This window comes from Mesoplodon mirus, assembly GCF_964341445.2.
Source record: "Mesoplodon mirus genome assembly, chromosome: 5".
Lineage (NCBI taxonomy): Eukaryota > Metazoa > Chordata > Mammalia > Artiodactyla > Ziphiidae > Mesoplodon > Mesoplodon mirus.
The window spans coordinates 344,223-466,118 of NC_138980.1; the positions used below are offsets into that span (position 1 = coordinate 344,223).

Sequence of the window (121,896 nt, forward strand, 5' to 3'; positions counted from 1 at the left end):
TACGTGCCACCCATGCCATGGGGCCCTACTCTGCACGTTTAAGGGAATGTTAGTACAGTTAAATCACGCATGGGAAACCCACAGGATGGGACATTGTGTGATCCGGAAACATTTCTAAAACGCTCCTCAATTTTCCTCTCCTGGTGCTCGGGTTCGACATTTCCGGCACTTTTCTCTCAATCTGCCAACTTGGGGAGTCAGTGCCTTTAACCGCCTGTTTCTCACAGTTTGCAACTTGTGTGCAGGATGAAAGGGAAGAGGAGGAACCAATGAGAGCCAAGCTGTAGGCACTTGGACGGGCACATGTCACTCTATTTTCCTGGCAGGAAGAAGAATTAACCAAAGTCTCAGCCTGCCGCCCCCAAAACCAGGATAGGGCCTGAAGCAATCCTGCGGTTTTGTGGCCAGCTCACAAAAATGTGTGTTGACAAATGGAGCTCATGGGCACACCAATTCAAAAACTTGCAGTTATAAAGGACAACTATCATCCAAAAATCTGTTGAGGGAAGGCAACCAGGAGGACTTGAAAGCCAGGCTGAATTCCAGGAAACAGGCTTCAAGAGGTAGATTGGAATCGCCTTTAAAGCACAAGAAAATCGGCAGAACTTCCACAATGATGCACTTGGCCAAAGAGGGCGTATGCGTGTTTTCCAGAACATATTGAGGAAAAAACGTATACACGCTTTGTGGACAACCAAGCAAGCGGGAAATGCAAATACTCACTAAAATGAAGTCTCACTTCCCACCAGTCAAAAGAGACATCTGAAAAACATTGTAAAACCCAGAAAAGCAGGACAGGCCGGGGAGAAAAGGGAGCGTTCTTACGCAGATGATAAGGTGGAAAATTGCCAGCAGCCACTCCAGAGAACCGCCTGGTGTTTCCCAAAAACAACTAAACAACTCATCTACAGAGCCTAGGGCACTTTCACTCATGGACGTATACGTTGGGAAACCTGAAAATCAAAGACACACAGCCACCCCAAATTTAACGGCTGCACTGTATACAAGCACCCCGAATTCAGAACACCTCAAATATCGCAGAAAAGACAAAAATGGATAAAAAGGTTGTGGTACTTTTGTACGATGGAATATCCCTCAGCCACGAAATCAATGTCATAAGCCCAGTAGCAGCATAACGGGTGGATATAGGTACGATGATTCTAAGTGAAATAAGTCACACAGAAAAAGAAACTTATCCTAAGATATCACTTATGAAGGGAATGTAAAAAGGCTACACATGAACTAAAGTAGAAATCAGAACAGGGTCTCCCATTTAGAAAACACTCCTATGCCTGCTCAAGGGGAAAGGTGAGGTGGGTTGATGCATAAAATCAGAGTTTGATACTAGCACAGGTACCTTTTCATAAACCAACTATGTAATAGACAAGACCTACGCCTTGCTCAGTGAACTGGACTCAGCACCCCTTATTCCGCGCAGAGGAATATATCTGACTAGTAAGAATCTTAAAACCTATGTACTGATATGTCTCCGTAAGGGATTCAAGTGTGCCTAGAGCGGCATAAACATGGCAGTGAAAATCAGCTCAAGCCCATTATAAAAATAAATTTCAAAAACAAAACACAAAAACAGCGAAATTCTTACACAATTCGTTCAGGGGCTCTGATGCAACCTGGACTGACCCCATCTACACCCACACCTGAATGAGACAAAAGGCTGGGCATTTGGGGCTGAGAGGATTGGTGAGGCTGGGTGAGCAAATGTACACCTTTAAAGCAATAATGCGTGCCACCCATGCCATGGGTCCCTACTCTCCAGGTTTAAGGGAATATTAGTAAAATTAAAACATGCATTCGAAACCCACAGGATGGGACACCGTGTGATCGGGAAAGATTTCTAAAACGCTCTTCAATTTTCCTCTCCTGGTACTCTGGTTCGACATTCCAGACACTTTACTCACAATCTCCCCAGTTGGGGAGTCAGTGCCTTTAACCTCCTGTTTCTCACAGTTTGCAACTTGTGTGCAGGATGAAAGGGAAGAGGAGGAACCAATGAGAGCCAAGCTGTAGGCATGTGGACGGGCACATGTCACTCTATTTTCCTGGCAGGAAGAAGAAATAACCAAAGTCTCAGCCTGCCGCCCCCAAAACCAGGATAGGGCCTGAAGCAATCCTGCGGTTTTGCGGCCAGCTCACAAAAATGTGTGTTGACAAATGGAGCTCATGGGCACAACAATTCAGAAACTTGCAGAGTTATAAAGGACAACTATCATCCAAAAATCTGTTGAGGGAAGGTAACCAGGAGGACTTGAAAGCCAGGCTGAATTCCAGGAAACAGGCTTCAAGAGGTAGATTGGAATCGCCTTTAAAGCACATGAAAGTCGGCAGAACTTCCACAATGATGCACTTGGCCAAAGAGGGCGTATGCGTGTTTTCCAGAACATATTGAGGAAAAAACGCATACACGCTTTCTGGCCAACCAAACAAGCGGGAAATGCAAATACGCACTAAAAAGAAGTCTCACTTTCCACCGGTCAAAAGGGACATCCGAAAAAATTGTACAAACCAGAAAAGCAGGACAGGCCGTGGAGAAAAGGGAGCGTTCGTACGAAGATGGTAGGGAGGAAAATTGCCAGCAGACACTCACTCCAGAGAACTGCCTGGTGATTCCCAAAAACAACTAAACAACTCAGCTACAGAGCCTAGGGCACTTTCACTCATGGATGTATACGTTGGAAAACCTAAAAATCAAAGACACACAGCCACCCCAAATTTAACGGCTGCACTGTTTACAAGCACCTCGACCTCAGAACACCTCAAATATTGCAGGAAAGACAAAAATGGATAAAGAAGTTGTGGTACTTTCGTACCATGGAATATCCCTCAGCCATGAAATCAATGTCATAAGGCCAGTAGCAGCATAATGGGTGGATATAGGTACGATGATTCTAAGTGAAATAAGTCACACAGAAAAAGAAACTTATCCTAAGATATCACTTATGAGGGGAAGGTAAAATGGCTACACATGAACTAAAGTAGAAAACAAAACAGAGTCTCACATTTAGAAAACACTCCTATGCCTGCTTAAGGGGAAGGGTGAGGTGGGGTGATGCATAAAACCAGAGTTTGATATTAGCACAGGTACCGTTCCATAAACCAAATATGTAATAGACAAGACCTACACTTTGCTCAGTGAAATGGACTCAACACACCTTATTCCGCGCAGAGGAATATATCTGACTAGTAAGAATCTTAAAACCTATGTACTGATATGTCTCCGTAAGGAAATCAAGTGTGCCGAGAGCGGCATAAACACGGCAGTGAAAATCATCTCAAACCCAGTATATAAATAAATTTCAAAAACAAAACACAAAAACAGCGAAATTCTTACACAATTCGTTCAGGGGCTCTGATGCAACCTGGATTGACCCCATCTACACCCACACCTGAATGAGACCAAAGGCTGGGCATTTGGGGCTGAGAGGATTGGTGAGGCTGGGTGAGCAAATGTACACCTTTAAAGCAATAATGCGTGCCACCCATGCCATGGGTCCCTACTCTCCAGGTTTAAGGGAATATTAGTAAAATTAAAACATGCATTCGAAACCCACAGGATGGGACACCGTGTGATCGGGAAAGATTTCTAAAACGCTCTTCAATTTTCCTCTCCTGGTACTCTGGTTCGACATTCCAGACACTTTACTCACAATCTCCCCAGTTGGGGAGTCAGTGCCTTTAACCTCCTGTTTCTCACAGTTTGCAACTTGTGTGCAGGATGAAAGGGAAGAGGAGGAACCAATGAGAGCCAAGCTGTAGGCATGTGGACGGGCACATGTCACTCTATTTTCCTGGCAGGGAGAAGAAATAACCAAAGTCTCAGCCTGCCGCCCCCAAAACCAGGATAGGGCCTGAAGCAATCCTGCGGTTTTGCGGCCAGCTCACAAAAATGTGTGTTGAAAAATGGAGCTCATGGGCACAACATTTCAGAAACTTGCAGAGTTATAAAGGACAACTATCATCCAAAAATCTGTTGAGGGAAGGTAACCAGGAGGACTTGAAAGCCAGGCTGAATTCCAGGAAACAGGCTTCAAGAGGTAGATTGGAATCGCCTTTAAAGCACATGAAAGTCGGCAGAACTTCCACAATGATGCACTTGGCCAAAGAGGGCGTATGCGTGTTTTCCAGAACATATGGAGGAAAAAACGCACACACGCTTTGTGGCCAACCAAGCAAGCGGGAAATGCAAATACACACTAAAAAGAAGTCTCACTTCCCACCGGTCAAAAGGGACATCCGAAAAAATTGTACAAACCAGAAAAGCAGGACAGGCCATGGAGAAAAGGGAGCATTCGTACGAAGATGGTAGGGAGGAAAATTGCCAGCAGACACTCACTCCAGAGAACTGCCTGGTGTTTCCCAGAAACAACTAAACAACTCAGCTACAGAGCCTAGGGCACTTTCACTCATGGATGTATACGTTGGAAAACCTGAAAATCAAAGACACACAGCCACCCCAAATTTAACGGCTGCACTGTTTACAAGCACCTCGACCTCAGAACACCTCAAATATTGCAGGAAAGACAAAAATGGATAAAGAAGTTGTGGTACTTTCGTACCATGGAATATCCCTCAGCCATGAAATCAATGTCATAAGGCCAGTAGCAGCATAATGGGTGGATATAGGTACGATGATTCTAAGTGAAATAAGTCACACAGAAAAAGAAACTTATCCTAAGATACCACTTATGAAGGGAATGTAAAATGGCTACACATGAACTAAAGTAGAAAACAAAACAGTGTCTCACATTTAGAAAACACCCCTATGCCTGCTTAAGGGGAAGGGTGAGGTGGGGTGATGCATAAAACCAGAGTTTGATATTAGCACAGGTACCGTTCCATAAACCAAATATGTAATAGACAAGACCTACACTTTGCTCAGTGAAATGGACTCAACACACCTTATTCCGTGCAGACGAGTATATCTGACTAGTAAGAATCTTAAAACCTATGTACTGATATGTCTCCGTAAGGAAATCAAGTGTGCCGAGAGCGGCATAAACACGGCAGTGAAAATCATCTCAAACCCAGTATATAAATAAATTTCAAAAACAAAACACAAAAACAGCGAAATTCTTACACAATTCGTTCAGGGGCTCTGATGCAACCTGGATTGACCCCATCTACACCCACACCTGAATGAGACCAAAGGCTGGGCATTTGGGGCTGAGAGGATTGGTGAGGCTGGGTGAGCAAATGTACACCTTTAAAGCAATAATGCGTGCCACCCATGCCATGGGTCCCTACTCTCCAGGTTTAAGGGAATATTAGTAAAATTAAAACATGCATTCGAAACCCACAGGATGGGACACCGTGTGATCGGGAAAGATTTCTAAAACGCTCTTCAATTTTCCTCTCCTGGTACTCTGGTTCGACATTCCAGACACTTTACTCACAATCTCCCCAGTTGGGGAGTCAGTGCCTTTAACCTCCTGTTTCTCACAGTTTGCAACTTGTGTGCAGGATGAAAGGGAAGAGGAGGAACCAATGAGAGCCAAGCTGTAGGCATGTGGACGGGCACATGTCACTCTATTTTCCTGGCAGGGAGAAGAAATAACCAAAGTCTCAGCCTGCCGCCCCCAAAACCAGGATAGGGCCTGAAGCAATCCTGCGGTTTTGCGGCCAGCTCACAAAAATGTGTGTTGAAAAATGGAGCTCATGGGCACAACATTTCAGAAACTTGCAGAGTTATAAAGGACAACTATCATCCAAAAATCTGTTGAGGGAAGGTAACCAGGAGGACTTGAAAGCCAGGCTGAATTCCAGGAAACAGGCTTCAAGAGGTAGATTGGAATCGCCTTTAAAGCACATGAAAGTCGGCAGAACTTCCACAATGATGCACTTGGCCAAAGAGGGCGTATGCGTGTTTTCCAGAACATATTGAGGAAAAAACGCACACACGCTTTGTGGCCAACCAAGCAAGCGGGAAATGCAAATACACACTAAAAAGAAGTCTCACTTCCCACCGGTCAAAAGGGACATCCGAAAAAATTGTACAAACCAGAAAAGCAGGACAGGCCGTGGAGAAAAGGGAGCATTCGTACGAAGATGGTAGGGAGGAAAATTGCCAGCAGACACTCACTCCAGAGAACTGCCTGGTGTTTCCCAGAAACAACTAAACAACTCAGCTACAGAGCCTAGGGCACTTTCACTCATGGATGTATACGTTGGAAAACCTGAAAATCAAAGACACACAGCCACCCCAAATTTAACGGCTGCACTGTTTACAAGCACCTCGACCTCAGAACACCTCAAATATTGCAGGAAAGACAAAAATGGATAAAGAAGTTGTGGTACTTTCGTACCATGGAATATCCCTCAGCCATGAAATCAATGTCATAAGGCCAGTAGCAGCATAATGGGTGGATATAGGTACGATGATTCTAAGTGAAATAAGTCACACAGAAAAAGAAACTTATCCTAAGATACCACTTATGAAGGGAATGTAAAATGGCTACACATGAACTAAAGTAGAAAACAAAACAGTGTCTCACATTTAGAAAACACCCCTATGCCTGCTTAAGGGGAAGGGTGAGGTGGGGTGATGCATAAAACCAGAGTTTGATATTAGCACAGGTACCGTTCCATAAACCAAATATGTAATAGACAAGACCTACACTTTGCTCAGTGAAATGGACTCAACACACCTTATTCCGTGCAGACGAGTATATCTGACTAGTAAGAATCTTAAAACCTATGTACTGATATGTCTCCGTAAGGAAATCAAGTGTGCCGAGAGCGGCATAAACACGGCAGTGAAAATCATCTCAAACCCAGTATATAAATAAATTTCAAAAACAAAACACAAAAACAGCGAAATTCTTACACAATTCGTTCAGGGGCTCTGATGCAACCTGGATTGACCCCATCCACACCCACACCTGCAAAAGACAAAAGGCTGGACACTTGGGGCTGAGAGGATTGGTGAGGTTGGGTGAGCACATGTACACCTTTAAAGCAATAATGCGTGCCACCCATTCCATGGGTCCCAACTCTCATGGTTTAAGGGAATTTTAGTAGAATTAAATCATGCATGCAAAATCCACAGGATGGGAAACCTTGTGATCGGGAAAGGTTTGTAAAACGCTCCTCAATTTTCCTCTCCTGGTGCTCGGGTTTGACATTCCAGGTGCTTTACTCTCAATCTCCCAACTTGGGGCGTCCGTGCCGTTAAACTCCTGTTTCGCAAAGCTTGCAATTTGTGCGGAGCATGAAAGGGAAGTGGGGGAACCAATGAGAGCCAAGCTGTAGGCATTTGGACGGGCACAAGTCACTCTAATTTCCCATCAGGAAGAGGAATTGACCAAAGTCTCAGCCTGCTGCCCCGGAACCGGAATAGGGCCTGAAGCAATCCTGCGATTTTGCAGCCAGCTCACAAAAATGTGTGTTGACAAATGGAGCTCACGGAGCACAACAATTCAGAAACTTGCAGAGTTATAAAGGACACCTATCATCCACAAACCTGTTGAGGGAAGGCAACCAGGAGGACTTGAAAGACAGGCAGAATTCCAGGAAACAGACTTCAAGATGTAGATTGGAATTGCCTTTAAAGCACATGAAAATCGGCAGAGCTTCCACAATGATGCACTCTGCCAAAGAGGGCATTTGCGTGTTTTCCAGAACATACTGAGGAAAAAACACATAAACACTATGTGGACAACCAACAAGCGGGCAATGCAAGTACACACTAAAAAAAGTCTCACTTCCCACCGGTCAAAACGGACATCCGGAAACATTGTAAAATCCAGAAAAGCAGGACAGGCCGAGGAGAACAGGGACCCTTCTTATGCAGATGGGAGGGAGGAAAATTGCCAGCAGCCACTCCGGAGAAGTGCATGGTGTTTCCCAAAAACAACTAAACATCTCAGCTACAGAGCCTAGTGCACTTTCACTCATGGACGCATACCATGGGAAACCAGAAAATCAACAAGACACAGCCACCCCAAAGTTAAGGGCTGCTCTGTTTACAAGCACCTCGACTTCAGAACACCTCAAATATCGCAGAAAACACAAAAATAGATTAAAAAGTTGTGGTACTTTTGTACGATGGAATATCACTCAGCCATGAAATCAATGTCATAAGGCCAGTAGCAGCATAACGGGTGGATATAGGTACGATGATTCTAAGTGAAATAAGTCACACAGAAAAAGAAACTTATCCTAAGATATCACTTATGAGGGGAAGGTAAAATGGCTACACATGAACTAAAGTAGAAAACAAAACAGAGTCTCACATTTAGAAAACACTCCTATGCCTGCTTAAGGGGAAGGGTGAGGTGGGGTGATGCATAAAACCAGAGTTTGATATTAGCACAGGTACCGTTCCATAAACCAAATATGTAATAGACAAGACCTACACTTTGCTCAGTGAAATGGACTCAACACACCTTATTCCGCGCAGACGAGTATATCTGACTAGTAAGAATCTTAAAACCTATGTACTGATATGTCTCCGTAAGGAAATCAAGTGTGCCGAGAGCGGCATAAACACGGCAGTGAAAATCATCTCAAACCCAGTATATAAATAAATTTCAAAAACAAAACACAAAAACAGCGAAATTCTTACACAATTCGTTCAGGGGCTCTGATGCAACCTGGATTGACCCCATCCACACCCACACCTGCAAAAGACAAAAGGCTGGACACTTGGGGCTGAGAGGATTGGTGAGGTTGGGTGAGCACATGTACACCTTTAAAGCAATAATGCGTGCCACCCATTCCATGGGTCCCAACTCTCATGGTTTAAGGGAATTTTAGTAGAATTAAATCATGCATGCAAAACCCACAGGATGGGAAACCTTGTGATCGGGAAAGGTTTGTAAAACGCTCCTCAATTTTCCTCTCCTGGTGCTCGGGTTTGACATTCCAGGTGCTTTACTCTCAATCTCCCAACTTGGGGAGTCCGTGCCGTTAAACTCCTGTTTCACAAAGCTTGCAAATTGTGCGGAGCATGAAAGGGAAGTGGGGGAACCAATGAGAGCCAAGCTGTAGGCATTTGGACGGGCACAAGTCACTCTAATTTCCCATCAGGAAGAGGAATTGACCAAAGTCTCAGCCTGCTGCCCCGGAACCAGAATAGGGCCTGAAGCAATCCTGCGGTTTTGCGGCCAGCTCACAAAAATGTGTGTTGACAAATGGAGCTCATGGGCACAACAATTCAGAAACTTGCAGAGTTATAAAGGACAACTATCATCCAAAAATCTGTTGAGGGAAGGTAACCAGGAGGACTTGAAAGCCAGGCTGAATTCCAGGAAACAGGCTTCAAGAGGTAGATTGGAATCGCCTTTAAAGCAAAAGAAAATCGGCAGAACTTCCACAATGATGCACTTGGCCAAAGAGGGCGTATGCGTGTTTTCCAGAACATATTGAGGAAAAAACACATACATGCTTTGTGGCCAACCAAGCAAGCGGGAAATGCAAATACTCACTAAAATGAAGTCTCACTTCCCACCGGTCAAAAGAGACATCTGAAAAACATTGTAAAAACCAGAAAAGCAGGACAGGCCGTGGAGAAAAGGGAGCGCTCTTACGTAGATCGTAAGGAGGAAAATTGCCAGCAGCCACTCCAGAGAACCGCCTGGTGTTTCCCAAAAACAACTAAACAACTCATCTACAGAGCCTAGGGCACTTTCACTCATGGACGTATACGTTGGGAAACCTGAAAATCAAAGACACACAGCCACCCCAAATTTAACGGCTGCACTGTATACAAGCACCCCGAATTCAGAACACCTCAAATATCGCAGAAAAGACAAAAATGGATAAAAAGGTTGTGGTACTTTTGTACAATGGAATATCCCTCAGCCACGAAATCAATGTCATAAGCCCAGTAGCAGCATAACGGGTGGATATAGGTATGATGATTCTAAGTGAAATAAGTCACACAGAAAAAGAAACTTATCCTAAGATATCACTTATGAAGGGAATGTAAAAAGGCTACACATGAACTAAAGTAGAAATCAGAACAGGGTCTCACATTTAGAAAACACTCCTATGCCTGCTCAAGGGGAAAGGTGAGGTGGGTTGATGCATAAAATCAGAGTTTGATATTAGCACAGGTACCTTTTCATAAACCAACTATGTAATAGACAAGACCTACGCCTTGCTCAGTGAACTGGACACAGCACCCCTTATTCCACGCAGAGCAATATATCTGACTAGTAAGAATCTTAAAACCTATGTACTGATATGTCTCTGTAAGGGATTCAAGTGTGCCTAGAGCGGCATAAACATGGCAGTGAAAATCAGCTCAAGCCCATTATAAAAATAAATTTCAAAAACAAAACACAAAAACAGCGAAATTCTTACACAATTCGTTCAGGGGCTCTGATGCAACCTGGATTGACCCCATCTACACCCACACCTGAATGAGACCAAAGGCTGGGCATTTGGGGCTGAGAGGATTGGTGACGCTGGGTGAGCAAATGTACACCTTTAAAGCAATAATGCGTGCCACCCATACCATGGGTCCCTACTCTCCAGGTTTAAGGGAATATTAGTAAAATTAAAACATGCATTCGAAACCCACAGGATGGGACACCGTGTGATCGGGAAAGATTTCTAAAACGCTCTTCAATTTTCCTCTCCTGGTACTCTGGTTCGTCATTCCACACACTTTACTCACAATCTCCCCAGTTGGGGAGTCAGTGCCTTTAACCTCCTGTTTCTCACAGTTTGCAACTTGTGTGCAGGATGAAAGGGAAGAGGAGGAACCAATGAGAGCCAAGCTGTAGGCATGTGGACGGGCACATGTCACTCTATTTTCCTGGCAGGAAGAAGAAATAACCAAGTCTCAGCCTGCCGCCCCAAAAACCAGGATAGGGCCTGAAGCAATCCTGCGGTTTTGCGGCCAGCTCACAAAAATGTGTGTTGACAAATGGAGCTCATGGGCACAACAATTCAGAAACTTGCAGAGTTATAAAGGACAACTATCATCCAAAAATCTGTTGAGGGAAGGTAACCAGGAGGACTTGAAAGCCAGGCTGAATTCCAGGAAACAGGCTTCAAGAGGTAGATTGGAATCGCCTTTAAAGCACATGAAAGTCGGCAGAACTTCCACAATGATGCACTTGGCCAAAGAGGGCGTATGCGTGTTTTCCAGAACATATTGAGGAAAAAACGCATACACGCTTTGTGGCCAACCAAGCAAGCGGGAAATGCAAATACGCACTAAAAAGAAGTCTCACTTCCCACCGGTCAAAAGGGACATCCGAAAAAATTGTACAAACCAGAAAAGCAGGACAGGCCGTGGAGAAAAGGGAGCGTTCGTACGAAGATGGTAGGGAGGAAAATTGCCAGCAGACACTCACTCCAGAGAACTGCCTGGTGTTTCCCAAAAACAACTAAACAACTCAGCTACAGAGCCTAGGGCACTTTCACTCATGGATGTATACGTTGGAAAACCTGAAAATCAAAGACACACAGCCACCCCAAATTTAACGGCTGCACTGTTTACAAGCACCTCGACCTCAGAACACCTCAAATATTGCAGGAAAGACAAAAATGGATAAAGAAGTTGTGGTACTTTCGTACCATGGAATATCCCTCAGCCATGAAATCAATGTCATAAGGCCAGTAGCAGCATAATGGGTGGATATAGGTACGATGATTCTAAGTGAAATAAGTCACACAGAAAAAGAAACTTATCCTAAGATATCACTTATGAGGGGAAGGTAAAATGGCTACACATGAACTAAAGTAGAAAACAAAACAGAGTCTCACATTTAGAAAACACGCCTATGCCTGCTTAAGGGGAAGGGTGAGGTGGGGTGATGCATAAAAGCAGAGTTTGATATTAGCACAGGTACCGTTCCATAAACCAAGTATGTAATAGACAAGACCTACACTTTGCTCAGTGAAATGGACTCAACACACCTTATTCCGCGCAGAGGAATATATCTGACTAGTAAGAATCTTAAAACCTATGTACTGATATGTCTCCGTAAGGAAATCAAGTGTGCCGAGAGCGGCATAAACACGGCAGTGAAAATCATCTCAAGCCCATTATAAAAATAAATTTCAAAAACAAAACACAAAAACAGCGAAATTCTTACACAATTCGTTCAGGGGCTCTGAGGCAACCTGGATTGACCCCATCTACACCCACACCTGAATGAGACCAAAGGCTGGGCATTTGGGGCTGAGAAGATTGGTGAGGCTGGGTGAGCAAATGTACACCTTTAAAGCAATAATGCGTGCCACCCATGCCATGGGTCCCTACTCTCCAGGTTTAAGGGAATATTAGTAAAATTAAAACATGCATTCGAAACCCACAGGATGGGACACCGTGTGATCGGGAAAGATTTCTAAAACGCTCTTCAATTTTCCTCTCCTGGTACTCTGGTTCGACATTCCAGACACTTTACTCACAATCTCCCCAGTTGGGGAGTCAGTGCCTTTAACCTCCTGTTTCTCACAGTTTGCAACTTGTGTGCAGGATGAAAGGGAAGAGGAGGAACCAATGAGAGCCAAGCTGTAGGCATGTGGACGGGCACATGTCACTCTATTTTCCTGGCAGGAAGAAGAAATAACCAAAGTCTCAGCCTGCCGCCCCCAAAACCAGGATAGGGCCTGAAGCAATCCTGCGGTTTTGCGGCCAGCTCACAAAAATGTGTGTTGACAAATGGAGCTCATGGGCACAACAATTCAGAAACTTGTAGAGTTATAAAGGACAACTATCATCCAAAAATCTGTTGAGGGAAGGCAACCAGGAGGACTTGAAAGCCAGGCTGAATTCCAGGAAACAGGCTTCAAGAGGTAGATTGGAATCGCCTTTAAAGCACATGAAAATCGGCAGAACTTCCACAATGATGCACTTGGCCAAAGAGGGCGTATGCGTGTTTTCCAGAACATATTGAGGAAAAAACGCATACACGCTTTGTGGCCAACCAAGCAAGCGGGAAATGCAAATACGCACTAAAAAGAAGTCTCACTTCCCACCGGTCAAAAGGGACATCCGAAAAAATTGTACAAACCAGAAAATCAGGACAGGCCGTGGAGAAAAGGGAGCGTTCGTACGAAGATGGTAGGGAGGAAAATTGCCAGCAGACACTCACTCCAGAGAACTGCCTGGTGTTTCCCAGAAACAACTAAACAACTCAGCTACAGAGCCTAGGGCACTTTCACTCATGGATGTATACGTTGGAAAACCTGAAAATCAAAGACACACAGCCACCCCAAATTTAACGGCTGCACTGTTTACAAGCACCTCGACCTCAGAACACCTCAAATATTGCAGGAAAGACAAAAATGGATAAAGAAGTTGTGGTACTTTCGTACCATGGAATATCCCTCAGCCATGAAATCAATGTCATAAGGCCAGTAGCAGCATAACGGGTGGATATAGGTACGATGATTCTAAGTGAAATAAGTCACACAGAAAAAGAAACTTATCCTAAGATATCACTTATGAAGGGAATGTAAAATGGCTACACATGAACTAAAGTAGAAAACAAAACAGAGTCTCACATTTAGAAAACACTCCTATGCCTGCTTAAGGGGAAGGGTGAGGTGGGGTGATGCATAAAACCAGAGTTTGATATTAGCACAGGTACCGTTCAATAAACCAAATATGTAATAGACAAGACCTACACTTTGCTCAGTGAAATGGACTCAACACACCTTATTCCGCGCAGACGAGTATATCTGACTAGTAAGAATCTTAAAACCTATGTACTGATATGTCTCCGTAAGGAAATCAAGTGTGCCGAGAGCGGCATAAACACGGCAGTGAAAATCATCTCAAACCCAGTATATAAATAAATTTCAAAAACAAAACACAAAAACAGCGAAATTCTTACACAATTCGTTCAGGGGCTCTGATGCAACCTGGATTGACCCCATCCACACCCACACCTGCAAAAGACAAAAGGCTGGACACTTGGGGCTGAGAGGATTGGTGAGGTTGGGTGAGCAAATGTACACCTTTAAAGCAATAATGCGTGCCACCCATTCCATGGGTCCCAACTCTCATGGTTTAAGGGAATTTTAGTAGAATTAATTCATGCATGCAAAACCCACAGGATGGGAAACCTTGTGATCGGGAAAGGTTTGTAAAACGCTCCTCAATTTTCCTCTCCTGGTGCTCGGGTTTGACATTCCAGGTGCTTTACTCTCAATCTCCCAACTTGGGGAGTCCATGCCGTTAAACTCCTGTTTCGCAAAGCTTGCAAATTGTGCGGAGCATGAAAGGGAAGTGGGGGAACCAATGAGAGCCAAGCTGTAGGCATTTGGACGGGCACAAGTCACTCTAATTTCCCATCAGGAAGAGGAATTGACCAAAGTCTCAGCCTGCTGCCCCGGAACCAGAATAGGGCCTGAAGCAATCCTGCGGTTTTGCGGCCAGCTCACAAAAATGTGTGTTGACAAATGGAGCTCATGGGCACAACAATTCAGAAACTTGCAGAGTTATAAAGGACAACTATCATCCAAAAATCAGTTGAGGGAAGGTAACCAGGAGGACTTGAAAGCCAGGCTGAATTCCAGGAAACAGGCTTCAAGAGGTAGATTGGAATCGCCTTTAAAGCAAAAGAAAATCGGCAGAACTTCCACAATGATGCACTTGGCCAAAGAGGGCGTATGCGTGTTTTCCAGAACATATTGAAGAAAAAACACATACATGCTTTGTGGCCAACCAAGCAAGCGGGAAATGCAAATACTCACTAAAATGAAGTCTCACTTCCCACCGGTCAAAAGAGACATCTGAAAAACATTGTAAAAACCAGAAAAGCAGGACAGGCCGTGGAGAAAAGGGAGCGCTCTTACGTAGATCGTAAGGAGGAAAATTGCCAGCAGCCACTCCAGAGAACCGCCTGGTGTTTCCCAAAAACAACTAAACAACTCATCTACAGAGCCTAGGGCACTTTCACTCATGGACGTATACGTTGGGAAACCTGAAAATCAAAGACACACAGCCACCCCAAATTTAACGGCTGCACTGTATACAAGCACCCCAAATTCAGAACACCTCAAATATCGCAGAAAAGACAAAAATGGATAAAAAGGTTGTGGTACTTTTGTACAATGGAATATCCCTCAGCCACGAAATCAATGTCATAAGCCCAGTAGCAGCATAACGGGTGGATATAGGTACGATGATTCTAAGTGAAAGAAGTCACACAGAAAAAGAAACTTATCCTAAGATATCACTTATGAAGGGAATGTAAAAAGGCTACACATGAACTAAAGTAGAAATCAGAACAGGGTCTCACATTTAGAAAACACTCCTATGCCTGCTCAAGGGGAAAGGTGAGCTGGGTTGATGCATAAAATCAGAGTTTGATATTAGCACAGGTACCTTTTCATAAACCAACTATGTAATAGACAAGACCTACGCCTTGCTCAGTGAACTGGACACAGCACCCCTTATTCCACGCAGAGGAATATATCTGACTAGTAAGAATCTTAAAACCTATGTACTGATATGTCTCCGTAAGGGATTCAAGTGTGCCGAGAGCGGCATAAACATGGCAGTGAAAATCAGCTCAAGCCCATTATAAAAATAAATTTCAAAAACAAAACACAAAAACAGCGAAATTCTTACACAATTCGTTCAGGGGCTCTGATGCAACCTGGATTGACCCCATCTACACCCACACCTGAATGAGACCAAAGGCTGGGCATTTGGGGCTGAGAGGATTGGTGAGGCTGGGTGAGCAAATGTACACCTTTAAAGCAATAATGCGTGCCACCCATGCCATGGGTCCCTACTCTCCAGGTTTAAGGGAATATTAGTAAAATTAAAACATGCATTCGAAACCCACAGGATGGGACACCGTGTGATCGGGAAAGATTTCTAAAACGCTCTTCAATTTTCCTCTCCTGGTACTCTGGTTCGACATTCCAGACACTTTACTCACAATCTCCCCAGTTGGGGAGTCAGTGCCTTTAACCTCCTGTTTCTCACAGTTTGCAACTTGTGTGCAGGATGAAAGGGAAGAGGAGGAACCAATGAGAGCCAAGCTGTAGGCATGTGGACGGGCACATGTCACTCTAGTTTCCTGGCAGGAAGAAGAAATAACCAAAGTCTCAGCCTGCCGCCCCCAAAACCAGGAGAGGGCCTGAAGCAATCCTGCGGTTTTGCGGCCAGCTCACAAAAATGTGTGTTGACAAATGGAGCTCATGGGCACAACAATTCAGAAACTTGCAGAGTTATAAAGGACAACTATCATCCAAAAATCTGTTGAGGGAAGGTAACCAGGAGGACTTGAAAGCCAGGCTGAATTCCAGGAAACAGGCTTCAAGAGGTAGATTGGAATCGCCTTTAAAGCACATGAAAGTCGGCAGAACTTCCACAATGATGCACTTGGCCAAAGAGTGCGTATGCGTGTTTTCCAGAACATATTGAGGAAAAAACGCATACACGCTTTGTGGCCAACCAAGCAAGCGGGAAATGCAAATACGCACTAAAAAGAAGTCTCACTTCCCACCGGTCAAAAGGGACATCCGAAAAAATTGTACAAACCAGAAAAGCAGGACAGGCCGTGGAGAAAAGGGAGCGTTCGTACGAAGATGGTAGGGAGGAAAATTGCCAGCAGACACTCACTCCAGAGAACTGCCTGGTGTTTCCCAGAAACAACTAAACAACTCAGCTACAGAGCCTAGGGCACTTTCACTCATGGATGTATACGTTGGAAAACCTGAAAATCAAAGACACACAGCCACCCCAAATTTAACGGCTGCACTGTTTACAAGCACCTCGACCTCAGAACACCTCAAATATTGCAGGAAAGACAAAAATGGATAAAGAAGTTGTGATACTTTCGTACCATGGAATATCCCTCAGCCATGAAATCAATGTCATAAGGCCAGTAGCAGCATAATGGGTGGATATAGGTACGATGATTCTAAGTGAAATAAGTCACACAGAAAAAGAAACTTATCCTAAGATACCACTTATGAAGGGAATGTAAAATGGCTACACATGAACTAAAGTAGAAAACAAAACAGAGTCTCACATTTAGAAAACACTCCTATGCCTGCTTAAGGGGAAGGGTGAGGTGGGGTGATGCATAAAACCAGAGTTTGATATTAGCACAGGTACCGTTCCATAAACCAAATATGTAATAGACAAGACCTACACTTTGCTCAGTGAAATGGACTCAACACACCTTATTCCGCGCAGACGAGTATATCTGACTAGTAAGAATCTTAAAACCTATGTACTGATATGTCTCCGTAAGGAAATCAAGTGTGCCGAGAGCGGCATAAACACGGCAGTGAAAATCATCTCAAACCCAGTATATAAATAAATTTCAAAAACAAAACACAAAAACAGCGAAATTCTTACACAATTCGTTCAGGGGCTCTGATGCAACCTGGATTGACCCCATCCACACCCACACCTGCAAAAGACAAAAGGCTGGACCCTTGGGGCTGAGAGGATTGGTGAGGTTGGGTGAGCACATGTACACCTTTAAAGCAATAATGCGTGCCACCCATTCCATGGGTCCCAACTCTCATGGTTTAAGGGAATTTTAGTAGAATTAAATCATGCATGCAAAACCCACAGGATGGGAAACCTTGTGATCGGGAAAGGTTTGTAAAACGCTCCTCAATTTTCCTCTCCTGGTGCTCGGGTTTGACATTCCAGGTGCTTTACCCTCAATCTCCCAACTTGGGGAGTCCGTGCCGTTAAACTCCTGTTTCGCAAAGCTTGCAAATTGTGCGGAGCATGAAAGGGAAGTGGGGGAACCAATGAGAGCCAAGCTGTAGGCATTTGGACGGGCACAAGTCACTCTAATTTCCCATCAGGAAGAGGAATTGACCAAAGTCTCAGCCTGCTGCCCCGGGACCAGAATAGGGCCTGAAGCAATCCTGCGATTTTGCGGCCAGCTCACAAAAATGTGTGTTGACAAATGGAGCTCACGGAGCACAACAATTCAGAAACTTGCAGAGTTATAAAGGACAACTATCATCCACAAATCTGTTGAGGGAAGGCAACCAGGAGGACTTGAAAGACAGGCAGAATTCCAGGAAACAGACTTCAAGATGTAGATTGGAATTGCCTTTAAAGCACATGAAAATCGGCAGAGCTTCCACAATGATGCACTCTGCCAAAGAGGGCATTTGCATGTTTTCCAGAACATACTGAGGAAAAAACACATAAACACTATGTGGACAACCAACAAGCGGGCAATGCAAGTACACACTAAAAAGAAGTCTCACTTCCCACCGGTCAAAACGGACATCCGAAAACATTGTAAAATCCAGAAAAGCAGGACAGGCCGAGGAGAACAGGGACCCTTCTTATGCAGATGGGAGGGAGGAAAATTGCCAGCAGCCACTCCGGAGAAGTGCATGGTGTTTCCCAAAAACAACTAAACATCTCAGCTACAGAGCCTAGGGCACGTTCACTCATGGACGCATACCTTGGGAAACCAGAAAATCAACAAGACACAGCCACCCCAAAGTTAAGGGCTGCTCTGTTTACAAGCACCTCGACTTCAGAACACCTCAAATATCGCAGAAAACACAAAAATAGATTAAAAAGTTGTGGTACTTTTGTACGATGGAATATCACTCAGCCATGAAATCAATGTCATAAGGCCAGGAGCAGCATAACGGGTGGATATAGGTACGATGATTCTAACTGAAATAAGTCACACAGAAAAAGAAACTTATCCTAAGATATCACTTATGAGGGGAAGGTAAAATGGCTACACATGAACTAAAGTAGAAAACAAAACAGAGTCTCACATTTAGAAAACACTCCTATGCCTGCTTAAGGGGAAGGGTGAGGTGGGGTGATGCATAAAACCAGAGTTTGATATTAGCACAGGTACCGTTCCATAAACCAAATATGTAATAGACAAGACCTACACTTTGCTCAGTGAAATGGACTCAACACACCTTATTCCGCATAGACGAGTATATCTGACTAGTAAGAATCTTAAAACCTATGTACTGATATGTCTCCGTAAGGAAATCAAGTGTGCCGAGAGCGGCATAAACATGGCAGTGAAAATCATCTCAAACCCAGTATATAAATAAATTTCAAAAACAAAACACAAAAACAGCGAAATTCTTACACAATTCGTTCAGGGGCTCTGATGCAACCTGGATTGACCCCATCCACACCCACACCTGCAAAAGACAAAAGGCTGGACACTTGGGGCTGAGAGGATTGGTGAGGTTGGGTGAGCACATGTACACCTTTAAAGCAATAATGCGTGCCACCCATTCCATGGGTCCCAACTCTCATGGTTTAAGGGAATTTTAGTAGAATTAAATCATGCATGCAAAACCCACAGGATGGGAAACCTTGTGATCGGGAAAGGTTTGTAAAACGCTCCTCAATTTTCCTCTCCTGGTGCTCGGGTTTGACATTCCAGGTGCTTTACTCTCAATCTCCCAACTTGGGGAGTCCGTGCCGTTAAACTCCTGTTTCGCAAAGCTTGCAAATTGTGCGGAGCATGAAAGGGAAGTGGGGGAACCAATGAGAGCCAAGCTGTAGGCATTTGGACGGGCACAAGTCACTCTAATTTCCCATCAGGAAGAGGAATTGACCAAAGTCTCAGCCTGCTGCCCCGGAACCAGAATAGGGCCTGAAGCAATCCTGCGGTTTTGCGGCCAGCTCACAAAAATGTGTGTTGACAAATGGAGCTCATGGGCACAACAATTCAGAAACTTGCAGAGTTATAAAGGACAACTATCATCCAAAAATCAGTTGAGGGAAGGTAACCAGGAGGACTTGAAAGCCAGGCTGAATTCCAGGAAACAGGCTTCAAGAGGTAGATTGGAATCGCCTTTAAAGCAAAAGAAAATCGGCAGAACTTCCACAATGATGCACTTGGCCAAAGAGGGCGTATGCGTGTTTTCCAGAACATATTGAGGAAAAAACACATACATGCTTTGTGGCCAACCAAGCAAGCGGGAAATGCAAATACTCACTAAAATGAAGTCTCACTTCCCACCGGTCAAAAGAGACATCTGAAAAACATTGTAAAAACCAGAAAAGCAGGACAGGCCGTGGAGAAAAGGGAGCGCTCTTACGTAGATCGTAAGGAGGAAAATTGCCCGCAGCCACTCCAGAGAACCGCCTGGTGTTTCCCAAAAACAACTAAACAACTCATCTACAGAGCCTAGGGCACTTTCACTCATGGACGTATACGTTGGGAAACCTGAAAATCAAAGACACACAGCCACCCCAAATTTAACGGCTGCACTGTATACAAGCACCCCGAATTCAGAACACCTCAAATATCGCAGAAAAGACAAAAATGGATAAAAAGGTTGTGGTACTTTTGTACGATGGAATATCCCTCAGCCACGAAATCAATGTCATAAGCCCAGTAGCAGCATAACGGGTGGATATAGGTACGATGATTCTAAGTGAAGTAAGTCACACAGAAAAAGAAACTTATCCTAAGATATCACTTATGAAGGGAATGTAAAAAGGCTACACATGAACTAAAGTAGAAATCAGAACAGGGTCTCACATTTAGAAAACACTCCTATGCCTGCTCAAGGGGAAAGGTGAGGTGGGTTGATGCATAAAATCAGAGTTTGATATTAGCACAGGTACCTTTTCATAAACCAACTATGTAATAGACAAGACCTACGCCTTGCTCAGTGAACTGGACACAGCTCCCCTTATTCCACGCAGAGCAATATATCTGACTAGTAAGAATCTTAAAACCTATGTACTGATATGTCTCCGTAAGGGATTCAAGTGTGCCTAGAGCGGCATAAACATGGCAGTGAAACTCAGCTCAAGCCCATTATAAAAATAAATTTCAAAAACAAAACACAAAAACAGCGAAATTCTTACACAATTCGTTCAGGGGCTCTGATGCAACCTGGATTGACCCCATCTACACCCACACCTGAATGAGACCAAAGGCTGGGCATTTGGGGCTGAGAGGATTGGTGAGGCTGGGTGAGCAAATGTACACCTTTAAAGCAATAATGCGTGCCACCCATGCCATGGGTCCCTATTCTCCAGGTTTAAGGGAATATTAGTAAAATTAAAACATGCATTCGAAACCCACAGGATGGGACACCGTGTGATCGGGAAAGATTTCTAAAACGCTCTTCAATTTTCCTCTCCTGGTACTCTGGTTCGACATTCCAGACACTTTACTCACAATCTCCCCAGTTGGGGAGTCAGTGCCTTTAACCTCCTGTTTCTCACAGTTTGCAACTTGTGTGCAGGATGAAAGGGAAGAGGAGGAACCAATGAGAGCCAAGCTGTAGGCATCGGGACGGGCACATGTCACTCTAGTTTCCTGGCAGGAAGAAGAAATAACCAAAGTCTCAGCCTGCCGCCCCCAAAACCAGGATAGGGCCTGAAGCAATCCTGCGGTTTTGCGGCCAGCTCACAAAAATGTGTGTTGACAAATGGAGCTCATGGGCACAACAATTCAGAAACTTGCAGAGTTATAAAGGACAACTATCATCCAAAAATCTGTTGAGGGAAGGTAACCAGGAGGACTTGAAAGCCAGGCTGAATTCCAGGAAACAGGCTTCAAGAGGTAGATTGGAATCGCCTTTAAAGCACATGAAAGTTGGCAGAACTTCCACAATGATGCACTTGGCCAAAGAGGGCGTATGCGTGTTTTCCAGAACATATTGAGGAAAAAACGCATACACGCTTTGTGGCCAAACAAGCAAGCGGGAAATGCAAATACGCACTAAAAAGAAGTCTCACTTCCCACCGGTCAAAAGGGACATCCGAAAAAATTCTACAAACCAGAAAAGCAGGACAGGCCGTGGAGAAAAGGGAGCGTTCGTACGAAGATGGTAGGGAGGAAAATTGCCAGCAGACACTCACTCCAGAGAACTGCCTGGTGTTTCCCAGAAACAACTAAACAACTCAGCTACAGAGCCTAGGGCACTTTCACTCATGGATGTATACGTTGGAAAACCTGAAAATCAAAGACACACAGCCACCCCAAATTTAACGGCTGCACTGTTTACAAGCACCTCGACCTCAGAACACCTCAAATATTGCAGGAAAGACAAAAATGGATAAAGAAGTTGTGGTACTTTCGTACCATGGAATATCCCTCAGCCATGAAATCAATGTCATAAGGCCAGTAGCAGCATAATGGGTGGATATAGGTACGATGATTCTAAGTGAAATAAGTCACACAGAAAAAGAAACTTATCCTAAGATACCACTTATGAGGGGAATGTAAAATGGCTACACATGAACTAAAGTAGAAAACAAAACAGAGTCTCACATTTAGAAAACACTCCTATGCCTGCTTAAGGGGAAGGGTGAGGTGGGGTGATGCATAAAACCAGAGTTTGATATTAGCACAGGTACCGTTCCATAAACCAAATATGTAATAGACAAGACCTACACTTTGCTCAGTGAAATGGACTCAACACACCTTATTCCGCGCAGACGAGTATATCTGACTAGTAAGAATCTTAAAACCTATGTACTGATATGTCTCCGTAAGGAAATCAAGTGTGCCGAGAGCGGCATAAACACGGCAGTGAAAATCATCTCAAACCCAGTATATAAATAAATTTCAAAAACAAAACACAAAAACAGCGAAATTCTTACACAATTCGTTCAGGGGCTCTGATGCAACCTGGATTGACCCCATCCACACCCACACCTGCAAAAGACAAAAGGCTGGACACTTGGGGCTGAGAGGATTGGTGAGGTTGGGTGAGCACATGTACACCTTTAAAGCAATAATGCGTGCCACCCATTCCATGGGTCCCAACTCTCATGGTTTAAGGGAATTTTAGTAGAATTAAATCATGCATGCAAAACCCACAGGATGGGAAACCTTGTGATCGGGAAAGGTTTGTAAAACGCTCCTCAATTTTCCTCTCCTGGTGCTCGGGTTTGACATTCCAGGTGCTTTACTCTCAATCTCCCAACTTGGGGAGTCCGTGCCGTTAAACTCCTGTTTCGCAAAGCTTGCAAATTGTGCGGAGCATGAAAGGGAAGTGGGGGAACCAATGAGAGCCAAGCTGTAGGCATTTGGACGGGCACAAGTCACTCTAATTTCCCATCAGGAAGAGGAATTGACCAAAGTCTCAGCCTGCTGCCCCGGGACCAGAATAGGGCCTGAAGCAATCCTGCGATTTTGCGGCCAGCTCACAAAAATGTGTGTTGACAAATGGAGCTCACGGAGCACAACAATTCAGAAACTTGCAGAGTTATAAAGGACACCTATCATCCACAAATCTGTTGAGGGAAGGCAACCAGGAGGACTTGAAAGACAGGCAGAATTCCAGGAAACAGACTTCAAGATGTAGATTGGAATTGCCTTTAAAGCACATGAAAATCGGCAGAGCTTCCACAATGATGCACTCTGCCAAAGAGGGCATTTGCGTGTTTTCCAGAACATACTGAGGAAAAAACACATAAACACTATGTGGACAACCAACAAGCGGGCAATGCAAGTACACACTAAAAAGAAGTCTCACTTCCCACCGGTCAAAACGGACATCCGAAAACATTGTAAAATCCAGAAAAGCAGGACAGGCCGAGGAGAACAGGGACCCTTCTTATGCAGATGGGAGGGAGGAAAATTGCCAGCAGCCACTCCGGAGAAGTGCATGGTGTTTCCCAAAAACAACTAAACATCTCAGCTACAAAGCCTAGGGCACGTTCACTCATGGACGCATACCTTGGGAAACCAGAAAATCAACAAGACACAGCCACCCCAAAGTTAAGGGCTGCTCTGTTTACAAGCACCTCGACTTCAGAACACCTCAAATATCGCAGAAAACACAAAAATAGATTAAAAAGTTGTGGTACTTTTGTACGATGGAATATCACTCAGCCATGAAATCAATGTCATAAGGCCAGGAGCAGCATAACGGGTGGATATAGGTACGATGATTCTAACTGAAATAAGTCACACAGAAAAAGAAACTTATCCTAAGATATCACTTATGAGGGGAAGGTAAAATGGCTACACATGAACTAAAGTAGAAAACAAAACAGAGTCTCACATTTAGAAAACACTCCTATGCCTGCTTAAGGGGAAGGGTGAGGTGGGGTGATGCATAAAAGCAGAGTTTGATATTAGCACAGGTACCGTTCCATAAACCAAATATGTAATAGACAAGACCTACACTTTGCTCAGTGAAATGGACTCAACACACCTTATTCCGCGCAGACGAGTATATCTGACTAGTAAGAATCTTAAAACCTATGTACTGATATGTCTCCGTAAGGAAATCAAGTGTGCCGAGAGCGGCATAAACATGGCAGTGAAAATCATCTCAAACCCAGTATATAAATAAATTTCAAAAACAAAACACAAAAACAGCGAAATTCTTACACAATTCGTTCAGGGGCTCTGATGCAACCTGGATTGACCCCATCTACACCCACACCTGAATGAGACCAAAGGCTGGGCATTTGGGGCTGAGAGGATTGGTGAGGCTGGGTGAGCAAATGTACACCTTTAAAGCCATAATGCGTGCCACCCATGCCATGGGTCCCTACTCTCCAGGTTTAAGGGAATATTAGTAAAATTAAAACATGCATTCGAAACCCACAGGATGGGACACCGAGTGATCAGGAAAGATTTCTAAAACGCTCTTCAATTTTCCTCTCCTGGTACTCTGGTTCGACATTCCAGACACTTTACTCACAATCTCCCCAGTTGGGGAGTCAGTGCCTTTAACCTCCTGTTTCTCACAGTTTGCAACTTGTGTGCAGGATGAAAGGGAAGAGGAGGAACCAATGAGAGCCAAGCTGTAGGCATGTGGACGGGCACATGTCACTCTATTTTCCTGGCAGGAAGAAGAAATAACCAAAGTCTCAGCCTGCCGCCCCCAAAACCAGGATAGGGCCTGAAGCAATCCTGCGGTTTTGCGGCCAGCTCACAAAAATGTGTGTTGACAAATGGAGCTCATGGGCACAACAATTCAGAAACTTGCAGAGTTATAAAGGACAACTATCATCCAAAAATCTGTTGAGGGAAGGCAACCAGGAGGACTTGAAAGCCAGGCTGAATTCCAGGAAACAGGCTTCAAGAGGTAGATTGGAATCGCCTGTAAAGCACATGAAAATCGGCAGAACTTCCACAATGATGCACTTGGCCAAAGAGGGCGTATGCGTGTTTTCCAGAACATATTGAGGAAAAAACGCATACACGCTTTGTGGCCAACCAAGCAAGCGGGAAATGCAAATACGCACTAAAAAGAAGTCTCACTTCCCAACGGTCAAAAGGGACATCCGAAAAAATTGTACAAACCAGAAAATCAGGACAGGCCGTGGAGAAAAGGGAGCGTTCGTATGAAGATGGTAGGGAGGAAAATTGCCAGCAGACACTCACTCCAGAGAACTGCCTGGTGTTTCCCAGAAACAACTAAACAACTCAGCTACAGAGCCTAGGGCACTTTCACTCATGGATGTATACGTTGGAAAACCTGAAAATCAAAGACACACAGCCACCCCAAATTTAACGGCTGCACTGTTTACAAGCACCTCGACCTCAGAACACCTCAAATATTGCAGGAAAGACAAAAATGGATAAAGAAGTTGTGGTACTTTCGTACCATGGAATATCCCTCAGCCATGAAATCACTGTCATAAGGCCAGTAGCAGCATAATGGGTGGATATAGGTACGATGATTCTAAGTGAAATAAGTCACACAGAAAAAGAAACTTATCCTAAGATACCACTTATGAAGGGAATGTAAAATGGCTACACATGAACTAAAGTAGAAAACAAAACAGAGTCTCACATTTAGAAAACACTCCTATGCCTGCTTAAGGGGAAGGGTGAGGTGGGGTGATGCATAAAACCAGAGTTTGATATTAGCACAGGTACCGTTCCATAAACCAAATATGTAATAGACAAGACCTACACTTTGCTCAGTGAATTGGACTCAACACCCCTTATTCCGCGCAGAGGAATATATCTGACTAGTAAGAATCTTAAAACCTATGTACTGATATGTCTCTGTAAGGAAATCAAGTGTGCCGAGAGCGGCATAAACACGGCAGTGAAAATCATCTCAAACCCAGTATATAAATAAATTTCAAAAACAAAACACAAAAACAGCGAAATTCTTACACAATTCGTTCAGGGGCTCTGATGCAACCTGGATTGACCCCATCTACACCCACACCTGAATGAGACCAAAGGTTCGGCATTTGGGGCTGAGAAGATTGGTGAGGCTGAGTCAGCAAATGTACACCTTTAAAGCCATAATGCGTGCCACCCATGCCATGGGTCCCTACTCTCCAGGTTTAAGGGAATATTAGTAAAATTAAAACATGCATTCGAAACCCACAGGATGGGACACCGTGTGATCGGGAAAGATGTCTAAAACGCTCTTCAATTTTCCTCTCCTGGTACTCTGGTTCGACATTCCAGACACTTTACTCACAATCTCCCCAGTTGGGGAGTCAGTGCCTTTAACCTCCTGTTTCTCACAGTTTGCAACTTGTGTGCAGGATGAAAGGGAAGAGGAGGAACCAATGAGAGCCAAGCTGTAGGCATGTGGACGGGCACATGTCACTCTACTTTCCTGGCAGGAAGAAGAAATAACCAAAGTCTCAGCCTGCCGCCCCCAAAACCAGGATAGGGCCTGAAGCAATCCTGCGGTTTTGCGGCCAGCTCACAAAAATGTGTGTTGACAAATGGAGCTCATGGGCACAACAATTCAGAAACTTGCAGAGTTATAAAGGACAACTATCATCCAAAAATCTGTTGAGGGAAGGCAACCAGGAGGACTTGAAAGCCAGGCTGAATTCCAGGAAACAGGCTTCAAGAGGTAGATTGGAATCGCCTGTAAAGCACATGAAAATCGGCAGAACTTCCACAATGATGCACTTGGCCAAAGAGGGCGTATGCGTGTTTTCCAGAACATATTGAGGAAAAAACGCATACACGCTTTGTGGCCAACCAAGCAAGCGGGAAATGCAAATACGCACTAAAAAGAAGTCTCACTTCCCACCGGTCAAAAGGGACATCCGAAAAAATTGTACAAACCAGAAAATCAGGACAGGCCGTGGAGAAAAGGGAGCGTTCGTACGAAGATGGTAGGGAGGAAAATTGCCAGCAGACACTCACTCCAGAGAACTGCCTGGTGTTTCCCAGAAACAACTAAACAACTCAGCTACAGAGCCTAGGGCACTTTCACTCATGGATGTATACGTTGGAAAACCTGAAAATCAAAGACACACAGCCACCCCAAATTTAACGGCTGCACTGTTTACAAGCACCTCGACCTCAGAACACCTCAAATATTGCAGGAAAGACAAAAATGGATAAAGAAGTTGTGGTACTTTCGTACCATGGAATATCCCTCAGCCATGAAATCAATGTCATAAGGCCAGTAGCAGCATAATGGGTGGATATAGGTACGATGATTCTAAGTGAAATAAGTCACACAGAAAAAGAAACTTATCCTAAGATACCACTTATGAAGGGAATGTAAAATGGCTACACATGAACTAAAGTAGAAAACAAAACAGAGTCTCACATTTAGAAAACACTCCTATGCCTGCTTAAGGGGAAGGGTGAGGTGGGGTGATGCATAAAACCAGAGTTTGATATTAGCACAGGTACCGTTCCATAAACCAAATATGTAATAGACAAGACCTACACTTTGCTCAGTGAAATGGACTCAACACACCTTATTCCGCGCAGACGAGTATATCTGACTAGTAAGAATCTTAAAACCTATGTACTGATATGTCTCTGTAAGGAAATCAAGTGTGCCAAGAGCGGCATAAACACGGCAGTGAAAATCATCTCAAACCCAGTATATAAATAAATTTCAAAAACAAAACACAAAAACAGCGAAATTCTTACACAATTCGTTCAGGGGCTCTGATGCAACCTGGATTGACCCCATCCACACCCTCACCTGCAAAAGACAAAAGGCTGGACACTTGGGGCTGAGAGGATTGGTGAGGTTGGGTGAGCAAATGTACACCTTTAAAGCAATAATGCGTGCCACCCATTCCATGGGTCCCAACTCTCATGGTTTAAGGGAATTTTAGTAGAATTAAATCATGCATGCAAAACCCACAGGATGGGAAACCTTGTGATCGGGAAAGGTTTGTAAAACGCTCCTCAATTTTCCTCTCCTGGTTCTCGGGTTTGACATTCCAGGTGCTTTACTCTCAATCTCCCAACTTGGGGAGTCCGTGCCGTTAAACTCCTGTTTCACAAAGCTTGCAAATTATGCGGAGCATGAAAGGGAAGTGGGGGAACCAATGAGAGCCAAGCTGTAGGCATTTGGACGGGCACAAGTCACTCTAATTTCCCATCAGGAAGAGGAATTGACCAAAGTCTCAGCCTGCTGCCCCGGAACCAGAATAGGGCCTGAAGCAATCCTGCGATTTTGCGGCCAGCTCACAAAAATGTGTGTTGACAAATGGAGCTCACGGAGCACAACAATTCAGAAACTTGCAGAGTTATAAAGGACACCTATCATCCACAAATCTGTTGAGGGAAGGCAACCAGGAGGACTTGAAAGACAGGCAGAATTCCAGGAAACAGACTTCAAGATGTAGATTGGAATTGCCTTTAAAGCACATGAAAATCGGCAGAGCTTCCACAATGATGCACTCTGCCAAAGAGGGCATTTGCGTGTTTTCCAGAACATACTGAGGAAAAAACACATAAACACTATGTGGACAACCAACAAGCGGGCAATGCAAGTACACACTAAAAAGAAGTCTCACTTCCCACCGGTCAAAACGGACATCCGAAAACATTGTAAAATCCAGAAAAGCAGGACAGGCCGAGGAGAACAGGGACCCTTCTTATGCAGATGGGAGGGAGGAAAATTGCCAGCAGCCACTCCGGAGAAGTGCATGGTGTTTCCCAAAAACAACTAAACATCTCAGCTACAGAGCCTAGGGCACGTTCACTCATGGACGCATACCTTGGGAAACCAGAAAATCAACAAGACACAGCCACCCCAAAGTTAAGGGCTGCTCTGTTTACAAGCACCTCGACTTCAGAACACCTCAAATATCGCAGAAAACACAAAAATAGATTAAAAAGTTGTGGTACTTTTGTACGATGGAATATCACTCAGCCATGAAATCAATGTCATAAGGCCAGGAGCAGCATAACGGGTGGATATAGGTACGATGATTCTAAGTGAAATAAGTCACACAGAAAAAGAAACTTATCCTAAGATATCACTTATGAGGGGAAGGTAAAATGGCTACACATGAACTAAAGTAGAAAACAAAACAGAGTCTCACATTTAGAAAACACTCCTATGCCTGCTTAAGGGGAAGGGTGAGGTGGGGTGATGCATAAAACCAGAGTTTGATATTAGCACAGGTACCGTTCCATAAACCAAATATGTAATAGACAAGACCTACACTTTGCTCAGTGAAATGGACTCAACACACCTTATTCCGCGCAGACGAGTATATCTGACTAGTAAGAATCTTAAAACCTATGTACTGATATGTCTCCGTAAGGAAATCAAGTGTGCCGAGAGCGGCATAAACACGGCAGTGAAAATCATCTCAAACCCAGTATATAAATAAATTTCAAAAACAAAACACAAAAACAGCGAAATTCTTACACAATTCGTTCAGGGGCTCTGATGCAACCTGGATTGACCCCATCCACACCCACACCTGAAAAAGACAAAAGGCTGGACACTTGGGGCTGAGAGGATTGGTGAGGTTGGGTGAGCACATGTACACCTTTAAAGCAATAATGCGTGCCACCCATTCCATGGGTCCCAACTCTCATGGTTTAAGGGAATTTTAGTAGAATTAAATCATGCATGCAAAACCCACAGGATGGGAAACCTTGTGATCGGGAAAGGTTTGTAAAACGCTCCTCAATTGTCCTCTCCTGGTGCTCGGGTTTGACATTCCAGGTGCTTTACTCTCAATCTCCCAACTTGGGGAGTCCATGCCATTAAACTCCTGTTTCGCAAAGCTTGCAAATTGTGCGGAGCATGAAAGGGAAGTGGGGGAACCAATGAGAGCCAAGCTGTAGGCATCTGGACGGGCACAGGTCATTCTAATTTCCCATCAGGAAGAGGAATTGACCAAAGTCTCAGCCTGCTGCCCCGGAACCAGAATAGGGCCTGAAGCAATCCTGCGGTTTTGCGGCCAGCTCACAAAAATGTGTGTTGACAAATGGAGCTCATGGGCACAACAATTCAGAAACTTGCAGAGTTATAAAGGACAACTATCATCCAAAAATCAGTTGAGGGAAGGTAACCAGGAGGACTTGAAAGCCAGGCTGAATTCCAGGAAACAGGCTTCAAGAGGTAGATTGGAATCGCCTTTAAAGCAAAAGAAAATCGGCAGAACTTCCACAATGATGCACTTGGCCAAAGAGGGCGTATGCGTGTTTTCCAGAACATATTGAGGAAAAAACACATACATGCTTTGTGGCCAACCAAGCAAGCGGGAAATGCAAATACTCACTAAAATGAAGTCTCACTTCCCACCGGTCAAAAGAGACATCTGAAAAACATTGTAAAAACCAGAAAAGCAGGACAGGCCGTGGAGAAAAGGGAGCGCTCTTACGTAGATCGTAAGGAGGAAAATTGCCCGCAGCCACTCCAGAGAACCGCCTGGTGTTTCCCAAAAACAACTAAACAACTCATCTACAGAGCCTAGGGCACTTTCACTCATGGACGTATACGTTGGGAAACCTGAAAATCAAAGACACACAGCCACCCCAAATTTAACGGCTGCACTGTATACAAGCACCCCGAATTCAGAACACCTCAAATATCGCAGAAAAGACAAAAATGGATAAAAAGGTTGTGGTACTTTTGTACGATGGAATATCCCTCAGCCACGAAATCAATGTCATAAGCCCAGTAGCAGCATAACGGGTGGATATAGGTACGATGATTCTAAGTGAAGTAAGTCACACAGAAAAAGAAACTTATCCTAAGATATCACTTATGAAGGGAATGTAAAAAGGCTACACATGAACTAAAGTAGAAATCAGAACAGGGTCTCACATTTAGAAAACACTCCTATGCCTGCTCAAGGGGAAAGGTGAGGTGGGTTGATGCATAAAATCAGAGTTTGATATTAGCACAGGTACCTTTTCATAAACCAACTATGTAATAGACAAGACCTACGCCTTGCTCAGTGAACTGGACACAGCACCCCTTATTCCACGCAGAGCAATATATCTGACTAGTAAGAATCTTAAAACCTATGTACTGATATGTCTCCGTAAGGGATTCAAGTGTGCCTACAGCGGCATAAACATGGCAGTGAAAATCAGCTCAAGCCCATTATAAAAATAAATTTCAAAAACAAAACACAAAAACAGCGAAATTCTTACACAATTCGTTCAGGGGCTCTGATGCAACCTGGATTGACCCCATCTACACCCACACCTGAATGAGACCAAAGGCTGGGCATTTGGGGCTGAGAGGATTGGTGAGGCTGGGTGAGCAAATGTACACCTTTAAAGCAATAATGCGTGCCACCCATGCCATGGGTCCCTACTCTCCAGGTTTAAGGGAATATTAGTAAAATTAAAACATGCATTCGAAACCCACAGGATGGGACACCGTGTGATCGGGAAAGATTTCTAAAACGCTCTTCAATTTTCCTCTCCTGTACTCTGGTTCGACATTCCAGACACTTTACTCACAATCTCCCCAGTTGGGGAGTCAGTGCCTTTAACCTCCTGTTTCTCACAGTTTGCAACTTGTGTGCAGGATGAAAGGGAAGAGGAGGAACCAATGAGAGCCAAGCTGTAGGCATGTGGACGGGCACATGTCACTCTAGTTTCCTGGCAGGAAGAAGAAATAACCAAAGTCTCAGCCTGCCGCCCCCAAAACCAGGATAGGGCCTGAAGCAATCCTGCGGTTTTGCGGCCAGCTCACAAAAATGTGTGTTGACAAATGGAGCTCATGGGCACAACAATTCAGAAACTTGCAGAGTTATAAAGGACAACTATCATCCAAAAATCTGTTGAGGGAAGGTAACCAGGAGGACTTGAAAGCCAGGCTGAATTCCAGGAAACAGGCTTCAAGAGGTAGATTGGAATCGCCTTTAAAGCACATGAAAGTCGGCAGAACTTCCACAATGATGCACTTGGCCAAAGAGGGCGTATGCGTGTTTTCCAGAACATATTGAGGAAAAAACGCATACACGCTTTGTGGCCAACCAAGCAAGCGGGAAATGCAAATACGCACTAAAAAGAAGTCTCACTTCCCACCGGTCAAAAGGGACATCCGAAAAAATTGTACAAACCAGAAAAGCAGGACAGGCCGTGGAGAAAAGGGAGCGTTCGCACGAAGATGGTAGGGAGGAAAATTGCCAGCAGACACTCACTCCAGAGAACTGCCTGGTGTTTCCCAAAAACAACTAAACAACTCAGCTACAGAGCCTAGGGCACTTTCACTCATGGATGTATACGTTGGAAAACCTGAAAATCAAAGACACACAGCCACCCCAAATTTAACGGCTGCACTGTTTACAAGCACCTCGACCTCAGAACACCTCAAATATTGCAGGAAAGACAAAAATGGATAAAGAAGTTGTGGTACTTTCGTACCATGGAATATCCCTCAGCCATGAAATCAATGTCATAAGGCCAGTAGCAGCATAACGGGTGGATATAGGTACGATGATTCTAAGTGAAATAAGTCACACAGAAAAAGAAACTTATCCTAAGATATCACTTATGAGGGGAAGGTAAAATGGCTACACATGAACTAAAGTAGAAAACAAAACAGAGTCTCACATTTAGAAAACACTCCTATGCCTGCTTAAGGGGAAGGGTGAGGTGGGGTGATGCATAAAACCAGAGTTTGATATTAGCACAGGTACCGTTCCATAAACCAAATATGTAATAGACAAGACCTACACTTTGCTCAGTGAAATGGACTCAACACACCTTATTCCGCGCAGAGGAATATATCTGACTAGTAAGAATCTTAAAACCTATGTACTGATATGTCTCCGTAAGGAAATCAAGTGTGCCGAGAGCGGCATAAACACGGCAGTGAAAATCATCTCAAACCCAGTATATAAATAAATTTCAAAAACAAAACACAAAAACAGCAAAATTCTTACACAATTCGTTCAGGGGCTCTGAGGCAACCTGGATTGACCCCATCTACACCCACACCTGAATGAGACCAAAGGATGGGCATTTGCGGCTGAGAGGATTGGTGAGGCTGGGTCAGCAAATGTACACCTTTAAAGCAATAATGCGTGCCACCCATGCCATGGGTCCCTACTCTCCAGGTTTAAGGGAATATTAGTAAAATTAAAACATGCATTCGAAACCCACAGGATGGGACACCGTGTGATCGGGAAAGATTTCTAAAACGCTCTTCAATTTTCCTCTCCTGGTACTCTGGTTCGACATTCCAGACACTTTACTCACAATCTCCCCAGTTGTGGAGTCAGTGCCTTTAACCTCCTGTTTCTCACAGTTTGCAACTTGTGTGCAGGATGAAAGGGAAGAGGAGGAACCAATGAGAGCCAAGCTGTAGGCATGGGGACGGGCACATGTCACTCTAGTTTCCTGGCAGGAAGAAGAAATAACCAAAGTCTTAGCCTGCCTCCCCCAAAACCAGGATAGGGCCTGAAGCAATCCTGCGGTTTTGCGGCCAGCTCACAAAAATGTGTGTTGACAAATGGAGCTCATGGGCACAACAATTCAGAAACTTGCAGAGTTATAAAGGACAACTATCATCCAAAAATCTGTTGAGGGAAGGCAACCAGGAGGACTTGAAAGCCAGGCTGAATTCCAGGAAACAGGCTTCAAGAGGTAGATTGGAATCGCCTTTAAAGTACATGAAAATCGGCAGAACTTCCACAATGATGCACTTGGCCAAAGAGGGCGTATGAGTGTTTTCCAGAACATATTGAGGAAAAAACGCATACACGCTTTGTGGCCAACCAAGCAAGCGGGAAATGCAAATACGCACTAAAAAGAAGTCTCACTTCCCACCGGTCAAAAGGGACATCCGAAAAAATTGTACAAACCAGAAAAGCAGGACAGGCTGTGGAGAAAAGGGAGCGTTCGTACGAAGATGGTAGGGAGGAAAATTGCCAGCAGACACTCACTCCAGAGAACTGCCTGGTGTTTCCCAGAAACAACTAAACAACTCAGCTACAGAGCCTAGGGCACTTTCACTCATGGATGTATACGTTGGAAAACCTGAAAATCAAAGACACACAGCCACCCCAAATTTAACGGCTGCACTGTTTACAAGCACCTCGACCTCAGAACACCTCAAATATTGCAGGAAAGACAAAAATGGATAAAGAAGTTGTGGTACTTTCGTACCATGGAATATCCCTCAGCCATGAAATCAATGTCATAAGGCCAGTAGCAGCATAATGGGTGGATATAGGTACGATGATTCTAAGTGAAATAAGTCACACAGAAAAAGAAACTTATCCTAAGATACCACTTATGAAGGGAATGTAAAATGGCTACACATGAACTAAAGTAGAAAACAAAACAGAGTCTCACATTTAGAAAACACTCCTATGCCTGCTTAAGGGGAAGGGTGAGGTGGGGTGATGCATAAAACCAGAGTTTGATATTAGCACAGGTACCGTTCCATAAACCAAATATGTAATAGACAAGACCTACACTTTGCTCAGTGAAATGGACTCAACACACCTTATTCCGCGCAGACGAGTATATCTGACTATTAAGAATCTTAAAACCTATGTACTGATATGTCTCCGTAAGGAAATCAAGTGTGCCGAGAGCGGCATAAACACGGCAGTGAAAATCATCTCAAACCCAGTATATAAATAAATTTCAAAAACAAAACACAAAAACAGCGAAATTCTTACACAATTCGTTCAGGGGCTCTGATGCAACCTGGATTGACCCCATCCACACCCACACCTGCAAAAGACAAAAGGCTGGACACTTGGGGCTGAGAGGATTGGTGAGGTTGGGTGAGCAAATGTACACCTTTAAAGCAATAATGCGTGCCACCCATTCCATGGGTCCCAACTCTCATGGTTTAAGGGAATTTTAGTAGAATTAAATCATGCATGCAAAACCCACAGGATGGGAAACCTTGTGATCGGGAAAGGTTTGTAAAACGCTCCTCAATTTTCCTCTCCTGGTGCTCGGGTTTGACATTCCAGGTGCTTTACTCTCAATCTCCCAACTTGGGGAGTCCATGCCGTTAAACTCCTGTTTCACAAAGCTTGCAAATTGTGCGGAGCATGAAAGGGAAGTGGGGGAACCAATGAGAGCCAAGCTGTAGGCATTTGGACGGGCACAAGTCACTCTAATTTCCCATCAGGAAGAGGAATTGACCAAAGTCTCAGCCTGCTGCCCCGGAACCAGAATAGGGCCTGAAGCAATCCTGCGATTTTGCGGCCAGCTCACAAAAATGTGTGTTGACAAATGGAGCTCACGGAGCACAACAATTCAGAAACTTGCAGAGTTATAAAGGACACCTATCATCCACAAATCTGTTGAGGGAAGGCAACCAGGAGGACTTGAAAGACAGGCAGAATTCCAGGAAACAGACTTCAAGATGTAGATTGGAATTGCTTTTAAAGCACATGAAAATCGGCAGAGCTTCCACAATGATGCACTCTGCCAAAGAGGGCATTTGCGTGTTTTCCAGAACATACTGAGGAAAAAACACATAAACACTATGTGGACAACCAACAAGCGGGCAATGCAAGTACACACTAAAAAGAAGTCTCACTTCCCACCGGTCAAAACGGACATCCGAAAACATTGTAAAATCCAGAAAAGCAGGACAGGCCGAGGAGAACAGGGACCCTTCTTATGCAGATGGGAGGGAGGAAAATTGCCAGCAGCCACTCCGGAGAAGTGCATGGTGTTTCCCAAAAACAACTAAACATCTCAGCTACAGAGCCTAGGGCACGTTCACTCATGGACGCATACCTTGGGAAACCAGAAAATCAACAAGACACAGCCACCCCAAAGTTAAGGGCTGCTCTGTTTACAAGCACCTCGACTTCAGAACACCTCAAATATCGCAGAAAACACAAAAATAGATTAAAAAGTTGTGGTACTTTTGTACGATGGAATATCACTCAGCCATGAAATCAATGTCATAAGGCCAGGAGCAGCATAACGGGTGGATATAGGTACGATGATTCTAACTGAAATAAGTCACACAGAAAAAGAAACTTATCCTAAGATATCACTTATGAGGGGAAGGTAAAATGGCTACACATGAACTAAAGTAGAAAACAAAACAGAGTCTCACATTTAGAAAACACTCCTATGCCTGCTTAAGGGGAAGGGTGAGGTGGGGTGATGCATAAAACCAGAGTTTGATATTAGCACAGGTACCGTTCCATAAACCAAATATGTAATAGACAAGACCTACACTTTGCTCACTGAAATGGACTCAACACACCTTATTCCACGCAGACGAGTATATCTGACTAGTAAGAATCTTAAAACCTATGTACTGATATGTCTCCGTAAGGAAATCAAGTGTGCCGAGAGCGGCATAAACACGGCAGTGAAAATCATCTCAAACCCAGTATATAAATAAATTTCAAAAACAAAACACAAAAACAGCGAAATTCTTACACAATTCGTTCAGGGGCTCTGATGCAACCTGGATTGACCCCATCTACACCCACACCTGAATGAGACCAAAGGCTGGGCATTAGGGGCTGAGAGGATTGGTGAGGTTGTGTGAGCAAATGTACACCTTTAAAGCAATAATACGTGCCACCCATGCCATGGGGCCCTACTCTGCACGTTTAAGGGAATGTTAGTACAGTTAAATCACGCATGGGAAACCGACAGGATGCGACACCGTGTGATCGGGAAAGATTTCTAAAACGCTCCTCAATTATCTTCTCCTGATGCACGAGTTCGACATTCCAGGCGCTTTACTCTCAATTTCCCAACTTGGGGAGTCAGTGCCTTTATCCGCCTGTTTCTCACAGTTTGCAACTTGTGTGCAGGATGAAAGGGAAGAGGAGGAACCAATGAGAGCCAAGCTGTAGGCACTTGGACGGGCACATGTCACTCTATTTTCCTGGCAGGAAGAAGAATTAACCAAAGCCTCAGCCTGCCGCCCCCAAAACCAGGATAGGGCCTGAAGCAATCCTGCGGTTCTGCGGCCAGCTCACAAAAATGTGTGTTGACAAATGGAGCTCATGGGCACAACAGTTCAGAAACTTGCAGTTATAAAGGACAACTATCATCCAAAAAACTGTTGAGGGAAGGCAACCATGAGGACTTGAAAGCCAGGCTGAATTCCAGGAAACAGGCTTCAAGAGGTAGATTGGAATCGCCTTTAAAGCATAAGAAAATCGGCAGAACTTCCACAATGATGCACTTGGCCAAAGAGGGTGTATGCGTGTTTTCCAGAACATATTGAGGAAAAAACGCATACACGCTTTGTGGCCAACCAAGCAACTGGGAAATGCAAATACTCACTAAAATGGAGTCTCACTTCCCACCGATCAAAAGAGACATCTGAAAAACATTGTAAAAACCAGAAAAGCAGGACAGGCCATGGAGAAAAGGGAGCGTTCTTACGCAGATGGTAAGGAGGAAAATTGCCAGCAGCCACTCTTGAGAACCGCCTGGTGTTTCCCAAAAACAACTAAACAACTCATCTACAGGGCCTAGGGCACTTTCACTCATGGACGTATACGTTGGGAAACCTGAAAATCAAAGACACACAGCCACCCCAAATTTAACGGCTGCACTGTACACAGGCACCCCGAATTCAGAACACCTCAAATATCGCAGAAAAGACAAAAATGGATAAAAAGGTTGTGGTACTTTTGTACGATGGAATATCCCTCAGCCATGAAATCAATGTCATAAGCCCAGTAGCAGCATAACGGGTGGATATAGGTACGATGATTCTAAGTGAAATAAGTCACACAGAAAAAGAAACTTATCCTAAGATATCACTTATGAAGGGAATGTAAAAAGGCTACACATGAACTAAAAAAGTAGAAATCAGAACAGATACTCAAATTTAGAAAACACTCCTATGCCTGCTCAAGGGGAAAGGGGAGGTGGGATGATGCATAAAATCAGAGTTTGATATTAGCACAGGTACCTTTTCATAAACCAACTATGTAATAGACAAGACCTACGCCTTGCTCAGTGAACTGGACTCAGCACCACTTATTCCGCGCAGAGCAATATATCTGACTAGTAAGAATCTTAAAACCTATGTACTGATATGTCTCCGTAAGGGATTCAAGTGTGCCTAGAGCGGCATAAACATGGCAGTGAAAATCAGCTCAAGCCCATTATAAAAATAAATTTCAAAAACAAAACACAAAAACAGCGAAATTCTTACACAATTCGTTCAGGGGCTCTGATGCAACCTGGATTGACCCCATCTACACCCACACCTGAATGAGACCAAAGGCTGGGCATTTGGGGCTGAGAGGATTGGTGAGGCTGGGTGAGCAAATGTACACCTTTAAAGCAATAATACGTGCCACCCATGCCACGGGTCCCTACTCTCCAGGTTTAAGGGAATATTAGTAAAATTAATACATGCATTCGAAACCCACAGGATGGGACACCGTGTGATCGGGAAAGATTTCTAAAACGCTCTTCAATTTTCCTCTCCTGGTACTCTGGTTCGACATTCCAGACACTTTACTCACAATCTCCCCAGTTGAGGAGTCAGTGCCTTTGACCTCCTGTTTCTCACAGTTTGCAACTTGTGTGCAGGATGAAAGGGAAGAGGAGGAACCAATGAGAGCCTAGCTTTAGGCATGTGGACGGGAACATGTCACTCTATTTTCCTGGCAGGAAGAAGAAATAACCAAAGTCTCAGCCTGCAGCCACCAAAACCAGGATAGGGCCTGAAGCAATCCTGCGGTTTTGCGGCCAGCTCACAAAAATGTGTGTTGACAAATGGAGCTCATGGGCACAACAGTTCAGAAACTTGCAGAGTTATAAAGGACAACTATCATCCAAAAATCTGTTGAGGGAAGGCAAGCAGGAGGACTTGAAAGCCAGGCTGAATTCCAGGAAACAGGCTTCAAGAGGTAGATTGGAATCGCCTTTAAAGCACATGAAAATCGGCAGAACTTCCACAATGATGCACTTGGCCAAAGAGGGCGTATGCGTGTTTTCCAGAACATATTGAGGAAAAAACGCATACACGCTTTGTGGCCAACCAAGCAAGCGGGAAATGCAAATACGCACTAAAAAGAAGTCTCACTTCCCAACGGTCAAAAGGGACATCCGAAAAAATTGTACAAACCAGAAAAGCAGGACAGGCCGTGGAGAAAAGGGAGCGTTCTTACGAAGATGGTAGGGAGGAAAATTGCCAGCAGACACTCACTCCAGAGAACTGCCTGGTGTTTCCCAGAAACAACTAAACAACTCAGCTACAGAGCCTAGGGCACTTTCACTCATGGATGTATACGTTGGAAAACCTGAAAATCAAAGACACACAGCCACGCCAAATTTAACGGCTGCACTGTTTACAAGCACCTCGACCTCAGAACACCTCAAATGTTGCAGGAAAGACAAAAATGGATAAAGAAGTTGTGGTACTTTCGTACCATGGAATATCCCTCAGCCATGAAATCAATGTCATAAGGCCAGTAGCAGCATAATGGGTGGATATAGGTACGATGATTCTAAGTGAAATAAGTCACACAGAAAAAGAAACTTATCCTAAGATATCACTTATGAAGGGAATGTAAAATGGCTACACATGAACTAAAGTAGAAAACAAAACAGAGTCTCACATTTAGAAAACACTCCTATGCCTGCTTAAGGGGAAGGGTGAGGTGGGGTGATGCATAAAACCAGAGTTTGATATTAGCACAGGTACCGTTCCATAAACCAAATATGTAATAGACAAGACCTACACTTTGCTCAGTGAAATGGACTCAACACACCTTATTCCGCGCAGACGAGTATATCTGACTAGTAAGAATCTTAAAACCTATGTACTGATATGTCTCCGTAAGGAAATCAAGTGTGCCGAGAGCGGCATAAACACGGCAGTGAAAATCATCTCAAACCCAGTATATAAATAAATTTCAAAAACAAAACACAAAAACAGCGAAATTCTTACACAATTCGTTCAGGGGCTCTGATGCAACCTGGATTGACCCCATCCACACCCACACCTGCAAAAGACAAAAGGCTGGACACTTGGGGCTGAGAGGATTGGTGAGGTTGGGTGAGCACATGTACACCTTTAAAGCAATAATGCGTGCCACCCATTCCATGGGTCCCAACTCTCATGGTTTAAGGGAATTTTAGTAGAATTAAATCATGCATGCAAAACCCACAGGATGGGAAACCTTGTGATCGGGAAAGGTTTGTAAAACGCTCCTCAATTTTCCTCTCCTGGTGCTCGGGTTTGACATTCCAGGTGCTTTACTCTCAATCTCCCAACTTGGGGAGTCCGTGCCGTTAAACTCCTGTTTCGCAAAGCTTGCAAATTGTGCGGAGCATGAAAGGGAAGTGGGGGAACCAATGAGAGCCAAGCTGTAGGCATTTGGACGGGCACAAGTCACTCTAATTTCCCATCAGGAAGAGGAATTGACCAAAGTCTCAGCCTGCTGCCCCGAAACCAGAATAGGGCCTGAAGCAATCCTGCGATTTTGTGGCCAGCTCACAAAAATGTGTGTTGACAAATGGAGCTCACGGAGCACAACAATTCAGAAACTTGCAGAGTTATAAAGGACACCTATCATCCACAAATCTGTTGAGGGAAGGCAACCAGGAGGACTTGAAAGCCAGGATGAATTCCAGGAAACAGGCTTCAAGAGGTAGATTGGACTCGCCTTTAAAGCACATGAAAATCAGCAGAACATCCACAATGATGCACTCTGCCAAAGAGGGCATTTGCGTGTTTTCCAGAACATACTGAGGAAAAAACACATAAACACTTTGTGGACAACCAACAAGCGGGCAATGCAAGTACACACTAAAAAGAAGTCTCACTTCCCACCGGTCAAAACGGACATCCGAAAACATTGTAAAATCCAGAAAAGCAGGACAGGCCGAGGAGAACAGTGACCCTTCTTATGCAGATGGGAGGGAGGAAAATTGCCAGCAGCCACTCCGGAGAAGTGCATGGTGTTTCCCAAAAACAACTAAACATCTCAGCTACAGAGCCTAGGGCACTTTCACTCATGGACGCATACCTTGGGAAACCAGAAAATCAACAAGACACAGCCACCCCAAAGTTAAGGGCTGCTCTGTTTACAAGCACCTCGACTTCAGAACACCTCAAATATCGCAGAAAACACAAAAATAGATTAAAAAGTTGTGGTACTTTTGTACGATGGAATATCACTCAGCCATGAAATCAATGTCATAAGGCCAGTAGCAGCATAACGGGTGGATATAGGTACGATGATTCTAAGTGAAATAAGTCACACAGAAAAAGAAACTTATCCTAAGATATCACTTATGAAGGGAATGTAAAAAGGCTACACATGAACTACAGTAGAAATCAGAACAGAGTCTCCCATTTAGAAAACACTCCTATGCCTGCTCAAGGGGAAAGGTGAGGTGGGTTGATGCATAAAATCAGAATTTGATATTAGCACAGGTACCTTTTCATAAACCAACTATGTAATAGACAAGACCGACTCCTTGCTCAGTGAACTGGACTCAGCACTCCCTATCCCGCGCAGAGGAATATATCTGACTAGTAAAAATCTTAAAACCTATGTACTGATATGTCTCCGTAAGGGATTCAAGTATGCCTAGAGCGGCATAAACACGGCAGTGAAAATCATCTCAAACCCATTATAAAAATAAATTTCAAAACCAAATCACAAAAAACAGTGAAATTCTTACACAATTCGTTCAGGGGCTCTGATGCAACCTGGATTGACCCCATCTACACCCACACCTGGATGAGACAAAAGGCTGGACACTTGGGGCTGAGAGCATTGGTGAGGATGGGTGAGCAAATGTACACCTTTAAAGCAATAATACGTGCCACCCATGCCATGGGGCCCTACTCTGCACGTTTAAGGGAATGTTAGTACAGTTAAATCACGCATGGGAAACCCACAGGATGCGACACCGTGTGATCGGGAAAGATTTCTAAAACGCTCCTCAATTTTCCTCTCCTGGTGCTCGGGTTCGACATTGCAGGCACTTTACTCTCAATCTGCAAACTTGGGGAGTCAGTGCCTTTAACCGCCTGTTTCTCACAGTTTGCAACTTGTGTGCAGGATGAAAGGGAAGAGGAGGAACCAATGAGAGCCAAGCTGTAGGCATGTGGACGGGCACATGTCACTCTATTTTCCTGGCAGGAAGAAGAATTAACCAAAGCCTCAGCCTGCCGCCCCCAAAACCAGGATAGGGCCTGTAGCAATCCTGCGGTTTTGTGGCCAGCTCACAAAAATGTGTGTTGACAAATGGAACTCATGGGCACAACAATTCAGAAACTTGCAGTTATAAAGGACAACTACCATCCAAAAAACTGTTGAGGGAACGCAACCAGGAGGACGTGAAAGCCAGGCAGAATTTCAGGAAACAGGCTTCAAGAGGTAGATTGGAATCGCCTTTAAAGCAAAAGAAAATCGGCAGAACTTCCACAATGATGCACTTGGCCAAAGAGGGCGTATGCGTGTTTTCCAGAACATATTGAGGAAAAAACACATACATGCTTTGTGGCCAACCAAGCAAGTGGGAAATGCAAATACTCACTAAAATGGAGTCTCACTTTCCACCGATCAAAAGAGACATCTGAAAAACATTGTAAAAACCAGAAAAGCAGGACAGGCCGTGGAGAAAAGGGAGCGTTCTTACGCAGATGGTAAGGAGGAAAATTGCCAGCAGCCACTCCAGAGAACCGCCTGGTGTTTCCCAAAAACAACTAAACAACTCAGCTACAGAGCCTAGGGCACTTTCACTCATGGACGGATACGTTGGGAAACCTGAAAATCAAAGACACACAGCCACCCCAAATTTAACGGCTGCACTGTATACAAGCACCCCGAATTCAGAACACCTCAAATATCGCAGAAAAGACAAAAATGGATAAAAAGGTTGTGGTACTTTTGTACGATGAAATATCCCTCAGCCATGAAATCAATGTCATAAGGCCAGTAGCAGCATAACGGGTGGATATAGGTACGATGATTCTAAGTGAAATAAGTCACACAGAAAAAGAAACTTATCCTAAGATACCACTTATGAAGGGAATGTAAAAAGCTACACATGAACTAAAAAAGTAGAAATCAGAACAGAGTCTCACATTTAGAAAACACTCCTATGCCTGCTCAAGGGGAAAGGGGAGGTGGGTTGATGCATAAAATCAGAGTTTGATATTAGCACAGGTACCTTTTCATAAACCAATTGTGTAATAGACAAGTCCTACGCCTTGCTCAGTGAACTGGACTCAGCACCCCTTATTCCGCGCAGAGCAATATATCTGACTAGTAAGAATCTTAAAACCTATGTACTGATATGTCTCCGTAAGGGATTCAAGTGTGCCTAGAGCGGCATAAACATGGCAGTGAAAATCAGCTCAAGCCAATTATAAAAATAAATTTCAAAAACAAAACACAAAAAACAGTGAAATTCTTACACAATTCATTCAGGGGCTCTGATGCAACCTGGATTGACCCCATCTACACCCACACCTGAATGAGACCAAAGGCTGGGCATTTGCGGCTGAGAGGATTGGTGAGGCTGGGTGAGCAAATGTACACCTGTAAAGCAATAATGCGTGCCACCAATGCCATGGGTCCCTACTGTCCAGGTTTAACGGAATATTAGTAAAATTAAAACATGCATTCGAAACCCACAGGATGGGACACTGTGTGATCGGGAAAGATTTCTAAAACGCTCTTCAATTTTCCTCTCCTGGTACTCTGGTTCGACATTCCAGACACTTTACTCACAATCTCCCCAGTTGAGGAGTCAGTGCCTTTAACCTCCTGTTTCTCACAGTTTGCAACTTGTGTGCAGGATGAAAGGGAAGAGGAGGAACCAATGAGAGCCAAGCTGTAGGCATGTGGACGGGCACATGTCACTCTATTTTCCTGGCAGGAAGAAGAAATAACCAAAGTCTCAGCCTGCCGCCCCCAAAACCAGGATAGGGCCTGAAGCAATCCTGCGGTTTTGCGGCCAGCTCACAAAAATGTGTGTTGAAAAATGGAGCTCATGGGCACAACAATTCAGAAACTTGCAGAGTTATAAAGGACACCTATCATCCAAAAATCTGTTGAGGGAAGGCAACCAGGAGGACTTGAAAGCCAGGCTGAATTCCAGGAAACAGGCTTCAAGAGGTAGATTGGAATCGCCTTTAAAGCACATGAAAATCGGCAGAACTTCCACAATGATGCACTTGGCCAAAGAGGGCGTATGCGTGTTTTCCAGAACATATTGAGGAAAAAACGCATACACGCTTTGTGGCCAACCAAGCAAGTGGGAAATGCAAATACTCACTAAAATGGAGTCTCACTTCCCACCGATCAAAAGAGACATCTGAAAAACATTGTAAAAACCAGAAAAGCAGGACAGGCCGTGGAGAAAAGGGAGCGTTCTTACGCAGATGGTAAGGAGGAAAATTGCCAGCAGCCACTCCAGAGAACCGCCTGGTGTTTCCCAAAAACAACTAAACAACTCATCTACAGAGCCTAGGGAACTTTCACTCATGGAAGTATACGTTGGGAAACCTGAAAATCAAAGACACACAGCCACCCCAAATTTAACGGCTGCACTGTATACAGGCACCCCGAATTCAGAACACCTCAAATATCGCAGAAAAGACAAAAATGGATAAAAAGGTTGTGGTACTTTTGTACGATGGAATATCCCTCAGCCATGAAATCAATGTCATAAGCCCAGTAGCAGCATAATGGGTGGATATAGGTACGATGATTCTAAGTGAAATCAGTCACACAGAAAAAGAAACTTATCCTAAGATATCACTTATGAAGGGAATGTAAAAAGGCTACACATGAACTAAAAAAGTAGAAATCAGAACAGAGTCTCACATTTAGAAAACACTCCTATGCCTGCTCAAGGGGAAAGGGGAGGTGGGTTGATGCATAAAATCAGAGTTTGATATTAGCACAGGTACCTTTTCATAAACCAACTATGTAATAGACAAGACCTACGCCTTGCTCTGTGAACTGGACTCAGCACCCCTTTTTCCGCGCAGAGCAATATATCTGACTAGTAAGAATCTTAAAACCTATGTACTGATATGTCTCCGTAAGGGATTCAAGTGTGCCTAGAGTGGCATAAACATGGCAGTGAAAATCAGCTCAAGCCCATTATAAAAATAAATTTCAAAAACAAAACACAAAAACAGCGAAATTCTTACACAATTCGTTCAGGGGCTCTGATGCAACCTGGACTGACCCCATCTAAACCCACACCTGAATGAGACAAAAGGCTGGGCATTTGGGGCTGAGAGGATTGGTGAGGCTGGGTGAGCAAATGTACACCTTTAAAGCAATAATGCGTGCCACCCATGCCATGGGTCCCTACTCTCCAGGTTTAAGGGAATATTAGTAAAATTAAAACATGCATTCGAAACCCACAGGATGGGACACCGTGTGATCGGGAAAGATTTCTAAAACGCTCTTCAATTTTCCTCTCCTGGTACTCTGGTTCGACATTCCAGACACTTTACTCACAATCTCCCCAGTTGAGGAGTCAGTGCCTTTAACCTCCTGTTTCTCACAGTTTGCAACTTGTGTGCAGGATGAAAGGGAAGAGGAGGAACCAATGAGAGCCAAGCTGTAGGCATGTGGACGGGCACATGTCACTCTATTTTCCTGGCAGGAAGAAGAAATAACCAAAGTCTCAGCCTGCCGCCCCCAAAACCAGGATAAGGCCTGAAGCAATCCTGTGGTTTTGCGGCCAGCTCACAAAAATGTGTGTTGACAAATGGAGCTCATGGGCACAACAATTCAGAAACTTGCAGAGTTATAAAGGACAACTATCATCCAAAAATCTGTTGAGGGAAGGTAACCAGGAGGACTTGAAAGCCAGGCTGAATTCCAGGAAACAGGCTTCAAGAGGTAGATTGGAATCGCCTTTAAAGCACATGAAAATCGGCAGAACTTCCACAATGATGCACTTGGCCAAAGAGGGCGTATGCGTGTTTTCCAGAACATATTGAGGAAAAAACGCATACACGCTTTGTGGCCAACCAAGCAAGAGGGAAATGCAAATACGCACTAAAAAGAAGTCTCACTTCCCACTGGTCAAAAGGAACATCCGAAAAAATTGTACAAACCAGAAAAGCAGGACAGGCCGTGGAGAAAAGGGAGCGTTCTTACGAAGATGGTAGGGAGGAAAATTGCCAGCAGACACTCACTCCAGAGAACTGCCTGGTGTTTCCCAGAAACAACTAAACAACTCAGCTACAGAGCCTAGGGCACTTTCACTCATGGATGTATACGTTGGAAAACCTGAAAATCAAAGACACACAGCCACCCCAAATTTAACGGCTGCACTGTTTACAAGCACCTCGACCTCAGAACACCTCAAATATTGCAGGAAAGACAAAAATGGATAAAGAAGTTGTGGTACTTTCGTACCATGGAATATCCCTCAGCCATGAAATCAATGTCATAAGGCCAGTAGCAGCATAATGGGTGGATATAGGTACGATGATTCTAAGTGAAATAAGTCACACAGAAAAAGAAACTTATCCTAAGATATCACTTATGAAGGGAATGTAAAATGGCTACACATGAACTAAAGTAGAAAACAAAACAGAGTCTCACATTTAGAAAACACTCCTATGCCTGCTTAAGGGGAAGGGTGAGGTGGGGTGATGCATAAAACCAGAGTTTGATATTAGCACAGGTACCGTTCCATAAACCAAATATGTAATAGACAAGACCTACACTTTGCTCAGTGAAATGGACTCAACACCCCTTATTCCGCGCAGACGAGTATATCTGACTAGTAAGAATCTTAAAACCTATGTACTGATATGTCTCCGTAAGGAAATCAAGTGTGCCGAGAGCGGCATAAACACGGCAGTGAAAATCATCTCAAACCCAGTATATAAATAAATTTCAAAAACAAAACACAAAAACAGCGAAATTCTTACACAATTCGTTCAGGGGCTCTGATGCAACCTGGATTGACCCCATCCACACCCACACCTGTAAAAGACAAAAGGCTGGACACTTGGGGCTGAGAGGATTGGTGAGGTTGGGTGAGCAAATGTACACCTTTAAAGCCATAATGCGTGCCACCCATTCCATGGGTCCCAACTCTCATGGTTTAAGGGAATTTTAGTAGAATTAAATCATGCATGCAAAACCCACAGGATGGGAAACCTTGTGATCGGGAAAGGTTTGTAAAACGCTCCTCAATTTTCCTCTCCTGGTGCTCGGGTTTGACATTCCAGGTGCTTTACTCTCAATCTCCCAACTTGGGGAGTACGTGCCGTTAAACTCCTGTTTCGCAAAGCTTGCAAATTGTGCGGAGCATGAAAGGGAAGTGGGGGAACCAATGAGAGCCAAGCTGTAGGCATTTGGACGGGCACAAGTCACTCTAATTTCCCATCAGGAAGAGGAATTGACCAAAGTCTCAGCCTGCTGCCCCGGAACCAGAATAGGGCCTGAAGCAATCCTGCGATTTTGCGGCCAGCTCACAAAAATGTGTGTTGACAAATGGAGCTCACGGAGCACAACAATTCAGAAACTTGCAGAGTTATAAAGGACACCTATCATCCACAAATCTGTTGAGGGAAGGCAACCAGGAGGACTTGAAACACAGGCAGAATTCAAGGAAACAGACTTCAAGATGTAGATTGGAATTGCCTTTAAAGCACATGAAAATCGGCAGAGCTTCCACAATGATGCACTCTGCCAAAGAGGGCATTTGCGTGTTTTCCAGAACATACTGAGGAAAAAACACATAAACACTATGTGGACAACCAACAAGCGGGCAATGCAAGTACACACTAAAAAGAAGTCTCACTTCCCACCGGTCAAAACGGACATCCGAAAACATTGTAAAATCCAGAAAAGCAGGACAGGCGGAGGAGAACAGGGACCCTTCTTATGCAGATGGGAGGGAGGAAAATTGCCAGCAGCCACTCCGGAGAAGTGCATGGTGTTTCCCAAAAACAACTAAACATCTCAGCTACAGAGCCTAGGGCACGTTCACTCATGGACGCATACCTTGGGAAACCAGAAAATCAAAAAGACACAGCCACCCCAAAGTTAAGGGCTGCTCTGTTTACAAGCACCTCGACTTCAGAACACCTCAAATATCGCAGAAAACACAAAAATAGATTAAAAAGTTGTGGCACTTTTGTACGATGGAATATCACTCAGCCATGAAATCAATGTCATAAGGGCAGTAGCAGCATAATGGGTGGATATAGGTACGATGATTCTAAGTGAAATAAGTCACACAGGAAAAGAAACTTATCCTAAGATATCACTTATGAAGGGAATGTAAAAAGGCTACACATGAACTAAAGTAGAAATCAGAACAGAGTCTCCCATTTAGAAAACACTCCTATGCCTGCTCAAGGGGAAAGTTGAGGTGGGTTGATGCATAAAATCAGAGTTTGATATTAGCACAGGTACCTTTTCATAAACCAGCTATGTAATAGACAAGACCGACACCTTGCTCAGTGAACTGGACTCAGCACTCCCTATCCCGCGCAGAGGAATATATCTGACTAGTAAAAATCTTAAAACCTATGTACTGATATGTCTCCGTAAGGGAATCAAGTGTGCCTAGAGCGGCATAAACACGGCAGTGAAAATCATCTCAAACCCATTATAAAAATAAATTTCAAAACCAAATCACAAAAAACAGTGAAATTCTTACACAATTCGTTCAGGGGCTCTGATGCAACCTGGATTGACCCCATCTACACCCACACCTGGATGAGACAAAAGGCTGGACACTTGGGGCTGAGAGCATTGGTGAGGTTGTGTGAGCAAATGTACACCTTTAAAGCAATAATACGTGCCACCCATGCCATGGGGTCCTACTCTGCATGTTAAAGGGAATGTTAGTACAGTTAAATCACGCATGGGAAACCCACAGGATGCGACACCGTGTGATCGGGAAAGATTTCTAAAACGCTCCTCAATTATCTTCTCCTGGTGCACGGGTTCGACATTCCAGGCGCTTTACTCTCAATTTCCCAACTTGGGGAGTCAGTGCCTTTAACCGCCTGTTTCTCACAGTTTGCAACTTGTGTGCAGGATGAAAGGGAAGAGGAGGAACCAATGAGAGCCAAGCTGTAGGCACTTGGACGGGCACATGTCACTCTATTTTCCTGGCAGGAAGAAGAATTAACCAAAGCCTCAGCCTGCCGCCCCCAAAACCAGGATAGGGCCTGAAGCAATCCTGCGGTTTTGTGGCCAGCTCACAAAAATGTGTGTTGACAAATGGAGCTCATGGGCACAACAATTCAGAAACTTGCAGAGTTATAAAGGACAACTATCATCCAAAAATCTGTTGAGGGAAGGCAACCAGGAGGACTTGAAAGCCAGGCTGAATTCCAGGAAACAGGCTTCAAGAGGTAGATTGGAATCGCCTTTAAAGCAAAAGAAAATCGGCAGAACTTCCACTATGATGCACTTGGCCAAAGAGGGCGTATGCGTGTTTTCCAGAACATATTGAGGAAAAAACGCATACACGCTTTGTGGCCAACCAAGCAAGCGGGAAATGCAAATACTCACTAAAATGAAGTCTCACTTCCCACAGGGCAAAAGAGACATCTGAAAAACATTGTAAAAACCAGAAAAGCAGGACAGGCCGTGGAGAAAAGGGAGCGCTCTTACGCAGATCGTAAGGAGGAAAATTGCCAGCAGCCATTCCAGAGAACCGCCTGGTGTTTCCCAAAAACAACTAAACAACTCATCTACAGAGCCTAGGGAAGTTTCACTCATGGACGTATACGTTGGGAAACCTGAAAATCAAAGACACACAGCCACCCCAAATTTAACGGCTGCACTGTATACAAGCACCCCGAATTCAGAACACCTCAAATATCGCAGAAAAGACAAAAATGGATAAAAAGGTTGTGGTACTTTTGTACGATGAAATATCCCTCAGCCATGAAATCAATGTCATAAGCCCAGTAGCAGCATAACGGGTGGATATAGGTACGATGATTCTAAGTGAAATAAGTCACACAGAAAAAGAAAATTATGCTAAGATATCACTTATGAAGGGAATGTAAAAAGGCTACACATGAACTAAAGTAGAAATCAGAACAGAGTCTCACATTTAGAAAACACTCCTGTGCCAGCTCAAGGGGAAAGGGGAGGTGGGTTGATGCATAAAATCAGAGTTTGATATTAGCACAGGTACCTTTTCATAAACCAACTATGTAATAGACATGACCTACGCCTTGCTCAGTGAACTAGACTCAGCACCCCTTATTCCAAGCAGAGCAATATATCTGACTAGTAAGAATCTTAAAACCTATGTACTGATATGTCTCCGTAAGGGATTCAAGTGTGCCTACAGCGGCATAAACATGGCAGTGAAAATCAGCTCAAGCCCATTATAAAAATAAATTACAAAAACAAAACACAAAAACAGCGAAATTCTTACACAATTCATTCAGGGGCTCTGATGCAACCTGGATTGACCCCATCTACACCCACACCTGAATGAGATCAAAGGCTGGGCATTTGCGGCTGAGAGGATTGGTGAGGCTTGGTGAGCAAATGTACACCTTTAAAGCAATAATGCGTGCCACCCATGCCATGGGTCCCTACTCTGCAGGTTAAAGGGAATATTAGTAAAATTAAAACATGCATTCGAAACCCACAGGATGGGACACCGTGTGATCGGGAAAGATTTCTAAAACGCTCTTCAATTTTCCTCTCCTGGTACTCTGGTTCGACATTCCAGACACTTTACTCACAATCTCCCCAGTTGGGGAGTCAGTGCCTTTAACCTCCTGTTTCTCACAGTTTGCAACTTGTGTGCAGGATGAAAGGGAAGAGGAGGAACCAATGAGAGCCAAGCTGTAGGCATGTGGACGGGCACATGTCACTCTAGTTTCCTGGCAGGAAGAAGAAATAACCAAAGTCTCAGCCTGCCGCCCCCAAAACCAGGATAGGGCCTGAAGCAATCCTGCGGTTTTGCGGCCAGCTCACAAAAATGTGTGTTGACAAATGGAGCTCATGGGCACAACAATTCAGAAACTTGCAGAGTTATAAAGGACACCTATCATCCAAAAATCTGTTGAGGGAAGGCAACCAGGAGGACTTGAAAGCCAGGCTGAATTCCAGGAAACAGGCTTCAAGAGGTAGATTGGAATCGCCTTTAAAGCACATGAAAATCGGCAGAACTTCGACAATGATGCACTTGGACAAAGAGGGCGTATGCGTGTTTTCCAGAACATATTGAGGAAAAAACGCATACACGCTTTGTGGCCAACCAAGCAAGCGGAAAATGCAAATACGCACTAAAAAGAAGTCTCACTTCCCACCGGTCAAAAGGGACATCCGAAAAAGTTGTACAAACCACAAAAGCAGGACAGGCCGTGGAGAAAAGTGAGCGTTCTTACGAAGATGGTAGGGAGGAAAATTGCCAGCAGACACTCACTCCAGAGAACTGCCTGGTGTTTCCCAGAAACAACTAAACAACTCAGCTACAGAGCCTAGGGCACTTTCACTCATGGATGTATACGTTGGAAAACCTGAAAATCAAAGACACACAGCCACCCCAAATTTAACGGCTGCACTGTTTACAAGCACCTCGACCTCAGAACACCTCAAATATTGCAGGAAAGACAAAAATGGATAAAGAAGTTGTGGTACTTTCGTACCATGGAATATCCCTCAGCCATGAAATCAATGTCATAAGGCCTGTAGCAGCATAATGGGTGGATATAGGTACGATGATTCTAAGTGAAATAAGTCACACAGAAAAAGAAACTTATCCTAAGATATCACTTATGAAGGGAATGTAAAATGGCTACACATGAACTAAAGTAGAAAACAAAACAGAGTCTCACATTTAGAAAACACTCCTATGCCTGCTTAAGGGGAAGTGTGAGGTGGGGTGATGCATAAAACCAGAGTTTGATATTAGCACAGGTACCGTTCCATAAACCAAATATGTAATAGACAAGACCTACACTTTGCTCAGTGAAATGGACTCAACACACCTTATTCCGCGCAGACAAGTATATCTGACTAGTAAGAATCTTAAAACCTATGTACTGATATGTCTCCGTAAGGAAATCAAGTGTGCCGAGAGCGGCATAAACACGGCAGTGAAAATCATCTCAAACCCAGTATATAAATAAATTTCAAAAACAAAACACAAAAACAGCTAAATTCTTACACAATTCGTTCAGGGGCTCTGATGCAACCTGGATTGACCCCATCCACACCCACACCTGAAAAAGACAAAAGGCTGGACACTTGGGGCTGAGAGGATTGGTGAGGTTGGGTGAGCACATGTACACCTTTAAAGCAATAATGCGTGCCACCCATTCCATGGGTCCCAACTCTCATGGTTTAAGGGAATTTTAGTAGAATTAAATCATGCATGCAAAACCCACAGGATGGGAAACCTTGTGATCGGGAAAGGTTTGTAAAACGCTCCTCAATTTTCCTCTCCTGGTGCTCGGGTTTGACATTCCAGGTGCTTTACTCTCAATCTCCCAACTTGGGGAGTCCATGCCGTTAAACTCCTGTTTCACAAAGCTTGCAAATTGTGCGGAGCATGAAAGGGAAGTGGGGGAACCAATGAGAGCCAAGCTGTAGGCATTTGGACGGGCACAAGTCACTCTAATTTCCCATCAGGAAGAGGAATTGACCAAAGTCTCAGCCTGCTGCCCCAGAACCAGAATAGGGCCTGAAGCAATCCTGCGATTTTGCGGCCAGCTCACAAAAATGTGTGTTGACAAATGGAGCTCACGGAGCACAACAATTCAGAAACTTGCAGAGTTATAAAGGACACCTATCATCCACAAATCTGTTGAGGGAAGGCAACCAGGAGGACTTGAAACACAGGCAGAATTCAAGGAAACAGACTTCAAGATGTAGATTGGAATTGCCTTTAAAGCACATGAAAATCGGCAGAGCTTCCACAATGATGCACTCTGCCAAAGAGGGCATTTGCGTGTTTTCCAGAACATACTGAGGAAAAAACACATAAACACTATGTGGACAACCAACAAGCGGGCAATGCAAGTACACACTAAAAAGAAGTCTCACTTCCCACCGGTCAAAACGGACATCCGAAAACATTGTAAAATCCAGAAAAGCAGGACAGGCTGAGGAGAACAGGAACCCTTCTTATGCAGATGGGAGGGAGGAAAATTGCCAGCAGCCACTCCGGAGAATTGCATGGTGTTTCCCAAAAACAACTAAACATCTCAGCTACAGAGCCTAGGGCACGTTCACTCATGGACGCATACCTTGGGAAACCAGAAAATCAAAAAGACACAGCCACCCCAAAGTTAAGGGCTGCTCTGTTTACAAGCACCTCGACTTCAGAACACCTCAAATATCGCAGAAAACACAAAAATAGATTAAAAAGTTGTGGCACATTTGTACGATGGAATATCACTCAGCCATGAAATCAATGTCATAAGGGCAGTAGCAGCATAACGGGTGGATATAGGTACGATGATTCTAAGTGAAATAAGTCACACAGAAAAAGAAACTTATCCTAAGATATCACTTATGAAGGGAATGTAAAACGGCTACACATGAACTAAAGTAGAAATCAGAACAGAGTCTCCCATTTAGAAAACACTCCTATGCCTGCTCAAGGGGAAAGTTGAGGTGGGTTGATGCATAAAATCAGAGTTTGATATTAGCACAGGTACCTTTTCATAAACCAGCTATGTAATAGACAAGACCGACACCTTGCTCAGTGAACTGGACTCAGCACTCCCTATCCCACGCAGAGGAATATATCTGACTAGTAAAAATCTTAAAACCTATGTACTGATATGTCTCCGTAAGGGAATCAAGTGTGCCTAGAGCGGCATAAACACGGCAGTGAAAATCATCTCAAACCCATTATAAAAATAAATTTCAAAACCAAATCACAAAAAACAGTGAAATTCTTACACAATTCGTTCAGGGGCTCTGATGCAACCTGGATTGACCCCATCTACACCCACACCTGGATGAGACAAAAGGCTGGACACTTGGGGCTGAGAGCATTGGTGAGGTTGGGTGAGCAAATGTACACCTTTAAAGCAATAATACGTGCCACCCATGCCATGGGGCCCTACTCTGCACGTTTAAGGGAATGTTAGTACAGTTAAATCACGCATGGGAAACCTACAGGATGCGACACCGTGTGATCGGGAAAGATTTCTAAAACGCTCCTCAATTATCTTCTCCTGGTGCACGGGTTCAACATTCCAGGCGCTTTACTCTCAATTTCCCAACTTGGGGAGTCAGTGCCTTTAACCGCCTGTTTCTCACAGTTTGCAACTTGTGTGCAGGATGAAAGGGAAGAGGAGGAACCAATGAGAGCCAAGCTGTAGGCACTTGGACGGGCACATGTCACTCTATTTTCCTGGCAGGAAGAAGAATTAATCAAAGTCTCAGCCAGCCGCCCCCAAAACCAGGATAGGGCCTGAAGCAATCCTGCGGTTTTGTGGCCAGCTCACAAAAATGTGTGTTGACAAATGGAGCTCATGGGCACAACAATTCAGAAACTTGCAGTTATAAAGGACAACTATCATCCAAAAAACTGTTGAGGGAAGGCAACCAGGAGGACTTGAAAGCCAGGCTGAATTCCAGGAAACAGGCTTCAAGAGGTAGATTGGAATCGCCTTTAAAGCAAAAGAAAATCGGCAGAACTTCCACAATGATGCACTTGACCAAAGAGGGCATATGCGTGTTTTCCAGAACATATTGAGGAAAAAACGCATACACGCTTTGTGGCCAACCAAGCAAGTGGGAAATGCAAATACTCACTAAAATGGAGTCTCACTTCCCACCGATCAAAAGAGACATCTGAAAAACATTGTAAAAACCAGAAAAGCAGGACAGGCCATGGAGAAAAGGGAGCGTTCTTACGCAGATGGTAAGGAGGAAAATTGCCAGCAGCCACTCCAGAGAACCGCCTGGTGTTTCCCAAAAACAACTAAACAACTCATCTACAGAGCCTAGGGCACTTTCACTCATGGACGTATACGTTGGGAAACCTGAAAATCAAAGACACACAGCCACCCCAAATTTAACGGCTGCACTGTATACAAGCACCCCGAATTCAGAACACCTCAAATATTGCAGAAAAGACAAAAATGGATAAAAAGGTTGTGGTACTTTTGTACGATGGAATATCCCTCAGCCATGAAATCAATGTCATAAGGCCAGTAGCAGCATAACGGGTGGATATAGGTACGATGATTCTAAGTGAAATAAGTCACACAGAAAAAGAAACTTATCCTAAGATATCACTTATGAAGGGAATGTAAAAAGGCTACACATGAACTAAAAAAGTAGAAATCAGAACAGAGTCTCACATTTAGAAAACACTCCTATGCCTGCTTAAGGGGAAGGGTGAGGTGGGGTGATGCATAAAACCAGAGTTTGATATTAGCACAGGTACCGTTCCATAAACCAAATATGTAACAGACAAGACCTACACTTTGCTCAGTGAAATGGACTCAACACACCTTATTCCGCGCAGACAAGTATATCTGACTAGTAAGAATCTTAAAACCTATGTACTGATATGTCTCCGTAAGGAAATCAAGTGTGCCGAGAGCGGCATAAACACGGCAGTGAAAATCATCTCAAACCCAGTATATAAATAAATTTCAGAAACAAAACACAAAAACAGCGAAATTCTTACACAATTCGTTCAGGGGCTCTGATGCAACCTGGATTGACCCCATCCACACCCACACCTGCAAAAGACAAAAGGCTGGACACTTGGGGCTGAGAGGATTGGTGAGGTTGGGTGAGCAAATGTACACCTTTAAAGCCATAATGCGTGCCACCCATTCCATGGGTCCCAACTCTCGTGGTTTAAGGGAATTTTAGTAGAATTAAATCATGCATGCAAAACCCACAGGATGGGAAACCTTGTGATCGGGAAAGGTTTGTAAAACGCTCCTCAATTTTCCTCTCCTGGTGCTCGGGTTTGACATTCCAGGTGCTTTACTCTCAATCTCCCAACTTGGGGAGTACGTGCCGTTAAACTCCTGTTTCGCAAAGCTTGCAAATTGTGCGGAGCATGAAAGGGAAGTGGGGGAACCAATGAGAGCCAAGCTGTAGGCATTTGGACGGGCACAAGTCACTCTAATTTCCCATCAGGAAGAGGAATTGACCAAAGTCTCAGCCTGCTGCCCCGGAACCGGAATAGGGCCTGAAGCAATCCTGCGATTTTGCGGCCAGCTCACAAAAATGTGTGTTGACAAATGGAGCTCACGGAGCACAACAATTCAGAAACTTGCAGAGTTATAAAGGACACCTATCATCCACAAATCTGTTGAGGGAAGGCAACCAGGAGGACTTGAAAGACAGGCAGAATTCCAGGAAACAGACTTCAAGATGTAGATTGGAATTGCCTTTAAAGCACATGAAAATCGGCAGAGCTTCCACAATGATGCACTCTGCCAAAGAGGGCATTTGCGTGTTTTCCAGAACATACTGAGGAAAAAACACATAAACACTATGTGGACAACCAACAAGCGGGCAATGCAAGTACACACTATAAAGAAGTCTCACTTCCCACCGGTCAAAACGGACATCCGAAAACATTGTAAAATCCAGAAAAGCAGGACAGGCCGAGGAGAACAGGGACCCTTCTTATGCAGATGGGAGGGAGGAAAATTGCCAGCAGCCACTCCGGAGAAGTGCATGGTGTTTCCCAAAAACAACTAAACATCTCAGCTACAGAGCCTAGGGCACTTTCACTCATGGACGCATACCTTGGGAAACCAGAAAATCAACAAGACACAGCCACCCCAAAGTTAAGGGCTGCTCTGTTTACAAGCACCTCGACTTCAGAACACCTCAAATATTGCAGAAAACACAAAAATAGATTTAAAATTTGTGGTACTTTTGTACGATGGAATATCCCTCAGCCATGAAATCAATGTCATAAGGCCAGTAGCAGCATAACGGGTGGATATAGGTACGATGATTCTAAGTGAAATAAGTCACACAGAAAAAGAAACTTATCCTAAGATATCACTTATGAAGGGAATGTAAAAAGGCTACACATGAACTAAAGTAGAAATCAGAACAGAGTCTCCCATTTAGAAAACACTCCTATGCCTGCTCAAGGGGAAAGGTGAGGTGGGTTGATGCATAAAATCAGAGTTTGATATTAGCACAGGTACCTTTTCATAAACCAACTATGTAATAGACAAGATGGACTCCTTGCTCAGTGAACTGGACTCAGCACCCCCTATCCCGCGCAGAGGAATATATCTGACTAGTAAAAATCTTAAAACCTATGTGCTGATATGTCTCCGTAAGGGATTCAAGTGTGCCTAGAGCGGCATAAACACGGCAGTGAAAATCATCTCAAACCCATTATAAAAATAAATTTCAAAACCAAATCACACAAACCAGTGAAATTCTTACACATTCGTTCAGGGGCTCTGATGCAACCTGGATTGACCCCATCTACACCCACACCTGGATGAGACAAAAGGCTGGACACTTGGGGCTGAGAGCATTGGTGAGGTTGGGTGAGCAAATGTACACCTTTAAAGCAATAATACGTGCCACCCATGCCATGGGGCCCTACTCTGCACGTTTAAGGGAATGTTAGTACAGTTAAATCACGCATGGGAAACCCACAGGATGGGACATTGTGTGATCCGGAAACATTTCTAAAACGCTCCTCAATTTTCCTCTCCTGGTGCTCGGGTTCGACATTTCCGGCACTTTTCTCTCAATCTGCCAACTTGGGGAGTCAGTGCCTTTAACCGCCTGTTTCTCACAGTTTGCAACTTGTGTGCAGGATGAAAGGGAAGAGGAGGAACCAATGAGAGCCAAGCTGTAGGCACTTGGACGGGCACATGTCACTCTATTTTCCTGGCAGGAAGAAGAATTAACCAAAGTCTCAGCCTGCCGCCCCCAAAACCAGGATAGGGCCTGAAGCAATCCTGCGGTTTTGTGGCCAGCTCACAAAAATGTGTGTTGACAAATGGAGCTCATGGGCACACCAATTCAAAAACTTGCAGTTATAAAGGACAACTATCATCCAAAAATCTGTTGAGGGAAGGCAACCAGGAGGACTTGAAAGCCAGGCTGAATTCCAGGAAACAGGCTTCAAGAGGTAGATTGGAATCGCCTTTAAAGCACAAGAAAATCGGCAGAACTTCCACAATGATGCACTTGGCCAAAGAGGGCGTATGCGTGTTTTCCAGAACATATTGAGGAAAAAACGTATACACGCTTTGTGGACAACCAAGCAAGCGGGAAATGCAAATACTCACTAAAATGAAGTCTCACTTCCCACCAGTCAAAAGAGACATCTGAAAAACATTGTAAAACCCAGAAAAGCAGGACAGGCCGGGGAGAAAAGGGAGCGTTCTTACGCAGATGATAAGGTGGAAAATTGCCAGCAGCCACTCCAGAGAACCGCCTGGTGTTTCCCAAAAACAACTAAACAACTCATCTACAGAGCCTAGGGCACTTTCACTCATGGACGTATACGTTGGGAAACCTGAAAATCAAAGACACACAGCCACCCCAAATTTAACGGCTGCACTGTATACAAGCACCCCGAATTCAGAACACCTCAAATATCGCAGAAAAGACAAAAATGGATAAAAAGGTTGTGGTACTTTTGTACGATGGAATATCCCTCAGCCACGAAATCAATGTCATAAGCCCAGTAGCAGCATAACGGGTGGATATAGGTACGATGATTCTAAGTGAAATAAGTCACACAGAAAAAGAAACTTATCCTAAGATATCACTTATGAAGGGAATGTAAAAAGGCTACACATGAACTAAAGTAGAAATCAGAACAGGGTCTCCCATTTAGAAAACACTCCTATGCCTGCTCAAGGGGAAAGGTGAGGTGGGTTGATGCATAAAATCAGAGTTTGATACTAGCACAGGTACCTTTTCATAAACCAACTATGTAATAGACAAGACCTACGCCTTGCTCAGTGAACTGGACTCAGCACCCCTTATTCCGCGCAGAGGAATATATCTGACTAGTAAGAATCTTAAAACCTATGTACTGATATGTCTCCGTAAGGGATTCAAGTGTGCCTAGAGCGGCATAAACATGGCAGTGAAAATCAGCTCAAGCCCATTATAAAAATAAATTTCAAAAACAAAACACAAAAACAGCGAAATTCTTACACAATTCGTTCAGGGGCTCTGATGCAACCTGGACTGACCCCATCTACACCCACACCTGAATGAGACAAAAGGCTGGGCATTTGGGGCTGAGAGGATTGGTGAGGCTGGGTGAGCAAATGTACACCTTTAAAGCAATAATGCGTGCCACCCATGCCATGGGTCCCTACTCTCCAGGTTTAAGGGAATATTAGTAAAATTAAAACATGCATTCGAAACCCACAGGATGGGACACCGTGTGATCGGGAAAGATTTCTAAAACGCTCTTCAATTTTCCTCTCCTGGTACTCTGGTTCGACATTCCAGACACTTTACTCACAATCTCCCCAGTTGGGGAGTCAGTGCCTTTAACCTCCTGTTTCTCACAGTTTGCAACTTGTGTGCAGGATGAAAGGGAAGAGGAGGAACCAATGAGAGCCAAGCTGTAGGCATGTGGACGGGCACATGTCACTCTATTTTCCTGGCAGGAAGAAGAAATAACCAAAGTCTCAGCCTGCCGCCCCCAAAACCAGGATAGGGCCTGAAGCAATCCTGCGGTTTTGCGGCCAGCTCACAAAAATGTGTGTTGACAAATGGAGCTCATGGGCACAACAATTCAGAAACTTGCAGAGTTATAAAGGACAACTATCATCCAAAAATCTGTTGAGGGAAGGTAACCAGGAGGACTTGAAAGCCAGGCTGAATTCCAGGAAACAGGCTTCAAGAGGTAGATTGGAATCGCCTTTAAAGCACATGAAAATCGGCAGAACTTCCACAATGATGCACTTGGCCAAAGAGGGCGTATGCGTGTTTTCCAGAACATATTGAGGAAAAAACGCATACACGCTTTGTGGCCAACCAAGCAAGCGGGAAATGCAAATACGCACTAAAAAGAAGTCTCACTTCCCACCGGTCAAAAGGGACATCCGAAAAAATTGTACAAACCAGAAAAGCAGGACAGGCCATGGAGAAAAGGGAGCGTTCTTACGAAGATGGTAGGGAGGAAAATTGCCAGCAGACACTCACTCCAGAGAACTGCCTGGTGTTTCCCAAAAACAACTAAACAACTCAGCTACAGAGCCTAGGGCACTTTCACTCATGGATGTATACGTTGGAAAACCTGAAAATCAAAGACACACAGCCACCCCAAATTTAACGGCTGCACTGTTTACAAGCACCTCGACCTCAGAACACCTCAAATATTGCAGGAAATACAAAAATGGATAAAGAAGTTGTGGTACTTTCGTACCATGGAATATCCCTCAGCCATGAAACCAATGTCATAAGGCCAGTAGCAGCATAATGGGTGGATATAGGTACGATGATTCTAAGTGAAATAAGTCACACAGAAAAAGAAACTTATCCTAAGATATCACTTATGAAGGGAATGTAAAATGGCTACACATGAACTAAAGTAGAAAACAAAACAGAGTCTCACATTTAGAAAACACTCCTATGCCTGCTTAAGGGGAAGGGTGAGGTGGGGTGATGCATAAAACCAGAGTTTGATATTAGCACAGGTACCGTTCCATAAACCAAATATGTAATAGACAAGACCTACACTTTGCTCAGTGAAATGGACTCAACACACCTTATTCCGTGCAGAGGAATATATCTGACTAGTAAAAATCTTAAAACCTATGTACTGATATGACTCCATAAGGGAATCAAGTGCCTAGAGCGGCATAAACATGGCAGTGAAAATCAGCTCAACCCCATTATAAAAATAAATTTCAAAAACAAAACACAGAAACAGCAAAATTCTTACACAATTCGTTCAAAGGCTCTGATGCATCCTGCATTGACCACATGCACACCCACACCTGGAAGAGACAAAAGGCTGGACACTTGGGCCTGAGACGATTGGTGAGGTTGGGGGACCAAATGTAGACCTTTAAAGCAATAATGCGTTCCACCCATGCCATGTGCCTCTACTCTCCAGGTTTAAGGCAATCTTGGTGTAGTTAAAACATGCCTGTGAAAGACACAGGATGGGGCACCATGTGCTTCGGAAAGATTTCTAAAACCCTCCTCATTTTTCCTCTCCTGTTGCTCAGGTTTGACATTCCAGGCGCTTTACTCTCAATCTCCCTACTTGGGGAGTCAGTGCCTTCAACCTCCTGTTTCGCACAGTTTGCAACATGTTCCCAGGGAGAAAATGAAGAGGGGGAACCAATGAGAGCCAAGCTGTAGGCATTTGGACGGGCACAAGTCACTCTAATTTCCCATTAGGAAGCGGAATTAACCAAAGTCTCAGCCTGCCGCCCCAGATCCAGAATAGGGCCTGAAGCAATCCTGCGGTTTTGCAGTCAGCTCACAAAAATGTGTGTTGACAAATGGAGCTCAGGGGCACAACAATTCAGAAACTTGAAGAGTTATAAAGGACAACTATCATCCAAAAATCTGTTGAAGGAAGGCAACCAGGAGGCGTTGAAAATGAGGCAGAATTCCAGGAATCAGACTTCAAGAGGTAGGTTGGAATCGCCTTTAAAGCACATGAAAATAGCCAGGACTCGAGATTCAAGATGGCGGAAGATTAAGACGCGGAGATCACCTTCCTCCCCACAGATACACCAGAAATACAGCTACACATGGAACAACTCCTACAGAACTCCTACTGAACGCTGGCAGAAGACCTCAGACCTCCCAAAAGGAAGGAAACTCCCCACGTACCTGGGTATGTCCAAGTGGAGTGATTCCCGCACAGAGGATCGGTGCCGACCGGCACTCACCAACCCGAGAGGCTTGTCTGCTCGCCTGCTGGGGTGGGCGCCACTGGAAGCTGAGGCTCGGGCTTCGGTCAGAGCGCAGGGAGAGGACTGGGGCTGGCGGTGAGAACTCAGCCTGAAGGGGGCTAATGCGCCACAGCTAGCTGGGAGGGAGTCCAGGAAAACTCTGGAGCAGCCGAAGAGACAAGAGACTTTTTCTTCCCTCTTGGTTTCCTCGTACGCGAGGAGAAGGGATTAAGAGCGCTGCTTAAAGGAGCTCCAGAGATGGGCATGAGCCGGGCTAAAAGCAGGGACCCCAGAGACACGCGTGGGACGCTGGGGCTGCTGCTGCCGCAGCTGCCAAGAGGCCTTTGTGCGAGCGTGGGTCACTGTCCACGCTGCACTTCTGGGAGCCTGTGCAGCCCATCACTGCCGGGGTGCCGGGAGCCAGGGAAGTCTTCCCTGGGAGAACGCATGGCACGCCTCAGGCTGGTGCAACGTCACGCCGGCCTCTGCCGCTGCAGGCTTGCCCCGCACCCCGTGCCCCTCCCGCCCCCCGGCCTGAGTGAGCCAGAGTCCCCTAACCGGCTGCTCCTTTAACCCTGTCCTGTCTGAGCGAAGAATAGACGCCCTCTGGTGACCTAAACGCAGAGGCGGGGCCAAATCCAAAGCTGAGACCGGGGAGCTGTGAGAACAAAGAGAAAGGGAAATCTCTCCCAGCAGCCTCAGAAGCAGTGGATTAAAGCTCCACAATCAACTTGATGTACCCTGCATCTGTGGAATACATGAATAGACAACAAATCATCCCAAATTGAGGAGCCAGGAGTCAGTGCTGTGCCTCTGAGGTGGGAGAGCCAACTTCAGGACACGGGTCCACAAGAGACCTCCCAGCTCCACGTAATATCAAATGGCGAAAATCTTCCAGAGATCTCCATCTCAACACCAACACCCAGCTTCACTCAACGACCAGCAAGCTACAGTGCTGGACACCCTATGGCAAACAACTAGCAAGACAGGAACACAACCCCACCCATTAGCAGAGAGGCTACCTAAAATCATAAAAAGTCCACAGACACCCCGAAACACACCACCAGACGTGGACCTGCCCACCAGAAAGACAAGATCCAGCCTCATCCACCAGAACACAGGCACTAGTCCCCTTCACCAGGAAGCCTACACAACCCACTAAACCAACCTTAGCCACTGGGGACAGACACCAAAAACAACAGGAACTATGAACCTGCAGCCTGCAAAAAGGAGACCCCAAACACAGTAAGATAAGCAAAATGAGAAGACACAAAAACACACAGCAGGTGAAGGAGCAAGATAAAAACCCACCAGACCTAACAAATGAAGAGGTAATAGGCAGTCTACCTGAAAAAGAATTCAGAATAATGATGGTAAAGATGATCCAAGATTCTATTTCCAAGATTCAAAATCTTGGAAATAGAATAGACAAAATGCAAGAAACAGTTAACAAGGACCTAGAAGAACTAAAGATGAATCAAGCATCGATTAAAAACACAATAAATGAAATAAAAAACACTCTCGATGGGATCAATAGCAGAATAACTGAGGCAGAAGAACGGATAAGTGACGTGGAAGATAAAATAGTGGAAATAACTGCTGCAGAGCAAAATAAAAAGAAAAGAATGAAAAGAACAGAGGACAGTCTCAGAGACCTCTGGGACAACATTAAATGCACCAACATTCGAATTATGGGGGTTCCAGAAGAAGAAGAGAAAAAGAAAGGGACTGAGAAAATATTTGAAGAGATTATAGTTGAAAACTTCCCTAATATGGGAAAGGAAATAGTTAATCAAGTCCAGGAGGCACAGAGAGTCCCATACAGAATAAATCCAAGGAGAAATACGCCAAGACACATATTAATCAAACTGTCAAAAATTAAACACAAAGAAATCCTATTAAAAGCAGCAAGGCAAAAACAACAAATAACACACAAGGGAATCCCCATCAGGATAACAGCTGATCTCTCAGCAGGAACTCTACAAGCCAGAAGGGAGTGGCAGGACATAATTAAAGTGATGAAGGAGAGAAACCTGCAACCAAGATGACTCTACCCAGCAAGGATCTCATTCAGATTTGATGGAGAAATTAAAACGTTTACAGACAAGCAAAAGCTGAGAGAGTTCAGCACCACCAAACCAGCTTTACAACAAATGCTAAAGGAACTTCTCTAAGCAAGAAACACAGCAGAAGGAAAAGACCTTCAATAATGAACCCAAAACAATTAAGGAAATGGGAATAGGAACATACATATCAATAATTACCTTAAATGTAAATGGACTAAATGCTCCCACCAAAAGACACAGATTGGCTGAATGGATACAAAAACAAGACCCATATATATGCTGTCTACAAAAGACCCACTTCAGACCTAGAGACACATACAGACTGAAAGTAAGGGGATGGAAAAAGATATTCCATGCAAATGGAAACCAAAAGAAAGCTGGAGTAGCAACTCTCATATCAGACAAAATAGACTTTAAAATAAAGACCACCAGAAGAGACAAAGAAGGACACTACATAATGATCAAGGGATCGATCCAAGAAGATATAACATTTGTAAATATTTATGCACCCAACAAAGGAGCACCTCAATACATAAGGCAAATACTAACAGCCATAAAAGGAGAAATCGACAGTAACACACTCATACTAGGGGACTTTAACACCCCACTTTCACCAATGGACAGATCATCCAAAATGAAAATAAATAAGGAAACACAAGCTTTAAATGATACATTAAACAAGATGGACTTAATTGATATTTATAGGACATTCCATCCAAAAACAACAGAATACACATTTTTCTCAAGTGCTCATGGAACATTCTCCAGGATAGATCATATGTTGGGTCACAAATCAAGCCTTGGTAAATTTAAGGAAATAGAAATTGTATCAAGTATCTTTTCTGGCCACAATGCTATGAGACTAGATATCAATTACAGGAAAAGAGCTGTAAAAAATACAAACACATGGAGGCTAAACAATACACTACTTAATAACGAAGTGATCACTGAAGAAATCAAAGAGGAAATTTAAAAATACCTAGAAACAAATGACAATGGAGACACGACGACCCAAAACCTATGGGATGCAGCAAAAGCAGTTCTAAGAGGGAAGTTTATAGCAATACAATCCCACCTTAAGAAACAGGAAACATCTCGAATAAACAACCTAACCTTGCACCTAAAGCAATTGGAGAAAGAAGAACGCAAACATCCCAAAGTTAGCAGAAGGAAAGAAATCATAAAAATCAGATCAGAAATAAAAAGAAATGAAGGAAACGATAGCAAAGATCAATAAAACTAAAAGCTGGTTCTTTGAGAAGATAAACAAAATTGATAAACCATTAGCCAGACTCATCAAGAAAAAAAAGGGAGAAGACTCAAATCAATAGAATTAGAAATGAAAAAGGAGAAGTAACAACTGACACTGCAGAAATACAAAAGATCATGAGAGATTACTACAAGCAACTCTATGCCTATAAAATGGACAACCTGGAAGAAATGGACAAATTCTTAGAAACGCACAACCTGCCAAGGCTGAATCAGGAAGAAATAGAAAATATGAACAGACCAATCACAAGCACTGAAATTGAAACTGTGATTAAAAATCTTCCAACAAACAAAAGCCCAGGACCAGATGGCTTCACAGGCGAATTCTATCAAGCATTTAGAGAAGAGCTAACACCTATCCTTCTCAAACTCTTCCAAAATATAGCAGAGGGAGGAACACTCCCAAACTCATTCTACGTGGCCACCATCACCTTGATACCAAAACCAGACAAGGATGTCACAAAGAAAGAAAACTACAGGCCAATATCACTGATGAACATAGATGCAAAAATCCTCAAGAAAATACTAGCAAACAGAATCCAACAGCACATTAAAAGGATCATACACCATGATCAAGTGGGGTTTATTCCAGGAATGCAAGGATTCTTCAATATATGCAAATCAATCAACGTGATACACCATATTAACAAATTGAAGGAGAAAAACCATATGATCATCTCAATAGATGCAGAGAAAGCTTTCGACAAAATTCAACACCCATTTATGATAAAAACCCTGCAGAAAGTAGGCATAGAGGGAACTTTCCTCAACATCATAAAGGCCATATATGACAAACCCACAGCCAGCATCGTCCTCAATGGTGAAAAACTGAAAGCATTTCCACTAAGATCAGGAACAAGACAAGGTTGCCCACTCTCACCACTCTTATTCAACATAGTTTTGGAAGTTTTAGCCACAGCAATCAGAGAAGAAAAGGAAATAAAAGGAATCCAAATCGGAAAAGAAGAAGTAAAGCTGTCACTGGTTGCAGATGACATGATACTATACATAGAGAATCCTAAAGATGCTACCAGAAAACTACTAGAGCTAATCAATGAATTTGGTAAAGTAGCAGGATACAAAATTAATGCACAGAAATCTCTGGCATTCCTATATACTAATGATGAAAAATCTGAAAGTGAAATCAAGGAAACACTCCCATTTACCATTGCAACAAAAAGAATAAAATATCTAGGAATAAACCTACCTAAGGAGACAAAAGACCTGTATGCAGAAAATTATAAGACACTGATGAAAGAAATTAAAGATGATACAAATAGATGGAGAGATGTACCATGTTCTTGGATTGGAAGAATCAACATTGTGAAAATGACTCTACTACCCAAAGCAATCTACAGATTCAATGCAATCCCTATCAAACTACCACTGGCATTTTTCACAGAACTAGAACAAAAAATTTCACAATTTGTATGGAAACACCAAAGACCCCGAATAGCCAAAGCAATCTTGAGAATGAAAAATGGAGCTGGAGGAATCAGGCTCCCTGACTTCAGACTATACTACAAAGCTACAGTAATCAAGACAGTGTGGTACTGGCACAAAAACAGAAAGATAGATCAAGGGAACAGGATAGAAAGCCCAGAGATAAACCCACGCACATATGGTCACCTTATCTTCGATAAAGGAGGCAGGAATGTACAGTGGAGAAAGGACCGTCTCTTCAATAAGTGGTGCTGGGAAAGCTGGACAGGGACATGTAAAAGTATGAGATTAGATCACTCCCTAACACCATACACAAAAATAAGCTCAAAATGGATTAAAGACCTAAATGTAAGGCCAGACACTATCAAACTCTTAGAGGAAAGCATAGGCAGAACACTCTATGACATAAATCACAGCAAGATCCTTTTTGACCCACCTCCTAGAGAAATGGAAATAAAGACAAAAATAAACACATGGGACCTAATGAAACTTAAAAGCTTTTGCACAGCAAAGGAAACCATAAACAAGACCAAAAGACAACCCTCAGAATGGGAGAAAATATTTGCAAATGAAGCACCTGACAAAGGATTAATCTCCAAAATTTATAAGCAGCTCATGCAGCTCAATAACAAAAAAACAAACAACCCAATCCAAAAATGGACAGAAGACCTAAATAGACATTTCTCCACAAAAGATATACAGATTGCCAACAAACACATGAAAGGATGCTCAACATCTTTACTCATTAGAGAAATGCAAATCAAAACTACGATGAGATATCATCTCACACCAGTCAGAATGGCCATCATCAAAAAATCTAGAAACAATAAATGCTGGAGAGGGTGTGGAAAAAAGGGAACTCTCTTGCACTGCTGGTGGGAATGTGAATTGGTACAGCCACTATGGAGAACGGTATGGAGGTTCTTGAAAAAACTACAAATAGAACTACCCTATGACCCAGCAATCCCACTACTGAGCTTATACCCTGAGAAAACCATAATTCAAAAAGAGACATGTACCAAAATGTTCATAGCAGCCCTAGTTACAATAGCCCAGAGATGGAAACAACCTATGTGTCCATCATCGGATGAATGGGTAAAGAAGATGTGGCACATATATACGATGGAATATTACTCAGCCATAAAAAGAAACGGAATTGAGCTATCTGTAATGAGGTGGATGGACCTAGAGCCTGTCATACAGAGTGAAGTAAGTCAGAAAGAGAAAGACAAATACTGTATGCTGACACATATATAGAGAATTTAAGGGGAAAAAATGTCATGAAGAACATAGGGGTAAGACAGGAATAAAGACACAGACCTACTAGAGAATGGACTTGAGGATATGGGGAGGGGGAAGGGTAAGCTGTGACAAAGTGAAAGAGCGGCATGGACATATATACACTACCAAACGTAAGGTAGATAGCTAGTGGGAAGCAGCCGCATAGCACAGGGAGATCAGCTCGGTGCTTTGTGACCGCCTGGAGGGGTGGGATAGGGAGGGTGGGAGGGAGACGCAAAAGGGAGGGGATATGGGAACATATGTATATGTATAACTGATGAAATTTGTTATAAAGCAAAAAAAAAAATAAAAAATAAAATAACCTGCTGTATAAAAACATAAATATAATTAAATTTCAAATTTTTAAAAAATAAAATTTAAACATAAAACAGAAAAATGTTGTTCCCTTCACAGATGTATTTATATGAATGAATTATTTCCATGCTTATATCTATAAATACATAAAAGAGGAATAAAATCTAAATTGAACCAAAAAATAAAAAATAAAACTAAACCCACCAGTTATACAGAGGAAAACCCTATCAGGGAACTTGCTCCAGCGGTAAACAATTCTGAAATTGGTCAGTGGTGGGGAATCATCTGCCATACAGCCAGCAGCACCCCCCTCACCCCCCGCAAGGAGTGTCCTCATTGCAAAGCTAGGGGACCGTGCCGAGGCGTCTGTGAGTAAACGTGAGCTGAGCCCCAGGCCAGCTGCTGCTGAACTGTTCCCACCCTTCCCAGGTAAAACACCTGAATATGTACAAGGACTTGAAAGCCTAGAGAAAGGGCCGTGGAGCCACACCAGCGACATCATGCAGGCCAACTTTGTGCCTGCAGGCCAGCCAGGATGGTCCTGGCCCCGGGCGCTCTTCTGGAAGCTTTCCATTGCCCTGCCTGAGATACCCCTCCTGTCCCGGCCCCCACTGCTTTTTTCCTTCCTCACCTCTGCCCAGAGAGAAATTCCAGCGGGAGGTATGGGTGACACATCCTGTTCTTTAGCAGGTGGCAGCCTGGCAACTCCTGCAGAAAGTCCAGCAGAGCCCCACTCACACCGGGCCACCCACAAAGCCGTGGCCCCTCACTCCCTCCCACCAGCACAGCCCCGCCACTGCTGACGGGGCAGAGAATATGGCGTCAGGCACAGCTGCAGGGGCTCTTGCTGCCTGGAGCGCTGTTTATATTGACCTCAACCCAGGCACACCTGGGGAGGGCTGGCCGGCAGGGTCAGGCTGCCCTGGTCAGCTAATCCTCACCCCTCAGGGACTCACTTTGCAGAAAATGGACCTCTCTAAGACAGAACATTAGCCAAGGAACAAAGGACACAATGCCATTTGCAGCACCGTAGATGAGTCTAGAGGTAATCACGTGACTTGTAGTAAGTCAGAAAGAGTAGGACACATATCGTATGATATCACTTATAGGTGTTACCTAAAAATGGATACCAGTGCAGATATTTCCACAGAGTAGGGCAATCACAGATTCATTAAACAAACTTATGGTTCACCAATGGAAAGGTGTGAGGATTGGATCTATTAGGATATTGGGGTTAACAGACATATACAAACACAGGTGAAATATATAATCACCAAAGACCTACGGAATACCAAGAGAAGACTACTCAATATTCTGTCATAACGTACATGGGAAAAGGATCCCAGGAAGAACAGACATATGTATATGTGTAAAAGAACCACATCTTGCACACCTACAACAAGCCAAACATTGTAATCAAACTTGCTGTGATAAAAAATAAAAAAATTAAATTTAAAAAACGAACAAGTAGTGAGACAAACTTAAGGGGCTTTCTCCTGGCACATTCCATTCTAAATGACAACTTAGAACACGACTTCCATTGAGGCTCTGTTGTCCTAGTAACCAGATTTGGTAAGGGAGAACTGCTGCCACCTTGTGGCCGTTTCACACAACAGCAGCTTTAATCCCAGCGCTAATGGTCAGTTGATATTCAAAATCATTGCAGGCCTGTAAATGACACCTGCTCTGAAAACCAATCCTGGGGTCATATATCGACCAAAAAATTCAAAAGACGTCCATATTTCAAAAAGACAGTTTCAAGAGGCATATTTTATGCACATTAGTGTTCTGCCTCTTTTTCTTTCTTTTTTGTTAAAGAAACGGAAATGGAAAGAGGCAAACCTCAGAATGGGCGAAAATATTTGCAAACAAATCAATGGACAGAGGTTTAATCTCCAATATATATAAACAGTTCATGCAGCTTAATACTAAAAAAACAAACAACCCAATACAAAAATGGGCAGAAGATCTAAAGAGACGTTTCTTCAAAGAAGACACAGAGATGGCCAAGACGCACATGAAAAGCTGCTCAACATCACTAATTATTAGAGAAATGCAAATCAAAACTACAATGAGGTATCACCTCACACCTGTTAGAATCGGCATCATCAGAAAATCCACAAACAACAAATTCTGGGGAGGGGGTGGACAAAAAGAACCCTCTTCCACTATTGGTGGGAATGAAAATTGATACAGTCACTATGGAGAACAGTATGGAGGTTCCTTAAAAAACTCAAAATAGAATTACCATATGATCCAGCAATCCCACTTCTGGGCATATACCCAGAGAAAACTATAAATCAAAAAGACACATTCACCACAATGTTCATTGCAGCACTATTTACAATAGCCAGGTAATGGAAGCAACCTAAATGCCTTAAAGCAATTGGAGAAAGAAGAACGCAAACATCCCAAAGTTAGCAGAAGGAAAGAAATCATAAAAATCAGATCAGAAATAAAAAGAAATGAAGGAAACGATAGCAAAGATCAATAAAACTAAAAGCTGGTTCTTTGAGAAGATAAACAAAATTGATAAACCATTAGCCAGACTCATCAAGAAAAAAAAAGGGAGAAGACTCAAATCAATAGAATTAGAAATGAAAAAGGAGAAGTAACAACTGACACTGCAGAAATACAAAAGATCATGAGAGATTACTACAAGCAACTCTATGCCTATAAAATGGACAACCTGGAAGAAATGGACAAATTCTTAGAAACGCACAACCTGCCAAGGCTGAATCAGGAAGAAATAGAAAATATGAACAGACCAATCACAAGCACTGAAATTGAAACTGTGATTAAAAATCTTCCAACAAACAAAAGCCCAGGACCAGATGGCTTCACAGGCGAATTCTATCAAGCATTTAGAGAAGAGCTAACACCTATCCTTCTCAAACTCTTCCAAAATATAGCAGAGGGAGGAACACTCCCAAACTCATTCTACGTGGCCACCATCACCTTGATACCAAAACCAGACAAGGATGTCACAAAGAAAGAAAACTACAGGCCAATATCACTGATGAACATAGATGCAAAAATCCTCAAGAAAATACTAGCAAACAGAATCCAACAGCACATTAAAAGGATCATACACCATGATCAAGTGGGGTTTATTCCAGGAATGCAAGGATTCTTCAATATATGCAAATCAATCAACGTGATACACCATATTAACAAATTGAAGGAGAAAAACCATATGATCATCTCAATAGATGCAGAGAAAGCTTTCGACAAAATTCAACACCCATTTATGATAAAAACCCTGCAGAAAGTAGGCATAGAGGGAACTTTCCTCAACATCATAAAGGCCATATATGACAAACCCACAGCCAGCATCGTCCTCAATGGTGAAAAACTGAAAGCATTTCCACTAAGATCAGGAACAAGACAAGGTTGCCCACTCTCACCACTCTTATTCAACATAGTTTTGGAAGTTTTAGCCACAGCAATCAGAGAAGAAAAGGAAATAAAAGGAATCCAAATCGGAAAAGAAGAAGTAAAGCTGTCACTGGTTGCAGATGACATGATACTATACATAGAGAATCCTAAAGATGCTACCAGAAAACTACTAGAGCTAATCAATGAATTTGGTAAAGTAGCAGGATACAAAATTAATGCACAGAAATCTCTGGCATTCCTATATACTAATGATGAAAAATCTGAAAGTGAAATCAAGGAAACACTCCCATTTACCATTGCAACAAAAAGAATAAAATATCTAGGAATAAACCTACCTAAGGAGACAAAAGACCTGTATGCAGAAAATTATAAGACACTGATGAAAGAAATTAAAGATGATACAAATAGATGGAGAGATGTACCATGTTCTTGGATTGGAAGAATCAACATTGTGAAAATGACTCTACTACCCAAAGCAATCTACAGATTCAATGCAATCCCTATCAAACTACCACTGGCATTTTTCACAGAACTAGAACAAAAAATTTCACAATTTGTATGGAAACACCAAAGACCCCGAATAGCCAAAGCAATCTTGAGAATGAAAAATGGAGCTGGAGGAATCAGGCTCCCTGACTTCAGACTATACTACAAAGCTACAGTAATCAAGACAGTGTGGTACTGGCACAAAAACAGAAAGATAGATCAAGGGAACAGGATAGAAAGCCCAGAGATAAACCCACGCACATATGGTCACCTTATCTTCGATAAAGGAGGCAGGAATGTACAGTGGAGAAAGGACCGTCTCTTCAATAAGTGGTGCTGGGAAAGCTGGACAGGGACATGTAAAAGTATGAGATTAGATCACTCCCTAACACCATACACAAAAATAAGCTCAAAATGGATTAAAGACCTAAATGTAAGGCCAGACACTATCAAACTCTTAGAGGAAAGCATAGGCAGAACACTCTATGACATAAATCACAGCAAGATCCTTTTTGACCCACCTCCTAGAGAAATGGAAATAAAGACAAAAATAAACACATGGGACCTAATGAAACTTAAAAGCTTTTGCACAGCAAAGGAAACCATAAACAAGACCAAAAGACAACCCTCAGAATGGGAGAAAATATTTGCAAATGAAGCACCTGACAAAGGATTAATCTCCAAAATTTATAAGCAGCTCATGCAGCTCAATAACAAAAAAACAAACAACCCAATCCAAAAATGGACAGAAGACCTAAATAGACATTTCTCCACAAAAGATATACAGATTGCCAACAAACACATGAAAGGATGCTCAACATCTTTACTCATTAGAGAAATGCAAATCAAAACTACGATGAGATATCATCTCACACCAGTCAGAATGGCCATCATCAAAAAATCTAGAAACAATAAATGCTGGAGAGGGTGTGGAAAAAAGGGAACTCTCTTGCACTGCTGGTGGGAATGTGAATTGGTACAGCCACTATGGAGAACGGTATGGAGGTTCTTGAAAAAACTACAAATAGAACTACCCTATGACCCAGCAATCCCACTACTGAGCTTATACCCTGAGAAAACCATAATTCAAAAAGAGACATGTACCAAAATGTTCATAGCAGCCCTAGTTACAATAGCCCAGAGATGGAAACAACCTATGTGTCCATCATCGGATGAACGGGTAAAGAAGATGTGGCACATATATACGATGGAATATTACTCAGCCATAAAAAGAAACGGAATTGAGCTATCTGTAATGAGGTGGATGGACCTAGAGCCTGTCATACAGAGTGAAGTAAGTCAGAAAGAGAAAGACAAATACTGTATGCTGACACATATATAGAGAATTTAAGGGGAAAAAATGTCATGAAGAACATAGGGGTAAGACAGGAATAAAGACACAGACCTACTAGAGAATGGACTTGAGGATATGGGGAGGGGGAAGGGTAAGCTGTGACAAAGTGAAAGAGCGGCATGGACATATATACACTACCAAACGTAAGGTAGATAGCTAGTGGGAAGCAGCCGCATAGCACAGGGAGATCAGCTCGGTGCTTTGTGACCGCCTGGAGGGGTGGGATAGGGAGGGCGGGAGGGAGATTCAAAAGGGAGGGGATATGGGAACATATGTATATGTATAACTGATTAAATTTGTTAAATTAAAAAAATATTTAAAAAATATTATGACATAGTATGAGTGTGTTTCGTGTTTGGTAATTGCAATCATTGTTGTGGTCATCCATTTACAATGCTTGGTGTCAGTTTATTTATCTCTTGTAAAAATAAAACACAGTGTGTGTGTGTGTGTGTGTGTGTGTGTGTGTGAAAAAATAAAAATACAAAATAAATTTTTTAAAGTTATAAATATGTTGAAGAATTTAAAAAACAAAGAAACAAACACAATGAGCATGGAAGTCGAAGATATATAAAAATATCAATTGGAATCCTGGAGCTAAAAATTATAATATCAGAAATGAAAAATTCATTGGAAGGGTTAAATAACAAGTTAGCAGAAGGAAAAACCAGGGATCTTGAAAAACAACAATAGAAACTATCCAACTGAAACACACTAGAAAAAAAAGGCTAAAGGAAAAAAAAACCCAATTTTTAAAGTGGGCAAAAGACTTGAATAGACATTTCTCCAGAGATGTACAAATGGCCAATAAGTACAAGAAAAGATGCTCAGCATCACTAACCATGAGGGAACTGCAAATCACAATGACAAGAAGATACTGTCTCACACGCATTAAGCATGGATACTATCAGGGGAAAAAAAAGAATTAACAAGTATAGACGAGGATGCAGAGAAATTGGAAGCCTTGCACACTGTTGGTAGGTGTGTAAAATGGTGCAGCTGCTATGGAAACAGTATGAAAGTTCCTTTAAAAATTAAAAATAGGATTATCATAGGATCCAGCAATTCCTTTAGGAATTTAAATCAGGGACTCAGATATATATATATATATATATATATATATATATATATATATATATATATATATATATATATATATATATATATATATCTTTGATATATATGTTCCAGTGATCCCACTCCTGGGCATATATCTGGACAAAACTATAATCCAAAAAGATACATGCACCCCAATGTTCATAGCAGCACTATTTACAACAGCCAAGACATAGAAGCAACCTAAGTGTGCATCAGCAGGTGAATCGTAGCAACAGGTAAAGAAGATGTGGTATATATATACAGTGGAATATTACTCAGCCATAAAAAAAGAACAGACTAATGCCATTTTCAGCAACATGGATGGACCTAGAGATTATCATACTAAGTGAAGTAAGTCAGGCAGAGAAAGACAAATATCATATGATATCGCTTATAAAGGGAATCTAAAAAAATGACACAAATGAACTTATTTACAAAACAGAAGTAGACTCACAGACATAGAAAACAATATTAAGGTTACCAAGGGGAAGAGGGGGAGGGATAAATTAGGAGTTTAGGATTAAAATATACACACTAGTATATATAAAATAAATAACCAACAAGGACTTACTGTACAACACAGGAAAGTATACTCAATATCTTGTAATAGCCTATAATAGAAAAGAATCTAAAAAAGAAAAAAATATATATATATACAGATCACTTTGCTGTACACCTGAAACTAACACAACATGCTAAATCAACTGTATTTCAATAAAAAAAATTTTAAATAAAAATTGAAAAAAATTCTAAATTTTCTGTTTAGTGTATTTTACCACAATTTAAAAAAATAAAATGGTTAAAAAATAATGGAGAGACTCTCAGGAACGTATGGGATAATAACAAGTTGTTAATATTCATAATATTCATATCATCAGAGTCCCAGAATAGAGAAGAAGAAATAAAGACTTTTCAGACATACCAAAGCTGAAAGAATTCATCACTAGCAAACCCAGAGTAAAAGAATTGTTAAAAGAAGTCCTCCAGGCAGAAGGAAATTGATACCTGATGATACCTGATGAAAATATGAGATCATAAATAATAAATATATAATATTTTTCTTTCTATTTAAATGTCTTTAAAAGATAAGTGACTAGCTTATACAAAAGTAATGACAATATATTGTGGGGTTTATGATACATACAAATAAAATGAATGACAACAGTAGCATAAAGGCTGAGAGGGAAGAATGGAGGTAAAACTGTTGTAAGGTTTTTGTATTATACATGAAGTGGTATATTTATCAGTTTAATGTAGACCACTATGAGTTAAAAATGTACACCATAAACCCTAAAGTCAGAAAACAAAGAGATGCACAGCAATAATAACCAGAACAATAATAACGAGAACTGGCAAAGGACTCATATCCAAAATATATAAAGAACTACAAATAAATAAGAAAAAGGTAGTACTAAGAAGCGAAAGACATGAAATCCAAATGGACCATTGTAAAAATGTGCTCAAACTCAACATTAATTAAGAAAAAGCTAGCGAAAATCATAAAGAGATGCCACTACAAACCAACTAGAACGGCTAAATTTAAAAATTAAAACTGACAACAAGTGTCAGCGAAGATGTGGGGCACAGGGAGCTAGTTATACTGCTGTGGAGTGCAAAACGATACAAATAATGAAAAAGATAGTTGGTACCATCTACAAAGTTGAAGATACATATACTACGACCTAATAGTGTCATTCCTAGACACATAACTTAGAGAAGAGGGCACATGTACAGCAAGAAACATATAAAAGCAAGTTTGTAGCAGCAAAAGTTGGAAACTGATAACAACTCAAACTTCCATCAACAGTAGATGGACAAGTGAACTATGCTGTATCACACAGAAGACTATGCAGCAATGAAAATGAGTGAAGTATAGGTCTTCACAGCAGTACACATTAATCTCACAAAAGATGCTGAGCAAAAGAATATATGTGTGATGATTTTATTTAAGTAAGGTTAAAAAACAAGTAAAACATATTTGGGCAATAAAATGATAAAGAAAAGCAGGGAAATGATAAAGCCAGGATTTGGGGGTTAGGGAGGGGAAAGGGAGGGCTTCTGGAAAGCTAGTGCCATTCTATATACCTTGATCTGGAGGGTTGAAACATAGGTGTTTGCTTTAAAATTTACATTTATAATACATTGATATATACTTTCCATATATTAAGACCAAACAAAAAATGAAAGAAAATCAATATATGGTTGAGGAAAAAAAATCTAACGTCATTTATTTGGTTGCCTACTTTCCCCAACATTACTTATTAAACCATCTATATGTGATTACAACTTAATATATTCCATTCTTACTTGCACTTGAGATTTGGTAACTGTTGTTATCAACAATAGTTTTTGGCAAGGATGAATGGACTTTTGCGAGGGGTGGGTAAAGGGGAGGGATAGTAAAAGTGTGAATAAAAAAGCAGGAGAGGGAGATAGTCATCCTCATGGGATTTGTTTTTAAATAGGAAAATTCTAGAGACAGAACCGAAAAGAGAGAGGAAGTCTGTGAGAGGTTTGCCAAGTCAGAGAGCAAAATGTCACCTGATAAAAGGACTTATGAATGAGCTCAGAGCAAAACTATTTGGAGGAAATCTAAAGAGGACATGCCTGCAGGATGGAGGTCGGTTATACTGGGTGCCTGGCCCAAGGGTACAGCCTCCAGCTACACGACGTAGACGGTAACATAAAGTTTGCCGAATGTTCTCAAATATTTGATATATTGCTATTTTAAAATATGTTTATTGCTCATTTTTTCTTGCTTTAAACATAGTATTTATTTTTTAACATCTTTATTGGAGTATAATTGCCCTACAGTGGTGTGTTAGTTTCTGCTTTATAATAAAGTGAATCAGCTATACATACACATATGTCCCCATATCTCTTCCCTCTTGCGTCTCCCTCCCACCCACCCTCCTCATCCCACCCCTCCGGGTGGTCACAAAGCAGGCGCTGATCTCCCTGTGCTATGCGGCTGCAAGTGGCATGGACATATATACACTACCAAACGTAAAGTAGATAGCTAGTGGTAAACATAGCATTTATTGATGGAAGAAAATTACAGAAAAATACGTAGTGCCACATTTTGTCCAACCTTGACGGCGGAATTCATTCCTTTTTTAGCGCACAATGAAGGACTGGCCGGAGCAGCCCCAGGGCCGGCATGAAGGGCTGCGGTGGATTTGGAAGTGGGGCTCGGACCAGCCTTCCCTCCACAGTGCAAAGCCAGCAACCCTCCAGTCTAGGAGGGATTCTCCCTAGGCGGCAGGGCGGGACTGAGAGGTGCGAGGGCTGCTTTAGATGCCAGGCTCTTTCCAGGGAGCCCCGCCCAGGCCCCGCCCCGCCCCGGCCGCAGCCCCGCCCCGGCCCCGCCCGCGCCTTGCCGCGCTCCCACACTCAGAGCCCGAGCCGCGGTCGCTCATCTGACCCGAGCCACAGCGGCCGGAGATGCAGCGGGGTGCCGCGCTGTGCCTGCGCCTGTGGCTTTGCCTCGGACTGCTCGACAGCGAGCGTGGTGAGCCCTCCGCCTGCCCCAGTGTACAGCTGGCCACGAGGGGGGACGTTTTCCCTGGGCAAATGGTGGGACCTCACCGATGGGAGACGGGCGGGGGACAGGGCCCGCGGGACCCTCCGGCACGACACAGGGTCGGGAGCCAGGGATTCAGACACCGGAAGGAGCACGGCGAGTCGGGCCGGGCTTGCCGGGATGAGGAAAGGGCGGGGACGGGGCGCGGGGCTGCACCGCAGCTTAGAGGTGGTGCTCAGTCCCCGACTGCGCTCCACAGTCTGTGGCTCAGCTCCCTCGGACTTGGGCCCCTTCGCGCTGCACCCTCAGCCTGGATCCTTCGCTTGCTTACACGCTTTCCCGCGGAGTCCAGGCACCGCACTGCTCTGTCCTCGGACCCGGGAGCACTGGGCATTGTCCCCCCGCGCAGAGGCTGCAATCCCCGCCGGGTCGTAGACCTGGGTGCGCACTTCCCGACACCTCTAGTCTGCGCTCGAGATCGGTCCTCGAGGACCTAGAGGGAACTAACTTCCCCAGGCCAAGGACTGCGGGGGCAGGGGCTCGGGATCGTGGGAGATAGGTGCCGTGGGGCGGATTGGGCGCAGGTGCCTGTTGGAACTTGAGGCGAATCTTGAGTCGGCAACTCGTAAGTGATCAGCATGGCAGAAGAGGCAGGGGCCGGCCCTCGCCGTATCTGATGGGGGGTAGGACCCTGGAAGGCCAAGCTAAGGATCTTGGATCATAAGGCAGGGGCCGACAAGGACGGGTCTTAAACACAGGAGAGGCAAGGTCTGGTTTCTGATGGGAACATGACTGGAGGTTGCTGCTGAGGGATTGGAGGGAAGAGAGTGTGGGGGCTGAGGGAGGGAGCAGGGGGGTATGGTTGTTCGGAGATGTCAGTATAAAGCATCAGGAATGAGGGGAGGATGAGCTGGAAGCTGATGCAAGATCTGGTGACCCTGGAAATCAGAAGGTGGAGGAGGGGTAATGGGTCCCCAGTGGTGGAGGGAGGAGTTCTGGGAGGTCTGAAGGGAGAGATGGGGACCTCGCTATTTTTAAGCACCATGGGCATTGAATAGTGGCTTTACATGCTTCATTTCTTTTAATCCTCACAAGGGAGTGTTAGACCCATTTTACAGATGGGCACACTTAGACCAATGACACTTATAACTTCCCCCAAAGTCCCCGGGAAGCCAGTAATAAGGGAAATGGTCAACCCAGGTCTTTGGAATAACAGAGCTCTGTTCTCTGTGCCTATATGGGCTGAAGAGCTGGGGATAGTGGAGGTGAGGAAGGCGTGGGTGAACCTAGGGGGAGGAGGAGGGAGGAAGACATCTGTCTGGCCTCCAAGTCAGGGCAGGTCTTAGCAGAGGGGCTGCCACTTGGCTCTTCCTCGCTCCCCTGCACCCTGCCCAGGACCAGGCTCTCACAGGTGCTCAGCATGTGTTAAGTGACTGAATGAGTGTGGGGAAAGAGTTGAATGGCGCCATGGCTGGGCTTTAGGGCAGAGGAGTGGGAGATCCCACCTTGAGGTGACATCCAGCAAGCACTAGGTGTAGTGTCCAAGGCTCAGGAGAGAGGCTGGGCTGGAGAGCTGGAGCGGAAGCAGAGCAAAGGGTCTAGGATGGGACCCTCTCCCCCAAGGAGGGGACCAGAGAGGGAGAGGCTTCCAGGGAGACGGGGAATATTCGGCATGCAGGGTTTGAGGAAAACCAGGAGAGGCTTGTGTCCTGGTGCTCCTGAGTGGAGCAGGGTGGGAGGTGGAGGAGGTGGGGGGGACGAGGTCAGTGTTACAGTGAGTGCAGGTGATTCTTACCAAAGTTGGGCAATGAAGGGGAAGAGAGAGAATGAAGCTAAGGGGCCCATGGAAGGGGGGTGGACTAGGTCATGGCTCGTGGGGAGCAGTCCCATGGAGAACAGACCATTGCTGCTGTCCCTGAGCCTTGCATTTGCACCACCCATTTCTGGGCTGAGGAGGGCCCGAGGAGCTGCCAGCCTGATGCGGGATACTGGAGCAGAAGCAAAAACACTCCAGTGCAGCCAGAGTAGGAGGCCAGGTGCTGGCAGGTGAGCAGCCTGGCCGTGAAGCTGACCCTCAAAGGTGTGATGTTGGTCCCAGAACGAGACTCTTGTCCTAGCTCTACCCCTAAATTCCTTGCTATATTACCTGGGCCCCTCTCTTCCTTTCCTTGTGCCTCAGTTTCCCCATGCATAGGAGTGCAACAAGCTGGCAAGCACTGAGGGGCTGTGCTTGGGGTTGGGCTTTTTGCCCCAGTAGTGTCCCTGTAGAGAAGGTAGGCGGCGGAGGTCACCTCCAACAGACTTTGTCTCTTGGAGCTCAGTCTAGAGTGAGGCTGTTTGTGCCTCTGAACAGTGGGCAGTCAGCTCAGGGACATGTGGGGGAAGGAGGCAACTGCTGGGAAGCTTGGTTGGCCCAGCCTGAGGATGCTGGCTCCTGCCATGGGCTGAGGCACACATGCCCATCCCAGCTCTTCGCTGTCCCTGCTCCTCAGCCCTGAGCCAGACCCAGGTGTGGACAGAGGTGTGGGGGTGGGGGTGGGGATGCAAGTCAGTGCAGGCAGAATGTGGGGGCTGGGCCCATCTTACTTGGTGCCTGTGGAGCAGTGGCTCAGTGCTCTGAGGGCTCAAGTGTAGGTGCTGCTCACATCCCCAGCATGCCGGAGGTACCAGGTCAGTGAGGCTGAAGGCTCTCTGCCTCCCCAGAGCCCAGTGCCCACGTGGCCAGGCACCAGACTGGGCACGAGGTATAACAAGGGGACTGTCTGGCCAGCTCCTTGCTCTACCATCCCCACGCTGACCCCCAGGCAGTGGCACCCCAACCCGGGGAAGGGGACTGCAGTTCTGTGCAAGTTGAAAGGTATAGTGTCCGGGCAGTCTAGGGAGGATTTGCACCAAGCGCATCCTGCAGGGGTTTCCTGAGCGCCAGACTAGCAGGAACACAAACATGGTATCGTAGCCCAGGGGCGAAAGTGCTCAGTGACCCAGTGGGCCCCAGCTGGTGGCTGTGGGCTGCACAGGGTTGCTTCTAGCTTGGGGCTTCCTGGAGGGGTCTGCAGACTCCACGGAAAGGGATTCCAGGTAGGGCAAAGACCTCCTCAGAGGCCCAGAGGCAGAAGAGTCAGATGGTGATCAGATGAGGCTAGACTCGTAGGGGCGGAAGGATGGGATGGAGGAGACAGGCAAGTGGAGGTGGCAGGAGCCAGCAGCTCACCCGGAAGGGGGAGGACTGAGCAGGGAGTCACCTGGTCAGATTCCCCTGAAGGCATCACCAGCGGGGTAAGACCAGATGCAAGTCCACAGCAAGGAGGCTGCGGGTGAACCCAGGAGATACGCCAGGGAAGCAGGCAGCAGGGGATGGTGGAGAGAGAGGGGCAAGTGCCAGTCTCTGGCGTAAGCAACAGAACAGGTCATGAAATTGTTTACCAGCTGGGGACCCTGAGAAGAGGAGGAAATGCGGGGATAGGTGAGACACTCCACCAGGGAGGCAGGGCCTCAAGTCGAAGGCAGGGAGGAGGAAAGTTGGGGGCACTTGAGTGTGATGAGGCAGAGGGGAGTCGGGGAACCCAGGGAAGCTAAGTGGGGTCTCAGCCATGAGGGGAAGTTCTTCTCTATGTCTAGCTTACACCCCTCCCGCTGCCGCTTGGGTGTCCCCCCCACCGCCCTGCCATTGTAGATTTCTCTCCACTAGGGCCTAGCCTGCGCCCCACAGCCCTGAGATACCCCTCAGAGAGGGGGGATGGATGGGGAGAGGGATCCGGACAGCCTCTCACACTCCTTGCACCGACCTCTGAGCAAGACACAGCCGACGTGTCCAGCTGGAGCCAGGGATTCCTGAGTTTCGATCCTTTTCAGACACTGGCTTCCTCTGGGATCTCGGTTTTCCGGTCACGCCAAAGGGAGAAGCCTGGGAGCAGGAAGATGCGGGCTTTGGCGCTGGCTGCTGCTGAGGCTGGGTGTGGCCGACAGCAGGCACGCTGCTGCCTGGCTCTGGTGCCCCAGGCCACCCCCATCCCCGAGGCCTGGCTGGGGTGTGGTGGCCCAGTGAGCCGGCACAGGTTTCAGGGTGGCAAGTGGGGGAGCCCCGCCACGTGGCCAGCGAGGTCAGCATGGGTTCATGGGAAAGGACTTGTCAGCCACAGGAGAGGACATCCTGCCTGCATTTCCCTCTTCCTGCAGCAGGAGCCCATGGCCCAGATTTAGCAGCGCTGGGGGGCCACCTCTGAGCCAGCTGGGCTGTCTGATAACACCACCCGTCCCGCTGCCACAGAGCAGAGCCCTGATCCCAGAAAGGCCAGGGCAACTGCCTGGCACAGTTGGCTGCACCCACAGCTATGCTGCGCTGGGAGCTTCACATCTACCAGGGTGCCCTTCCTCCCCATCTCACCTCCAGGGGGTACTCAGGCAGCCCACGGTCCCACTCAGCCTCTCCAACACTCCCTGCTTCCCAAAATTGCCTCTCTGCTGCTTCAGCAGGACCACTCTAAAACACAGATCTGAGCCTTCCTCGGGCCACCCGCCCCTGCCGGCCCCTCTTGGGCTGACAGTACAGGCCCTCCTGCTAGGGTCCCAAGGGCAGCCGTATGTAGCCTGACATCCACCTAGCCTGCACCCATCACATACCCCAGCCTCAGCACATGACCTTTCTCCTGCTCCAGATACGTGCAGAAGGCTGCTGAGAATTCCAGGCAGAAGGTGATGCCGCTCCAAGTGAGAGGGGTCTACTAGGGCGGGAGGGGGGCTTCATTCCCACTCCCTGTGTGCCCCAGGAGCACAGAATCTAGGCTTTCAGGTAGGTTCAGGGGAAGCTCTTATCCTTATCCAACGTAAAGCAGCATCCTCAAAGCTAGCCTGAACTCTACCAAATGGAGTTTCGTTTGTATGAAGCAGCACTTATGTGCACACATGGACGCACACACACTTGGAGTGTCTACCGGTGAGCCACACCTCGGTCTGAAATGCTTAACCCAATTTCTTCACACTAGCGTGTGTGAAGATTTTAACCTTGTGACATAGGCTGTTGTGCCCATTTTAGAGATTAGAAAATTAAGGCCAGAGGAATGAAATGGCTCATTAGATGCTAGAGCAGCTTTGAGAGAAGTGACAAGTGTCTGGTGCCTGGTGCCAGATGGCATAGGGTCTGAGGGGCAAGAAGGGGCAGACATGGCAGGTGTTGTCCACATTCCCCAGGGAAAGCACTGGAGAGGTGGGCATGTGGGGTCCTAAATTTCTGACCACCTCATGGACATTTTCACCTTGATGTCCTGTACAGCTTTCAAAAGCAGCATGCCACTAGACACATTGCTTTTCCCCAGGCCTACGCCTGGCAGATGTGCCTACTTGAGGGCAGGACATCTGCACCTCCATCCCTTGCCTCCACACGTGCCCACACACTGTGTGTTGTCGCTTTGTCCCCTGGATCCTCAAAGCCAGTCAAGAGCAATCCAGGGTAAAGTCCATGCTGGGGATGCCACCCTGGAAAGCCTCTCATCCTTCCACTGAGGACCTGTCAAGTGCAGTGGGTCAAGCCGCTGCATGAAGCTGTGGAAACATGCAGAGAGGCCCCCAGGAGGGGACTAAAATTGCGACCCTGGGGCTGGAGCAGGCACCAGGCAGGTGACGAGAGTGACTGGTGAGTCCCTTGAGAAGATCAGGTTCCATCCCTAAGCAGCGGAGAGGCAGGAAATTGTTTTAGGCAGAAGAGGGATTTGTGCTCTAGAAGGCTCCTCTGACCACCGGGAAAAGCCTGGACCAGTGGGGAGACACTGGTGTGGTGAGCCAGAGGAGGGATTTTGAGGTTAGCCAGGCAGTGGGGTGGCAAAGAAGGGGACTGGAAAGGGCAGCCCCAGAATGTCTAGGGGTGGCACTCGGGCTGGAAGGCATCTACTGCTAAGCGTCCGAGCTCTGTGAGTGCAAAGCACTTTGCCAAGTGGCAGGGAGACGAGGGGGGCAGGCCTGGTGGTTCCAGCCATACTGCCTCTGGTGCTGGTTCTGAGGAAGTAGAGAGTAAATAGCAGCTTCCCATAATCCTGTCCCCCAAAGATAACCTCTGACTAGCAAGTTAACCTCTGTGCCTTAGTTTTCTCATCTGCAAAATGGTAAGAATAGTACCCACCTCAGGGGGGCAATAGAGGGCTGTGGTATGCACAAGTGCATAGGCTGTGGTGGCATACAGAAAATGTTTGCTCTTGTCTGTTGTTGTAACAGGGTATATTGGGGTAAGCAGAATTTGGGGGTCAGAGTATATGAGCATTTGTTTTATTACTGTGAGTGCCTGTTTGTCCACATCCTTGCCAGCACCGGGAATCCTCTATACTCTTAACACTTGCTCATCTGGGCTGGGGATATTTCTGTGCCCTGTGGCTCGCTGTCCTCCTCAGTGGGTGGTGTGGTATGAGGGCTGGGGGCGCCTGGCAGGAGACATCTGGGAAGCAGAGTCCCCTGGGTGCCAGGGAGGGTGGGGGGCTCAGAGGTAGGCTTGGAGCCCTGGGGTTGTGCCACCTCCAGGGGGAACGAGCGCACCTGGAGCAGCTCCAGTTAAATGAGCCACCAGGAGCCTAAGGCTGGGCCTGTGACCCGGGGCCCTTCTCTGGGGCCTCATTCCTCCACACCATGCTCCATCTGTTCCACCTACCTGACCGTCCAAGGTCACCCGCACTCTGGTCTTTGCACGTGTCCCTCTGCCCTCTGTGCCCTCCTCCTGGGCCAGCAAGCTCCTGTTCAGTCTACAAAGCCTATTTCAACTCACAGGAACACTCCCTCCCACTGGCAAGGCTTTCTCTGACTGCCCCCCACCTTGGCACTGTGACCAAAGCACAGAGTCACAGCGGGATGCAACTGCTGTGACATGCAAAACAGTGGACAGGCAGTGACAGTGAAGATCTCAGTGTGCCTGAGCAGGCAACAGTTTAGCCTTACAATGGTTCTTAGTGTGGTATTATGGTGGTCTGTTGTTCCCAATAATCTTGGGGACAATTCTCATTTCATAAGTTTGGAGCAGGGGAAGTGACTTGCCCTAGGTCATACAGTCAGAATGACATTGTAGGGCGTGCAGCTGGGTTCACGGGGCTTCGGGCACTCTCTCTCGGTACAGCCCCTCCCATCTCAGCCCTTTCAGTCCTGCAGGGTGGGAGATGGGAGGACTCATGGACTATTGACCTCACCCTTGACCTCTGGAGGCACAGAGGCTGCCATCCAGGTGGGGGTGGGGGGACTCCAAGACAGAACACCCCTGAGCCTTCTTCCAAGGTCTATGCACAAGCCTGGCCCCAAGAATGAAGGGAGAGGGCCTTAGAGCCGGCTCCCCAACTCAGCCCAGCCCTGGGATTGATGCACGGTGACCCCAACCTGGCCTCACCTGCCCCCAGTGCTTTCCCCTCAGCTTGGCTTCAGTCTGCAGCCATGGGCCTGGCCCTGGCTGCCTCTGTCCTCCAGGGCACAGGTGCTAAGGAGAGTGTGGACCAGACTAGCAGGACTGCAGTACAGCGCCTGTCACCCACCAGGTGACCATGACATTTCCTTGAAATAAGGACTTGCAAATGCAAAAACCACTACTGCTACACTCTGCCAGAGTATGTAGGGGCACCCCTGAGCTTACACACCATCCTGGCATCATCCCTGGGTTGGTTGTGCTCGACGTGAGGACAGAGCCATGGGCCAATGACATTCTGGCCCCCAGGAGCCACCCAAAGGTACAAACCTTCCCCGTGTGGTGGGTGAGGGCCTGGTGTGCTCAGCAGGTGCATACTGGGTGTGGCTGGTGTCTTGACTGTGTGGCAGAAGCATTGGGAGGTGAAGCTCGTTAGAAGGGGGGTGCCTGTTGGGCAGGGCATCGCCCTGGAGGCCGGGCCAAGGCCATTCACAGCTCCAGAGGGCCACAAGGAGCCAGTGAAGGTGTCCGCTGGGCTGAGTGACAAATTGGAGGCCAGGAAGGAGACTGCTAGGGAGCAGAGAGGTAGGGAGACTGGCACTCGTGGTGGCAGTGGGAGACAAGGAGATGGAGAGGTGTGAGGGCTGAGTCCCAGGCAGGGTCGGGCCTGGACTTGGCCAGACTTGGGCTCCTGCACAGCTGCTGGTTATCACTGATGTGGAGCCTGGAGCCTCAGTTTCCTCATTGCCGACTGGACTCGTGATCCCTCCCTCCCTCCCAGGCTACGTGAGGATCAAATGAGGCAGTGACTGCTGGGCTGTGGTTCAGTGCCTAACCCACAGGACTTCCCACCCCTCCTGCCTGCCCCTCACCCAGGATCCTGGTGTGCTGCTTCCACAGCCAGCGCCTGTGGCTGACCCCAGGGTCCCACTGCCCAAGGCTGCTGACAGCACAGAGAAGAGGAGGTATGCTCTCTGGCCTCCCTGACCTCGGCCTGGCGCCTGCCCGGATTGCTCTGCTCAGGCTAGGGGGCCAGGGCTGCTGGCCAGGGGAAGGAAGAAGCCAGTTCCTGGGTCAGGAACAGGAAGGCAGGGGGAGTGCGGCAGAAGCCAGGATGACAGTGCTTCCTGCTTCGGGAAGGGAAGGACAGCGGAGACAGACAACAGCCAGGCAGGAAGGATGCGCCTTCTTTGGGGTTTCAGGTGGGGGCTGGGCAGCACAGAGCCTCTGGGCATGGCAAACTAGGCCTGAATCTGCCCCAGCTGCTGAGCAGCCTGGGGTACAGATGGTCACCAGGGAGCCTGGCCTTTAAAACCAGAAACAGCTTTTCCAAAGGAACAACAAGGTTTGACAGAGTTCCAGCCCAAAGAAAGACCTCAGAGGATTGTTTAGCCAACCAGTCAGCCATTCATCCCTCCATCCATCCACCTATTCTTCCATCCATTCATCTATCTATCCACCCTTCTGTCCATCTGCCTGTCCATCCATCTATCTGTCCATCTGTCCTTCCCTCTAGCCTTTCGTTCTTTCTTCCACCTTTCCATCCTTCCATCCATCCATCCGTCTGTCCATTCAGCTAACCATCTTTCCTTCCATCATCCATCCACTCAACCTTCCATTCACGCACCCGTCCATCCATCCATCCATTCGTCCATCTGTCCAGGCATTTATTCATTCAACAAGGATCTATGGAGCCTTGACTCTCTGTCAGGTGAAGTGCTAGGCATGGAGTGGGGTAGAAAAGAGGACTGTTTGGGTCCTTACCCCATTGAAACTTACTGTCTAGTAGAGGAAATGAAAAAACATAACTTAAATAAAAAAGTAAATAACAAAATTACATATTGTGATAAGAAGAATGAAATAAGCAACCAGGAGCTTAAGGTGAAGCTTAAGGAGGACTTTTAGGTTTTGGAGGGGGTGAGGAGGTCACGTCTGGGCTGAGGCCTGAAGATGGGAAGAAGCCAGCTGTGCAAGGCATGTGAGAGGAGACAAATCAGGAGGAGAGGTGTATGTAAAGGCCCTGGGGTAGGAAGGAGCGTAGCATGTCATAGAACAGCCTGGAGGCCATGGTGGCTGGAGGACGAGAATAGGACGTGAGAGTGGACCAAGAGGGTGTGGAGAGGGGGCGGGGGCCAGGCCACAGTCAGAAGTTTGGATTTTCTTTAAAGTGTAGTGGAAAGTCACTGATGAAATTTAAGCAGGAGCATGATTTGGCCCCTTTGCATTATTAAACTGTCACTATCAACTGTGTGAAGGATTGGAGGAGGGCAAGAGTGGGCCAGGGGCTACTGTGGGGGCGAGTGCAGTTGGGTAGGCTCCAGCAGGAGAGTGGGGGCTGGCTCTGGGATGCTTTGGTGGTGGGTGGATGGGCCGGGGTGGGAGAGGTGGGCATCCACAGGAGCTCCCATTTGGGGAGATGGGAGCTATCAAGGAGATAGCTTTGGCAGGGGTGGAGAGGATGTGAGTCTGGAGTTCAGCATCAGAAATGTGGAACTCAAGGTGTCCGTGGGGTGGCCAAGTGAAGTAGCAGCTGGATACTTAAGGCTGGACTTGAGCGAAGGGGTCTGGGCTGGAGGTAGAGATTTCGGAAGTATATGGACGCTTAGGAGAGAGACTGGTAGAGAAGAGAAAGTGAGGAGCAGCAGCACTTGGTGCTGGGCACAGGGGACAGAAGACGAGGGGAGAGTGAGCTCACGGAAGCTAGCAGAAGAGGGAACAGCCCTGCTCCCTGCCCTGGAGGGCCTCCCACAGCAGCATGGAGGTCACAGGATACCTTGACCACTGGCTCCATGAAGCAGGCGAGGGGGCTGCATCCTGTGGGAAGATGAGCGAATGTTAGAGCAAGGAGTCAGCGAGCAGAGCTTTTGCTAGGAATGGGAATAGAAAAGAGGAAGGGAATGTAGGATCAAGGAATTGAGGAGTTTTTGTTTGTTTATAAGATGGGAGATGATTCCATAGAGAAAAATTGGTAATCGGGAAAGAAAGGAATTATCTACGGTGGTCAGATCTTGGGGGTTGGGATCCCTAGCTTGCTGGAGGGCTTTGCCTTGGGAGCAGGAACGTCAGAGAGTTCCAGGGCCTAGGGCAAGGGTGTGGGATTTAGATGTGGGAAGATGAGGTGTCTCCATCTGATGCCTCTACTTCATTGGTGCTGAGAGTGAGAGAGAAGGGAACACCCTGAACTGCAGCCCGGGGGTCATTTAGAGTCTGCCAAAAGGAAAAGAAAGGGGAAGCAGCAGCATGGGGCTCTGGCTTTGTGCTGTAAGCTGAGCCACTGAGGACATGGGTGCAGCAGGGTTGCAGTGGAGGGCAGGGGCAAGGGAGCATTCAGAATGATGGGCCATGGGGCACGCAGTGCCAAAGGAGAGGTGAGGCCGGGAGGAGGTAGCGGTGCAGAGGGGTCCTTGGCCTCAGAGTTTTGATGAGGTTGAAGTGGCACCTGGCAGGAGGCAGAGGAGGCAAGGAGAGAAGTGCAAGAAGACAGGCACTCAGTGATGGCACAGCTCCTGGTGGGGACCAAGTCCAGGGTACGCCCAGGAAGTGAGGGGCTGAGGGGAGGAGGGAGGACAATGAAGATGAGGACTGCAAAGGCCAGGGTGCTGGTGACCCACCCGTGTGGACATCGAAGTTATGAGGAATGGCCTGAGTTGGGGTGGAGGGGCCTGAAGAGCCCGGAGCAGAGAATGCGGGGAAGTGACCAGGACAGCAGCTGATGACAGCTTTAGTGGGGAGTGGCTGGTGCTGCTGGAAAAGGGGAAGTGACCTCAAGGAGTTCTCTGATGTGTGCAATGGGAGCAATAATCACCCCAGGGGCAGTGGTGTCCTCAGAAAGCCAGGTTTCAGTTAAGGCAGGAAGGATGGAGGAGGTCAGTGATGTCTACAGTGAAGACCACTGATCACACAGGGTCCAGTGGAAGTGACTGAAGAAAGAGAAGCACTGGGGAAATTCAGGGCACGTGGCCACAAAGGAAAGGCTCTCTCAGATGGGTGAAATGGTTGGCAAGCACTATGGATCTTCCCGTTTAGCACACTGACGGAGATGCTTCCTTTGGTGGTATGGTGGCCTCTAGGGAGGAAGCTGTTATAGGCTCCATCCCCCATCCATCCACTCAACCCACCCGCCTTCCCACATATCCATCCATTTATTCATCTGATCATCCATCTTCCATCCTACCACTCTTCTATCCATCCCCTCAATCTTTGGTGTGCACCTCTTTGTACTAAGGTTAGAAAGATGAATAACGTACAGCCTCTGTTCAGATGTGCCCAGAAAACCACAGTTCAGTCCAATAAGTGTTCTGACACCATGAGCCTAGGAGGCCAACACTGCCTGAGTAACAGTGACTGCCCCATAGAGAAGGGACTCATGAACTAGACCCTAAAGAGGGAGCTCCACAGGAGGGAAGGAAGTGCAAATGTCCAGGGCAAAAAAAAATGAGCAGACAGAGACTTCAAGATATGAACACCTTTGCACTTTGGGACAACGGTGAGAGGTCTGTTCCTCTCAGATGTGTCAGGAGTTGAAGCTGGAGAGAAGCGGAGTAGGCAGAAGGGAGAGGGCTGGGGTCCCCCACTTTATCTTGGAAGCAACGAGGAGTTGCACAAGGAAGCCTGGCTGACAAATGCCCTAGCTCTGTTGCCAGGGTGCCAGGTGTGTGCCCTGGAGGAGCACCCCAGAGAAGGGGACCCTTGCTTGGCCTCCCCAGGGGCCCCTGGGCAACGCTGCAGGCCTCACCATGGAGCATACAAAACCCAGGGCAGGTGGGTCCTGACCGCTGCACCTCTCCTCTGGTGCCCGCATGCCAGCCTCAGGCCTGACTCCTGACTGGTCCACAGGGACAGCCAGCTCTTTCATCCCCTCACAGGTCCAAACCCAAGTCCCTCATTCCCCTCTCCCCCCACTTATGTAGCTCAGAGGCCAGTTTGCCTGGCATGGCTTTATTCACTTTCCACTGCCTGGAAAATCCTACTTCTCTTTCAAAGCCCATCTTAGTGGTGTCCGCCTCGGACTCCTTCCTGGCCCCTCACCACCAGAGCAGAGCCTCCCCACAGTGGGACTCCTCCACCCCAGCAGCCCTGGGAGTACGTGGTGGGGAGGTGTGATGGGGGGCCGGCCCCACCCTGGGGAGGAGTGGACCTGGTGGCAGAGCCCAGGGCTACTTTCCCATCTCGGGGCCCCAGGGTGGGGCCACTGTCCTGAGTGCCAGGAGTGGGTGCACTGGATTCGAGTTAAGGAGTGACTTCAGTGTTCACAGCAGCTGGCTAGATGAAGGGCTGCCTTCTTAGGGCTGTGCTGTAGTCCAGCTGGAGGGTCTCAGTTTCCCTGGCTGTACTGGATACTAGTGGGATTAGATGCTGGATGAGGGCCGTCTGCCTCTGACCTACGGTGGTGTGGTACCTAGAAAAGTTTGGCCAGCAGGAGGCACAGAAGGGAGAGGTCAGCCGGGCCCTGGCAGCCAACTTGTCCGGGTGATGCTGAAATGAGACCTTGGGGTGCAGAGTGTGCCGTCCTGGTGGCTCTTCCTAGGGCAGCTTGGGGTCAGGCTGGTGTAGAAGCAACTATGGTGGGGATTCCCCCAGCCTCTGCCTCCCACAGTTAGCTGCCAGGGCAAGACCCCGAGCCTCAGGGAGCTGGGCTGGGGAGGGCAGAGGAGCTGAACCTGTAGCACTGGGGGCTGGGGCAGGATAGTGGGCTGTGCCCCCCAGGAGGACAGGGACTTGGGGGAGGGACAGGACGCAGCCCTGGGTCTCCGGCCACACAGTCCTCTCTTCCTGTTGTCTCAGGATGGTCCTGGCAGGATGCATCTGCTAGAGTTCCAGGTCCAGACCTCCCCTGGGGCCTGCTCCCACCCTCCCCCAGGATCACACACACACGCACACACACACACACAAGTTCACGAGCGTGCACACGCAGACATGTCAATGACACACACACAAAGTCACACACAGCACTCACATATCAGTCCTATAAACACAGATCTACGCACACACAGAGACAACACACAGGCACGCACTACACACACTATCCCGCTGGGAGGAGGATGGGGAGTAAGGAGCTGCGTGGGCAGCAGGGCCAAGGTCCTGGAGGGCCACAGGAGGGTGTTTAACCAGGCGAGGCAGTTATCTGTTTGGGGATTAGCCCTTTTGGAGGAATGGGGAGCTGAGGCAGGGGGAACAGGGAGAGGAGAGCTGCGGCAGCCAGAGGGCGCCTTGGGGCTGAAGAGAAACCGATGGAACCAAGGACATGGGAGCTGGACTCCGTGGAACATGGGAGAGGGCGAGGTCACAGGCAGAATTCCAGGGAGAAACCAAGGCCTGAGTTCTGGGCACGTCTGGTGGTCTGCACTGTGCAGGTCTCCCTCACAAGCAGTAACTGTGCATCTGGGGGGAGGAGCCTTCAGGCAGAAATGTGAGGGTCACAGTGCCGAGGTGATGTGCTCCAGGCCTCGCCCAATGTAGGATGAGGCCTGTGGTCTCCCCTGTTGACTTCATGTTGGCAGCTCTGCTCATGCGGGGCTAGAGGTTCAGTCCAGGCCTCCATCAGGGCTCACTTGGGGCTGAGCCCAGTCTGCGGCCAGGGGGCAACCTGAGGTGGAGGTTACCAGTTGTCTTGGGGCCTTATAGGTACTGCTCAGGGCTGAGAGCCTAGGCAGCCCCTGTCCGGGGAGGGGCCCATCGGCACCGGATGGATGTCATCATGTGAACTCATGACCCAGTCCCATGCTAACCCTATCTCCCACCCCAGGCCTGGCGAGTGGCTACTCCATGACCCCCCCAACCCTGAACATCACGGAGGAGACACACATCATCGACTCCAGTGACAGCCTGTCCATCTCCTGCAGGTATTCAGCCCTCAGCCAGGAGGGCAGGGGACTGGGTCCCTCCTACCTGGCAGGCCAAGGAGACTACAGAAGGCCGAGCAGATGGTGGCGGAGCACCCCGAAGGCAGCCTCTCCCCAGGGCAGAGGCCTCAAGGCTTAGGGTCGCTTCCAAGTGGCTTGAGTTGTAGGTGCCTGGAGGCATAGACCATCCCCTGCTCTGCAGACACAGGCACCCTGCACCCGCCCCCATTTCACCCATACCCACCCCTCATAATTTCATATGGACCACAGATCAGTCACCCTGCATCCACCCTTGGGTCACCCCACACTGACCCCAGGCCACCCCATGCCCATGCCCAGGTCATCCTGCATGGACCCCAGGTTGCCTGCACCCACCCTCAGCCACCCTTCACTGGCCCCAGGCCCACCCACACAGATCCCAGACCTGTTAGCTTCCCTGCAGCCCCAGCTATAATCTGAGGCTCAGGCTTCTCTGCAGGACAGCCTGCCACATGCAGGCCCAGGAGCCAGGCAGAGGCCCCACGGGGCTCAGGGAGCACCCTGCCCCAGGTTCATGGTATGTGCCCAAACGCTGGTCTGCCCTGACCTCTGGGTGAGATAGGCTATGGGCCAGGCTTGGCTCCTGAGGAGGTTCCACAGGGACTGTCCCCCAGGGCTGCAGCCTGGGCCCCTCTTGATGTCCTGCATCCTCTGCCAGGGGGCAGCACCCCCTGGAGTGGGCCTGGCCAGGGGCTCAGGATGCACCAGTCACAGGGGAGAAGGACGGCGAGGACATGGGGATCGTGCGAGACTGTGAGGGCACAGATGCCCGGCCCTACTGCAAGGTCCTGCTGCTGCAGGAGGCCCACGCCAATGACACGGGCAGCTACCGCTGTTACTACAAGTATATCAAGGCTCGCATTGAGGGCACCACTGCAGCCAGCACCTATGTATTTGTGAGAGGTGAGAGGGGTCCAGCACTCACCCCTGCGGCCACTCAGGAGCCAGAGGCAGGGTCCTGGGTCCTGGAGGGGTGGCTGGCACCTGCACCCCCAACCCCAGCCTTTGAACCCCATGGGGCTGTCCTGCGGCCCCAGACCTGGGCAGAGACTCCCTGAGCCCCGCCTTCCCCTCCCACAACATGCCCCCTCTCCTCAGACTTGGAGCAGCCATTCATCAACAAGCCGGACACACTCCTGGTCAACAGGAAGGACTCCATGTGGGTGCCCTGCCTGGTGTCCATCCCTGGCCTCAACGTCACGCTGCGCTCGGTACAACCCCACGCCAACACCCACCCTGGATCTGGCCCTCCAGTCCTGTCCCTGGGAAAACTGATGCTTCTCTGGCCAAGAGGAAGGGGGCAGCTGGGCGCTGACAGCCACCATGTCTCTACAGCAAAGCTCAGCACTGTGGCCTGATGGGCAGGAGGTGGTGTGGGACGACCGCCGGGGCATGCGTGTGCCCACTCCCCTGCTGCGTGATGCCCTGTACCTGCAGTGTGAGACCACTTGGGGCGGCCAGGCCTTCCTATCCAACCCCTTCCTCGTGCATATCACAGGTAGGGGCTGCCTAGGGCTGTAGGGCCCTCCCCAAGCAACCACTCTCCGTGTCCTGGGAGGAGAACCGCAGGAAGAGGACAGGGACCCCCCAATTCACAAAAATGAGGCTGTAGGTGCCATGATTTGGCTGGTCTCAGTGGGTGCCCTGTACTCTGTGCACGTTGTCCTATGAGGGACATGGGGGTCACTGTGTGTGTGTCACCAGGAAATGAGCTCTATGACATCCAGCTGTTCCCCAAGAAATCACTGGAGCTGCTGGTTGGGGAAAAGCTGGTCCTGAACTGCACTGTGTGGGCTGAGTTCAATTCGGGTGTCACCTTCGACTGGGACTATCCAGGGAAGCAGGTGAGGTCAGCAGCCCTGCCAGAGGCTGTGACTGAATCATCCCCAGGAATCCCCATCACTACCCACACTCACCCTGGTCAGGCACACACTTACCTCTCTGTAGAAGAGGTGCAGACTCAGTCCTGCCCCAGGGGCCCCTGTCTGATACAGAAGTTTTCCTATCCCGTGGAAAACTCTGGGTCTGGGTCCAAGGCTTCTGGAGCTATTGCTGGCTGGGCTGGGGTGTGTGCCTGTGGGGGTTAGCTCTGTCACAGCCAGCCCGCTCTGACCCTATGCTTCCCCTGGTCCTGGGCAGGCAGAGCGGGGTAAGTGGGTGCCGGAGCGGCGATCCCAGCAGACTCACACAGAGCTCTCCAGCATCCTCACCATCCACAACGTCAGCCAGCACGACTTGGGCCCATATGTGTGCCTGGCCAACAATGGCATCCAGCAATTCCAGGAGAGCACTGAGGTCATTGTGCATGGTACGGCCTGTCAGGTCATTGTGCCCAGCATGGCCTGGGCTAGGTCAGTTGTCAAGCCTGGGGAACAAGGGTTCTTGTGCAGTGTGGGCCCAGGGTCATAGGTCATGGTGCACCTGAGCAGTGTGGCATCCAGCCAGAGGGAAGGGAGGGCCGTGAGTGGACGGACTGCCTGGTTCCCACACGCCAGAAAGCAAGGCATCTGGCCACTGGGGGTGGCTGTGAATACCTGGGTGGTTGTGGGTCAGCGATGCTGGCCCCAGCTTTACCCTGATGCCTCCTGTCTGGCAGAAAAGCCCTTCATCAGCGTCGAGTGGCTCAAGGGTCCCGTCCTGGAGGCCACGGCAGGAGACGAGCTGGTGAAACTGCCCGTGAAGCTGGCAGCATACCCCCCGCCGGAGTTCCAATGGTACCTCCCTCGCTCCTGCCCCTCACTACCCACCAGGTCCAGTGCAGAAAGTAACCACAGCGGGGACAGGGCAGCCTTCTCCCCATCGCGGCCTACTCCTTGAGACCAGGGTGGGGAACTGTCCCCACCATCAGGGCCTGCACTCTGGGCGGGGAACCCCTATGAAGATTCTAAGGAATTATGCACATAATGCGATATTTTGGCTAGAGGAAATGTTGGCCTGAATTGCCGCTAAACTGTGAGAGCGTAAATACCGGTCTCCTGTTTTGTGTGGGTGTGTGTGGGCACAGCATAGGGCTTTATCTAACTGTTTCCTGCACCCACTCAGCCTCTCTGAGGGCCCCCGCTGGAGGGTGTCATAGAGGGATGACTTCAGGTTTCCTAGGCCCCTCTCCAAACAGGTTGCCACCCCCAGGAGCCTTCTAACCAGAATTTTGGAGATGTCACAGGGGTTTCACAAATTATTATGGTGCTGGGCCCTGGGCTGGGCCTGATCTGTGTGGCAGTGAGCTAGAACTTCCGGAAGGCTTTCAGGCTCCAGACCCCCAGTTCTGGTGTGTGACCTGAGAGTATGGTCTCCCTTGCAGGGTATGCCAAGGGTCAGTGAGGGGTCCCTCACTGGTGGCTTCACCCTCACCGGGCGCTCCCCGAGAGCTCCCGGAGAGCTCAGGAAGCCATAGCACCCCACCATGCACCCTTCGGCCATCTGAGCAGTCCACTTGGCCTGACCCTGGGAGGTCACACTCTAGCCTGACCCTTATCGTACACATGAGGAAAACAGGCCAGGAAAGGGGAAGGGCATTCCTGCCCAAGCCCTGAGCCTCCTGGGAGGAGTCTGGTCCATTCTTTCACAGTTGGCCAGAGGAGCCTTGCCTTCCCAGCCAGGAGCACCTCCCACCAGGCAGGATGACATTTGCTGAAAGCCTGAAGCTGGGCAAGCAGAAGCCCAGACATTCTCAGCCAGCATCCCACTTCACTGGCCATAGGCTGGAGGCAGGCTTCTCCTGGGAGATCCCCCAGATGCCCTGGGCCTGCGCCTTCTGTGACCCTACCACTGAGGCCACAGGCTTTGGGGTCCATCAGGGGCATCTGGTGCAGGACCAGGACCCTTGAGACAGGGTCCGGAAGGGCGCTGATGCAGTCTGGAGCCTCCCTCACAGGTGCGGTCTCCTGGAGATGCCTAGAGCCCAGTACCCTGCCCTCCAAAGGCCAGTAGTAATGACCCTGTCTAGGAGGGTGGCCAGCTCTGTTGCATCAGAGATCTGGCCCAGGCCTGATCCTCTGGCAGCTAACTGCTTCTCACCATTCCCACCACATCTGGCCTTTCTTTTCTCACTTGGCCGATACCTGCCTCCAAGAAGTGCTCAGCTGGGCCCACTGTTCACTGAGACACCTGCCCCGGGGCATTAATGGTGACCATAGCTCCACAGGGGCCAACTCTTCCAGGTAATCATGTGATGGTTATGAGTAAGTGAATGGATGGAGATCTAGTGGACAAACAGATAGGCTGGTCCTGGTTCCCAAAGCAGCCTCTGTGTGTCCGGCATTGGATTGACCCTAAAGGCCATATCTTGGGTAGGCCTGACAACACCTGCAAGAAGGTTCATTTGGTTTCCCTGGTTTTCAGATGAGGACGCAGGGGCTTGGGGCAGTGAAGCAGTTCACCTAGGATCACAAATGCGGCAGGTGGCAACCAGGATTCTGCACCAGAGCCCAGCAGGCCTCACAGCCTGGGTCCTGCTCTGCCCTGTTGTGTGACTCCTGGCAAGTCACGTCTCTTCTGACCGGACTGTGGTGTTGCAGCTGAGGGTCAGACCCCCGCATCCCCCTCACTGTTACTCTCTGCCCCGAGGGCTGCGCTTCTCCTAGTGTCTCTCTGGCTTAGTAAACCAGGGTAAGGCACCTGCCTAAGGGAGGGCAGCTTCCAGGCAAAGTCCAGAGCTTGGGTTGCAGGAGCACTGTCTGCAGCACCCCCAGCTCAGTACTGGGGAGGAGTCTCCTTTGGGGTGTGAGTTTATTTATTCATTCACATGTGTGTCGAGCACCCACGTGTGCTGGGCGCTGCTCTACGTGTAGGGGATATGGCAGGGAGGGGACAGTGCCTGTACAGCTCAGTAGGGGAGACGGACAGTCGACAGACATACGTGTGAACACTACTGTGCAGGTGAGCAGGCACAGGCCCGAGCGCCGGCTCCCGGCTCACACATCTTCTCTGACGAGACTTGCAGGTGTCTAGCATCCAAGCAAGGCAGGACAGTGGGTTGCATAGCCCTGGGGAGGGGGCAGGGCAACAAGAAGGCCCATATCTGGAGAGTTCCAAAAAGGGCAGAGCCAGGGTCAGGGCTCCTGGACCCCCATGTGGTTAGGAGCTGTGCCCCTCGGGGACTGCACCTCCCCCCTTCACAGCACACACCAGTGAAGCCTATGAGAGACAGACAAGGCCCCCTGGGGACTGCAGTTGGCCCTGAGCCTATGGGTGTTGTGAGACCCGGTAGGTTGAGCCCGGAGACCACCCCCATAGCCTTTAGGCCATCTGTTCCCCAGTCCAGAGTCAGCTGCCGCAGCCCACACCCCTACTACTCTTCCCAGCAGCCTGGTCTGGTGCCTCTTGCTCCTGGCCTCTCCTGCCTCCTGACAGTATATCCCAGTTGTAGGGGCTGGGGTGCCTCATGGAAGGAGTGCCAGGACAGGGCCGAGGTGGGGTCCGCACAGCCCCCTGAGCTCCCTTCCTGGTCCAGGTACAAGGACAGAAAGGCAGTGTCAGGGCGCCATAGTCCACACGTTCTGGTGCTCAAGGAGGTGACGGAAGCCAGTGCGGGTATTTACACCCTTGCCCTGTGGAACTCCGCGGCCGGCCTGAGGCGCAACATCAGCCTGGAGCTGGTGGTAAATGGTATGTGTGGGCAGGACAGGAGAGGAGGTGGTGGATAGGCGGCTGTGGCGGGGGAGGCTGACTGACTGGCTGTCTGCCTGTGTCCCCAGTGCCTCCCCACATCCACGAGAAGGAGGCCTCCTCCCCCAGCATCTACTCCCGCCATAGTCGCCAGGCCCTCACCTGTACTGCCTATGGGGTGCCCCCTCCTCTCAGCATCCAGTGGCACTGGCGGCCGTGGACGCCCTGCAAGACCTTCACCCAGCGCAGCCTGTAAGTGTGGCTCCACCCTGTCTCCCCTTACTTCCCAGCCCCATCTCCAACCTCAATCATAACCCCCACTTACTGTCCACAGCCCTCCCTAGACCCCTGCTCTAAACCCGAACCCTATCGCGATTCAGGGATTGTAGCCAATCCCTGACCTCACCTCGCTTGAGCAAGGCTCACTTATATCAGTCAGGCCGGGCTGGACACTGGGGATGGTCCAGCCCACCCACCTCCCTTGAAAGCAAAGCCCTCCCGACACACAATTGCATATCTGGAGAGGACCTCTGGGCACCAGGGAGGACACCTCTCACCAAACAGGCAGACCTAGGCTAGTTTTGTGAGACTTGTACCAAGCCCCAAGGCACACTAAGCATGTCCAATGCTCATCAGCTCATCTGTGCAGCGCTCACCATGACCCCTTAGAGAGGAGAAAAGTGAGGTCAGAGAAGGGATGTGACTTTCCTAAGGTCATGGCAATCAGCAGCAGATCTTGCCCAACTGCTGGGCCACACTGCCCTACCTGACTGGGAGCCAACAGGACAGACAGTCTGGGAGAACAGAGAAAACTTGGACAAACAAGGGCCCGGAATGGAGGGGCCGAGGTGGTCAGTGGTCTGGAAGGCACTAGAGAATCAGTGAATGGTGTTGAGCAGGGGAGTAACTAGTCACATTTGCCTTAAAGGCAAGAGGTCCTAACGGGCAGGGTGCAGGGTCACAGGCTGGGGAGAGGCAGGAGCTGGGAACCCAAGGGAGACAGGGTGGCTATACTGGCAGAGGGGCTGTGGCCCTGGCATGGTCAGTTAGGAAGGTTCAGTCAGGGTCGCCAGCCCACAACATTCAAGGCTCGTAAGAGATTCTTCTAGACCACGAGGCTTCAGGGCACTGGCACCTCCAAATGTGCCTCCCTCTTACGCTCTACCATTATGCTCTGCACGAGTACAGAACCCTGGGGCCAACCCTACTCCATGAGGGGCAGACGAGAGCCTCCCTTGGGCCACCCCTTCCCCCAGACCCCCCATCCCAGCAGGAGACCAAAGGTGCTGGGATGCACAGCCAGCCCAGGGAGGGGCTGCAGTTCTAGAAGGGGTAAGGAGGGAGAGGGCTTCCTGTAACAGGATTGGTGACTTTGCTGCCCTAGGAGATCTGGGGGGACTTTGCAGGAAGGGACACATGCAGGTAGAAGCAGGAGGCACAGCAGACTAGAGGATGACCGCAGAGCCACGGGCTTGTGGTACTCTGCAGGCGCAGGTCCTGGCTTACTGGGGAAGGCTGTGTCTGGCAGCTCGTGCAGGATGGGTCACCAGGCCCTGAACAGTGTTCCAGAAACAGAGCCCCCAACCCCCTCTCTCACTTCAGCCCAAGGGCCAGCCTTACCCACCATGATGTGAGATGAATCTGAGTGGGATTAAGCTTGACCCTACCCCCAGCGTGGGCCCTCTCTGCCTGTATCCCTGACCTGCCCTTGCCCCTCCTTGTCTTTAGCAGCCAGCGGCGGCGGCAGCAGCGAGACCAAATACCACAGTGCCAGGACTGGAGGGAGGTGACCATGCAGGATGCTGTGAACCCCATTGAGAGCCTGGACACCTGGACTGAATTTGTGGAGGGCAAAAATAAGGTATGGGCCAACCAGGCCACTGAGTGGCTGGGGGAGAAGACGAGAGGAGGCGGGGTGGGGCCCTCTCCTGGCCTTCTAGATTTCCACTGGGCTTGCAGAGCTCTTCCGATAGTAGCTGAGAGTCAGTAACCTTTCTGCAGTGTCTCTGGGCATCAGTTTCCCTGCCTGCATGTAGACTGTGGGGGCCAAACCTCCAACTGCTTCCCAGACAGGCAAGCTGAGATTCAAGGCCATGGGCCCAAGCCACCCAGGGCTGGGAGGGTTGGGGCTGGGGGCCGGCTCCATCCTTACCAAGGGCTGCTGAGCTGCTGGCTCAGGCTGGGGGCAATGCCTAGGAGAGGCCAGGCAGGGGAAGGACTGAACAAAGGCACCCACTTCCTACAGTCACTTCCTGTTTTCCTACACACCTCCAGAGCCTCTTCCTGTTCCAGGCTGGCCAGGAAGTACCCGGCTTGGGGGTGGGGGGTGGGGTCTTTGGATGGTAGGCAGGGCCTATGGCCCTCTCTCCTCCTCTGCTTCCAAGCTTCCTACTCCCCCAGGCCAGAGTCCTTCTGGAGCCCTGGAACCCAGCCCCTCCCCTTGCCACTACCCAGGGCACTTGTGGGCACATCACAAAAGCCCTGGGGCATTTATGGGCACATCACAAGGATCTCACACAGTGACCAGCTTCTCCCCTTGGACCACAGGCTGACCCTTGACGTGACCAGAGCATGAATCCTAACTCTGGCTTGGACCATCCCAGTACTACCAGGCCCCTGTCCCCTCCTCGATATGGCCATAGCCTGAGCCCATCCACAGCCAGAGGTCTCTCTGGTCCTGCCTAATGCTGCCCTCCGACCTCAGCCACAGCTGAGGCCTACTGTCCGTAGTGCTGTTCCTCGGGTTTTCTGGGGAGGCACCTCTTGCTGCTGCCCAAGGGCCTCACCACCTTCTCCCTGCCTCACCATTCCTGGTACTGTCTCTGAGCTTTAGTCATCTCCAGCTCAGAGCCTCAGTTTTCCCCATTACTCTGGTGGGCACAGCAACCTCCATGCAGAAAAGGAGGTTGGGGTAGGGGAACTCATGCAGGAAATGGATCCTTATGCCTGACACATGTCCTGTCCAGACGGTGAGCAAGCTGGTGATCCAGGACGCCAATGTGTCTGCCATGTACAAGTGTGTGGTCTTCAACAAGGTGGGCCAGGATGAGCGGCTTATCTACTTCTACGTGACCAGTGAGTGACGTGGGCACGCCTGGATGGAGGTCAGGAGCCAGATGGGCACAGGAGGCGAACAGGCCTGGGAGAAGATGATATGCCTAGATTGGGGCCCATTGAGTTCTGGTGACCTCGAGGCACCCAGGAGTGATCTCCAGGGTCCACTGGGCCCCTGGGTCTGGGCAGGAGGGATAGCTTTGGAGGTCATAGGCATATGGACTGGGGTGGTAATCCACTGGGATGGATTGGCACCATCTGCCCCCAGACCTGGAGTGCCTCCCCTACGGGTGCCCTCTTGTTCCCCACAGCTCCACCTAACTCCACTTCCCTCCCACCCCCTTCCTAAGCCCTGGATCCTGCACAGCAGCTGGTTCCTATGTGCGTTTTGCCCTGGGGAAAAGGACCCATAGTTTCCTCAGATTTTCAAACTTGTTAGTGACCTCAGAAAAGCTAAGAAGATCATGGAAGGACAGTCACTGGGCCCAGAGGTGTAGACGAGGGCATGTGGAAGAAAGATGGATCCAAAGAGAGCACTTTGGAGGGGAGAGGAGCCCGTAGGAACTTGACAATGAATGGCCAGAGAGACAAAAGGAAATTGGGAGGCATTGCCCAAAGCTGATGAAACCAGATTGTTTCAAGGAGAGGACAGTGGTGGGGGGTGTGGTCAGCAGTGAGGGAGAATGGGGACTTAGGCCCCTGCTGAGCCTGGTAGCAAGGAACTCAGTGATGATCTGGGATCCTGGGAGAGGTGGGGGCAGCAGCTAGTTGGGGCTTGTCTAGGAAAAAGCTAGAGGGAGGCAAGGCCGGAGGAGACCCTGGTGGAAGTGACTTCAGAGAGCTGGTCTCTTGTAAGTGAGAGGGAGAAAAGGGCTCCAGAGTGGTCTCCCTGCCCCAGATACATGTGATGTACACCCTTAGTTGAGAGCTCAGTGAGTCCAAAGGCCAATGAAAAAGGGAGACAGAGACCCTGGGCAAGGGGGTAAGTGAGCCAACACTGTGACACAGCTTCATAGTGGTTCCTCCTCCCTCCCCAGCCATCCCCGATGGCTTCAGCATAGAATCGGAGCCATCAGAAGATCCTCTAGAGGGACAGGCCGTGCGCCTGAGCTGCCGGGCCGACAACTACACTTATCAGCATTTGCGCTGGTACCGCCTCAACCTGTCCACGTTGCACGACGCTCACGGGAACCCACTGCTGCTTGACTGCAAGAACGTGCACCTATTCGCCACGCCGCTGGCCGCCAGCCTGGAGGAGGCAGCGCCCGGGGCGCGCCACAGCACGCTCAGCCTGACCATCCCCAGCGTGGCACCGGAACACGAAGGCGACTACGTGTGCGAGGTGCAGGACCGGCGCAGCCACGACAAGCACTGCCACAAGAAGTACCTGTCAGTGCAGGGTGAGGCAGGCAGGGCCTGAGGGCAGGGCAGGGCGGCGCTTCCCAAGGAGCCTTCACCCTCAGCCCAGCACGCGCCTGGGCGGTCCATCCCCGAGCCCGAGCCTGCAAAGCGTCACCCTCCCCAGCCCTTCTGTGGAGGCGCGCAGCCCGGCCCACCCCCGAACTCAAATCCTGACCCTTCAGCTTCGAGAGTTCCCAGCCCTGGAGGGCCCCTTCCTGGCGTGCCCTCCCGCTTTCTGCAGCTCCACTTAGCTCCGTCTCCACCCCGCCCCCAGCCCTGGAAGTCCCGCGGCTCACGCAGAACTTGACCGACCTCCTGGTGAATGTGAGCGATTCCTTGGAGATGAGGTGCCCGGTGGCCGGGGCGCACATGCCCAGCATCGTGTGGTACAAGGATGAGAGGCCGCTGGAGGAAGAGTCCGGTAGGGGGATGGACGTGGGTAAGGGAGCCGGGGGGCGGGTCCGGAAGCTGGTGAGGCCAAGGCCCCAGACCTACCTGAACTCGAGCCTGCACCGCAACTCGCTGCAGGAATCGACCTGGCGGACTCGAACCAGAGGCTGAGCATCCAGCGCGTACGCGAGGAGGATGCCGGGCGTTACCTGTGCAGCGCGTGCAACGCCAAGGGCTGCGTCAACTCCTCCGCCAGCGTGGCCGTGGAAGGTCCGGCCGCCCCTTCACACCCCTCCACCCACCCTCCGCCCGCCCTTGGCGCCGTCTTCTCGTGGCCACCGCATTGCGAGTTGTGCCCACCAGAAGGGGTACTTCCCGCAGGGTGCGCCCTCTCCCCCCCTCACGACACGCACACACTAGCCTCCTTCTGCCCACTCAGGCTCCGAGGATAAAGGCAACATGGAGATCGTGATCCTTATTGGCACCGGGGTCATCGCTGTCTTCTTCTGGGTCCTCCTCCTCCTCATCTTCTGTAACATGAGGAGGGTGAGCGCTCCTCCCCCCAGCTGAGTCTCTCCCCAGCTCCTCATGGGGTCTCTCTCCACCCTGGCTAGCCCTTAAGTTAAGGAACCTCGTTCCACGTGGAAGCCTTGTATCCTGGGAGGCCTCCCTGACCCCTCCATGCCGGGCTCTTACAGGACCACAGGTTGTCTGTCCATCTGTCCCCGTCCTATATTGAAAGTCCCTAAGGAGCTCCCGTCTGTCCCAGGCAAAGTTTTACCCAAGCCAGGGTGGTATGGCCAAGTCAATGAGCTGTCCCCATCCACACCCCAGCCAACCCATGCAGACATCAAGACCGGCTACTTGTCCATCATCATGGACCCTGGCGAAGTGCCTTTGGAGGAGCAGTGTGAATACCTGTCCTATGATGCCAGTCAGTGGGAGTTCCCCAGGGAACGGCTGCACCTCGGTGAGACCCCGCACCCAGCCTACTTCACCCACCCTGTACTGCTGGGCAGAGACAGCTTCAGCTGCTGTGGCACTGGGCAGGCTAGAGCCTTGAAATCCCTCTATTCTCAGAACTCATGCCAGAAAGTCCCACCTAGCCCCCACCTGGCCCGACCTGTCCATCTAGGCATGCATCCCCAGAACAATGATTGGGGCTCTCAATTCCCAGGCCCCCGAGGTCACTTCCTGCTGCTCTAAGCAGGGTGGGCCCATCGCACCTGCTGGGAGAGGATGCAGGCCTTCCTGTCTGCCTCTCCTCTCCCTCTCTTCCCACTCCCGCTCCCCACGCACTTCCTGTTTGGCAGAGGGGAGCCTGACTTTCCTCCGCCTCCTGGGCCTTCCTTCCTGGCCCTCCACAGGGGTTGTCCCTTCTGCCCAATCCTCTCCACCGTAACCCCCATACAGCTCACCTGGAACCGGCTCCCTGCTTCCACAGGGAGAGTCCTCGGCCATGGGGCCTTTGGGAAGGTGGTGGAAGCCTCGGCCTTTGGCATCAGCAAGGGCAGCAGCTGTGACACTGTGGCCGTGAAAATGCTGAAAGGTGCGGGGTCAGCTGGTAGAAGGGGTGGCCTAGCTGGTGAGGATCAGCAGCTCTGGGTGGGCTGGTGGGTCTGTGGTACAGGAGGGGAAACTGAGGTTCAGAACAGATTCTTACCCTAGGCTCTACAGGGAGTCCGTGGGAATCAGAGCCGAGCCTGGGGCTCATCTCTGAGTAATACTTACAAGTTCCACCTAAACCCTTTGCCTCAGAGAGGCAGGTGGGATGTGCTGCGCCCACACCAGCAAGAGCACTGGCCATGCCTCAGCTAAGCTAGTGGCGTGGAAAGAGAGTCGTGCAGGGGCTGGGTGGTGGGCTGGGCACCACGCGAAGCCCCCACGTTCCCTCCAGAGGGCGCCACAGCCAGCGAGCACCGTGCCCTGATGTCAGAGCTCAAAATCCTAATCCACATCGGTAACCACCTCAACGTGGTCAACCTCCTGGGGGCGTGCACCAAGCCCAACGGTAAAGAGCTCGGGTGCCCTGGCGGGAGGGTGAGTCCCCCAGGGTGCTGTCTTTGTGGGTGCGAAGGGCCAGCCGGGCTGGGAATGGGCGGGGATGAGGAGGGGCGCAGGAGGGCTTTGGGGCAGGGCTGTGGCTGTGGTGCTTGCCCTCCAGCGTACCCTCAGTCACCAAGCTCCTGGCTCCTGCCCTGCCCCAGGCCCCCTCATGGTGATCGTGGAGTTTTGCAAGTACGGCAACCTCTCCAACTTCTTGCGCGCCAAGCGGGAGGCCTTCAACCCCTACGCGGTAGGTAGGCGCCCCACCAGGGGCCAGAGCTCTGCTGGTGAGCAGGCAAGGCTCTTAGCTGGGCTGGGGAGAAGGCGTGGGGAGTGCTTCTGCAGTAGATGGCCAGCCTCCTCCCCCTCGGTCCTGCTTTGTGCATCTCAGGAGAAGTCCCCTGAGCAGCGAAGGCGCTTCTGCTCCATGGTGGAGGGTGCCAAGGCTGACCGGAGGAGGCCAGGGAGCAGCGACAGGGCCCTCCTCACAAGGCTCCTAATGGGCAAGGGCGGGGCAGGACGAGCCCCTCCAGTCCAAGAAGGTAAGGGTCTGGCTTCCCCTTGCCTGAGTTGGCTGGCACACTCATACCTCATGATCAGGGACCCTGGGATAAGCCAGCCTGGGGCCCTCCTGGAGAGACTTATGTGGGAGAACATGTAACGCACTCTGCCTTAGGAAGGGAGGACACCTCAGGACCAGTTTGCACAGAGACTTTTGATGTTTGATTTGGACATCTAGAGATGAACAGGAGTTTGCCCTGCAAACATGGTGGGGAGCAGTCCAGGCAGAAGTAGCAGGAACAGAGGTCTAGTGTGGCAACAGTATTCACTGCTCTGGAGTGGTTCGTGGGTGCCACAGAGAGAACGGAAGCTGAGGGGCAGGAGAGGGGGCCAACATGCTTGTTAAGCCTGGCCAGGGGGGATGCAGCCAGGTTCAGTGAACAAATGCTCCCTTTGGGGCTGGGTGGAAGATGGGAGTCACGGATGAGGACCCTCCTGAGCCAGCCTCACTTCTTTGTGCAGCTGAGGACCTGTGGCTGAGCCCACTGACCATGGAAGACCTTGTCTGCTACAGCTTCCAGGTGGCCCGAGGGATGGAGTTCCTGGCCTCTCGCAAGGTGACTGCCCCGGCAGGCTCTTCAGAGGGGAAAAAGGCCAAAACTCACCAGCATGGCAAGCTTGGTCCCAGCTCACCCCACAGCACAGCTATGATCCAGGCGCATCTCTCCCACTTCGCAGAGTTATAAACTGAGCCCAAAGGGTGGAACTGACTTCCCAAGGTCTCCAGCTAGTCAGGGGCAGAACTAGATATAGAATCAGCCTGTCCCTCTTGCATAGCCTCTTCTGCTGTCCGCACGGTTCCACAAGCTCTCTCCATGGCAAGTCCTGGGGGCACACAGGAATCTGTTCTCGAAGAGCAGGGCTCAGGTGGGGCACCCTGGAGCTCTAGGTGTGGGTGTGGCCCCAGGGGCCTGCACTGATCGCTGCATTGCACCTCATTGCATCCCTAGTGCATCCACAGAGACCTGGCTGCTCGGAACATCTTGCTGTCAGAAAGCGACGTGGTGAAGATCTGTGACTTCGGCCTGGCCCGGGACATCTACAAAGACCCTGACTACGTGCGCAAGGGCAGTGTGAGTGCAGACCACAGGGGAAGGATGGGGGTTGGGGGCCATGGAGCAGGGTGGTGGACTCACTGCCATCCACATGGAAGGTCTGAGGGCCTGCGCCTACGCGGATGCTGGTGACCTTGCTGAGGCACCTGGAGCAGGTGAGTGGAGACAGGAGCTGACAAACAGGGACCAGAGCGCTCCAACTGGAGCTTGTGTTTGGCCCCGTACCTTGGTCCATTAGGTGGGCACTGACTCCCCATGCCTGCCCACTAGGGGCTGGGCATGCAGAGGTGGACCCTACATGGTGTCTGTCCTGGAGGTGGACAGACCTGGTATAGCAGGGTCACAGCAAAGTACATGGGTGCTAGGTGCAACTCGTGTCTCATTGGTGGTGCTCAGAGGCAGGCATCTGAGCATCTATAGCTGATTAGAGTTTTGCCCCAGCGGAGGAAGGAAGAGGCTTAGAGGGAGGTCAACAGGCAAAATGGGTCCAGGCTATGGGAGGCCCACCGTGAAGGTTTTTGTCCTTCATTCTAACTGGCAGGGGTGTGGAGGTAAGAGTCAGGTGTGCGGTCCAGAAGCACCCTCTCTGCAGGCTGTGAGGAGAGGGGAGTGGGGGTGCTGGGGTGGAGGCAGAGGCAATTCTGGAAGGGCCATGGCCCTCAGGGCTCCCAGGTAGAAGCCATAGGAGGAAAGGCACATCAGAAGCCACAGGAGGAGGGGTCAGGAATGATGCCATGCTTCCAGCTTGGGGACCAAGTGAGTGGAGAAAGGTGGAGCTGGTGAGGGTGTGCAGGGATACAGGTGTTCCTCAGGATGCTGGGCCGAGGGGCCTGGAGCTGGAGGAGGGCTGCAAGTTTTCCCTGGGAGAGCACAGAGGAAGAGAGGGGCCCAGATGGACCCAGGAGAACAGTAGCAGGGCAGAAGCCTTCAAGGGAGGACTGAAGGCTTCTGCATCCTACCTGCAGGACGGGGGAGGGGGAACAGGGCAAGTTGCAAGAGCCATCCGAATACACACAAGGTGGTTGTAACCAAAAAGCCTTTCTTGGGATGTGACTCCACAGAGTCCTGGGGAGACTGGGGGCAGGAGGAGGGCTGCCCAAGTGTTTGGCCTCTTCCCTCTCTTCCCTACCCCACTGGGGACACATGTTCCTCCCACAGGCCCGACTGCCCCTGAAGTGGATGGCCCCCGAGAGCATCTTCGACAAGGTGTACACCACACAGAGCGATGTGTGGTCCTTTGGGGTGCTGCTCTGGGAGATCTTCTCCCTGGGTGAGTGCAGGGCAGGGTGCAGGGAGGGGGCAGGCAGGATCACAGGTTCCAGGTCACTCCACCAGCCCCTCTGCACAGGGAGCTGAGCAGCCCAGAGGTGCACACCTGGAGGGAGCAGCCCAGGTCATTCTGAGGCAGGTGGTTGGAGAGCCCCTTACCTCTCCTCTTCACCTCCAGCCTGTGCCAGGGCAGAACCCTGTGTTCACTCAGCAGCCCCTGGGTTCAACACAGGTCACAGAGGGTAACACCATACGAGCTCCCCCAGATCTCTCCCTCCGTGGCTGACCCCCTTCCTCACCTGCCATCGGGGATGCTGCTCCTGCTTTTGCAGGGCTGGGAGCAGCTGGGAGGAGACTGGGTGCTCACTCAATGACCACACCTGCAAGAACCTCACATGGGACCCTGGGCCCTGCTGGGACCAAGGTGAAGCCCCCCTCCACCAGGGTAGGGGTGAGGGAGTAAGCAAGTGGGAAAGTGAAAACACGGAATGGCAGCCGTGACTGATGCTCTTACTAAAACTAAAAGAGCAGGAAGGACAGCACTGTGTGCGAGCCAGAGGGGCCAGGAGGGCCCAGGCTGGTGCAGGTGGGCCTGGGAGGATAGCAGTCCAGGGTGAGGGGTTAGCCATGGCCATGGTCCCCACGTGTTGGAGGTGGGCAGGGTGTAAGCAGGTGGCATTGGGAGATGCGGTGAGAGCTAGGAGAGGTGGCTCGTGCAGCCTCTGCAGGCCCGCTGGGATGAGCACCTGGAATTTAAGTCTACTGGGAGCCATGCAGGGTTTTGAGGGAGGGATAGAGCCGTCTGACTCTTGTCTTAAAAGTGTCATTCCTCTGCTGTATGGCTTGCAGGAGCTGTTTTTCCCCTGGTCAGGAGAGGCAAGGAGGGAGCTAGGAGGGGTTAGGTCCTGTTTGCTGGTACAGCCACGGGACTTAAGGAAGCATTAGAGAAAGCTTCTCCTAAGAGGGGTCATTGTGACAGGGCAGCTCAACGGGCTCGTCGAAGCTCTAATGACCCTGATGATCCCAGGATGGGACATGTTTTCACTAATGTGCCTGTGATAAGCGGTGATGCTCATGGCAGCTCTAGCAAGCGGATGCCACCGTCCTCTTAACCAGATGAAGAACTAGCAGTGGGGGAGGGGAGAAGCAGGCCAAGCCCTCTGCCATGGAGGGCCAGGACAGAGGCGATTTGGGGTCTGGGCTGAACAGTAGTAGCCTGCTCCCCACCCACCCACCCACCCATCCTGTTCCTGCCCTCAGGGGCCTCCCCATACCCTGGGGTGCAGATCAATGAGGAGTTCTGCCAACGGCTGAAAGAAGGCACCCGGATGAGGGCCCCAGAGCTGGCCACTCCTGCCATGTGAGTCTCTTGGGAAGCCATGACGCACTGGGGGGCCAGAGGGGTGGATGGGCATTGGGAAAGGGGAAGAGGGGTTGTGTACGGGCACGGGAAGGGCGGCATGCAGGCAAGGGTGGGAGGTGGGAGGTGGGAGGTTGGAGGTTGTTCAGTCACAGGGGTGGGGGTGGAGGCCTGCGGACACAGTCTCTCACTCCACCACTGGTCCACTGACAGCTCTCCTCCCTGCAGGCATGATGGACAGCCCTACCTAAGCCCTGGGGAGGGAGGAAGGCAGAGCAGGTGTGAGGGATCGTTAGGCAGGGGGTTTGGGGTCTGCTGGGGTAGGGTGAGGGGTGCACTCAGAGCACAATCCAGCATCCGGCTGTACCCGCAGACGCCGCATCATGCTGAGCTGCTGGGCCGGAGACCCCAAAGAGAGGCCTGCATTCTCAGACCTGGTGGAGATCCTGGGGGACCTGCTTCAGGGCAGGGGCCATCAGGTGAGCCCCCACTCTCCCTGTCCTGCTACAGCAACCTCTGGCTCCAACCCAGGGACCATCACGTGGATGGTCAGAGCCCAACTTTGCCCATGAAGAGCCCCAGGCTGGTCCTCAGGGAGCCTATAGGGAGCCCTGTCTCCCAGCAGAATAGTGATGTGTTTCTCTACCTCCCTCTCTGTCCCTCTGACCCCTTCACCTGCCTTTGACTTGTACCTCCCCCCACAGGGGTGGGGAACAAAGGCAGCTCAGGGCAGCTCAGGGCCTCAGCAAGTGCCCTGGGACCTGGAGGAGGGAGCCGGGAGCTGCGTGCTGCCCCAGCCTCAGGAGCTGGAGAAAGGCACTTGGGGTCCACTTCTGCCCAGGAAGAGGGTGGGAAGCGCCAGTGCTGGTTCTTGAGGCTGTGGAGCAGCCGGGGCTCTGGAGTGAGGATGCTCTTGTTGCGCCTACCTCCTCCTTAGATGGGGCACCTGGGAGGGCTGTGGAGAGAATTTGCCTGCTCCTTTAGTCTTTGGTGCCCTTGAGCACAGCACGTGAAGGGTGAGGAACTCCAGCAGTCCTGAGTGCAGGGGTGGGGCTAAGGGGGCACAGGGGCCTCTGACCCTGGCCATTTGTGCCATTCCTGCCAGGAAGAGGAGGACTGCGTGGTTTCCTGTGGCTCTCAGAGCTCAGAGGAGGGCAGCTTCTTGCAGGCGTCCACCACGGCCCTGCATGTCACGGAGACTGATGCTGACATGGAGGACAGCCCACCGAGCCTGCACCGGCACAGCCTGGCTGCCAGGTCAGCCACCCTCTCCGGGTCCAGGGGTCCCCCAGGCAAGGGGAACATAGTATGTTTTATCCTCATCAGTCATCAAGGAAAAGTGAACTACAAGGACTTGAGAGGCCATTGTATACCAACTCAACAAAGTGACATTAAATGACAGTGCCAGTGTCAGTGACTCCCTGGTGGTCCTGGTCAGTCTCGGGACCCCTCCAAGGCCATGTAGCCTTGCGACTTTGCTTTTCTTCACACCCCCTCCGTTCTTCCCTCTGCCATCCCCTGCTTGCCCGCACTCCTAGCCCCTGAGAGGCCCTCCCCCTGCCAATTTCAAGGAAGTGCCCATCTCAGGCACAACGCCCTGGCCAGCTCCACACTGCAGGGAAAGAAAGCGGAGCAGGTGGGGAGAGGGGCGAGTCCCAAGGGCCACTGTTAGGGACCCTGGGAGCAGGGCAGGTCACTCACTAACCTTTATTTAGGATTTAGAATGCAGCCTAAGTTCCCAGAGTTTGGGCTCAGAGGTCTCTTGCCAGTGTACGTCTATAAGCCAAGAAAGTCGTGTATCCACATTGCCATTGATGTTGCTGAGAGAAGGGCTCTGAGACTCCCCACCCCATCTTTCCCAGCATAGAGCAAAGCCAGGCCTGGGGGACAGGAACACCCAGCTGGTTCTTGCCAGGCTCCTTCCACCAGCCCCCGAACAGGCACTCAAATGTGCACACACAAACACGCACGTGCAGGTCAGGCAGTAGCTTGAAGCACCGGCACTGCCTGCCTTGTACAGGGCGGCCCATCCTGGGGTGAAGTCCTCCCTCAGTCTCTCTCCAGTTCCATGTGACACATAAGCTGGGTGCCCTCCACTCACCTTCCACACCCTCCCCACTGGAGAGGGGTGCAGAACGAGAGGTGGGAAGAGCTTTCAGGAAGGGTGCTGGAGTGCGTTTCTCAGCACTTTACATTTTCTCCCCACAGGTATTATAATTGTGTGTCCTTTCCGGGATGCCTTGCCAGGGGGACTCAGACCCAGGGTCCCTTCAGGATGAAAACGTTCGAAGAATTTCCCATGACCCTGACAACATACAAGGCCTCAGTGGTAAGTGGGAGTGGGTGCACCTGTGCGCCCCAGGTCAGGGCCACTGGGCTCTTTCCACTGGGAGTCAGAAGTCAGGAAGTCCTGAGGCCAGCAGCAGAAACCAGCTTGAAAATGTCAAGTCCAGGTTGTGCCTCAGGCATGGTGGGGTCTGGGCACCCATGCAGTGCCACCGTGTCTCTGCTGCTTTCACCTGTGCCCTCCTCACTCACAGAGGGGCTCGCCTCCCTAGCACCCCCTTTTTCTCCCAGCAAGGTAGAAACCCCAGTAGGAACCCAGCGGAAAGATGACTCCTTCTAGATGGTTCTCCTGGGATCAGCCTCAGTCAGGACCCCCCTTTGGTGGTCATCAAGCCGCATGGCCAGAGGGGAGGATATTGTGTCCCTAGAGGAGGAGGCTGGGGTGAGGGGCACGGAAACCCACCTGTGTTCTCAGGTGCGGTCAAGCAGAGTACATCTCTTACAGCTCCATGAGGCTGAAGGCACAGACAGCCTCCCAGCCTCCCTCCAGATGGGGTTGGTGAGTGAGCGCAGGCCCAGGGGAGGCTGGGTGCAGAGGCGGCAGTGGGTGCCCTGGATCAGAGCCATGCAGACCCAGGCTCCCATTCCCAGGGCCAGATGAAAACACTGGGAGCCCCCCATCTTTGACAAGAGTGCAGTTCCCCTCCACGGAAATCAAAATGAAAACAACGCCAAGTCAGGCTAAAGGTGACCTACGCCCACTAAACCTGGGATGTGTCTAAGAATCATTTTTCTATACTATGAGCTGCCAGGTCCTTTTGATACTTTCCCTGTTTCTTCTGGTGCTCCTACTCTGCCTGTGCCTTGAGCATGTGTATAGCCACATTTTATGTCTCCCAGTGGGGTGTTCCACTTTTGCCACCCTCCTGAGTAGTGAGGCATGGCCCCGCCAGGCCTCAGTTTCTCCCTCTGCGGTGGGGGCATGTGACCCTAACCTACAGGCTCTGGTGATGGAACGGATGCCTGTTTCCCGCACACTTCACGCAGGATGAGTGTCAGGTTGACAGCGGGGCAGGTCCTTGGGGCCCACAGCCTTGGCTTGTTTTCTCTGCACAGGATAGCCAGACGGACAGTGGGATGGTGCTGGCCTCCGAGGAATTTGAGCGGCTGGAGAGCAGGCACAGACAAGAAAGTGGGCTCAGGTAGGGCTTCTGGAGCCTCCTCTCCTGGAAGGGGCCAGGGAAGGGAGGCCAGGCTGGCATGTGCCTGTCACTCTCTTACCTGAAACCTTTCATGGCTCCATAGTGCTTTTCTGTGTGTTCAAGGCAGGCCACTCTGGGACTTGAGGCCTTTGTCCACCAGCCTTACCAAAGGCCCCCTCTCCCCCATCACTGTCCTGACCCAGTACGCCTGGTGCTGGTCCCCAAACCTCCCTGCCATTCGACAGATGCTCAGACAATATCTCTTTGTGAAACCAGGAAAGATCCACCATGCCCAATGCATGTAACACCCTTCCCCCAGCCAGGGGAGGCTGCCCAATGCATGTAACACCCTTCCCCCAGCCAGGGGAGGCTGCCCAATGCATGTAACACCCTTCCCCCAGCCAGGGGAGGCTGCCCAATGCATGTAACACCCTTCCCCCAGCCAGGGGAGGCCACAGATCATGTGACCTAGAGCTGGCTGGTGTCCTACTTTTATAAGAATATGGTTACAGAGAAATCCTCCTGTGTGCTTGCATAGGGGGGTGACCTGCATAAACAATGACCTCCATTTGCCCAAGAAGATAGCCCCCGTCTCTAAAAAAAAAAAAAAAAAAAAAAAAAAACCTGAATATTTAAACTTTTAAGGGTATATATAAAGTAGTTAAACGTCTACTTATCCACTTTACTAGTTGACTTGCTCATAGCTGTTTAAATGACAGCACCTACAATATTATATAAAACTGCTCTTTTCTGCTTTCTTCAGATCCTTGTGTTCAGACAGTTCACTTCCACCTTTGACACCTGTGTCTGTCAGGGTCCCCTTTTTGGGTCATCTGACAGTTTTTCAGAGCAAATCTTAGCTTCTGCCTAGGCTGTTTTTCAGTCATAGATGTTGTCTCTGAATAGTTTACCCTAGTCCACAGGTGTTAATTTGTATCACATTAGTATAGTTGATGCCATTTTTCGCCTTTCTGGTAGGTATAGTTAAGACCTCTACAACTTAGCCAAATATCTGTTATTTTCCCAGAAGCTTACAAAGGGCATGTTTGCAGCACTGTGGACGCTGGTGGTTGTGGGGTCATATGCCTATAGGGATAATTACTGCATCTGTATCATGCATCTTGGCATTTTTTGTTTTTGTTGATTCTATCAGGTGATCCCTATTACTAACGTAGGTTTGGAAAATTAATGCTAATTTCTTTGACGGAAAGAGCTTCTGGCTGTTTCTTTACAGAACAGTTTGTTTATCTCCCCGGAAAGTAATTCAGTAAGAGGGTGAGCCAGAGGATGGTAGCTAGTTAAATTCAAATCTCCACAGATCTTCCTAAAAACAACACATGGAACAAGGCCTCTCAGAGCCCATGCCTATGATACAACCAGGGGAGAGACTCCAGCTATGTGTGGGTATAGAGCTCAGCAGCAGAACCAGCAGAGCCATGCCCAAGCCCTGGCAGAAGGAGGGCAGAATGGGGACTGCCCCGTGAGAAGGGAATGTCACGGTCCTTGGGATGGTGGCCGTGCAGACTGGGGAGATGGCAGAGTATGAGCACTAGAACAACTGTCTTGGGAAGGCACTGCTTCTGAAAGGGCAGTGAGCAGGAAGTGAGTGTACACCTCAGGTGCCTGGTGGTGAAGGAAAAAGAAAGTTGCAGAAGGTTCTTATGGAAGCAAGATTGTATTAAGAATCCAGAAGACAGATACCCAAGGACCTGTTCATTACAGAAACTGCACCTCATGATAGAGACAACAAAGTGCACTATTCTCTTCCCAGGTCCCCTTAGAAACACACTGTGATGAGCCACAGAGAGGTGTAGCAGGTGACTTCGCAGGTGCATTCACTTGACATATGGAACATTCTCCAAACAGGTGCAAGGATGGAATGTGCCTTGGAGGCATCTGTCAGGGAGAAGGAGGGAGTTTATCTGCCCAGTTCTTTCCTATCTCCTCTTAACCACTGGTTAGTACTCACCCCATAGGAAGTTAACTCACCCTCACTTCCAGGTGGTTCACCCAGCCCTTTCAATGGCCACTCAGGATGCCAGATCTCATTCCCTGTGGTGTGGCGTTTCATCCAAGTCTGTAGGTGAAAGGAAGATCTGGAAACCCTGGGCTTGTGGTTGGTCAGTATGGATGAATGGCAGCAGCCACTCCCTGCTAAGTGACTGGCTGGTCCCCAGTGGTGATACAGCATGGGACACAAATGGAGCCTTTGGAAACAGGGATGCAGTTGAAGGAATTCAAGGTGATGTGGATCTGATACGGCACTCCTGAATGAAGAAACCTAGGGAGACACCCACATTCCTGACCCCCCTTCCATAGGGTAATCTCAGCGTGAATAATCATGAACAGAAAAAATAAGCACTATCCATATAAGAATAAAAAAGAAAATTAGAATTAAAAGTTTTCAGTACCTGTAAACACTCCAAAAAAAAAGCATGGAAAAACTGTGATACAACACATCAACATGAATTAAATTTATAATTAAATAAGCAGCTGCACAATGAATCATAAATTCAAAAATTCAGAATAGAAATGGATGAACAGTGTGAAGATATCAAATGGGAGCTGACTAAATTCATGGAAGAAATTGAAATAAAAGACAAATCCTCTCAAAAATGAAGAGCAGAGTGCCCAAGGGACAATTAGATATGATCAGACTTATAGTGGAGGGCACATTTGATAGACATGAAAAGAAGTCAAGAAATTAAAACTGAAATAAGTAAAGAGGTAAAAAAGTGTCAGAAGGAACGTGAAAAATTTAGGAGTTGAGTAGAAAAGATCCAACATATGTACAGTTGGTGTCTCTGAGGAAGAAGAATGCCAACATTGAAATAGAACTAATATTTTAAATATGTAATTCAAGATAACTCTTAAATAAAAGGAGACCTGAATCTACATATTGGAAGGGTACCTGGGAAAACTGGTCCAAGAAGAGTAAACTCTGAGGCATATCCTAGTTGAACTATTTGACTTTAGAGATAAACATTCTGGGAATTCAGGTAAAAAGACCAAGTCACTTTTAAGAAGAGAGAGAGAGAGACAGAGATTGGCATCCAGCTTTTCAATAGCACCATGCAAAGCCAAAACAGAAGCAAAAGCAAAGAAACAAATTTTCAAAAATCTCAAAGAAAATGAGTGCTAAGGAGGGAGAATCATAGGGCCATCAGGGAGGCAGGTGGGGACTGGATGCAGTAAGGCCTCCTGGGCCAGGGGGAGAAGCTTGGATTTTATTCTGAGGGTGATGGGAAGCCACTGAAGGGTGTATCAAGAGGAGAAGGACACCATCTAACTTGAAGGATCTCTGAAGACTGGCCTATAGGGAGGCATGAGTGGGAGAAGAGAGATGTGCTAGGGCAGCCCAGAGCATGCAGTGATGGCAGCTCACTCTAAAGTAGGGGAAGAGCATGGATTGAGGGGCATGGATGCATTTTGGAATAGACAGGACAGGACTTCTGGGTGGGCTGGATATAAGGGATGAGGGAAAGGGAGGAAGAAAGGATGACACCCAGGTGCTTGAGTCATTGAATCAGCGTTGGTGTCATTTACAGAGATGGGCAAGACTGGGAGAAAAGCAGGTTTGGGGGGATGAAGTTGGGCTTTCTCCATTGTCCCACACCCAGGCTTGGGACAAAGAAAGCTCTGGTGTTTGCCGACAGTCACATCGGTTTGTTTTTGTATTTAAGTCAAGTCTGTGTGTGCTTCCATTGGCTTTTCTTATTGCTCCGGTTGTGCCTGGTGATTCCTATGAGACCCAACATGGTTTCAATCACTCTTCTCTTCTTTTCTTACTGACGTCACCTTCCCTGTCTCAGCAGCTGTAAAGGACCAGGCAGGAATATGGACGTGACCATGGCACACCCTGACCCCCCAGGGAGGCGGCAGAGGCCAGACCCAGGGGCCCAGGGCCAGGTGTTCTACAACAGCGAGTACGGGGAGCTGGCAGGGCCACCAGAGGAGAGCGACGGCATCCCATCTGCCCAAGTGCCCTTCACAGACAGCAGCTACTAAAGCACCTTTGGGCAAGGCCCACTGGACCCTGGGCTCCAACAGTTGGTGGGGACCGTGCCTTGCCAGCGAGCAGAAGGCTGGAGGCCCAGGCTGGGAACTCATCTCATTCAGTCTGGGGAAGAGCAAAACCCAGGCTCCAGGGCTCTCTTGACCTCCACCACCATGCCTGCCCAGGACCACCCTGCTGACCCCTGGGGCCCTTCTCCCCTTCAGATTCAGATTCCACTTAGCTCAGCATCCACAGGGGCCAGCCCTGGGTCGGGCACTCTCACGGGAAATATCTCTTTGGGTGCCTCCTCTCAGCATGGTGGGTGGTGTGATCCCTGATTTCTGATGAGGAATATGAGGGTCTGAGAATCACATAGTAATCAAGGTTCAGCTGTGGTCTCCCAGCACCCACCCAAAATGCTGCCCCCTCCATGCAGCCTCTCTTCCCGTGGGAATGGCTTTCTTCACTTGCCACTCCAAGGCTCAGGAGAAGATGCATATGGCTCAAAGATGCATTCCAGCTCAAAGCAACAAATGAGAAATTTGTGGGGGGAATGGGGGTGTCCTCTCCTGAGCCTGGCCAGAACAGCTCAGAGTAGCCATCTCCGCAGTGCCGAGCCAGTTACAGCAAGCCTTCTTCTCCTGCGTGTTGAGAAGTACTATTCAACATTGGTTTTTCCCTTAGAACTTCAGAGACTATTTGAGCTGCTGTGAAGAATTTACTTTTTAAAACTTCACTCTGAAGGGAGCCCAGGGAAGGTTTTTCTGAATCTGGACGATCCTTGCCTCTGACACCCAGTCAAGTGCTGTCATAACAGACCCCACTGTGGCCACCTCTTTCCGGAGAAAGTCCCCAGCCTCACCTGCCTACCCCAGAACTGGAAGAATCACCCGATGGTCTAGAGCTGCCCCATCTGACAATCACCTGGTTCTTCCCTCTGGGACCTAGATCTGCCACCCAAGGCACCATCCAAGCTGTGAACATCCTTGTGAGAGGCAAACACTGTGGGTTCCACCGAGGAAGGCTTTGGACCTGGCCCAGAGGACCCTCCAGCATAGCTCTGTACCAGGAGGCAATCAGTGGATGTCCCTGTGGCCCCAGGGAGGCCCTGTCTTCTGCCCTCTGATCTGTACCTGACATCAGTGCCCTGGAGAGTGAGTCAGGCAGGTCAAGCCTCTGCTCTCACAGAACAGCAGAGGACCATCTGGAGGCTGGAGCCATCATGCCCAGGGCACCACCCCCCCAGCCCAGTTCACACTCCCTAGCTACCCACACCCCTAGCAGGAGAAAGACCCTCATCCCAGTTAGCACCACAATGTTTGACACCCCACCCCCACCCCATGAGACGCTTGCAGGACAGGCGGCCGTGCAGCGAGCAGGGGCTTGCCCGGCAGGAACCCCCCCCCAACATTGTGTATTGTTCCTTTAAGATATGGTGAAGGCAGGTATGACTGTCCCCAGTGGACCTCTCCTTCTGATGTCACCTGCCTGTGAGATTTGGGTCTCAGGTTTACCTGGTAGAAGTCCAGAGGCTGTTTTCAATCAGAGGAGCAACTCATGATTTGCGTGCAGGGGCCCAGTCCTGAGACCCCTCTCACATGTGTACCACCTGTTTGTGTCACTTATTCTCCTGTCACATAACTGCACACACAAAAATGTACTGGGAAGAAAATCTAGCCCCACCCCCCTTGTAGAACATATGCTCTGAAAATATAAAATATTTAACAAAAGATAATAATAAATTTGATGCCAGTCCTGAGTTACGGTGAATGGGTTCTCAGCTAAATCCCAGGTCTCTGTGATCAGCCTTCCTCCTGCTGATCATCAGCCCCACAAGGTCACAGGACTGGCCACGCAAAGGAAAGGGCAGCAGAGGCAGCTCAGCCCCCCTTCTCTGCCCAGTGGGCTGTGGAGTCTCCCAAAGCCACCAGCAGAGGGTGCTGGAAGCACCAGGACGCAGGGTTCCACTCTGAGCTGGGAAGCGCCCAGCTTGGCTCCCGAGAGAGAGCTAAGAACGCACTCCACTAATGTTCACTTTATGAATAAAGTGACAGTGCTTTGTCCCCACCTACTAGAACCAAATGCTGCCTCAGGCCCTAAGCACCGGTGGCCCATGGGCCTGAGAGCACAGCCCAGGCTGGGTCCCTGCCATCAACTCCCCAAGTCTCACCCTCCCCCCCAGAAAGAGCTTATGACCACCTCCATCACAGACCACAGACGGGGACAGGACAAGAGGGGTTCAGCGTGCACCCAGGGTCACCTCCATGACTGAGTGCACTCCTGGACTCCAAGATCAGGGGGTTCTGAGCAAAGACCCTTACTTCAATCCCCACCCAGAGAGATGAGCTCCAGCCAGGAGAGTGTGGCAGGGCCCTGCTCTGGGATGTTTGTATGCCTTCCCTTCACAAGTGAGTGGCTCGCATAGAGGTGGTTTTAGATTGGAGTGTGACACTTGCCCTCTGGACACAGCCTCAGCAGGCTTCCCAGGAGGGCTAGCCCAGGAGCAGTCCCGGGGACTAAGGAAGGAAATCAGGCCATGTCACATGGACCCAGCTGTCAGCACAGCACAGCGGGCACCTCACCCAAGTGAGCAGACAGAAGCCCAGCAAAGGTCAGGAGCCAGAGGCCACTTTGTGGCCAGGCCCTGTGCCTACCCTGTTCAGGCCTCTCTCACTCCTCGGGCACCTGCTGTGTTGCCTATATCCCGCGGCTGCAACGTCCACTGTCCCGGCCTCGTTTTCAACTTTCATGGGCAGAGTCCCTCCCAACAAAGGCAGCTTTTGGCGGCAGTGGGTTTGCTGTTATTTTTACCTCTATAATAATTCTAAATGTGAATACGGAAAAGACCCCCACAGAGTTTGGACATTTTAACTTTACAATATCATTGGTTGAATTTAACCACTTTCCCTTGGCGAATGTCTCAACCTAGGTGTCAGCCATCCGGATGCCTGCCTGTTCACCCAGCCCGAAGTGCACCCACATGTTGTGGGAACCAGTGCCCCCACTGTGCCCAGTTCCAAGTGGGACTGCCCTTCTGGGCTACTCTGGTCCTGCCTGGGCTGGATACTCAGGGCTGCACTGAATGTCCCCACCTGTCCTCACTCCCCAGAGCACCAGAGACTCCAGGTGTGAATAGGAACTCGGCCAGCGAGGGCACCATCCAGGAGCATCTTACCAGGCAACAGTGTATTCCCACCTCAGGGTCCCTCAGCCCCTCCCACGTCCCAGGAACCTTCTCTTCTCTCCTCCTCTCAGGCCCCAGCCCTTCACAGGGTGCCCACCCACCCCCTTGTCCCACCTCCCCTCCTCCCCAGTCTCACACTCCTATTCATTTCTACCAGAGAGCCATGAGTTACCTCCTTTAGAAGGAATCAGGCCAAGGGAACACTTGAGTGTCCCTTGATTCTGTCCTAATGTTACCACTGCCCCTTGGCATCGGGCCCTGCTCTGAGCCACGCATTGTCCTGGGCCCTGGGACATGGCAGAGCCCCTGTCCACAGTTCCCATTGTAAGTAGTGACATGTGGGTGGAGCCCTGCACAGGAGGAAGATTGGTGTGGAAGGCCTTGGGTCAGAAGGAAGGAGGAACCTGGGGGGGGGGTGGCTGGAGGTAAAGAGGAGAGGCTGGCAAGAGCCCATCCTATGGGTCCTGGGAGCCCAAAATTAGGAGTTGGTTTCTTGTTTTAAGGTGAAGTTTAGAGAAAGTGGTGATGAGCTCTGACTTACATTGATGCTCTGAGAAACACACCTCTTGAAGGAGCAGAACAGGACCTCCTGGGAGCTGGGTGAGGCCTGGGTGGGGAGAGTCTGGGCTGCACCAGGGTGGGCTGTGAGGGGCAGAAGAGGACAGCTTTGGAAGACGCCGGAAAGGCAGAGCAGTTCTGTTCTTAGTGGGGTCCTTATCCAGGTTACATATGTGGAAAAATCCCTTTTCCTAAGTGGTCTTCTACAAGAGCCAGTCCTAAGACCTGCTCCACCCACATTGCCTGAGGCCCAGGGTGTTCTCAGTCCAGGAGGAGGGTCCAGGCGCCTAAGTACCAAGGGAAGAGCCCGGAGGATGAGCAGAGGATGGGGACACAGAGCCTGACCCGCACCCAAGGAAGGGTCTTCCTGGCTTCCTCAGTGGAGGAAAGTCCAAATGGAAGAAGAAATAGTTCAAAAGAGAGGAGAGAGCCAGCACTGGAAGCACCCAGGATCTTCCGGATGAGGTGGCAGTGCTGATGTCCTGGGGGAAGACAGAGGGGTAGGTCAGGACTCCAGCCCTGTCAAGCTGGGCTACAGAGTCCCTGACCTTGATGTTCACTGTCAGTAGGGGGAACCCAGGAAACAGCTTCCAGCACAGACACTGGCCTCCCCCACCCCCATGGTGGATCCTCCAGGCCACTTGTCCCTAGGAGGCCCGGGTCAACTCTTGAGGCTGGGCACCTCAGCCCAGATAATCAGCTACAGAGAGTGTCCGAGGTGCTGGCCAGTGCCCATGTCATGGGGCCCACCCCACCAGATGTCCACATGCAAGTTCAGAGAGGGAACTGCAGCATCACCAAGAAGGAGGCCTGCCCTGTGGACTCCTGAGCGAGGTCTGGGTGCCATGAGCCACCAGGCAGAGAACCTGGGCCAGGTTGTGCTCTGAAAGCTGTTCACAGCTGAGAGTGGAGAATGTGGCACCCTGAGGCTGGGTGGCCCTGGGCCAGGCACTGCCCCTTAGGGCCTTAGTTTCTCATTTGTGACTTGCCACCTTGATGATTAGATAAAAATTGAAATGCCCCTAGGAGTGACCATACTAAGGAGGAAGCCCTGCCCTCACCAAGTCATGTCCTTCAAAAGCAACATTAAAAGTCAACTGGGAAAGACACTGTCTGCAGTGGTATCCAACCCCGACACCTCCCCTCCATGGACTCACCCACCTACCTATCCCCCAGATACCCACTGCTCCATCCACCCACCCATCCATCCACCCACCCATCCATTCATCTGTGGCTGAATAAACGGGAACTCAACCCACCCACAAATGCCCCTTTCAGGAATCCCAGAGACCTTTTGGGGTTTCAGCCAGGGAGGATGGGGACAGAGTTTTTCTCGGCTAATCAGTGAGGGCTTCAGTGGAGAGAGCAGACAGGGGAGGTGGAAAGCCTGTTTTTAGAAGGATTAGGGTCAACCCGATATTAAAAGAAGAAAATGTATCCCTTGTATGAGACCAAACTGGGGAGTTCAAGAAGTCAGTGAGCAGCCTCTGAGGATCTGCTGGAGCAACTGGCTGCAGGCACCACTGCAGGGCAAGTGAGTCGTTCCTGTCCTGGACCACAGTGCAGTGGGTGTACCTCTGACTCTTCA

General features: G+C 48.3%; 1 protein-coding gene across 4 annotated transcripts; it reads left to right on the forward strand.

Annotated features, from left to right (window-relative positions):
- Positions 1–78,002: 78,002 nt before the first annotated feature.
- Positions 78,003–118,325, forward strand: FLT4 (fms related receptor tyrosine kinase 4). Of its 4 annotated transcripts, none has more exons than XM_082621287.1 (30): positions 78,003–78,079; positions 92,203–92,299; positions 92,997–93,241; positions 93,437–93,549; positions 93,674–93,836; positions 94,043–94,182; positions 94,478–94,646; positions 94,935–95,052; positions 97,791–97,945; positions 98,035–98,197; positions 99,674–99,806; positions 100,912–101,020; positions 102,037–102,399; positions 102,675–102,821; positions 102,929–103,060; positions 103,230–103,336; positions 103,625–103,760; positions 104,235–104,339; positions 104,688–104,801; positions 104,998–105,086; positions 105,228–105,378; positions 105,860–105,954; positions 106,348–106,470; positions 107,611–107,722; positions 108,982–109,081; positions 109,455–109,560; positions 110,187–110,338; positions 111,290–111,410; positions 112,484–112,569; positions 116,382–118,325. In XM_082621287.1, exons 1-30 carry the CDS (start codon positions 78,013–78,015, stop codon positions 116,575–116,577), a joined length of 4,107 nt encoding a protein of 1,368 aa, XP_082477413.1. In that variant the 5' UTR covers positions 78,003–78,012; the 3' UTR covers positions 116,578–118,325. The 4 variants fall into 4 exon arrangements, with proteins under 4 accessions (XP_082477413.1, XP_082477414.1, XP_082477415.1 ...); XM_082621288.1 differs by having other exon boundaries at positions 116,385–118,325; XM_082621289.1 differs by having other exon boundaries at positions 99,677–99,806.
- The last annotated feature ends 3,571 nt before the right edge of the window (positions 118,326–121,896 follow it).

Excerpts from the sequence above, each read along its gene's own strand:
- FLT4 (XM_082621287.1), top strand. The coding sequence starts at position 78,013 with ATGCAGCGGGGTGCCGCGCTGTGCCTGCGCCTGTGGCTTTGCCTCGGA. Across the intron at positions 93,550-93,673 it reads TCAACGTCACGCTGCGCTCG|CAAAGCTCAGCACTGTGGCC; the intron begins GTACAACCCCAC and ends ATGTCTCTACAG. Across the intron at positions 106,471-107,610 it reads ACTACGTGCGCAAGGGCAGT|GCCCGACTGCCCCTGAAGTG; the intron begins GTGAGTGCAGAC and ends TTCCTCCCACAG.